This window comes from Trachypithecus francoisi, unplaced genomic scaffold (genome assembly GCF_009764315.1).
Source record: "Trachypithecus francoisi isolate TF-2019V2 unplaced genomic scaffold, Tfra_2.0 Lachesis_group4, whole genome shotgun sequence".
Lineage (NCBI taxonomy): Eukaryota > Metazoa > Chordata > Mammalia > Primates > Cercopithecidae > Trachypithecus > Trachypithecus francoisi.
The window spans coordinates 103,202,428-103,346,606 of NW_022681469.1; the positions used below are offsets into that span (position 1 = coordinate 103,202,428).

Here is a 144,179-nt window from a genome sequence, read left to right on the forward strand (position 1 = left end):
GGGGACAGCCCACAGCTGAGGTCCAATACGGGAAGCAGCGGGGGCCGGTGCAGAGGCAAACGACTCTGTCTGACAGCTTTGGGGAGAGCCGTGGATCTCCCAACGCGGAGGTTGAGATCCGAGAACGGACAGACTGCCTGCTCAGGTGGGTCCCTGACCCCTGAGTAGCCTAGCTGGGAGACATCCCCCACTAGGGGCAGTCTGACACCCCACACCTCACAGGGTGGAGTCATCCCTGAGAGGAAACTTCCAAAGGAAGAATCAGACAGGTACACTCGCTGTTCAGCAATATTCTATCTTCGGCAACCTCTGCTGCTGATACCCAGGCAAACAGGGTCTGGAGTGGACCTCAAGCAATCTCCAACAGACCAACAGACAGTCCTTCTGACTGTCAGACGGAAAACTACCAAACAGGAAGGACACCTATACCAAAACCCCATCAGTACATAACCATCATCAAAGACCAGAGACAGATAAAACCACAAAGATGGGGAAGAAGCAGGGCAGAAAAGCTGGAAATTCAAAAAATAAGAGTGCATCTCCCCCTGCAAAGGAGCGCAGCCCATCACCAGCAACGAATCAAAGCTGGTCAGAGAATGACTTTGACGAGATGAGAGAAGAAGGCTTCAGCCCATCAAACTTCTCAGAGCTAAAGGAGGAATTACGTACCCAGCGCAAAGAAACTAAAAATCTTGAAAAAGAGTGGAAGAATTGACAGCTAGACTAATTAATGCAGAGAAGATCATAAACGAAATGACAGAGATGAAAATCATGACACGAGAAATACGTGACAAATACACAAGCTTCAGTAACCGACTCGATCAACTGGAAGAAAGAGTATCAGCGATTGAGGATCAAATGAATGAAATGAAGCGAGAAGAGAAACCAAAAGAAAAAAGAAGAAAAAGAAATGAACAAAGCCTGCAAGAAGCATGGGATTATGTAAAAAGACCAAATCTACGTCTGATTGGGGTGCCTGAAAGTGAGGGGGAAAATGGAACCAACTTGGAAAACACTCTTCAGGATATCACCAAGGAGAACTTCCCCAACCTAGTAGGGCAGGCCAACATTCAAATTCAGGAAATACAGAGAACGCCACAAACATACTCCTCCAGAAGAGCAACTCCAAGACACATCATTACCAGATTCACCAAAGTTGAAATGAAGGAAAAAATCTTATGGGCAGCCAGAGAGAAAGGTCGGGTTACCCACAAAGGGAAGCCCATCAGACTAACAGCAGATCTCTCGGCAGAAACTCTACAAGCCAGAAGAGAGTGGGGGCCAATATTCAACGTTCTTAAAGAAAAGAATTTTAAACCCAGAATTTCATATCCAGCCAAACTAAGTTTCATCAGTGAAGGAGAAATAAAATCCTTTACAGATAAGCAAATGCTTAGAGATTTTGTCACTACCAGGCCTGCCTTACAAGAGACGCTGAAGGAAGCCCTAAACATGGAAAGGAACAACCGGTACCAGCCATTGCAAAAACATGCCAAAATGTAAAGACCATCGAGGCTAGGAAGAAACTGCATCAACTAATGAGCAAAATAACCAGTTAGTATCATAATGACAGGATCAAGTTCACACATAACAATATTAACCTTAATGTAAATGGACTAAATGCTCCAATTAAAAGACACAGACTGGCAAACTGGATCAAGAGTCAAGACCCATCAGTCTGCTGTATTCAGGAGACCCATCTCACATGCAGAGACATATATAGGCTCAAAATAAAGGGATGGAGGAAGATCTACCAAGCAAATGGAGAACAAAAAAAAGCAGGGGTTGCAATCCTAGTCTCTGATAAAACAGACTTTAAACCATCAGAGATCAAAAGAGATAAAGAAGGCCATTACATAATGGTAAAGGGATCAATTCAACAGGAAGAGCTAACTATCCTAAATATATATGCACCCAATACAGGAGCACCCACATTCATAAAGCAAGTCCTTGGAGACTTACAAAGAGACTTAGACTCCCATACAATAATAATGGGAGACTTCAACACTCCACTGTCAACATTAGACAGATCAACGAGACAGAAAGTTAACAAGGATATCCAGGAATTGAACTCATCTCTGCACCAAGCGGACCTAATAGACATCTATAGAACTCTCCACCCCAAATCAACAGAATATACATTCTTCTCAGCACCACATCGCACTTATTCCAAAATTGACCACATAATTGGAAGTAAAGCACTCCTCAGCAAATGTACAAGAACAGAAATTATAACAAACTGTCTCTCAGACCACAGTGCAATCAAACTAGAACTCAGGACTAAGAAACTCAATCAAAACCGCTCAACTACATGGAAACTGAACAACCTGCTCCTGAATGACTACTGGGTACATAACGAAATGAAAGCAGAAATAAAGATGTTCTTTGAAACCAATGAGAACAAAGATACAACATATCAGAATTTCTGGGACACATTTAAAGCAGTGTGTAGAGGGAAATTTATAGCACTAAATGCCCACAAGAGAAAGCAGGGAAGATCTAAAATTGACACTTTAACATCACAATTAAAAGAACTAGAGAGGCAAGAGCAAACACATTCAAAAGCTAGCAGAAGGCAAGAAATAACTAAGATCAGAGCAGAACTGAAGGAGATAGAGACCCAAAAACCCTCCAAAAAATCAATGAATCCAGGAGTTGGTTTTTTGAAAAGATCAACAAAATTGACAAACCGCTAGCAAGACTAATAAAGAAGAAAAGAGAGAAGAATCGAATAGACGCAATAAAAAATGATAAAGGGGATATCACCACCAACCCCACAGAAATACAAACTACCATCAGAGAATACTATAAACACCTCTACGCAAATCAACTAGAAAATCTAGAAGAAATGGATAATTTCCTGGACACTTACACTCTTCCAAGACTAAACCAGGAAGAAGTTGAATCCCTGAATAGACCAATAGCAGGCTCTGAAATTGAGGCAATAATTAATAGCCTACCAACCAAAAAAAGTCCAGGACCAGATGCATTCACAGCTGAATTCTACCAGAGGTACAAGGAGGAGCTGGTACCATTCCTTCTGAAACTATTCCAATCAATAGAAAAAGAGGGAATCCTCCCTAACTCATTTGATGAGGCCAACATCATCCTGATACCAAAGCCTGGCAGAGACACAACAAAAAAAGAGAATTTTAGACCAATATCTCTGATGAACATCGATGCAAAAATCCTCAATAAAATACTGGCAAACCAGATTCAGCAGCACATCAAAAAGCTTATCCACCATGATCAAGTGGGCTTCATCCCTGGGATGCAAGGCTGGTTCAACATTCACAAATCAATAAACGTAATCCAGCATATAAACAGAACCAAACACAAGAACCACATGATTATCTCAATAGATGCAGAAAAGGCTTTTGACAAAATTCAACAGCCCTTCATGCTAAAAACGCTCAATAAATTCGGTATTGATGGAACGTACCTCAAAATAATAAGAGCTATTTATGACAAACCCACAGCTAATATCATACTGAATGGGCAAAAACTGGAAAAATTCCCTTTGAAAACTGGCACAAGACAGGGATGCCCTCTCTCACCACTCCTATTCAACATAGTGTTGGAAGTTCTGGCTAGGGCAATCAGGCAAGAGAAAGAAATCAAGGGTATGCAGTTAGGAAAAGAAGAAGTCAAATTGTCCCTGTTTGCAGATGACATGATTGTATATTTAGAAAACCTCATTGTCTCAGCCCAAAATCTCCTTCAGCTGATAAGCAACTTCAGCAAAGTCTCAAGATACAAAATTAATGTGCAAAAATCACAAGCATTCTTATACACCAGTAACAGACAAACAGAGAGCCAAAGCATGAATGAACTTCCATTCACAATTGCTTCAAAGAGAATAAAATACCTAGGAATCCAACTTACAAGGGATGTAGAGGACCTCTTCAAGGAGAACTACAAACCACTGCTCAGTGAAATCAAAGAGGACACAAACAAATGGAAGAACATACCATGCTCATGGATAGGAAGAATCAATATTGTGAAAATGGCCATACTGCCCAAGGTTATTTATAGATTCAATGCCATCCCCATCAAGCTACCAATGACTTTCTTCACAGAATTGGAAAAAACTGCTTTAAAGTTCATATGGAACCAAAAAAGAGCCTGCATTGCCAAGACAATCCTAAGTCAAAAGGACAAAGCTGGAGGCGTCACGCTACCTGACTTCAAACTATACTACAAGGCTACAGTAACCAAAACAGCATGGTACTGGTACCACAACAGAGACCTAGACCAATGGAACAGAACAGAGTCCTCAGAAATAATACCACACCTCTACAGCCATCTGATCTTTGACAAACTGAGAGAAACAAGAAATGGGGAAAGGATTCCCTATTTAATAAATGGTGCTGGGAAAATTGGCTAGCCGTAAGTAGAAAGCTGAAACTGGATCCTTTCCTTACCCCTTATACGAAGATTAATTCAAGGTGGATTAGAGACTTAAATGTTAGACCTAATACCATAAAAACCCTAGAAGAAAATCTAGGTAGTACCATTCAGGACATAGGCATGGGCAAGGACTTCATGTCTAAAACACCAAAAGCAACGGCAACAAAAGCCAAAATGGACAAATGGGATCTCATTAAACTAAAGAGCTTCTGCACAGCAAAAGAAACTACCATCAGAGTGAACAGGCAACCTACAGAATGGGAGAAAATTTTTGCAATCTACTCATCTGACAAAGGGCTAATATCCAGAATCTACAAAGAACTCAAACAAATATACAAGAAAAAACAACCCCATCAAAAAGTGGGCAAAGGATATGAACAGACATTTCTCAAAAGAAGACATCATACAGCCAACAGACACATGAAAAAATGCTCATCATCACTGGCCATCAGAGAGATGCAAATCAAAACCACAATGAGATACCATCTCACACCAGTTAGAATGGCAATCATTCAAAAGTCAGGAAACAACAGGTGTTGGAGAGGATATGGAGAAATAGGAACACTTTTACACTGTTGGTGGGATTGTAAACTAGTTCAACCATTATGGAAAAGAGTATGGCGATTCCTCAAGGATCTAGAACTAGATGTACCATATGACCCAGCCATCCCACTACTGGGTATATACCCAAAGGATTATAAATTATTCTACTACAAAGACACATGCACACGTATGTTTATTGCGGCACTATTCACAATAGCAAAGACTTGGAATCAACCCAAATGTCCATCAGTGACAGACTGGATTAAGAAAATGTGGCACATATACACCATGGAATATTATGCAGCCATAAAAAAGGATGAGTTTGCATCCTTTCTAGGGCATGGATGCAGCTGGAAACCATCATTCTTAGCAAACTATCACAAGAACAGAAAACCAAACACCGCATGTTCTCACTCATAGGTGGGAACTGAACAATGACATCACTTGGACTCGGGAAGGGAACATTACACATCGGGGCCTATCATGGGGAGGGGGGAGGGCGGAGGGGAGAGGGATTGCATTGGGAGTTATACCTGATATAAATGACAAATTGATGGGTGCTGACGAGTTGATGGGTGCAGCACACCAACATGGCACAAGTATACATATGTAACAAACCTGCACATTATGCACATGTACCCTAGAACTTAAAGTATAATAATAATAAAAAGTAAATAAATAAAATAATTAATTAATTAATTTTAAAAAAGAAATGAAAAGACATTCCATGCTCATGGATAGAAAGAATCAATATCATGAAAACGGCCATACTGCCCAAAGCAATTTATAGATTCAGTGATATTCCCATTAAATTACCATTGACATTCTTCAGAGAATTAGCAAAAACTATTTTAAAATTCAAATGAAACAAAAAAAGAGCTTGAATACTCAAGACGAGCCTAAGCAAAAAGAACAAAGCTGGAGTCATCACACTACCTGACTTCAAACTATACTAAAATGCTACAGTAACCAAATCAGCATGGTACTGATACAAGAACACATGTATAGACCAATGGAACAGAATACAGAACCCAGAAATAAGACCACACATGTACAACCACCTGATCTTTGACAAACCTGACAAAAACAAGCAATGGGAAAAGGATTCCCTATTTAATAAATGGTGCTGGGAGAACTGGCTAGCCATATGCAAAAAATTGAAGCTTGCACCACATACAAAAATCTACTTGAGATGGATTAAAGACTTAAATGTAAAACCCAAATATATAAAAACCTAGAAGAAAATCTAGGCAATACCATTCAGGACATAGGCACATGCAAAGATTTCATGACAAAGACACCAAAAGCAATCGCAACAAAAGCAAAACTTAACAAATGGGATCTAATTAAACTACAGAGATTCTACAGAGCAAAAGAAACTATCATCAGAATGTAGGCAACCTACAGAATGGGAGAAAATTTTTGCAATCTATCCATTTGACAAAGATGTAATATCCAGCATCTACAAGGAACTTAAACAAATGTACAAGAAAAAAACAAACAACCCCATAAAAAAGCGGGCAATGGACATGAATTGATACTTGTTAAAAGAAGACATACATGTGGTCAACAAATGTGAAAAAATGTTCAGCTTCACTGATTATCAGAGAAATGCAAATCAAAACCACAATGAGATACCATCTCCCACCAGTCAGAATGGCAATTATTAAAAAGTCAATAAACAACAGATGTTGGCGAGGTTGTGGAGAAAAAGGAACACTTTTACACTGTTGGTGGGACTATAAATTAGTTCAACCACTGTGGAAGACAGGGTGGTGATTCCTCAAAGACTTAAGAGGCAGAAATAGCATTTGATCCAGCAATCCCATTACTGGGTATATACCCAAAGGAATACAAATCATTCTCTTATAAAGATACATGCACACATATGTTCACTGCAGTACTATGCACAAGAGCAAAGACATGGGATCAACCTAAATGCTCATTAATGATAGATAAAGAAAATGTGGTACATATACACCATGGAATACTATGTAGTCATAAAAAGGAATGAGATCATGTCCTTTGCAGGAACATGAATGGAGCTGGAAAGCCATTATCCTCAGCAAACTAATGCAGGAACAGAAAACCAAATACTGCATATTCTCACTTATAAGTAGGAGATGAATGATGAGAACACATGGACACATGGGGGGAACAACACACACTGGAGGCTGTCAGAGGGTGGGTGCAGGAGGAGGGAGAGCATCAGGAAGAACAGTTAATGGATGCTGAGCTTAATACCTAGGTGATGGGATGATCTGTGCAGCAAACCACCATGGCACAATGTTTATCTATGTAACAAACCTGTACATCCTGCACATGTACTCTGGAACTTAAAAGTTGAAAAAAAACATAAACAAGTAAATCTCTTTTTAAGTACCATGTGCTACATCCCACAAAGTTTACTGTATTATACAAACTTTAATGTATAATAATTTCATTGTACATAGTTCTAAGTATTCTTTATTTCTATTAAGTTTTCTTCTTTGACATATTAATTTTTTTAAAGTGTGCTTTTTAATTTCAAATGTGTGGGATTTAATTTTTATTTCTAGTCCATCTGAGGTGAGAGAACAAAATGTTGTTGAAATTATTGTAGATTTGTATACAGGTTTTATTCTTTGAGAAGAAAGTATACTCTACTTGTCAGGTGCAGAATTTTTAAAAGCTTCTCTAGTTGAAAGTTGTTAGACTGTATTGTTCAAATATTCTCCAGCTTTAGTAATTTTTGTTGGCTTATTTGTAATTGAATGTGCTGTGTTGAAATCTCCCATTATGATGATGACTTTGTCAACTTATCCTTACAGTCTTATCAATCTGGCATATGTATTGACATTTATATATTTTTATTTCTCTACAGTATTTTATAGACATATAGAGTTTATAATGATCATGTCTTCCTGGTGAATTAAACTTTTTATATTATGTAGTGACCCTCTGATACAGTTTGGCTGTGTCCCTACTCAAAACTTAACCTGAATTGTATCTCCTAGAATTTCCACAGGTTGTGGGAGGGACCCAGGGGGAGATAACTGAATCATGGCAGCCAAGTCTTTCCTGTGCTATTATCATGTTAGAAAGTCTCACAAGATCTGATGGCCTTATCAGGGGTTTCTGCTTTTACTTCTTTCTCATTTTCTCTTGCCACCACCATGTAAGAAGTGCCTTTCACCTCCTGCCATGATTCTGAGGCTTCCCGAGCCATGTGGAACTGTAAGTTCAGTTAAACCTTTTTCTTCCCAGTCTTGGGTATGTCTATATCAGCAGCACGAAAACGGACTGACACACCCTCCTTGTCCTGAATTATTTTATTTCACTTAAATTATATTTTGTATTTGTCTGAACGTAATGGTGCTACTGTAGTTTTCTTTTGGTTAGTGTTGCGGGGTATATATTTTTCTATTCTTTCACCATCACCTTTTCAATGTTCTTCTTTTACTTACGAATAAAATAAACAGATTTTTAAAAATTTTTACCCAACCTGACAAAGTTCATCTTATAACTGGTGAATTGAGTCTACTCTTATTATGGCTTTTGGTATACTTTGACTGGTTTTAACAATCTTAATTATCCAATCTATACTTGTATCACTTTTTAATGCTTGCTTTCTCTCTCTTTTTTACTTTTTATAGTTGGTAAGTCTTTGTTCATTATTTTCTTAATCCATTTTTGCTATTCTACTGGCTTAGAAGTTTATATCCTTATATATATTTTGATTGTGTCTTTTTTAACCCATAAATTAGACATTATTATTTATTTAAATAATATGTTTAGATTTAGACACTTATTTTTATTAATTTTTTTAAATCTTTCTTCTTATATCTTAGACCAAAGACAATTCAGATCATTTTCCTTCTTCCTGAACCAAAATTTCTTTAGTGAATACCTCTTGAAGGCAAATGACTTCTATTTTGGTATACCTGAAAATGTCTTGCAACACAATTTTCTAGGTTGACAATTATTTTCTATCAACAAATTGGAACTATTCCATTGTCTACTGTCCTCTATTGTTGCTGCTAACATCTGCTGTCAATCAAATTGTCCTTCTTTTGTAAGATATGTGTTCTATTTCCAGCTGCTGTAACAGTAACAGAAACAGACAAAGCCCAAACCCCTGACTTCATACAAGGTACTCTCTAAATCTACTAGGAACACATAGTTGATAAGCAAACATATGTATGTGTATATATATATGCATGTATGTATGTATATATGTCTATATATACATATACACACACACACACACATATGAAGAGGGCCACCATCCTCCAGACCCCAGAATGGTAGAGCCACTTGCGGCTTGCACCATGAGCCTGCAAAACCCACAGACACTTAATGCAAGCCCACGAAAGCAGCCAGCATATATATATATATGCTTTATATATATATGTGCTTTATATATATATATAATTAAGTGCTCTGAAAAAAGATAATAAAGCTGCATGAGAAGGCAAAGAAAGTGACAGCAAATTCTATTTTTGCATGCGATGGTCAGAAAAAAATTCACTGGCAAATATCTCATTGCACAGGGACCTTACAGCAGTGAGGGAGCTAGCTCTGTGGCTATCTAAAGGCAAAATGTCCCAAGGACAGAGAATGGCCATTGCAAATGCCCTGATGTGGGGGGAGTGTCACAGCTTATATTAGTTTGCTAGGGCTGCCAAAACAAACTATCACAGACTGGGTGGCTTAAACCACAGACATTTATTTTTTCACAATTCTGGAGGCTGGAAGCCCAAGATCAAGGTGCCAGCAGGGTCGATTTCTCCTGTGGCATCTCTCTTTGGTTTGCAAATGGTTGACTCTCCCTATGTCAACCTCTCTGTCAGAAACACAGGAAGAAAGTCAATGTGAATGGAGTGAAGTATACAAAGGTGAAATGTTCTGGAGAAAATGTTAGAGAGGCAGCACTGAATGCACTGAAACTTACAGGCCATTTTAAGGACTTTGGAGAGTTTTAAGATACAGACTAAATTGTGTCACCTCCCCCCGAATTCATATGTTAAGAACTAAATATGACTGCATTTGGAGATAGGGGCTTAGTGAAGGGTAAGTGAGGTCATAAGGGTAGGACTCTAATCCAATATGACTGGTGTCCTTACAAGAAGAGGAAGAGACACATGAGATTTGCACACACAGAAATAAGGCCACACAGGGTTGTTGGGAGAGTCAATCACATGCAAACCAAAGAGAGAGGCCACAGGAGAAACCAACCCTGCTGGCACCTTGATCTTGGACTTACAGCCTCTAGAATGGTGTGAAAATAAATATCCATCATTTTTAAGCCACCTAGTCTGTGTCATTTTGTTATGGCAGCCCTAGCAAACTAACACAAGCAGTGACATGATCTGGCTTCCTTTTTGTTGCAGCCAATTCTTTTCTCCTAGCTTCTGCCCTTCAGTTTAGGACACCTTACTATAATTTTGCCAGAATATTAATATCTTACATCCAAGGATCCCGGGTTCCTTGGAATGGTCCAGATGTAGATTGATTCTTTGTTGTCTTCATTTAATCTGGCATTTTAAATCTTGCAAAAAATTCTCTTATCTTCCTAACATGAAGAGGCAACCTCTCTAGTTCCCAATACTATTGTATTTTCTATCTGTCTTATATTTGAAAAATCCATTTCACTGAGAATCTGCAAAGATGGTATTATATAGATAGGCTTACTTCAACTCTCTAGGAAGTCTGATAAACAGCCTCCTTAAATGAATATTGGCTATAGTAACAGATTTCTTAAAGGTTTCTTGATGTAGCAAGGTTGTGTATTTAATAGTCTTTCTAGTTTATGAAAGTCTTCTAACCTACCTGGTAATGAAGCAGCAGACAAACAACATCTGGGCAGATATTTATCTTGTTAAGTTAAATATGCACCTGGCCCCTTAATTATCAACTGTAATTGACAACTTCATCATCGCAGAGTACTTTTCTGTCCCTGCCACAGTGGTGCAAGCAATTAGGTAATAATTAATGATTCTTTAAGTGCACTATTTCCTGTGAGTTCAATTTTTACTGTACCTATATTTAAAGAGCAACAACTCTGTTTGGTTTACCCATATTGACAAATGTTAGAATGAATGAAAATTGCCATGCTTATTATGAGTATCTCAAGGGATCATCTATAATCATTTCTGACCTTTTATCAACTCCTCATAGTGCTTGCTTTTTTTACATCCAACCTTATCAAATAACCATTAAGCATTAGAGCAATTTATAGGAACCAAATGTATATACTTTCAAAAAGATGCTCATTACCATATTATACATTATAAGGTATGTAAATTATCAATACTGGGGAAAGACTAAATAAATTGTTATACCTGAACTAAACATCATGCAAAAGTTTTAAATTATAATTTTGAAAACAATAAAACAAAATGAAATATATCAAAAAATACATAAAATTCTCTAATTATATCAAATATTTATTTTAATAAAAAATGAAAATATAGGTAGGTTAGCCATATCCCCAAATGAAAATTATATCACTGGAGGGCAGTAAAATATTTGTTTTATTTAAATAAAAATGTTATTTACATTTTGAATAGGTAAAACATGCCCACAATACAACACCCAAAAAATACAAAAGAATATGCATTAAAAAGTTAATGTTCATCTTGGACCTGTCCCCGGTAACCTTGTTTCATTCCCTAGAAACAGCTATTCTAAAAACTGGCAGCCTTTACTAGATTTGCATTTTATTCCAGAGACAGTCTATCTACTTATAAAAATATGTATACAAAATCTTTTTTCACACAAATGGTAGCACGAATACCACACACATTTTCTACACCTTGCTTTTTTCCCTCAATAACACTTGGAATAGTTCCATGTCATTACATAGAAAGCTACCTAATTATTTTTAATTGCCATGATGTTTTATTAAATGAATTTGTCATAATTTATTTAACCATCCCATATTCATGTACACTTAGGTTCATTCCAGTCATTTGCTATTTGAATTAATATATCACATGGTAGCCAGAGAGATCCATTTAAAATAAAAATGAGGCCAGACTTCTGATTTAAATATAGCATTATAAAGTTAGAATCTCTCCATTCATCTTCCCGGAAGTCTTTGTAAGGTTAAAAAAGAACTAGAAAAATAGATACAGGAATCATAAACACTTTTTTTGTAGCAGTGGGTAAAAAAAAAATCCACAAGTGTTTATCCAGTTTATAGAAAATAAAGTTAGATGAACTTATACACCAAACCCTGGGTCATAAAACTTTACCTAGTTTGATACAGAGCCCTGATTGTTCTACACAAGCCTCTTATAAGCAGTTGGTGTCAGAAAAAAAACATACTTCAAAGATTAGTAATCAGAGATTTATGCTTCTGGTAATTACAGAATAGCTGGTTTCAGACTAACTCTCCCACTAACAACAACTAGAAATGTTTAGGAATCCATTTTTAAAATAAGTACTTAAAAATTCTCGAGAGCTAAAAAGGTGGTGAGAACTTAAACCAAGATCCTTGAGAAAAATAATTTATAAAGAGGTGAGCTTTGCAATGATTTCATATGGCAAATAATTTCTTTTTTTAAATTTCACTTTAAGTTCCAGAATACCATGTGCAGAACGTGCAGGTTTGTTACATGAGTAAATGTGTGCCATGGTGGTTTGCTGTACCTATCAACCTATCACCTAGACATTAAGCCCCTCATGCACTGGCTATTTGTCCTGATGCTCTCCCTCCCCTGGCTCCCCACCAACAGGCTTCAATGTGTGTTGTTCCCCCACTTGTGGCCATGCATTCTCATTGTTCAGTTCCCACTTACGAGTGAGAACATGTGGTGTTTGGTTTTCTGTTCCTGTGTTACTTTGCTGAGGATAACGGCTTCCAGCTTCATCCATGTCCCTGCAAAGGACATGATCTCATTCCTTTTTATGGCTGCATAGTATTCCATGGCATACATGTACCACATTTTCTTTATCCAGTCTATCATTGATGGGCGTTTGGGTTGGTTCCATATCTTTGCTATTGTGAATAGTGTGCAATAAACATACGTGTACATGTATCTTTATAATAGAGTGATTTATATTCCTTTGGGTATATATCCAGTAATGGGATTGCTGAGTCAAATGGTATTTCTGGTTCCAGATTTTTGAGGAATCGCCACACTGTCTTCCACAATGGTTGAACGAATTTACACTCCCACCTATTTCTCCACAGCCTTGCCAGCATCTGTAATTTCTTTACTTTTTAATAATTGTCATTCTGACTGGTATGAAATGGTATCTCATTGTGTTTTTTATTTGCATTTCTCTAATGATCAGTAATGTTGAGCTTTTTTGCATACATTTGTTGGCTGCATAAATGTCTTCTTTTGAGAAATGTCTGTTCATGTCCTTTGCCCACTTTTTGATGACGTCGTTTTTTTCTTGTAATTTGTTTAAGTTCCTTGTAAATTCTGGATATTAGAACTTTGTTAGTTGGGTAGACTACAAAAGTTTTCTCCCATTTTGTAGGTTGCCTGTTCACTCTGATGATAGTTTATTTTTCTGTGCAAATCTCTTTAGTTTAATTATATCCCATTTGTCAATTTTTGCTTTTGTTGCAAGTGTTTTTGGTGATTTTGTAATAAAATCTTTGCCTATGCCTATGTCCTGAATGGTATTGCCTAGATTTTCTTCTAGGATTTTTGTGGCTTGGAGTTTTACATTTAAGTCTTTAATCCATCTTGAGTTAATTTTTGTATAAGGTGTAGGGAAGGGGTCCAGTTTCAGTTTTCTGCATATGGTTAGCCAGTTTTCCAACACCATTTATTAAACAAGGAATCCTTTTCCCATTGCTTTTTTTTGGCCAGATTTGTCCAAGATCAGATAATTGTAGACATGTGGTCTTATTTCTGAGGTCTCTATTCTTTTCCATTGGTCTATATATTTTGGTAACAGTACCATGCTGCTTCGGTTACTGTAACCTTGTAGTATAGTTTGAAGTCAGGTAGCATGATGCCTCCAGCTTTGTTCTTTTGGCTTAAGATTGACTTGGCTATACGGGCTCTTTTATGGTTCCATATGAATTTTAAAGTAGTTTTTCCTAATTCTGTGAAGAATGTCAATGGTAGCTTGATGGGAATACCATTTAATCTATAAATTGCTTTGGGAAGTATGGTCATTTTCACGATATTGATTTTTCCTATCCATGATCATGGAATGTTTTTCCATTTGTTTGTGTTCTCTCTTATTTGTATTATTTTATAGCTCTCCTTGAAGAGGTCATTTATGTCCCTTGTTAGCTGTGTTCCTAGTTACTTTATTCTCTTTGTAGGCATTGTGAATGTGAGTTCATTCATGATTTGGCTCTCTGCTCGTCTATTATTGGTGTATAGGAATGCTTGTGATTTTTGCACATTGATTTTGTATCCTGAGACTTCACTGAAGTTGCTTATCAGCTTAAGGAGATTTTGGACTGAGATGATGGGGTTTTCTACATATACAATCATGTTGTCTGCAAACAGAGAGAATTTGACTTCTTTTCTTCCTATTTGAATACCCTTTATTTCTCTTGCCTGACTGCCCTGGCCAGAACTTCCAATACTATGTTGAATAGGATGAGAGAGGGCATCCTTGTCTTGTGTTGGTTTTCAAAGGGAATGCTTCAAAGGGAATATGGTTACAGAGGGCATCCTTGTCTTGTGCCAGTTTTCAAAGGGAACGCTTTCAGCTTTTGCCCATTCAGTATGATATTGGCTGTGGGTCTGTCACAAATAGCTCTCATTATTTTGAGATATGTTCCATGAATACCTAGTTTATTGAGAGTTTTTAATATGAAGGGATGTTGAATTTTATCAAAGGCTTTTTCTGCATCTATTGAGATAATCATGTAGTTTTTGTCACTGGTTCTGTTTATGTGATGGATTATGTTTATTGATTTGTGTATGTTGAACCAGCCTTGCATCCCAGAGATGAAGCTGACTTGATCATGGTTCATAAGCTTTTTGATGTACTACTGGATTCAGTTTGCCAGTATTTTACTGAGGATTTCTGCATAGATGTTCATCAGGAATATAGGCCTGAAGTGCTCTTTTTTTGTATGTCTCTGCCAGGTTTTGGTATCAGGATGATGCTGGCCTCACAAAATGAGTTAGGGAGGAGTCCCTCCTTTTCAATTTTTGGAATAGTTTCAGAAGGAATGGCACCAGCTCCTCTTTGTCTTACTTGGGCAAGGGTTGGTGTTTGTGTTCTATTCAGGCCTTCATCTGATGAATGAGACCCACCCACATTGTAGAAAGTAATCTGCTTTCCCCAAAGTCCACCAATTTAAATATTAATCTCAGAGAGAGGGTAGAGCAAGATGGCTGAATAGAAGCCTTCACCAGTCATTCCCCCGCCACCCCACATGAACACCAATTTAACAATAATCTATACAAAAAAGGCACCTTCATTAGAACCAAAAATCAGGTGAGCAATCACACCATGTGGTTTTAACTTCCTATCACTGAAAGAGGCACTATGGAGGGTAGGAAAGACAGTCTTGACTCCCCAGTGTCACCCTTCCCACATCCCCCATCAGTGGCTGTGTAGTGCGGATAATCTGTGCAATAGGTGAAGGGAGAGAACAGTGATTGTAGGAGCCTGCATTGAACTCAGTGCTGCTCTGCCACGGCAGAAAGCAAAACTGGGCTAAACTCAGCTGATGCCTGCCCATGAAGGGAGCATGTAGACCAGCCTTTCCCAGAGGGGAATCGCCACTCCCAGGGGTCAGAACCTGAGTTTTGGCAAGCCTCTCCACTGTGAACTAAAGTGCTCTGGGGTGTCAAATAAACTTGAAAGGCAATTTAGGCCATAAGGACTGCAATTCCTAGTCAAATCCTAGTGCTGTGCTGAGCTCGGAGCTAGTGAATATGGGGGGCACATGACCTACTGAGACATCAGCTGGGGTGGCTAATGGAGTGCTTGCACCACCCCTCCCCCAACTCCAGGCAGCACAGTTCACAGCAACAAAAGTGACTCCTTCCTTCTGCTTGAGGACAGGAGACAGGACAGTGAAGGAAACTTCATCTTGCATCTTGGATATCAGCTCAGCCACAGTAGCACAGGGCACTAGGAAATCATGAGGCCCCCATTACAGGCCCTAGCACCCAGACAACATTTCTAGATACACCCTAGGCCAAAAGGAAATCCATTGCCTTGAAGGGAAGGGCTCAGTCCTGGATGATGCATCATCTGCTGACTAAAAAGCCCTTGGGAGTTGAAGAACCAGCAGCAATACCCAGGTACTATGTCAAGGGCCTTATGTGAGACTCTGAGATATGCTGGCTTCAGGTGAGATCCAGCACATTCCCAGCTGTGGTGACTATGGTAAGAGACTCCTTCTGCTTGAATAAAGCAGAGGGAAAAGTAAAAAAGGACTTAGTCTTGTACCTTAGGTACCAGCTTGGCCACAGTGGGGTAGAGCACCAAGCAGGCTCTTGTCGTCCCTGATTCCACGCCTTGGCTCTTGGATGGCATTTCTGGACCTGTCCTGGTCTAGAGGAGAGCCCACCACCCTGAAGGGTGAGTCCCAGGCCTGGCAGCATTCACTACAAGCTGACTGAAGAGGACTTGGGCCCTATGTGAACATCAGCAGTAGCCTGACAGTACAGTACACCACTGCCATTGGTCTATGGTGGTGGTAATCATGGGGAGAGGTTCCTCTGCCATGGAAAAGGAAGGAAGGGTAGGAGGCATTTTTGTCGCATGACTTGAGTGCCAGCTTAGCCACAATAGACTAGAGCATCAGGTAGATTTCTAAGGTTTTTGACTATAGTCCCTGGCTCCCAAATGGCATTTCTGGACCTGCCCAGAAACTGAAGGAACTTACCACCCTGAAGGGAAGGACACAAGCCTGGTTGGCTTTGCCACCTGCTGAAGGTAGAGCCCTAGGACCTTGAGTGAGCATAGGTGGTAGCCAATTAGTGGCTACAGTGGGCCTTGGGTGAGACGCAGCACTGTGCTGGCTTCAGATCTGACCTAGTGCAGTCCCAGTGGTGGTGCCTGGGACTTGTGTCCAAAGGGGTGCTTGTGTCACCCCACTCTTAGCTCAGGTCTCTCAGAAAGAGAGACTGTTTGTTTGGGAGAAAGTAAGGGAAGAGAACAGGAACCTCTGCCTGGTAATCCAGATAATTCTTCCAGGTTGTATCCAAGACCACCAAGGCTTCTATGAGTACCTCTATGAGTCTGCAAGAACCACAGTATTACTGGGCTTGGAGTGCCCCCTAATACACATACAACTTAGCTACAACTCCCAAGTCCCTTGAAATACATGGAAAAGCTTCCCAAGAAGAATGGGTACAAACAAGCCCAGACTACGAAGACTATAATAAATACCTATTTCTTCAATGCCAAAACAGCAACAAACATCCACAAGCATCAAGACCACAATGTCACCAAATGAACTAAATAGGGGACCAAGGACCAGTCCTGGGGAAACAGAGATATGTAACCTTTCAGACAGAGAATTCAAAATAGCTGTTTTGAGGAAACTCAATAAAATTCAAGATAACACAGAGAGGGAACTCAAAATTCTATCAATAAATTTAACAAAGAGATTAAAATAATAGAATTGAACAGAAATTCGGGAGTTGAAAAATGCAATGGACATACTGAAGAATGCATCAGAGTCTCTTAATTGCAGAATTGATTGAGAAGAAACAATCTGTGATCTTGAAGACAGGCCATTTGAAAATACACAGTCAGAGGAGACAAAAGAGAAAAGAATAAAAAAGAATGAAGCATAGCTACAAGATCTAAAAAATAGCCTCAAAAGGCAAATCCAAGAGTTACTGGCCTTAAAGAAGAGGTTGAGAAAGAGATAGGGATGGAAAGTTTATTCAAAGGGATAATAATAGAAAACTTCTCAAACCTAGGAAAAGATCAGTGTTCAAGTACAAAAAGTTTATAGAACATCAAGCAGATGTAACCCAAAGAAAACTACCTCAAGGCATTTAATAATCAAAATCCCAAAGATCAAGGATAAAGTACCCTAAAAGCATCAAGAGAAAAGAAACAAATACCATACAATGGAGCTCTATTGCATCTGGCAGCAGACTTCAGTGAAATCTTACAGGCCAGGAGAGCATGGCATGCCATATTTAAAGTGCTGAAAGAAAAAACTTTTATTCTAGAATACTATATCCAGTGAAAATATCCTTCAAACATGAAGAAGAAATAAAGACTTTCCCAGCCAAAAAAAAAAAAGCTGAAGAATTTTATCAACACCAGACGTGTCCTAAAAGAAATGCTAAAGGGAGAAATAAGTGAAAAGAAGGAAGGAAGGAAGGAAGGAAGGAAGGGAGGGAGGGAGGGAGGGGCAGGGAGGGAAGGAGGAAGGGAGGAAGCGAGGAAGGAGGAAGGGAGGAAGGGAGGGAGGGAGGGAGGGAGGGAGGAAGGGAGGGAGGGAGGAAGGGAGGGAGGGAGGGAGGGAGGAAGGGAGGAAGGGAGGAGGGAGGAAGGGAGGGAGGGAGGAAGGAAGGAAGGAAGGAAGGAAGGAGGGAAGGAAAGGGCATTAATGAGCAGTAAGAAATCATCTCAAGGTACAAAACTCCCTGGTAGTAGTAACGACACAGAAAAACACTGAATATTATGACACTGTAATTAATCTTTGTAAACTACTCTTAGATAGAAAGACTAAAACATGAACCAATCAAAAATAATAACTACAACAACCTTTAAAGATATAGACAGTACAATAAGATATAAATAGAAACAATAAAAAGATTAAAAGTGGGAGAGTTTTTTTTTTTTTTTTTTTTTTTTTTTTTTTTTTTTTGTTGAGACGGAGTCTCGCTCTGTCGCCCAGGCTGGAGTGCAGTGGCCGGATCTCAGCTCACTGCAAGCTCCGCCTCCCGGGTTTACGCCATTCTCTCGCCTCAGCCTCCGAGTAGCTGGGATACAGGCGCCCGCCATCTCGCCCGGCTAATTTTTTGTATTTTTTTTTTTTAGTAGAGACGGGGTTTCACCGTGTTAGCCAGGATGGTCTCGATCTCCTGACCTCGTGATCCGCCCGTCTCGGCTCCCAAAGTGCTGGGATTACAGGCTTGAGCCACCGCGCCCGGCCAAAAGTGGGAGAGTTTTGTAAGTTTTTATTAGTTTCCTTTTTGCTCATTTGTTTGTTTCTGCAATCAGTGTTAAGTTGTCATCAAATTAATGGATTATAATATAGTATTTGCAAGCCTCATGGTAACCTCAAATCAAAAAACATACAGCAGATACACAAAAAATAAACAGCAAAAAATCAAATCATACCACCAGAAATAATCACCTTCACTAAAAGTAAGATGGGGAGGAAGAAAAGAAGGAAGGGAAGACCACACAACAACCGGAAAACAAATAACAAAATGACAGCAGTAAGTCTTTATTTATCAATAATAACACTGAATGTAAATAGACTAAACTCTCCTATGAAAAGACACAGAGTGGCTGAGTGAAAAATAAAAAATAAAAAATAAATAAGACCCAATTACCTGTTGCCTATAAGAAATACCCTTCACCTATAAAGACAAACATAGACTGAAAATAAAGATATGGAAATAGATATTCCATGCCAATGGAAACCAAAAAAGAGCAGGAGTAGCGATACTTACATCACACAAAACAGATTTCAAGAAAAAATTGTAAGAAGAGACAAAGGGCCGGGCGCGGTGGCTCAAGCCTGTAATCCCAGCACTTTGGGAGGCCGAGACAGGCGGATCACGAGGTCAGGAGATCGAGACCATCCTGACTAACACGGTGAAACCCCGTCTCTACTAAAAAATACAAAAAACTAGCCGGGCGAGGTGGCGGGCGCCTGTAGTCCCAGCTACTCGGGAGGCTGAGGCAGGAGAATGGCATAAACCCGGGAGGCGGAGCTTGCAGTGAGCTGAGATCCGGCCCCTGCACTCCAGCCTGGGCGACAGAGCCAGACTCCGCCTCAAAAAAAAAAAAGAAGAGACAAAGAAGGTCATTGTATATTGATAAAGAAGTCAATTCATCAAGAGGATACAATAACTCTAAATATATATGCACCCAATACTGGGGCACCCAGATATAGAGAGCAAATACTGTTAGAGCTAAAGACAGAGATAGACCCCAATACAATAATAGCTGGAGACTTAAGCACCCACTTTCCTCATTGGATGGATCTCCCAGACAGGAAGTCAGTAAAGAGACATCAGACTTAATCTGCGCTATAGACCAAATGGACTTAATAGATATTTACAGAGCATTTCATCCAATGGCTGCAGAATACACATTTACACATTTTTCTCCGCAGCATATGGATCGTTCTTAAGGATAGACCATGTTAGGTCACAAAACAAGTCTTAAAACATTCAACATAACTGAAATAATAGCTAGCATCTTCTCTGACCACAATAGAATAAAACTGGGATCAATAACAAGAGAAATTTTGGAAACTATACAAACACATGGAAATTAAACAATATGCTCCTGAGTGACCAGTGGGTCAATGAAGAAATTAAGGAGATTGAAAACTGTCTTGAAACAAATGATAATGGAAACACAACATATGAAAACCTATGGGATAAAATGAAAGCAGTACTAAAAGGGAAGTTTATAGCTTTGAGTGCCTACATCAAAAAGGAAGAAAAACTTCAAATAAATAATGATTCATCTTAAAGAACTAGAAGAGCAAGAGCAAACCAAACCCAAAATTACTAGAAGAAAAGAGATAATCAAGATCAGAGCAGAAGTAAATGAAATTGAATTACAAAACATCAATGAAACAAAAAGTTGGTTTTTTGAAAAGATAAACAAAATTGACAAACCTTTAGGTAGACTAAGAAAGAAAGCAAAAAGATCCAAATAAATAAAATCAGAGATGAAAAGGAGGCATGACAATCAATATTGCAGAAACTCAAAGAATCTTTATTGGCTACTATGAGCAACTATATGCCAATAGATTGGAAAATCTAGAAGTGGATGAAATTCCTAGATATGTACAACCTGCCAAAATTAAGCCATGAAGAAATCCAAAACCTGAACAGACTAATATTAAGTAATGACACTGAAGCCATAATAAAAAGTGTCCCAGCAAATAAATGCCTGGGACCCAACAGCTTCACTGTTTAATTGTACCAAACATTTAAAGAAAAACTCATACCAATCCTATTCAAACTGTTTCAAAGGATAGAAGAACGAATACTTCCAACTTCATTCTACAAAGTCAGTATTACCCTGATACCAAAATCAGACGAATACACATTTTTAAAAAAAAAACTCACAGAACTACAGGCCAATATCCCTGATGAATATTGATGAAAAAAAAACCTCAACAAAATACTTGCAAACAAAATTCAACAATACACTAAAAAAATCATGCATCATAACCAAGTGGGATTTACCCCAGGGATGCAAGGATAATTCCACATACACAAATCAATCAATGTGATACATCGTATCAACAAAATGGAGAACAAAAAATATATGATCATCCCCATTGAAGCTGAAAAAGCATTTGATAAAATTCAACATCCCTTCATAATAAAAATTCTCAAAAAACTGGGTATACAGAGAACATACTTCAACGTAATATAAGCTATACACAACAGACCCACAGCTAGTATCATACTGAATGGGGAAAAACTGAAAGCCTTTCCTCTAAGGTGTAGAACATGACAAAGATGCCCACTTTCACCACTGTTACTCAACACAGCACTGAAAGTCCTAGCTAGAGCAATCACACAAGAGAAGGAAATAAAGGACATCCAAACTGAAAAGAAAGAAATCAAATTATCCCTGTTTGCAGATGATATAATCTTATATTTGGAAAACCCTAAAGACTCCACAAAAAATCTGTTAGAACTGATAAACAAGCTCAGCAAACTTGCAGGATACAATATCAACATACAAAAATAAGTGGCATTTCTATATGCCAACAGCAAACAATCTGAAAATGAGATGAAGAAAGTAATCTCATTTACAAAAGCGACACATAAAGTTAAATTCCTAAAAATTAACTTAACAAAAGAAGTGAAAGATCTCTATAATGAAAACTATAAAACACTGATGAAAGAAATTGAAGAGGACATGAAAATCATGGAAAGATATTCTGTGTTCATGGATTGGAAGAATGAATATTGCTATAATGTCCATACTACCCAAAGCAATTTACAAATGTAGTGCAATCCCTATCAAAATACCAATGACATTCTTCACAGAAATAGAAAAAAAACTTAAAGTTTTTTAAAACTTAAAGACCCAGAATAGCCAAAGCTATCTGGAGAAAAAAGAACAAAACTGAAGGAATCACAGGGCCTGACTTCAAGTTATACTACAGAGCTTTAGTAACCAAAACAGCATGGTACTGGCATAAAAACAGACACATAGACCAATGGAACAGAGTAAAGAACCCAGAAACAAATCCACACATCTACAGCAAACTCATTTTTAAAAAGAATATACATGGGGGAAAGACAGTCTCTTCAATAAATGGTTCTGGGAAAACTGGCTATCCATATGCAGAAGAATCAGACTAGACCCCTAGCTCTCACCACATACAAAAATCAAATCAAAGTTGACTACAGACTTAAATCTAAAACCTGAAACTATGAAACTACTACAAGAAAACATTGGGGAAACTTTCCAGGATATTGAAGTGGACAAAGATTTCTTGAGTAATACCAGACAAACATAGGCTACCAAAGGAAAAATGGACAAATGGGAACTCATCAAGTTAAAAAAAAAAAAAAAAAAGAAAGAAAGAAAGAAAAACTTCTGCACAGCAAAGAAAACAATCAATAAAGAGAATAGACAGCCCACAGATGGACTTAAATACTTGCAGACTACCCATCTGACAAGAGATTAATAACCAAAATATAAAAAGAGGTCAGACAACTCTATAGGAGAAAAAAAAAATCTAATAAGCCAATTAAAATATGGGCAAAATATTTGAGTAGACATTTCTCAGAGAAGACATACAAATGGGAAACAGGCATATAAAAAGGTGTTCAACATCACTGATCATCAGAGAAATGCAAATCAAAACTACAATGACATATCATCTCACTCCAGTTAAAATGGCTTTTATCCGAAGACAGGCTATACAAATGCTTGCGAGGATGTGGAGAAAACCTCGTACGCTGTTGGTGGGAATGTAAATTAAGACCACCACCACAGAGAGCAGTTTGGAGGTTCCTCAAAAAACTAAAACTAGAGCTACCATATGATCCAGCAATCCCACTGCTTTGTATATACCCCCAAAAAAGGGAATCAGTATATCAAAGAGATATCTGCACTCCTATGTTTACAGCAGCACTATTCACAATAGCCAAGATTTGGAAGCAACCCAAGTTCCATCAGCAGACAAACGGATAAAGAAAATGTGGTACGTATACACAATTGTGGACTATTCGGCCATAAGAAAAGAATAAGATCCTGTCATTTGCAACAATATGGATGGAAGTGGAGATCATTATGTTAAGTGAAATAAGCCAGGCTCAGGAAGACAAATTTCACATGTTCTCAATTACTTGTGAGAGCTAAAAAACAAAACAATGAAACTCATGGAGCTAGAGAGTAGAAGGAAGGTTACCAGAGGCTGGGAAGGCTAACTGGGGTGGAGGGTGTGCAGGAGGGGGAGGGGAATGTGGGGATGGTTAGTGGGTACAAAAAAGTAGAAAGAAAGAATAAGACCTAGTATTTGACAGCACAATACGGCGACTATAGTCAATAATAATTTAATGATACATTTTAAGATAGCTAAGAGTATAATTGGATTTTTTGTATCGGAAAGGATAAATGTATGAGGGGATAGATACCCCATTTACACTAATGTAATTATTATACATTGCATGCCTGTATCAAAATATCTCATGTACCCCAGAAATATATACTCCTACTACATACTCACAACAACCAAAAATAAAAAATTTTAAGAGGAAAAAATAAAATAAATGTTAATCTCATCCAAAAACACCCTCATAGAAATACATGGAATAATGTTTAACCAACTATCCAGGAACTGAGCCCAGCCAAGTTGATACATATAATTAACCATCACATTTCCTAATATTGAACAATTCTAACATTATCAGAATAAACACAACTCATGGAATATTATTTGATTCGATCTGCTACTGTACTGTTTTCACAATTTTTATATCAATATTCAAAATAAAGATTTATCTATAATTTTCTATTTTCTCTTTGACAGGTTTGATATTAGCATGTTTTTCACATCATAAGATGAATGTGAAGGACTTTCTTTTTTTCCATTCTATTCTGTAGATGTTTAAAGAGCATTCAAGTTCCATGTTCTGCAAAGTTATGGTCATATAGTTTCATGAAATCATCTGGGCCTGGTGACTTATGTGGAGGCTAGCAGTAACTCTTTGGCAAATTTCTCTATTTCTTCTACTGTCTTTGGTCTATATATGTTTTAACTCGTTTAAGATACATTTTGGGCCAGGTATGGGGGCTCACGCCTGTAATCCCAGCACTTTGGGAGACTGAAGCAGGTGGATTACCTGAGGTCAGAAGTTCGAGACCAGCCTGACCAACAAGGTAAAACCCATCTCTACTAAGAAGACAAAAATTAGCTGGGCGTGGTGGCCTGTGCCTGCAGTCCCAGCTACTTGGGAGGCTGAGAGAGAAGAACTGCTTGAACCCAGGAGGCGGAGGTTGCAGTGAGCCGAGATCACACCACTGTGCTCCAGCCTGGGCGACAGATCAAGACTCTGTCTCAGAAAAAAAAAAAAAAAAAAAAAAAAAAAGCCAGATGTGGTGGCTCATGCCTGTAATCCCAGCACTTTGGGAGGCCAAGGCTGGCAGATCATGAGGTCAGGAGATCGAGACCATCCTGACTAACACAGTGAAACCCTGTCTCTACTAAAAATACGAAAAATTAGCTGGGCGTGGTGGCAGGCACCTGTAGTCCCAGCTACTTGGGAGGCTGAAGCAGGAGAATGGCGTGAACCAGGGAGGTGGAGCTTGCAGTGAGCCGAGACGCCACAATTGTACTCCAGCCTGGGCTACAGAGCAAGACTCCATCTCAAAAAAAAAAAAAAAAAAAAAAAAAAGATACATTTTGTTACTTCATATTTTCCTACAATTTCATATAGGTGTATTGTAAATACCGAGCAAAAATCCTGTTGTGCTGGTTCATTCACTTTCCTCTGGTTTTGCAGTTAGTTCTACATCGTCATTTCTAATACATGGCTTTATGTCTTCCTTTCAAAAAACGATTAGATTACCTAATAGTTTATATATTTCTCTGATTTTCAAACAACAAACTCATACATTTATTTAGTTTCTATAAATGTTTCTGTTTTCTAACATATACATTTCTGCTTTTATTTTTTCTGCTTTTCTTGGGTTCATTTGATTATTTTATTCCTAACTTTTTAATTCAATGCTTATTTGTTATGACCATAAGTATGTGGAGTGTATTTTTTTCAAGTTCTTTCCAACTATTATTGGATTATACTATCTAAAAAATGAATACACATAGAACAAAGTTTTCTAAGAAAGTACAGTAAATCTATGTTCTATTTTCAAGACTACTGGAATAGTAACCTTGACATACATAAAAGACGTGAATAGTAGCCTTGAAATATATAAAAGATGGGTGATCATTTACTTTTGTTACTCTTTGAAAATATGGCAAAATAGCATAATAACAGTACAGCTTATGGCTGTGAACTTGGACTCTGCCATCTTGCAGCTCTGGATTAAACTCTCGACCTTATTACTTACCTGCTGTGCATTTTTTGGGAGGTTACTTATCTTCCCTGGGCTTCTGTGTTCTTATCTGAAAGAATAAGGATTTAAAAAACAAAAAGATATTTTATTGCATAGGGCTGTCAGCAAGAGGCGAAGCTGGCTGGGCTTCTGGGTTGGGTGGGGACTTGGAGAAGTTTTCTGTCCAGCTAAAGGATTGTAAATGCACCAATCAGCGCTCTGTGCCTAGCTAAAGGTTTGTAAATGCACCAATCAGCACTCTGTCAAAATGGGCCAATCAGCACTCTGTAAAATGGGCCAGTCAGCACTCTATAAATGGACCAATCAGCAGGATGTGGGTGGGGTTAAATAAAGGAATAAAAGCACCCCACCCAGTCTTGCATCAGCAACCAGTTCTTGTTTCATTGCCCGCTGTTTGCAATAACTGTTGTTGCTGCTCACTCTAGGTCCACGCCACCACTGTAACACCGGGAAGGTCTGAAGCTTCACTCCTGAAGCCAGAGAGACCACGAACCCACCAGAAAGAAAAAACTCTGGACACCTGGACATCTGAACATCTGAAGGAACAAACGCTGCACACACCGTCTTTAAGAACTTTAACGCTCACAGCAAGGGTCTGTGGCTTCATTCTTGAAGTCAGCCAGACAGAGAACCCACCTGGAAGGAACCGATTCTGGACACATCAGGACGATGAAAAGTAAAAATCTTTATGATAAAGTACAGAAGAGTGCTTTGTCACGCAAGTTCAATTACGCTTATTTGCTTGTTTATGAAGTAAGTGAATACTATACTTCTGGTTTACTTCAAAAGGCTGATAGTGTATCAGTATTTACTTACAGAGGTCTGGACAAAAAGCCCTGGAATGGAGCATATTCATTCACCACGTATTTGTGAGGGTCCATAGCTTCCCTCCAAGGGCTTTCAATGTCCCTTGGAACAGAGTCTCCAGTGGCGCCAATATCTCCAGCTACTTCCATTGGCCTTGGGAGAGAGTACAAACTCCTTGGTGCAGCGCTGCACACCCCGGTCCCTACTAACATCTCCCAACCTTCATTCCCATTCTAATAAATCTCTGTTTCTCAAAAAAGCCATATTCTCTCTGCAGCTTTCTCTATCACAGGTTTCTGAAGCTTAGCACTACTAATACTTGGGAGCTAAATATTTGTTGTAGGGGACTGTCCTGGGCATTGCTGGATGTTTAGAGCATCTTTGGCCTCTCCCCACGAGATGTCAGGAGCAAACTCCACTCCCTTCCCCAACTGGTAACAACCAAAAATGTCTAGTCATGGACATTGTCAAATGGCTCCTTCCAGGCAAAGTCACTCCCAGCTGAAATCTGCTCTATCAAGAATGCTGTTACCCCTATTTGCCTGGCTAACCTCAACTCATTCTTAAAGTTTCAGCTTGGAAGTCACTGCTGTATCCCCACTGTCAATACCAGGGCTTGTGTAATTAAACAAATAGATGATCCAAAAACCGATGCCATTATTCAGTACAAACGGAGAGGAAAGGGAGGGGTGGGGGCAGACATGAAGTTAGGGAGCATTAAGGTAGTAGATTGGAAAAGGCACTAGACTTATGTAAGAAAATAGGATGGCTTTTAGCTTCCAGAAATGACTGGGTGAACAGGTGACATCAGGTCGCCTGGTGGCTCACGGCTGAAATCCCAGCAATTTGGGAGGCCGAGGTGGGTGGATTGCCTGAGGTCAGAAGTTCGAGATCAGCCTGACCAACACGATGAAACCCCGTCTCTACTAAAAATACAAAAATTAGCTGGCTGTGGTGGTGGGTCCCTGTAATCCCAGCTACCCGGGAGGCTGAGGCAGGAGAATTGCTTGAACCCGGGAAGTGGAGGTTGCAGTGAGCCGAGATCACACCACTGCACTTCAGCCTGGGTGATGGAGTGAGACTTTGTCTCAAAAAACAATAAAACAACAACAAAAAATTCACATCAGTGAGGATGAAACTATAAAAAGAAAAATGGATTAGGGTGAGAAGATGGAGAAAAGGAAGTAAGAGTTCAATTTTTGTGTTTTATTTTGTTTTATTTATTTTATTTATTTTTTATTTTATTTTGAGACAGTCTCACTCTGTGGCCCAGGCTGGAGTGCAGCGGTGCTATCTCGGCTCACTGCAAGCTCCGCCTTCCATGTTCACGCCATTCTCCTGCCTCACCACCCCCCCCCCCCCCCCCCCCCAGCAGCTGAGACTACAGGCACCCGCCACCACGCCCGAGTAATTTTTTGTATTTTTAGTACAGATGGGGTTTCACCGTGTTAGCCACACGGGTCCCGATCTCCTGACCTCGTGATCCGCCCGCCTTGGGCTCCCAAAGTGCTGGGATTACAGGCGTGAGCCACCGCGCCCGGCCTACTTTATTTATGCTTGAGAACGAGTCTCACTCTGCCGCCCAGGCTGGAGTGCAGTGGCCCGATCTTGGCTAACTGCAAGCTCCGCCTCCAAGGTTCGACCGATTCTCCTATCTCAGCCTCCCGAGTAGCTGGGATTACAGGTGCCCGCTACCACGCCAAGCTAATTGTTTTGTATTTTTAGTAGACACTGGGTTTCGCCATGTTGGCCAGGCTAGTCTCCAACTCTTGACCTCAAGTGATCCACCCGCTTCGACCTCCCAAAGTGCTGGGTGGCGTGAGCCACCGCACAACCAAGAACTCAGTTTTTTAAGTAACAGTGTGAGGGGCTATAGAACAGCTCAGCGGGGATTCTTGAGAGAGGCCAGTGCTCCTGGCATGAGTGAGGGAAGCAGTCGCTGTTTCTCTTGCCCGGAGTTCGATCTGTGTCCTTACGGGGCAGCTAAGGTTCTTGTGGAACCTACAAACTCCCTTTCTTCCATGGGCACCCCACCATACCAAACACACAGTTTCCCTACCTTCGAAATCACGCAAACACCGCTGGTGGAAGGAATCTAATGTTTAAATGAAACGAGGAAGCGATGAGAAGTGAAGAGCGAAGTGAGAGAGAGAATGACGGTGGCCGAGAGAAGCTGTCTTCGGACCCTGCCTGCCCTCGCCCTGGGCCTGTGGAGCGCAGGAAGGCACTTTAATCCGAACAGCTAGTGCCATCTAGTGGCCGATTCTTAGAACTAAGGAAAGGTTTCCGCGGCCTGGACCAAAGAGGGCGAAAGCCGCCAAGAGGAGAGGAATGAGGGACTTGGGGAAGTAGGAAAGGATACACGCAGTGATTGGAAAGACAGACATTAGCTGTTCTCTGGGACCCAGAATTCAAACATCCAGGTCGGGACAGGGCACATGCACTATATTCAGGCTGCCCGTTGGCGGGCCTCCATCTGCAGCAGCCCCTCTCAGGGAGGCCAGCTGCTCAGAGCCAGATCACTGCCCTGCAATCCCCCTCAGACTTCTAGGCCTCTTTGTTTGCCCGATCATAAGATCCCTCACGCCTGGTTGATGCTGTTCCTTGCTGAAGTTTTTCTCCCAATTATTAGCAGCTTGTATTACCAGTGCTTGTGTATGTTATTTCTTATTTGGAAATCCAACAAGCTTTTAATTAGAGAAGCAACAGGAAGAGATATTAAGCTATATTAATGCACCTGAAAACCCAGCACAGCTAAAAGAAAAATAATCTCATAGATAACAGCACTGTTGAAAATTACAGGAACAGCTTCCAGTAAATAACTAAATGGAAAGTCCCAGAGAGGGTCAATTGTTGCCGGTTAATACTTGTAGTAAAGTGCAGCACTTGATAATGCTGCTGTTTCTTATTCTTATGGGAAGCAAACAACAAGAGTTGGGATTTCCCCTTGAGATCCCAATTCCCAGATCCTGCTACAAAGAATTTAATGAAAGTTTATCTTATAAATACTTCCTTCGCCAATAACGCCTAGAAAGGTCTCTAGGATGCTTTTCTTTCCAAGAATGTCACAGACATGACCATATCTCAGGTCTGAAGACAAGCACCGAAGTAGACTGTTGCAAAAATACCTACGATTATTCCCCTCCTTGTATGCACTCCTTGAATCTGGGCTCCCTTTGACTTATTTTGTCCAATTAAATACCATGGAAGGCACTTGTTAATACTGAGCCTGGGCTTCAATAAGCTAGCCAAGGCACCAGGACATTTGAGAGAGCTCAGCCAAGATCAACAAAGCCATCTGTAGCCAAGTAGAGGACCCAGAAGGAACCAGAAGAACCTAGCTGTTCCCACCCCAAATGGTCAGTCTTCAGAATCATGAGCTAAGTAAATGATGTTTTGGATTTTTGGGGTTTTTTTTTTTTTTTTTGTTGTTCTGTTTTTTTGTTTTTGTTTTTTGTTTTTGTTGTTGTTGTTGTTGTTCTTGTTGTTGTTTTGAGACAGAGCCTTGCTCTGTCACCCAGGCTGGAGTGCAGTGGCACAATCTCAGCTCAATGCAACCTCTGCCTCCTGGGTTCAAGTGATTCTCCTGCCTCAGCCTCTCGAGCAGCTAGGATCACAGGCACCCTCCACCATGCCTGGCTAATTTTTATATTTTTAGTAGAGATGTGGTTTCACCACGTTGGCCAAGCTGGTCTAGAACTCCTGACCTCAAGTGATCTGCCCGCCTCAGCCCAGGATTACAGCAACCGGCTGATGGTTGTTTTAAGACCCTAACTTTTGAAGTGGTTTGTGATATAGCAATAACTAATAGACATAAGCATTATGACTAAATTGCATCCTAAAAAGTTTATGTTTCCTGACTGAGTGGAAAACCGTGATACACATTTTCTTAAAGGGGGCATTTGAGGGACAGGCCAAATAGGATTAAGGAGGTTGGGCCTCCTCATGTTGCTGATCAGGGAAGTCTCTGGATTTCCCTTTGGAGTCATCCAAAGTAACCCTGGCTGTAAGAAAATCTATTCAATCATTAGCAGATTCTAGTTAAGCAGATAGATGACATTTTAATAAGGTATAATTCTGGTTGTTACTATACTTACCTAACTTCCTCATTTATTTCATGCCTAATTTATTGTAACAGCTAATTTCTCTTACCCCAGATTTATTTCTACTTCAATTTATATTGTTGTCTATACTCAAACCAATTTTTGTCCTAATGTCTCTTTCAATATGCTGCTCCCCTGCTGAAAATTCTTCAACATCTCCCTATTTCCTACCACACAAAAATAGTCTCTGCAAACAAAATTAGCAAAATCAATTAATTAAAAGTTAACAAAGTAGGCAATAAAAATTTTAAATGTCGTTTCTTCTAAAACTACGGTTAAGACATTGAAGACAAGCCACAAACTGGGGGAAGATATTTGTAAATCACATATCTGATGAAGGCCTTGTATAAATAATATGGATTTTTAAAACTCTCACAATTCAATAAGAAATCAAATAAGCCAACTTTTAGACAAACTGGAAAAAAATGTAAACAGCCAAAAAGATATGAGTAGAAAATAAACACATGAAAAGATATTCATCAGCATAATTAGAGAAGTGCAGCTCAAAACTATAATTAGATCTTGCTGCATGCCTATTAGAATAGCTTTTTTTTTTTTTTTGAGATGGAGTTCCACTCTTGTTGCCCAGGCTGGAATGCAATGGCTGACCTTGGCTCACTGCAACCTCTGCCTCTGGGGTTCAAGCAATTCTTTTGCCTCTATATCCTCTGCCTCTGCAGTTCAAGGGATTCTTTTGCCTCAGCCTCCAGACTAGCTGGGATTACAGGCACCTGCCACCACATCCAGCTAATTTTTTGTATTTTTAGTAGAGATGGGGTTTCACCATGTTGGCTAGGCTGGTCTTGAACCTGCCTCAGCCTCCCAAAGTGCTGGGATTACAGGCATGAGCCACTGTGCCTGGCCAGAATAGCTTTTTAAAAGCTAACAACACAGAGCACTGGTGAGGATGTAGAGCAACTGGAACTCTGATATATTTCAGGTGGATATGCAAAATGGTACAACCACTTTGGAAAATGGTTTGACAGTTTCTTACAGGAGATAGGGAGAATTATTACATTCACTCCTTGAAATTGTATACAGACTTTTAAAATAGCTAATTACAAAAATTGAGTTGAAATATTAGAAAATGATGAAGACATTAAATATAAAAAGTGGAGTTTATTCTATTATAATATTAGTATAAAATACAGTTTACATTGGATAAAGATGAGTAAAACTAAACTTCTAATGTTTAATATCATTATATTGGTTAAATCTGAATTTACAGATCCTCCCAAATATGTCTTACTCGTGTATTCAAAGGTACTTACAGCAATGTTTCTAAACACTTTTTAACTTTTTAAAAAACAACTTTATTGATATGCAATCAAAGGTACTTACAACAATGTTTCTAAACACTTTTAGCTTTTTAAAAACTTTATTGATATGTAATTCAGATACCAACCAAGTCACCCACTTAAAGTGTACACTTCAATGGTTTTAGTATATTCATAGATATTTGCACTCATCACCCCAGTCAATTTAAGAGCATTTCATCAACTCAAAATGCAACCTCACACCTTTTGCAATCATCCCTGTATCCACCACCCCCGTCCTCCCTCAGCCCTAAGTAATTACTATTCCACCTTCTGTCTCTGTAGACTTCTCTGTTCTGGAATTTCACATGAATGGAATCATGTAATGTATATTCTTTTGTGACAGGCATCTTTCACTTAGCATAGCATTTCCAAGATCCATCCATGCTTTTGCAGGTATCAGTGCTTCATTCCCTTTTCTGGCCAAATAACAATCTATTGTATCATGTAGCACATTTGTTCATCTGTCAGTTGATGGCATTTGGGTTGTTTCCACTTTGGGCTATTATGAAGAATGCTGCTTGAAACATTTACATATAAGTTTTTTTTGTTTTTCTTCTTTCTCAATATAGACATTTACAATGATAAATTCTCCTATAAATTTTGCTTTAGCTACATCCTATAAATTTTTGGTATATTGATCTTTATTTTTATTTACCTCGAAGTAGTTTCTGAATTCTTTTTTTTTTTTTTTTTTTTTTGACAGAATCTCACCCTGTCACTCAGGCTGGAGTGCAGTGGTGTGATCTCAGCTCACTACAACCTCCACCTCCTGGGTTCAAGCAATTCTCCCTGTCTCAGCCTCCCAAGTAGCTGGGACTACAGGCATGCGCCACCATACCCCGCTAATTTTTGTATTTTTACTAGAGACAGGGTTTCACCATATTGGTCAGGCTGGTCTTGAACTTCTGACCTCAGGTGACCCACCCGCTTCGGCCTCCCAAAGTGCAGGGATTACAGGTGTGAGCCACTGCGCCCAACCACTTTCTGAATCCTTTTTTTATTTCCTCCTTGACTCATTGGTTATTGGGGAGTATTATTACATATTTGTAATATTTCCTGGTTTTTTTTCTGCTATTGATTTCTAATTTTATTCATTGTGACTAAAGAGCACACTTTTTATTATTCTACCCTATTTAATGTATTGATGTTTATTTTATTCCCTAGCATATGTCTTTCCTGGGCAATGTTTTATGTGCACTTGAGAAGAGTGTATATTCTGTTGTGAAGTGACATGTTCTATAGATGTTGTTAGGTCTAGTTGGTTTGTAGTATTATTCAAGTCCTCTTTTTCCTCAGCAATCTTCTGTCCGGTTGTTCCATCTATTATTGAGAGTGGGGTGCTGAAGTATCCAACGATTGTTGAATTATCTTTCTCTCGCATTTCTGTCCATTTTGCTTGGTGTGTTTCGATGTTTCAGTATTAGGTGCATATCTATAGCCACTTCCACTTTCTTGTGGTTGTTGTTTACCTGCTACATCTTTTTTTTTTTTATATATATACTTTAAGTTCTAGGGTGCATGTGCATAACGTGCAGGTTTGTTACATATGTATACTTGTGCCATGTTGGTGTGCTGCACCGATCAACTCGTCAGCACCCATCAACTCGTCATTTACATCAGGTATAACTCCCAATGCAATCCCTTCCCCCTCCCCCCCTCCCCATGATAGGCCCCAGTGTGTGATGTTCCCCTTCCCGAGTCCAAGTGATCTCATTGTTCAGTTCCCACCTATGATTGAGAACATGCGGTGTTTGGTTTTCTGTTCTTGCGATAGTTTGCTGAGAATGATGGTTTCCAGCTGCATCCGTGTCCCTACAAAGGACACAAACTCATCCTTTTTTATGGCTGCATAGTATTCCATGGTGTATATGTGCCACATTTTCTTAATCCAGTCTGTCACTGATGGACATTTGGGTTGATTCCAAGTCTTTGCTATTGTGAATAGTGCCGCAATAAACATACGTGTGCATGTGTCTTTATAGCAACCTGCTACGTCTTTTTATCCATTATTTTACATTCAACCTGCTTGTTTCTTAGAATCTAAAGTTGGGTCATGATTTTTAATCCAGCCTGACAATCTCTGCCTTTTGATTGGATTGTTTAACTTTTTACTGGAAAATAAATACATATATACACAGTATGCAAAAATGCATAGCTTAATGAATTATTGTAAGCTAAATACCCTTGGAGCCCAGCACACAAATCAAGAAACGGAACTTTTCCAGGCCACCCACAGTCCATTCTCTGCCGCCCAAATTAACAATGATTCTGACTTTTACAGTAATCCCTTCCTCAATTTCTTTAAAGTGTTGTTATGCAGTGTAAATCGCTATACACTATAGCCTCTCCCATTTCTTTATTTTTCTAGTAAGCTTCTTTATGAAAGCAATATGGTTTGGTTCAAGCTGGCCTACCAGAAATGAGAATGGAAATGAGGCTCAGGCTCATTAAGAAGGCCTAGGTATTCAATAATCAGAAAACTGAACATCTTGCAGAGTTGCAGAATGTCAAATGTCTGTCGTGTGCTAAATGTCTGCCGTGTGCTAAAGCCTATATATGAACAGAGGCAGAAGGTGGCAACATGACAGGAAATAAGATTGGGGCCGGAGAGGAATCACATAAATGGGCAAAATGAGATCTTCAGTCCCCTGCCACCCTCTGCTGTCTGCCAGAGATAATGCCTCTTGCCATCATAGAGTGCCAGCCCTAGAAATGAGGCCTGAGGGCAGGGAACAGCTGGCTTCTACCCTCTGCTACTATTGTTTACCTTCAGAAGCAGAGGAAAGCTGCCACCTAGCTGAGACCTAGGATATGCTAAGAGACGGGATCTCTAAGGGCAGGATGCCCACTCGAGGGCCACAATGCAACACGCTTTCTGAAATTAGAGAGTAGAGCAGAGTCCCCAGGAATCAGATTGTTGATCAGCCTTTTAGAAAATCCTCAGAGCTGTTAAATGAGGGGCAGGGATTCCTTATCCCCAGATCTTGCCTGGGGTTTCCGAACAATGCAAACAGGAAGTGAGCTGCTGGTGGAGGAGAATCCTCCTGAATCCTGCTCTCAAATGAAGCTGTGGAGAACAAGGGAAGAGGGAAACCCTTCCGGGGCCAAGCTGGAGGTCAGCCAGGTATGCTGTGTTGGAGAGGGAGGGCCGCCAGAATCTGGAAACACCATTCTCTCCAGAGCAGCCAAGAATACATACTGCTTCCATTGTTCTCCTGTTCCGCTTGGACAGCTGTTCTCAGCTGAACCAGCCCAGCCATGCACCGCCATCTCCAGGGAATGCTGTGAAGGCACTGATGAGGTGGCGACCCCAGAGATCATCATAGGGGGTAGGGGAAGGCTTTGTGGATGAGCTCTCACAGCCAAATGAGGGAAACTTAGGGATGCTCTGGAAATATCCATGGCACTTGGGGGTGCTGGCCTGGAGGGCATCTCTATGTTATCCAGCCCTTGGGGTGCCACAGTGCCGTCCTATGTCATGGGCCCCAGTCCTGCCATCACAGATAGAATCCTGGAGGCTCAGTCCATAGGAACAACCCTTCATCATGTGCTGGCAAGACAAACCCGGCTTAACAGAATCGACTTTAAAGAGTTGGTTCAACAGAGTCAGGAAGCTACCTTCAACCCAGCTCTGTGCCGGATGCTATTACGTATTCAGACAACACATAGGTGGCATCCTTCAAAAAGTCTTCGGTGCGCTTCAAGAAGGGAAAAACCAACTTCTAAGGGCACTTTGGCAATACTGGGGGCATTTTTCATCATCAAAATAGTTGGAGCCGGAGTGTGATTTGCATTATCCGGCAGGGTCAGGGATGGTGGATGTCTTGCAATATTTGGAGCGAGTCACACTGGAAAGAACTGTCCCATATCCTGCACAACTTTCCAGGGTCCTAACAGACCTTTACATAGGCAAAAACATGTAGGGTTTTACTTAAAACCTAGGCCAAGTGTAGGTTTACATTTAAACCTAGATCAAGAATACAACTCCTGGGCAGGGCACGGTGGCTCAAGCCTATAATCCCAGCACTATGGGAGGTGGAGGCAGGTGGATCACCTGAGGTCAGGAGTTCAGGACCACCCTGGCCAACATGGTGAAACCCCGTGTCTACTAAAAATACAAAAATTAGCCAGGTGTGGTGGTACGTGCCTGTAATCCCAGCTACAGAGGTTATGGGAGGCTGAAGTAGGAGAATCGCTTGAACCCTTGAGGCAGAGGTTGCAGTGAGCTGAGATTGCACCACTGCACTCCAGCCTGGGCAACAGAGCAAGACTCCATCTCAAAAAAAAAAAGAATACAACTCCTGTTTATACTTAAATGCAAAGTATTTGGGGCATAGTTTCAAATCCACTGCATTTTCCCAGGAATGTAACTGCTTTGCCAATTAAGGGAGGATTAAACTCTCTCTTGTCAAAAACTTTCCTAACATGTTCATATTTTCGGGTAATCATGTCAGCGACAACAGTGGTCTTTGAGTCACTGGCACATGGGTAAGAGTCTGCACTTGCAACTGCTCCATTAAGGTGATGAGATATGTAAGTACAAGGTTGGGCGCAGTGGCTCATGCCTGTAATCCCAGCACTTTGGGAGGCCGAGGCAGGCGGATCACGAGGTCAGGAGATTGAGACCATCCTGGCTAACAGGGTGAAACCCTGTCTCTACTAAAAATACAAACCGGGTGTGGTGGCGGGTGTCTGTAGTCTCAGCTACTCGGGAGACTGAGGCAGGAGAATGGTGTGAACCTGGGAGACGGAGCTTGCCGTGAGCCGAGATGGCGCCACTGCACTCCAGCCTGGGAGACAGAGTGAGACTCCATCTCAAAAAAAAAAGAGATTTGTAGGTACAAGCATCTACTTCCTTATGCCTCCTTGTGTTTTTGGATGACAGCATTTACTTGTTGAATATAGATCATTACAATTTAATGCTCCCTCTTTCTCCTCTATATTGCAGTTAGATCATTATAATGCCTTTGAAAAAAATAAGTAATATATATGCATACACATACAGACACATATACAGACACATAGATACTATCAATTTCATCTCAGGAGAGTAAACTAGGTACAACAGTCAAGCTACATTGTGCTGAAAAAAGTTATTTCTGGCTCAAATTACATGTGCACATTGTTCTTTGCTCCAGCAGAGGGAACAAGAGTGTGCCAAATACACAGGTTTTTAGTGTTTCAGCAACGAAGTGGCTCAGCTTCCTGCTGTTCGTTGACCACAGCATGCCACATGGTCACACCCAACTTCAGGGACCTCAGGCCAAAGTCATCCAACTCTGTTCCCTGAAAGAAAAGGATCAGAATATTTGGAAAAGCCTTAATGACAACCCAAGTGTTAAAAAAAGGAATGTTCAATTTTGTAGAGTTGTTAAGTCTTACATTAGGAAGATCCTATCCCACACAAATTAGAGAAAAATAACTTCAACTCTAAGGTCAGTCTGCATCAGAGTAACCACAGGAGCCTCTTTGGAGGAGGTGAGATTTGCAAGGTGGGCTGTTAGGTTATGGGAACAGAGGAAGACTTTTCAAAAGTAGACTGGGTGGAAGACGGCTATCATTCAGGGTGCTTTAAAGAATACTAGAGAACAGGTGGCTTATAAGCAACAGAAATTCACTTCTCATAGTTCTGGAAACTGAGAAATCCAAGATCAAGGTGCCTGCAGAGGTCCAAGATCAAGGTGTCTGGTGAGGGCCCACTTCCTGACTCATCCATGGCCGTCTTCTCTCTGTGTCCTCACAAGGCAAGAAGGAGGAAGGGAGCTCTGTGGGGTCTCTCTGATAAGGGCACTAATTCTATTCATGAGGGCTTCACCCTCATGACCTAATTGCCTCCCAAAAGCCCCACCTCCTAATACCATTCAGCAGCAGTTAAGTTTCAACATACGAATTTGGTTGGAGAGGGGGCCACAAACATTTTGTCTATTGTAATGTGGAGAGCTAAAGAATGAAGTATCTTGAGCACCTACTGTATACTGACAGGAGCTGGACACTGTATGCAAGATTTCTGTGGAGAAGCCATTTGCCCTAAGTTACACACTTTGGGGTTCCTTTCTGTTCTACCAGGCAGCCTTTGAGCGGGAGAACAGGCTGAACCGAGGCACAGTGGCTGGAAAGCTAGAGGCCTGTTGAATAGAGAGAGGATTCTGGCCTGGCTATTGGGATCCTAAGAAGGAAAGGGCAAGTGGGCATTGTGGAGGACCCTGGAGTTCACTTATTTCCACCAGCTTCACTGGTTAACTCCTGTGTAATGGGATTTTGCTGTGCCCATGAGGCATAGGAAGATGAATAAAACACATGCCTGCCACCAGGCTTATAGGCCAAAAAAAGGACATTTTCTCTCCTGAGGCTGCAGGCCTTAGGAAGGCTTATGGGATCAAAGGACAGTGTGGTTGCAGGACATTGGCATGGAGAATGGAATCAAGAGAGCAGCTATGCAGGATGCGTCGACCCCGGGCTCTCTCAAAGGCACAGTTCCTTTGTCCCAGGAGCATCTCTCGGGCAGCCACAGGTATTGGTTGCCAGCAAGGGCAGGGACTACAGCATCCCTGGTCCTTTAGACCAGAGGACCGGGGCCAGACAGCAGAAGAGAGTGGCAAGTGAGCAACCATTACCGCCTGAGCTCTGCCTCTTGTCAGATCAGCAGCTGCATTTGATTCTCACAGGAGCTCCAGCCTATTGTGAACTGTGCAGGTGAGGGATCTAGGTGCATTCTCCTTACAAGAATCTAATGCCTGATGATCTGAGGTTGAGTGGTTTCATCCCAAAACCATCCTCCTGCCACCCAGTCCGTGGAAAAATTGTCTTCCATGAAACCAGTCCCTGATGCCAAAAAGATTGAGAACCACTGCTTTAGAAGGCTGCCTCTCTGCAGTGAGTCCAGAACTCAAAATGCTTCAGTGGATGTAATGTTATATGGAAAGCCCAGAGAATGCTTCAAGATCCCAACTACAGACTTTGGTTTATTTTGGGTTTTGTGTTTTGTTTTGTTTTGCTTTGCCTTGTTTTGTTTTATTTTGTTTTGTTTTTGAGACAGACTCTTACTCTGTCACTTAGGCTGGAGTGCAGTGCTGCAATCTCAGCTCACTACAACCTCCATCTCCCAGGCTCAAGTGATCCTCCCACCTCAGCCTCCCAAGTAACTGGGACCACAGGCATGCACCACCACGCCTATTTTTTTTTTTTTTTTTTTTTTTTTTTTTTTTTAGTTTTTGATAAAGATGAAGTCTCACTACATTGCCCAAGCTGGTCTCAAACTCCTGAGCTCAAGGGCTCCTCCTGCTGGGGCCTCCCAAAGTGCTGGGATTACAGGTGTGAGCCAATGTGCCAGGCCCCAAATACAGACTGTAGAGTAAGTATTTGAAAAATGTCTGGTGGTCAGCACCATGGTTTAAAGTGAGTATCCTCAGCAGGAACTCAATGGAAGTTGACATTGACTGAGCCAGCACCATTGGAGATGAAGAATTATGACAGGAGAAAGGTTCCAATGGTTATAACTAGATATATGAATCACCTAATTTCTCAAGGGTAAGTTTTTGGAGAATTGTAGGAAAATGGATCTGGTGACAGTAGCTGGTTGCCATATTTTATTTTCACTACTGAACATAACTTATCCGGGTACAGTAGCCATACCTGTGATCCTAGCACTTTGGTAGGCTGAGGTGGGTGAATCACTTGAGTCCAGGAGTTCGAGACCAGGCTAGGAAATATGGAGAAACCCCATTTCTACAAAAAATAAAAATAAAAATTAGCCGGGTGTGGTGGTGCACACCTGTATCCCAGTACTTTGGTAGGCTGAGGTGGTTGGATCACTTGAGTCCAGGATTTCGAGACCAGGCTTGGAAATATGGAGAAACCCCATTTCTACAAAAAATAAAAATAAAAATTAGCCAGGTGTGGTGGTGCACACCTGTATCCCAGCTACCCAGGAGGCAGTGGGAGAATCAATTGAGCCCAGGAGGTTGAGGGTGCAGTGAGCTGTGATCCAGTCACTGCACTTCAGCCTGGGGGACAGAGTGAGACTCTGTCTCCAAAAAAAAGAAAAGAACTTAACTGAATTCATCTTATTCTCCATTGTTCATTTCCTGTTTTCTTCCCTCTCTGCTAGAATTATTGTGCCAGTGATAACAAGATTGTCATATCTGCCGCTATGCCCCAAGGCCTGGAAGAGTGCCCAGCTCATTGAAGGCACTCAGTCAATATGTGTCAGTGGGCTAGATGAACAGTTCTTCCATGCCCAGATCTAACCTGACCTTCAAGGCAAGTTTTCCCTAATCCTGAAACTGGACCTTATCTTTTCTGGGCCTTGTTGATGATCGGCACATGTTTTTGTCTAGATTCTGTAGCAGTAGAGCCTGAAGTAGAGATCCTTGAGCAAGGAACTTACAGAAGGAGTGCGCTGGGAGACACCGAAGGGCAGTGAGGAAGCAGGAATGGGTGGAGGAAGGAGCCAGGCCTCAGAAGAATCAGCCTCATGCTGATTGAGCAGGAGGCACTGATGTGAACCACAGAGGTTGTCCCATCCAGAGGCAAGGCGGCTGGGCGGTGTTACCCCTACATCCCTCAGTCACTGGCTACTGGCCACCCTGGATGAGACGGGTGAAGGGGGTAGTGTTACCCCTCAGGAATCTGCCAGCAATTGTCTGCAGAAGAGGGCAAGGTAAGCTCTTAGCAACCCAACCTGCAGCCCCTGGACTGGGGAAGAAGGCACCTGGTCCTGGCACTATCAGCTTCTGCGAGGATGCATTTCCCTGTTTGCCTGCTTTTAGAGTCTTTACTAACTTTCTTAAAAACAATAAAGTGTCTTGGGATCAAGATTCTTTTCTCTTTAACTTTCATGTCCTCAAAAGCATCGGATGATGGACTTAGTAAATATCTCTATGAAAATCCGAAGATGGATGGATCAGTTATGTTAGTGCTTACAATCTAGTGTGAAAATTCTTAGACACATGTTCACTTTCTAAATGACACCAAAGCCATGCTTCTTACATTTATGTGGTCTCAAGAAATAAATTTTCTGTATGATCAGAAAAAAAAAGTAAATGTGTGCTTTATCAAAAAGAAATATAAAGGGTTAAACCACTGCAAAATCCTCTGTAGGTCACATTCTTTCTACAGGCAATGTAAGACTAAAGTTTTTCCTCCAAATGTAAATTATAGTAAATATTTTAACTTGTTCTTGCCCCTCATTATCTCACTTATGAGTCATTGTGTGGAAACAAGCCTAGTTGGCAGAAAAATCGAAACCGGGAAGAACTCCTGCTGTTTCCAAAGGGGAGCTCTTGGCTGCTCGTGTTAACAACCGAATGACCAGAAGAGGGCAGTGCAGACCCAGACGCTGATTTTTGCCCTAAGAAACCAAGATGGGGAACTTGTTGAGGGGCAGCTTGGTTGGGGGAGGAAGTGGCTCTGAGCTTCAGACATGTTCTATTGTCTGTTGCCTCAACCGCCCCTCACGCTAAGTGACTGTGGTTGGGTCATGGCCCGCTGTTAAGTGTTCCTCTGCTTGGGATCTGCCTTTCTGTGCTTCCAGGTTTGCTGCTGTAAACCAAAAAGTGCCTGCGACAGGTCTCAATTTAGACATTTATTTTGTCAAGGTTAAAGACTCATACCCGAGAGACAGGTCTGTGCCTTTCTCCAAAGATGATTTTGAGGACTTCAATATTTAGAGGGGAAAGGGCAGCTAATGGGGAAAGAGGAAGACATTTTTAAAAGGTGTGGGTACGTAAGAGGCAAGCAGTCGCATTCTTATGAGTCTGATCAGCTTTTCTCTATGCGAGAGGGGGAAGAGGAACAGTCACTTATGCATTCATCTAGCTCAGTGATCTGCGCTTTTACAGAAGATAAAATAAACATAGGGCAGAGGAAGCAATCAGATATGCATTTGTCTCGGGGGAGCAGAGGGATGACTTTGAATCCTGTTCTTTGTGCCGTTCCTATGAAGAGAAGCTATCAGTGTACTTTGTCGGGGTGAAATTAAATTCAACAGAACTGTTTTAGGGTTGAGACACTGGGGTCCCACAAGGAATTTCCCAGTGGGCAAATCAAATTGTGAGGGAGGGAGGGAGGTTTTTTTTTTTTTTTTAAATCTTTGTAGCTATCTCATTTAGCAATAAAATGAGACAAGTTTGCCCCCAGTTCCCAGCTTCACTTTTCTCTTCAGCCAGTGATTTGGAGGTCCCGAGCATTTTTTTTTTTTTTTTTTCCTTTCACACTGCCCTGTGGGCCAGGCCCAATCTCAGGCCTGGTGTTGCTGAGAAGCTCAGTGCAGCCTGGGCCTCCCATAGGCCACAGGGCATGCAAACCTCTCCTCAGAGCTGAGTATGTGGTTCGGATGGGGCTCCAACCAGTCACTGGGGGGCCAGTCAAAGCTGAAGATGGGGACATTCTGAGGACCAGGGCTGGGTCTGATATTTTGATTGCTTGAGTGGGTGACATAGAGTGGTGTTTCTTTAAATTCCCCCCAAAGACAGAAATCATTCCATTCCCAACCTAATCCTTTCTTCTGTACCCCTTTCACTCTGGTGGGAGGACTCCTTTCCAGCACAATTGTGTCTTGGTGAGAGGTGGTAACGTGCTAGCAGCCCTCGCTCTCGGCACCTCCTCAGCCTTGGCGCCCACTCTGGCCGTGCTTGAGGAGCCCTTTAGCCTGCCACAGCACTGTTGGAGCCTCTCTCTGGGCTAGCAGTGACCAGAGCCGCCTCCCTCTGCTTGCCAGGAGGTGTGAAGGGAGAGGCGCCGGCGGGAACCCGGGCTGCATGCAGCTCATGGGTCAGCGCGAGTTCTGGTGGGTGCGGGCTCCACGGCCCCGCATACTGAGTGGACACCTGGTGCTGCCAGCCCAGGGCAGTGAGGGGCTTAGCACCCGGGCCAACAGCTGCAGAGGGTGCCAGCCTGCACTGCCTTCAAATTCTCGCCCGGGCCTCAGCTGCCTCACAGCGGGGCGGGGCTCGGGACCTGCAGCCCGCCATGTCTGAGCCTCCCCTCCTCTACGTGGCCCTGGGTGGGCTGCCACGAGGCCCGAGCCTCCCTGATGGGCACCACCCCCTGCTCCATAGCACCGGGTCCCATCGACCACCCAAGGGCTGAGGAGTGCTGGTGCAGGGCATGGGACTGGCAGGCAACTCCACCGGTGGCGCTGATACAAGATCCACTAGGTGAAACCAGCTGGGCTCCTGATTCTGGTGGGGACTTGGAGAACTTTTATGTCTAGCTAAGGGATCGTAAATGCACCAATCATCACTCTGTGTCTAGCTCAGGGTTTGTAAATGCACCAATCAGCACCCTGTCAAAATGGTCCAATCAGCTCTCTATAAAGTGGACCAATCAGCAAGATGTGGGTGGGGCCAGATAAGGGAATAAAAGCATGCTGCCCAAACCAGCAGGCGCAACTTGCTGGGGTCGCTTTCCACGGTGGTGGAAGATTTGTTCTTTCACTTTTTGCAACAAACTTTGCTGTTGCAAACTCTTTGGGTCCACACTGTGTTTAAGAGCTGTATCGCTCACTGCAAAGACTTGCAGCTTCACTCCTGTCAGCCAGACCATGAACCCACCAGAAGGAAGAAGCTCCAGACACATCTGAACATCTTAAGGAACAAACTGCGGATACACCATCTTTAAGAACTGTAACACTCACCGCGAGGGTCCACAGCTTCTTTCTTTAAGTTAGCGAGACCAAGAACCCACCAGTTGCGGACACATTGGGAGCAAATAAGGACTGAAAACTGCCAGGGAGGGGCTTTTCTACTGCCACTCCATCATTTCCAGGGCTTGAGTGTGAGGCCTGGAACCTGATTACTCCTTTCACAGGAAATGAGAATGAGGATCAGGACTGGGCTTTCATGGGAGAACTCTCCATGGCCTCTACCAACCCTGGGGCCACTCCCAGTGGATCCTAGGGGCAAGAGAAGACCCCCAACTGAGCCATCCTGCGCCAAGCCAGCTGCTAGCTCTTCCTCACCCAGTCATTTCTGCTGCCTGGTTCTCAGCTCTGGAGCCATGGGGCAGGCTGGGATGAGGCCTGGGCTTTGGTGAGAGTGGCCCCCTGATTCCTAAAGCTGTGGAGCCTGCCGGTAACTACGAAGATAAATGTGGACTGCAAAAGGACCAACCAGCTCCCTGTCTCACCACCGTCAGATGACTTATAAGTCTACAACCCCTGGGGAGCCAGAATGAATCCTGGATCCTCGTGGGGAAAGCTACTCTGGTTTCTATAACACTGCCCTGCAGGCCAGGCCCAAACTCAGGCCTGGTGTTGCCAAGAGGCTCAGTGCAGCCTGGGTCTCATACAGGCTACAGGGCATGCAGACCTCACCTCCAAGCCGAGTGTGAGGTTCCAGACAGCGATAGGGCTCCAGTCAGTCCTGGGGATGCACAGTCAAAGCCGAGGATGGAGATCCTCAAGTTTTCCTCTCTCAAGCCTGGGGCAAGAGATGACCCAGCCACCTTCCTCTCATCCAGCTGTTGGTTTCCGTTCCACTCTTCATAGACCATTAGCAGCATTTAATCCAAATGACTGTCCTTCTAGAAACTCTTTCTTGGCTTCCCTGTCACTATACTCCCCTGGTTTCCTCCTACATCAACACCCTGGATTTCTGTTGTCAATTGGCATCATTCAAATTTATCTGGGTAAAGAATTTTCCAGAATTCAAGACTTGAATGAACAGTTTGGCAAAAGCATAACGTGTGCCAAGCAGAGTAAGAATGAAACTGTACATCTGTAATAAAGACCAAGCTTAAAGGCAACGAAAGAAGGGGAAAAAGTACTATTTTTATCTTCAAAAACAATATCAGTAGCAATCATAGTGTAAAAATGCTGAAAGAAAATAGCTGCCCAACTGAAATACATAGCCACTTTCTGAACGTAATCCTATAAAGATGGAGTGTTCTCCCCTACACAGATCTACTTTAAAATATTCATTTCGACAAGAAGGGAAGGTTAGAAATCAAGTATTTTAGGCAAAGAAGTATATTGATAGAGCTCAACAAGCTCAAACTACAATTATAATAACTATATTTAGAATTTTAAGTAAGATGTGTCTAAAAGAGTAGACAACAAGAACAGACTCTGGAAATGTGAATCTTGGAGAAAGTTAAACATGCTTAAGTATGTATCTTGTTTTGGAGCAGGAAAGAAGGATGATCAACTTTAAAGTTTCATGGAAAAACATAAAATTAGGTATTTTGTTAAAATTGTAAAGCTAAACAACACAATTAGAATATAATGTATATTTGCCATATCAGTAAAAGAAAGGGAAGGGAAATAATGCAATGGAAGGCAAAAAAAAAAGGAGCAGGCGAGTAGGTAGGGGTTGAAACAAAAGGCATGGCATATAGACTGTAAGATAATGAAATAAGCTCAAAAAGTCCTCAGTCGCAGTGAATAACCATAGACTAATTATGCCCATCTAAACACAGTCTATCAGTTTGGAGTAAAAGAATTTTTTCAGCAATATGTTACATAGAAAAGATATATCTAAAATATAAAGAGATATGAGGACACAGTGAGAAGGCCCCATCTATGAACCAGACAGCAAGTCCTTTTCAGACACCAGATCTGCCAATTCCCTGATCTTGGACTTCCCAGCCTCCAGAAGTATTTAAATAGTCAAGTAAAATCAAGTTGGGTAATCATGGCAGAAAGTGGGCTTGATCCCTATGAATATATTTGTTCTCATAAATACGCGATGAGAAGGCCGACCAGTCTGTTGTGGCAGCCCCAGTTCTGCTGCACAGACACAGATGTCTGCAAGAATGACTAGGACCCTGTGATGATAATGGTATCAGCGCTACTGTGATCTTGATAGCCTGGCTGGTGACTGCAGTGATCTTGTTCCTACTGAGTCCTCCTAATCGAAAAGGATCCGATGTACCTGAAAAGCCAACCAGTCCTCATAATGAACAAGATCCACCAGCTCCTCCTGTGGCTAATTTTGTGATACGGGAAGTGAAGGTGGTTAACACCTTGCAGGACCAAATGAACAACAATGACCAGAGTACTCTTAACTCTCTGAGGACTGTTTTTCTTTTTGCATTTGCAATATGGGATGGGATGGTTTCCGTCAGCACCTAGAAATTTCACTCACAAGCTTATTGTTGCTTCCTGTATTATCACCATTTCTAGTTACAGTATATTTGAGTAAATGATTGCATTTTTAAAAGTTACATGGGGTTGGTTGTCCTAAACTTAAACATTCCACTCATTCTGCTTGTAACTGTGATCATAATTTTTGTGATGATTTCTGGCCTGATGGAAGGAAATTTGAGCACTCTGCATTTAAATGTTTTAAATAGTTTTGATAGCCTTTTAAATTCCTTTTTGATAAGGTATTTATAAAATTATTTGAGGTTGTCTGGGATTGTATGAAAAAATTAGAATCATACTGTACTTATGTTTACTTTGGTATGTTATTTGTGGGTGGCAGTTTTCTCTAGTTCCTGGGACTATGGCAGCTCTTGGAATATTTTACAAATTGCAGCTGAAACCTGTATCATCCATTACAACTGGCTTATGTGGCTAGAGTAGAAGAACAGAAGAAGTGAAATGATTGTTTACTTTTTTTCTACCCCCATTAAAAATGTCTAATATTAAGAAAACTTTAAATAAACATGATTGATCGGTAATGGTAGGTGATTTACAGTCCATTATCTGACTTTGTAACGTAGCCATACACAGTTCATGAACGGAGGAAAACATTCATTCTTTCTGTCTTTGCTCAGCATAATCTATATAGTAGTAATTTAAGCTATGATTTATTTTTAAAATGAGTCCCTCTTGGGAAACTTCTTTTCTGTGCTAATATTTCCCTGCTAATATGAAACTATCTGAAAGCTGTGTTAGGGCCTGTTAGGTTACTAACATTTGAATGCTTATTTACTTATTTACTGTATAATTTTATTTTAAAAAGTCTTTGAGGCTTTTATTATCCTTATAATGACTTACTTAAAATTTTAATGAATTATTAGTTTATTTCAAGGAAAATTAGAAGCACTTAAGGATCTTCTCCCCTCTTATCTCACTCCTGTTTTATTGGTAATGCGATGAGTTGAAATGAGAAGGAACATTAATATAAGTACAATTTTGAAATGTGTAAAGAAGTAAAAATTGCATTGTTTTGCTCAGTTTGAAACAAACTGAATACAATAGCATTTTAAAAGTCTGCATGACCTATGTGGTTGTGGAAATTTTTTCTATCAAGTGATTGCAGATTATTTATGGGGGCTAGAAGATATGTTGATACCAATGTAAGGAATTTTTCCTCTGGAAGTGTAGCTTTTTACTTTATAAATCTGAGAAATTACTTGTATAAGCTGAATAAACTTCTGCATGTCATTGTACAGTTAAAAAAATAAAGAGGCAAAAAATTGCACGTGAATGGGTAGAAATAGATAACACCATATGTACATTAACCAGAAAATTGTTGCAACTATATTACTATCAAACAAAATGGAATTTAAGGCAAAAAAGATAAGCATTAATAGAAACACAATGAGGCATCCCTTAGTAGTAAAAACAAAATGCTATCCACCTCTCCTTCCTTCTTCTCTGAGAATTGTTGAAAATTTCACACCCTTGGATCCAACTCTTTCAATTCTAAGTCTAGAGAAACTCCTGCACATGTAAGAACCAGATCTTCATAAGACATTGTTTGGAATAAGTTCAAAATGGAAACTACATACGTTTCCACAGGGAGGACAATGACTATGCCTGGCATGTTTCTATGATGTAATATTATACAATTAAAAGGGAATCATCTAGATGTAAATGTACAAGTATGAATAAATAAGTAGCAAATAGAATTACTTGGGAAACAAAGGCAGAATGATAGATCTAGTGTGATGCCACTGATGGAACTTAAAAGCACACAGTCACACATACTAAATAATGTTGATGGATATTTAGTATAAGTACAAAAACATAAATGGTATGGATACATACTAAGTTCTTATTAGTGGCTGCCTCTGGAAGGGGAGAGGGAGGGAAATCAAACTGAGAAATGCCACAGTGGAGACCAAATTCCATCTGTCATGTGTTCTTTCATAAAAAAATTAAAATATTTGAATCAAGCATAATAGCATACTGTTAGTTCTGGGGTGGACACAGAATTTGTTGTATTGGTGTCTGCACTTTAGTGCATTTATTTTAAAAATTCATGATAAAAGGATGCCTTTTCTATATCTTGCCCATTCAAATAACCCTCCTACCCATCAGTCCCTAGGAAAGTCCATGAGTAAATCAGCCTTCAGGTGAGACCTGATCAAGTGGTTCCAATGATAATGCCAAAGACCCCATTTCCTTTCCCTCCACCTCCCCTGTTGTCTGATTCATCTTGAAGATCCCTACCATGTTCTCTGAACAGCTCCAGTTGTTTCTCTCATAATTGCAAATGACTGTAGCACTTGCCAGCCTCACATTCTCATGTCATGCTTTCCAGGGGACAAGAGGGTGTCTCTCCAATAAGCTTCCTCACAAAAGAGGAATCCCTCTTTCCCAGAAACCCTAGAAATAGACTCCTCACATGACCTGTGTGCCTGTCCCAGAGATAGTCACTATAGCCAGAGGAATGAGTGATAAGGGCCATGTGGCCTGGCTTGTTTATCTGGGCCCACCCCAGAGTCTAGGAGTGTAGGCACCCAAACCTTGTGTTTGATCATGAAGTGGGCAGTTTCCATAAAACAAAATCAGGGAATTATTGGAGGGAGCTCAGGGCAACGGAGGCTGAAGCAGCAATTACAAATATTTATTAACCCACAGATCCCTTAATACCTTAATTATACCTTATCACACACCATGCCTGGTTGATTTATTTTAGTCTTCTCCACCTGACTGTGAGGACAAACTGTTTCTGGTTCATTATTGATGCCAAACTGTGCCCTCAGTGCCTCTACCACATAGTCAGGTCCCAGTAAGAGATTCTTGAATGGAGGGGTAACAGCCACCCATCTAAAGAGTGACCTGAATGCTCCAGAGAGCACATGATATCATTTGAAAACAGGGATCTCAGAAATCTCTGGTTCTCTGCATTACAGGCTTAAGTCTTGTAAAACTGAAAAATATCTTCCTGTGATGACAAATAGATAAACATGGATTATATCCAGCACTTTCCAAGCCCCTGTCTCTCACTTGGATCTCAGAAGTGTGTTCACAAGATCTTATGTTTTTGGAAAATTTGGAAAAGTAAATTATTTGCCCCAAATTGGATAAGCCTGCAGCATCTCTCCACCCTAACATCTCCTCTACCACACCTTACATGCTTGGTAGCACTCAACTGCCAGGAACACTTTGGGGATCCAATGAAGGGGAGGTTAAGTTAGACAGACACTCAGTTTGGTTCAGTGGGTTTCACATGAGTGTGTGCCATTGCTTCATTATACAGTGATATTATAATGTCCTTCCAGGAATACTCCTGTTGTTCACTCAGCATTATGTACAAAGGCAGAGAGAGGGCCAGAGATCATATCATATCATCATATTAAAATGTCCTACAGTGCCTGGCAATGTGCACAGTGCTGGAGAAACAAAGTTGGATGTGTATGGAGCCAGGTGCTAGTCTGTGAAAACAATCTTCCAGTCATCATACCTGTAAAACTGTAATTGGAGGATTCTGTTTTTATTGGTGCTGAGTCCAAATGTTCAATAATAAAACACACAATTTTATTAACTATGTGACTAAATTACATTTAAATTTCATGAATAGAAAATGATATAAATGTTGTCATCTAATAAAGAGATGATCAAAGAGTATGCAACCAAAACAAGTAGGCAAAAACCATCAGAGAGTAATTAATACAAAGATGATGTTGTTTTTCTGGATTTCATAATGTTTATGATAGTTGTCAACTTTTCTCATTCAAAAAATCCCTTATTTTTATACCTAATTTTAATTAAAAATTTTCATTTTGTATTAAAGAGGACTCACCAAATTATATGAGTTTCCAGTTTCATAAAACCTAAATCTGCCTTTGTTCATATCAGATAAAAATAGACCAGACAGACTGCCAAGTAGGTACAGTCTTGGAACTCTCTGTGGTGCTGGACCCAAGGTTCACTTGGCTCTCTCCATGGTACTTACTGCCCAAGCCAAAGCCGCTCCTGGTGGTGAATAGTTGAGTTTATTAATGGAAGGTAGGCTTAATGTCATAGGAATGGATGCTTTTGTCCATGGAAAAAGTGTCTCAAGAGGGTTAAGGAGAACACTACAGATGACTCTCAAGTACTGGGGACACCCAAAATATAAGGGCACCAAGAGTGTAAGCTCAAGGAGAACTCACCCCAAGCCATGCCTGAGTTTATATCAGGGGCAGAGGGGAGGAGGGACCTGGGGTGAGGGAGAAGAACCTAGAATACATACAGTGCAAGTGGGGGCCTTCTGAAAGGGAAGAGAGAAAGACGGTGACTGAGAGGGGTGGTCCCGAAAGGGCCCTGAGGGTCAGAACAAGGGCCCTCTCTATTGCATTGATGGAAGATTTGCTGACTGAAGCTGAGATATCACGGCAAAGTCCCCATTCAGCTGAGAGCCTGTATGAATTGGAATGGATACACATGATGTCTTTGTACAGTTCTGCCATCTGCTAAGGACTGCCTCTCTGACCTAGAAAGAGCATATGGAAGAGCTCTTGGTTACTGGGTTTCACCCACAGAATTTACAACCTTGCATCCAGGACAGTGGCAGAGGGAATTTCCATGTTCACACCAGAATAACTACTGCAATGGGCTATCCACAAGGGCACAATGTAACAACACTGGGAGGCTCAGAGCATCTACATGAGTTCATTTGAAGGCAACTGACAGTCAGATATTACAAGACCTTCATCCCTCCCAACACCCCCATCACTACTCTGAGGATCCCCCAAATTAAAAAGAGACTACTTGATGTAGAAACCACCAAGGCACAGAATCCACTCAAGAACTGCAGCCATAAGAGAGAGGCTACCAGAAATTATGCAGGCATGCTCTCACCCCTTGAAACTAGACTAGGTTTCAATGTATGGGAAGACACAGCTGCCCACTTCTGATAAGGGGGCTTTGTGGTCCAGGCTGGAGACTCTATTCCCGAGTTCGTTCCCAATATAGTAAAATAGGACAAACATACAGCCATATGACTCTAGTTTTCCACAGGTGTTGGATGAACCCAACTCACCACTAAGGACTGCCGAAAGATTTGGAGGTTTGAGATTATGACACAAACTACTTTTTGCTGGTCAATATCCCTTCTTTCCTTCCAATGTTATTAAGGTTGCACTGCATTACCTGCTTGCAGTGAGGTGTGGCCATGTGACTACACATTGGATAATGAGATGTAAGCAGATATAGGCCTCTTAAAAGAAGATGACTGAAGAAGGGGAAGAGTTCTTTTGCCTTCTCCCATTTGCTTCTAAGTCCAGTGACATCCAAAGCTCCAGGGGCCCTGGAGCTTAGGGTGCCCTCAAGACTAGAACTCACCTGCCAAAGATGGAGGAGCAAAGAGATAGAAGCTTGAGTCCTCAGAGAGACCACAAAGCCACAACATCGGTTCTGGACTGTCTACCTCTGGACTTCATATGAGAGAAGCAAACTTCTGTCTGCTTTAAGCCACTTTTTATTGGAGATTTTGCTGTCATATCCCACTGAACTTGATACTAGTTGATTCAGAGATGGTCTAATACTTACACTGATTGAGACTGAATGGATATCTGCAGGCTCATTTCCTCTTGGAACTTTTGCTTTCTGTTCTAAGACACTTGCCTGAGAGGAAAAGGAAATTAAAGCTCCTGTTGCAAATGTCTATGCTTGTGCTCTGCCTCCTGGAAAGGTAATCATTGTCCAGGTCCATGGTTCACAAACAGGGACTATATTGCCCTTCCAGTGTCCTCAGTTAGAACCTGTAGAACAGTGGATCTCAAAGTGCTGTCTCAAGACCAGGAGAACAGCCACAGCTGAGAACCTTTTACAAATGCAAATGGTCCAGCCCTACTTCAGACCTGCTGCATCAGAAATTCTGGGGGTGGGTCCCATAGTCTGTGTTTTAACAGTCCCTCAGGTGACTCTGATGCAGGATGATGTCTAAGAACCACTGGGTTCCCAAGAGGAATTATACACAGTACCAGTAAAAACAGAGAACATCGTGAGGAACAGCCAAGATTCAGCCAAGATTCAAGGCATTTTTTGAGGGGCTTGTGAGAAATGAGGGCTTAGTCTATCAATATTGGCAAGTGGACAGAGGAAACAGAATTTGATAAATGCTCACATGGACTCAGGAGTTTGATGATCTTCACTGTTGCCAAGAAATTCAAGCTTAATGTGAAATTCAAGCCTTTCAACTAAATGTTGGCCCTTACCTTTGCTTTTTGGACAGGACCACCTTCAAAGAACAAAACATATGGGAGCTCAATTCATTATGGTCACATCAGTGAAAGTAATATTTTTCTGAACACTAGGGAAGTCTTCCTTAGGAGCAGCCAGCAGAGGCTGACACACAAGGAGACTAATTTTCAGCCTGTGAGCATAGGTTCCATTTTGGAAGCAACTCAAAATATCTGCTAAGTGGGTCATATAACATAGCCTGGTCATCTCCTTTAGAACTAAAAGAAGAGATGAGTCTGGAGAAAGCGGAGCAGGCACAGCCTCTGGAAGCAGAACCAACCAGTGTCCCAGCTTGGAAACACCCCCATGAACACCTGGGGGGCATCTGGTGAGTGATCTATACAGACCTAGCTGATTGCAGGGCTAGCACACTATTGGGCTAAAATCCATCTTTTGATTGACTTCTTCACAGTGGCCCACCTGATTGCTAGAGGAAGCTGGCCCTGCATTTGCTGTAGACCTCAGGCCTGTTGTTGTAATGGGCATTTATTATTCCCAGGATTTTATTGTGTTTAGAAAATCTTCAGGCTTGTGACCCTGACCTCCATGTAGAATCCAGAGAAGTCCAATTTCCAGTCTTCCTTGTAGCAAGGACACAGCCAATCCAATGGTGTTACATGAAACTTTGATTCGGAAGTGGGCAACTTGAGGAAGAGGGCTGAAAGTGAAATCTGATTTGATGGTGAGAATAGCAGCAAAGCTCTCTGCTTTCAGAGGTGGCAATAATTGCAAAGCCATGTCCCCGGCATGGAAGAGACATCACTGGGGTGGCAGCAGCAACAGTGGCAGCAGTTTCGTCATCAGTCATGCGGTATGATATGGGTGCAGATACCTTTTCTAGTTTCTCCAGCCTTAAGAGAAATCTATGACCAGCTCAACATCTTTTTCGTAAATTCCTTTTCTGATCTAGCCAAAATTATCTTCTTTTACTAGCAACTGAACATTATGACCAATATGAAAATGGACACTGGGATTGTGACAATCAACAGAACCTCGAGGAAATGAAGGTTACCTTGAATTGGTTATCTGGTTTGGCTGGGACTGATGGTTCAGAATATCCAGAAGTATTTTAGGGGATGGGATCCTGGAAGCCAAGGATATACCTGTAGTTACCTGGGATGAAATGCTCTCTGCAGTCAAGGTTTTGGGATATCTGGTAGGTACTCCCAAGGTACAGTAGGAAGGTCATGATTTCACTCAGTTTCCATGACCCCTGGAGATCCTTTAAGGCCAAGACTTCTAATTTACTTTTTGAGTTCCATCCTAGGCTCACTCAGGCCCACTCTCATATTTCTCCTTTGGAATCTTAAAGGCCACTGGGCCTTGTATACACTGGATTACTCTGGGATGATCAAATTTTGGGGGTAGTCCTCTCCCCTTCCCCCTCCTCTCCTCCCTTCCCTCCACTTATGCCAAGTTACAGCCACCAGGAAAAATGGCAAAACATTTATTGAGTCATCTACAGTAGTCTGACATTCTTAAAATCCTGGACAAGATTATGAGCACAGCATTAATGGCAGCAGCGGTAGCAGTAAGGTCTGTGGGGCTTATCTTTATTGTGGGAGATGAAACCCAGGCTGGTCCAGCTCCCACGAGTGAGGCAGGAACCATGTCTGAGATGCCAGGGGCTGCACCACTCCAGCCCTGACAGAGGCAAAGCTACAGAAGACAGACATAAGACAAGACACACATGGCCAAGTACAGAAATATCCCAAGACTGTGAGTTCAGGAAAATAAGGAATGGGCACACCAAAATGTCCCAGATCCTTGAAGTTGACTCCCAAGGGCATGGCTGCTCTCACCCATATGGAAGTATCCTCTCTCTGATCCCAACAGAAAACTGAATCAGCTGATGCAGATAAAGCTAGAATTCTGCCTCCGTCTGAGCCTTCTGGCCTCCCCCTTACTCCTGATGCTGGTGGTTTTACAAATGGGGCAAAGATTAACTCAGGAGAGTTCAAAGCAGTAGATAAACAGCAAGGAGTCCCTTCCAGCAGTTTTCATCCCAAGAACAAGCCCACATCTGTGTAGTTTCCAAAATCTTTTCACACACAAGCCATCTCATTTCAACCTTATCCTTGGCCTGTGGGACTAACAATGCCAATGAAGTCCTCCCCATTACTCAGATTAGGAGGCCGAGGCCCAAAGAAGGTAAGCCCTGGATCACAGAGCAGGTCGCTAAGTCCGGGTTAAAAAGCAGGTCTCCCCACACCACACTGACTCCATTGCTTCTCCTGCAATAGAGTCCTGGAAAACCATCGGTCACCAGAGCCCCTCTCCTGTGCAAGGTTACATGCGTACTGCATGGAAGCCTTGAGTGTCATATTCTGTTCATGTGCAGGGCTGTGCACAAACTGGTGAGCCATTTACTCATTCAGATTTATAAAATATACTGGATCCCACCATGGTGGCAGGCACCATGCTAGGCTCACATGTATTTTCTCATCAGCCCAATGAGGAGGTTTGACCTATAGATCTCCAAGTTTCCTCCCAGCTTTAGCATTTTGTGAGCATCCTCAGAGACATATGGAGAATGAGTCAAGGTCAAACAAGCCAGGAGGAAAGCTTGGAGAAGCCCAAGTCCCTGCTCCTTGCTCAGGGCTCTTCTAGCTGACTTCCATGGTCCCTGGGCTCAAGGAGGACTTTATGATAAACTATTAATACTTTATGATAATACTAAATGATAAAGTATCAATAATTGCTGGCTTCACTTTGAAGTGGCCATGAAGAGGGCAAGAGACTACTCAAAATAAAAGAGTCCCTTTGAGCTTTCCCTTCCACGAAGAGTGAGGGTCAGATGAGAGAGGTGACTGGGCATCCTTGGCGGGGATTATAGATGCAGGTGTTTCTCAAACCTCGGGCTTGGCTCTAGCTCCCTGGCCCTGTTCCACAAAGAACCCAGCTTGGAGGGGGTGGGGTTAGAGAGGAGTCACTGTAGGCCACTGGATGTGTCAAGCAGGGTGACAGAGCTATACACTGGGACAGAGAATGTGGCTTGGACTTAAGTGGGGAGTCATGAAGTCTGCAGTGCTAGGGACCACCACAGAGCCACTGAACCACAGAGCCACCCACATCCTGCACTGGGACCCCCCTCTCTGGCTCCCCGACAGCCTCAGCATCCTTGACTTGGAATCCCATTTCCCCCAGGATAAGTGTCCCTCCCTGACACTGCCTCCCTGCTCCCTGGTTGGACAGTTGTGACAGGGAAAGAGCAATTTCTTCATCCCAAGGATAATTCAGCCTCCCATGGGTGAGTTTTGTCCTTTAGGATTGCATAGAACAAGAACCCCCTTTCCAGGAATGATCATCAACAGGGGTGGAGTCTGACAAGCCTGCTCCTCCCCAGCCCCACTTTTCCCAAGCCTCTCAAGCTGTCTTCACATGACAGTATTTCTTATCCTTTCCTGGCCCAGGCAAATACCACAGTCCTGGGGCCCATTCCAAGTAGATGGCTGGTGTTTAGACAGAGTTCCAGAGATGCGTTGGGCTACATACAAATCATCTAGTCTTGCTGCCCATTTTACAGATTTGAAAACAGAGGGTCAGAGAGGGAAGGGTTTTACACAGACCTTATGCTGTCCCCCTATTGCCTGTGACCTTGAAGGCCAGAACCTCCTGGAACATTGAGAATAAATCAGGTTTATCTGCTTACAAGATTGGCAAAAATTCATTCAGACAGAAAAACCAACCAACCAACCAATAGGAACCCGGAACCTCTATGAGGACACAGGGCCAGGCTCAGGAAGCAGCAGACTGCATGGGGTTCAGGATTGATTTTCTTTTTACTGTTTTGTGATGATGTCTGTATAATGCCAAAGTTTCTTCTTCCACAATGAAACAGACCTGCTGTTGGGAGTGATGATGAATGAATGGGGTCCATCCCCAGGGAGCTGCTCCTTGGATCTGGAGGTGGCCACTGGAAGTGGCACCCCACCCCAGCAAGGTATATATGGCTGCATCTATATATCATGCCCAAGGCACCTGTTCAAATATCCATGACCTAATCCTTCCTTCCAGGCCATCAGCTTCCACTATGGTGTCCAAATGGAAGGGACAGAGGGTCCATTTCCAAGAAATGGAAAATAAACTGCATCCTGTCTCCATCCTTCTACACACACACACACACACACACACACACACACACACACATATTCATCAAAACCTGATATGAGGCACAATGATGCATGCCCTTTTGCCTGCCTTGGCTTTGAACTGGAAAAATCACTTAAGTACAGGGCTTAGAGAAGCATCAGAAGTTGCCTCGTCTCATAAATGGGAAAACTGGAGCCCAGACAGGGAGCATCATGTCCAGTCACAGCAGTCTGAACCCAGCTGGGATAGAGTCTAGTTCCCTGAACCCCAGGCTCCTTCCAAGCAGCCCAGACGCCCTAGCAGTACCCAAAGTGCAAGATGGCCACAGGACCCTTGCGTCAGTGCAGGTGGAGGGGATCATGAGGTCATGTGCAGAAGGACCACTGCATACTCCATGATCAATCTGAGTCACCAAGCATGCCCAGGAAAGGGCAGGTAGCTCCTTTCTTCCTCTAGTTTTGCCAAAGACCCAGGGACTTACTTGACTGGCCAAGGACACAGAGCTCCTCTCTAAATTACGGCAGCAAGAGCCTTTTCCAGCCACTCTGAAAGCCTCTCCAGAAACATTTTCCCAAGTCTCCCAGGCCCCTTCCTCTTTATAAAATGGAGCAACATCCTCCTCCATCCAAAGTCCCCAAGCGTTCCAGAACATCATCATGAAACAAGTCCACAAACAGACCTTGGACAGGAGTAATACCAAATGCTGACATGGAATGAGCTAGGCCACACAGGGACCACGTACTCTAGCACTTTTCCTCTGCCTCCCCAGCTGGGCACCACCCTATTGTACATTCTCAGGCTGAGGGTGTGCAATCTGCAGCTGGGGAGCCAGGGCGGGTGGTGGGGAGCAGCCGCACCATCAGCAGCCGCTTCTGTTCCTGGGCATGGTGGGTGTGGCTTCTGCTCCCGACACCCCAGCAGCCCATGGTGAGTCAAGGTCAAGGGCATATAAGGGACATCTTTGCAAAGGTCTCAGAGATTTCAATAGTTGAGTCCAGGCCCAAGGAGCTGGTGTCTGGGGCTCCTCATCATCCATGGGGGTGGGTGTTGAGGAGCCCTGGGCCCCAGACTCGGGTGTAGGTGCTTCAGGATTCGCCAACATCACAGGCAGGTGGCTGGTACATCCTAGTCATGGCTTCGACTTAGGGGAAATGGGGAGGGGACGGCTTAAGGGCTCTCTGTGGTAGGCATGGTTGGAGACCTTCTGGAAGGCATCCATGAGGGTGGAAGAGGTGGAAGGGAGGTGACCAGAAGAACCCTGTCCATCTTAAGCTGGGGGTAAAACAATGGAGATGGCGAAGGTTTTCTTCCATGGGCCTCCCAAACTCCATCTCTTTCCCAATCACAGCCACATTTCTGGCTCTCAGCTCCTTTTGGATCAAATGAAAAGCACCAGAACCTTCCCTGACCTGCATACTCTCCACCCAAACTAAAGTCTCTGATGAGAAAAGCCTTGGAGCTGTCCCACTGCCCTGGGACCCAGGAGCTGAGCACCCAGACAATAAGATGCCAGGCGAGTGCCAGGAGGCCTGCACCAAGGAGTGTTCTGGCCACCTGAGCTGGCCCTCTGCTAGGCCTCAGGGACTTGGGTCCAGGACTGAGAAGAGCCCCACGGTGGCATGCACACTTGAGGGATCACACCCAAAATCAGATGATGGGGGGCTGTTGGGGCAGGTACCACCCCAGCTCCCACAGGCAAGGTCTCTTCAGCCTTAGCTCACAAGGCCTCACAGCTGGGGTCAGGCCATCACTGAGGCTGACCAAGACACAGTGGGGTGGAGCTGAGACCTGACTGGAAGTGAGCGGGGACACTGGGGCAAAGGGGGAAGGGATGGGACAACTTTTCCAAATTTGAGGAGTATTTACATGTCTGGGGTCAGGGGACCACAGTGAGTGGGACCAGTACCAAAACAAGGAGGGGACAATCCCAGTCTGTGCCCTGCCACCTTCTCCCCCCTCAGGAGCCAAGCTTCCGGCCCAGGGCCTGCCCAAGGGGAGGGAAGATGCACGAACATGCGTGGGCTGGCGCCTGCCTGCAGTCCCAGCCTGTGGATGGAGGAGAGGAAGAGGAGGGGAGCACGGCTCAGGTGGCCAGATTGTCAGCAGGGAGGCCAGACATGCGGATTTGGGAGCTGCTCTTGCTCAGGATGGAGAGCTGGGTGCCCCCGTTCACCCCACTGCTGGCCAGAGATGGGTGTCGGTGCTTGAAGTCCACAGCAAAGTAACGGTTCACCTTCCAGCTTCGCCATTTTCGCTTGATCTCCGCTTGTACCTACAGGGAGCAAATTGGACATCACTTCCAGGTGGACATCCTCTCCAGCCTCCAGGCCCTCTGGCCTGGGGCCCTTCCCAGACTGGCACTGCCACCCTCAGCACCCTTCTCCCTCCCCAGTTGCAGCCTGCAGCCTTTAAGGTCTCCAGTGGGGGCTTTTAGCAGCTGTAGGCAGGGGCGCCTCTGAGGAGCTGACCTGAGCAGGCCCTTCCCCTGCCGCTTTCTGATGTTTTTCAGGCCAGGCAGAGACTAGTCCATCAGGTCCTTCAAGAAATCTTTAACAAGCAGCCCCACAGGGCAGGTGGATCGGGAAAGAATCCCCACTCTTGGCTGACCAGTAAGAGGGCTACACATTAGAATGACCTGGGAGGCTTTAAAAATTCTAGGTGCCCAGGTCATACCCCAGAACAATTAAAACCAAAGCTCTGCACAAGACCCAGACATCATGTTTTTTAAAGCTTCCCAGGTGACTCCAATGGGCAGTCAGGGTTGAGAACCATTAAATAATGTACCCCTCTGGGAAAACACACACCCATGTAGCTCTTAGCATGGTGAGTGGGGGCCATGTTGGGTCTCAACCTCCATGTGCCTTTTCAGTCAAGCACCTTTGTGCAGTGCACAGACTGCACAACTGGAAGCAGCACCTACAGCCACCCTCTCCAGTTCCAGCTCCTACTTCCACTGAAAGCTCAGAACAAGCTACATACATGCCCACTTCTAAGCTCTCCTGGCCACTACCTGCAGGGCCCTTTCTGGCTCTCCTTGTCTGTCCTAATCTGATCCTTCTGTAGGTTGTCTGGGTGATCACAGAGCCCAATCTCTTTGTTGCTCAGATGCAAAAGAGGGAGGAGCCTGCCAAGGTGATGCAGCTAAGACCCAAGCACTGGTGCAAAGACTCCCGCCTACTCTCAAATCCATCCTAGCCATTCAGTCCCCACTGCTGCCCCAGCACCTCTGTTTCGGGTTGTGCTCAAGAGTTTCACCCCAACAGGGTACAGAGGGAGCTCCCGAACCACATCTCTGGCAATGGAGTATTACTAGAAGGTTCCAGGTCTCTCCCTGGGGTCTCTTCCAAATTCTCAGTCTCCCTTTTATCAGGGGACAGTTGGGGCCAGGCTGTCTGGCCAATTAGGGGCAGCCCTGAGTGCTGGGCAGCTCCTGGCTCAGCAGCTGTGCCGAGCACAGCCTCGTGGCCTGTAGGTCCTATGTCCTGTGCCCCAGCCTTCCTTATTGTCAATTCCTCCTCACCATGGAGTGTCTTATGGAGAGGACGCTCCCAGGGAGATCTGCGCACAGCAGAGCTGACACTTTTACCAGGAGCTTTGCTCTTCAGGTGGGGCCTTAGCTGCACGGCCAGCAAAGTGGGACAGATTCCAGCACAGGGTGTGGGTATCAGGAGGTCCTGGCACCACACAATGTCAGAAGCTGTGTGACCAGCCCCTCCTCTCAGCTCTGAGAACCTGGCAGAGTCCTCTCTGGGGAGTCAGTCCCATGTGGCCGACAGGTGGCTCCCCTGTCTGCTTCCCAGAAAGCCCCACTTCCACTGCCAAGAAGCCAGAGGGCCAAGGTCTTACCTCGCCATTCAGAAAACAGTAGAGAACAGCCACCACAAAGCCCTGGGAATAGAGAAAGTAAGCCTGAGGATGCTAGCAAAGGACTTTCTGAAATGCTGTGTGGGGCATGGAGGGGGTGACTCTAGGAAGCAGAAATACACCATGATGTGGATGGGGCACCTGCCCAGGGATCTGGGATAAGATGGGACAGTTCTACTCTACCAAGATGGGCACACCCATGAGGCCACGTGGCTAGTGGGCAAGTCCTATCCCACAGATTCTAGCTTTGGATCTCACATTCCCTTGTTCAAATCCTTCCCATTCCCAAAGGCCAGCTTTACCCCACTTCCTATAAGAAGCCTTCCCTGAATGCCCTAGAATTTCTCTTGGCTCTTAACCAGCCTGCAGGCTTCTGAGGGTAGGACCCCTCCAGGACAGAACAGACCTGTGCCATCCTTGTCCACCGTCGGCCCTCCCTGGGCCATCTCCCCAATCTGCCCTCCCTGGGCCAGATACTGTCATACACAGCAATGCAGAACACCACGCAGAGTGAGTACTTGGCACAGCGTATGCACTTAGCTGTTCTCTATATATTCTTTAAACTTACACTGAAAAAGCAGGAGCATTTTCTTGAATGCTGCAAATTAGTTCCTTGCAATCTCTGTGCCCTGTGCTGTTGCTTGAAGGTGTTGGAAGAATGATAGCTCCAGGACCCCAGAACTGGTCAGCGAGCACAGAGACAGGAGCCCTGGGCTCTGACTCCTGGGCCAGGGCTTTGTCTATGAGCCCATGAGGCCAGTCTCAGATGAGACCCATGGCCAGTCTCACCAGACTAAGAACCTGGGCCAGGTTAAATGGCCTTGAATTAAAATGGTGGAGGAGATCAAGTCAGATCTGGAGAGTTATTTTCTGACCATCAAGATCAAATCCTAATTCAAACAGCTGGCTTAGGGAGAGGCACTCTATCCCCAGATACTCCAGAGCTGCCCCTGCCTACATCCGCCCACTGCTGCTCCTGCCTGCTCATTTCCTCACCATGATTCACCTAGCCCCTTACTCATTTCCAGTCCATCCAGTCCTTCCTCCAGGCACAGAGGCAGCATTCTGTTCACCCTCTCATCCTCTCACTCACTCATGCCTGTTTGCTCATGCACTTGTGCAGCTCACTGGGCTCTCTGCGGCCAGGCCCTGTACTGGGGACCTATAGGTGGGTAAGACAGAACTCAAGGGGTACATGGCTTAGAAAGCTGAAGTCAGGATGTGGACACACTGGGTTCTTGAGGACACTCCACCCTGCACCCCAGGCTGCTGGGAGGTGCCATCTCAGGTCACCCAGGGTGAGGGTCAGGAGTGGGGGCAGCTGGTTCAGGATACTCAGATGCAGTGATGGGCAGACACCAGTGTGTCTTCTTACAGGAGCCCTGAGGGTAGACAGCAGACAGGGCTCCCTCATCACCTCTACTCTAGTACTCATTTCACAGTTTAGGTTAAAGAGCCTCCAGCACCACCTGCCGGTGAGCAACTGGCTCCCAGTGAGTTCTGCCCTCCCCACGCGCCACACCTACCTGGAAGGAGCCCAGCCCCAGCTCAAACACGAGTCTTTCCCTTTTGCTAACGTTCTCTGGGGAGAAGGCGAATACTGTGTAGTGGATTCCGAATAGTGGGATGAGCAGCAGGGTGGACCGGGCCAGCCGCCTGTCGGGAGAAAGCAAAACATCTGTGCTGGGGTCTTCCAGGGCTCAGGGCCAGACCCACGGAGGGCAGAGAACTCAGCCCCAGTCCCTTATTCTCCCTCCGAGCTGGGGCCCGTGTCCACAGACCCCTCAGCATTCTCTCCCAGTGCAAGTGGCCTGGGCTGCCAGGACTCTCTGGGACATTGTGGGGAGACATCCCCAGTCTGCAGGGCACCCAGTGGCCTGTAGAGCCACTAAAAATGTGCACACGATTTACAGGGACCCCTTGGGTGACGTGCACAACCCTCGGGAAAAGCAAAGTCAGGGCAAAACACAGGGATCAGACTGAGAAGCTTGAGGGAAATGCTGGGTCCTCAGGCAGAGCAGCCGCTCTCCTGTTCCGGAATAAAGCTCTTCGTGCCTGAAAGAAGCAGTTCTCGACAGGCCACAGAGACAGTTGGCTTTTCAGAGTCTGGGGCTAGCCCGGACACTCACCAAGTGATGGGGAGGTGCTGATGACAGGGAGGGAGGGAAGGCTCAGTGAGGGGACCACAGAGGAAGAAACTCGGGAGGGATTCTAGGAGGAACTTACTGACCCTGGGCATCGGCAATCTCCAACTGGGCAGGAGGAACCTGCTGCTGGGAAACTGAGTCAAAGGTGGAGGAGAATGCTCTGAAGTGGGCCAAGCAGGGAAGGAAGGGCTGGAGGACTGCAGTGCTTCCTGAGGCAGCTCTCCCGGGGTTCCCCTGCCTGCCTCTGGCCCTAGGCTGACAGCAGGGTAGGGCTCCGTTCTGAAGGCACAGGGCCACAGAAGCCCACAGCTAGGACACTGGGACCATGTGCACTTGTGGGTCCTGCTCTATGGGGGTGCTCCCAAGGGTTCCCCCAGAGTGGGCACCCTGGCTCCCTGTGGGTCTAACCAGAGAGTCCAGCTCTGCCCTGCAGATGCGGCCTCCCCCACATCTGCATCCGGCCCGGCTCCTCCAGAGAATCAGCCTCCCCAGCTCCCGGCAGAGCTAAGTCCCCCGGGGTGGACAGCAGGCATGAGGCAGTCATTTGATTTGGGGCAAATATACTATGTGTCCCTCTCTCCCTCATCCAGCCTTTCTGGGAGAGAATGTTCTGTTGAACATGGGAGCTCCAGATCTCTAGAGAAGCCGAACTCTTGGGGTCTGTATGAGGCCCTTGACTTCGTAGCTTACACTAAGAGAGGAGAAGGAAGGAAGGAGGAGACACAGTGGGAGGAGGAGCAGCCTGAGGAGATCTTCAGGCAGAGGAAGCTCAGCCCGGAAAGGAAGAGGACCGTGAGTGTGGGTGCCCACCCCTTCCCACCCTGCTCACAAACAAGGGCCAACAGGATCCGAGCAGGTCCCTGCTGAGCCCGGATGCGATCCTGACCGGTCCATCCTTCCAGCCTTCCTCTTATCTGTCTGTCTTTGACTGTGACTCCCTGAAGGTGGGAGTGGTGCCTCATTTATCTGGAGCAGGGAGCTGACACTGGGAAAATGCCTGTTCCATGAAGAAATCCATGTGGCACACAGGCCTAGAATGAGAGCCTCAGCATCCTCAAAACAATTATCTCTTGGGCGCTCGGGTCTTGTTCATCTCTGGTTATCCATACCTGGCACCAGAAGGCAACAGGGGGTGCTTGTAGAAGGAATGAAAGTCAAAAATGCAGAGGAAATGGCCAGAAACACAGGGACATGGATGTCTTGGGGACTCCTCTGTGACCCTACCTATAGGGGCTACTTTTAAAAAGATGTCTATTGAAGGAGTTCAGGAAAGGAAGCTGGCCCCAGAACATGCCTGTGGCCCCTGCCTTCCTCCTCCTGGCCTCCATCCCCACAGGTGGGACCATTTCCAAGTACCTGTCCCTGTAGTCTGAAAAGGGCCCTGGAAACCAAGAAGTCAAATCTCTCCAGCTTCCGTGGTGGCATTACATGGGATGGATTCAGAGTGTGAGAAACAGTGACGCTTCAGGCCTTTCCCAGCCACAAGGTGGTGCAGTGATAGTAGTGAGGGCATTCCACAGCACAGTCCAAGGGCAACACCTTCCCTCCCCGTCAGCCCTACAGCAGCCCCAGAACAGTCAGGGACTTCTGCTGAGGAGCCAGGGCATCCCAGTGGCCACTTTGGCAAATGGGGCAATAGGGACAGATAAGGGGTCTCTAGAGCCCAGCGTTCTGGGACTGTGCTTCTAAGCTAACCAAGGTCTTGGGACAAAAACATATGATGTGAGCCACTACCCATAATGACATGGGGACTAAGCCTCTGTCCTCCTGCCCTGAGGAGCCAGCAATGGGCAGAAGAATCCTAAAATACCAAGAAGGGCATCAGAGAAGCCCAAATTACAGTGGGCTGCCCAGGGGGACAATGGCACCCTGAGTAAAAGGCATGTCCAAATTGAGTCTGATATTCCAGCCAGAGACTCCTTGGGGCAAAGTGCTTAGGATTCTCTGGGTTCAAATCCTCCCTCTGCCAATTAGCGATCCTTGAGTGAGTGACTTAATCTCTCAGCACTTCAGTTTTCTCATCTGTAAAATGGTGATGACACAAGGACCCAGCTCATCGAATTGTGGGGATTGAGTGAGTTAATGCTGACTCACACACAAAGTGCTATGGACACTGGAGTGGAGTTCCCTGCCCTGTGCAGGGGAAGGTCTATGTGAACTGAGGCTCTAAGACTCTTGGAAATAATTTTGCAGTTGAAAACACTGAAGCTCAGAGAAGGTGGGGACTGAGGAAGGCCACACACCAGGCAGCAGCGGCAGAGAACATGGGGGTGCTGCCTCCTCAGGAAGCACTCACAATGGCCGTAGGTCCATCCCCATGCCCTGCACACCCACCCCATGACCATGAGGCTGCAGAGAACTCACAAGACACACAGACACCAACATGCAACAGCCGGGAATGGGTTGGGCCTGGGAGGCACAGGCTGGCTCTCCACTCTCCTCCAGCAGCAGCAGTGGCAGCATGCGTCCCCCACCCCTCCAGGATTCCCGGCCACAGCGTCGGCCACGCACACTTACAGAGTAATGGTGGACAGTTCTGACATCTTGCAAGAGTGCTGCTGAGCCCGCTGTGGCTTGCAGTAGCATTTCTGCACGCAGCTGCTGGGTGTGACAAGATTAGCACTTCTGTCAGCTGGGGGGCACCGGGCAGCGAAGAAACTCAGTTTACAGGTTAGGCAGAAAAGAAGAGGGTATGGAGACAGGGCCAGGGCAGTCACATGGAGGAGAATGAGGGAGCCAAGGGCCAAGACATGGGCAACTCTGGACAGAGAAATGCACGCCTATATGTGGACATGAGTGTGCATGGCCGCACACACACACACGCACTCACACTCACACTGGGACCACTGATAGGTGGGTGGGCTTAGAGGGTGTGTATCTGGAAGGTGGCCTGGGCTAGGTCTCACACAGGGAGTTAGGGCTGCCTCCAGAGTTGGCTCCAAGCTTAAGAGCCCAGCCTCGTCGAGGTCCCACTCAACAAGATGAGAGTTGGAAGCTCACATTGCGGACCTTCTGCACTGTCTAGAACAGGCAACCTGAGCCTCTCATCAGGCCAGTTCTGAGCTTGACTGTGAAAGTCAACTTGGGTGTCCATCCACTGGTCTTTCCCCTCTACCCTCTCCCTCTCCTCTGGTCCATAGCTTCCTCCCTCTGAGACCCCAGCAACTCAGAATCAGCACATACACAGGGGACAGAGGTAAGTCAGATTGAATGGATTGTTAATCATCCAGACCTAAACTATTCCAATATGGCAGCCACTACCCATATGTGGCTATTTGAATTTAAATTAATCAAATTGAAAACCCACATCCTCAGTTGTTCTGGTCACATTTTAAGGGCTCAACAGCCACATGGAGCTAGTGGTTTTCATATCGGACAGCACAGATATAGGACATTCCCATCACTGCAGGGAGTTCTCAGGGACAGTGCTGGGCTGTACTTCTTGATAAAAGTTCAACGGGCAGGGGCTGAAGACTGAGAGGAGTGCCTTTGGGCGCGGCCCCATGGCTTTCAGAAACAAACCACTTCAAGGAGGGAGGCCCAGGCTGCAATCTCACTCTACGCTCTCCTGGGTGGACCCAGGACTTCTGTCTCCTCAGGGAGGTCTCAGGCTGACTCTCTGTCTCCAGTCTACCATGGTCCTGCTTGGACTTGGGCTGACACAAGCCATCAACACTTTCCCCTTCTCTCACAGATGTGTCAGGATAGATGATGAGCTGTATCATCTTCTCAGATTGCAGAAGGGTTGCTACTTTGCTAATTCTCCTCAGGTACCACATGGCTCTGAGGCTCCTGGTGCTGGTCAATGAATTAATAAATCAGATTGGACCTGATGCAAATGAGGACAGCTACAGAGACCACACCCTTAACATTCAGGATCTGCCTTGTGTGATTCCAGTTCTTTAAGAGTAAGCCTGAAGGTACCTGACAGGTGGTGACGTGTCATTTCGCTGAGGCCAGAATTTGTGTCACACACCTCCAAGATGGGGCAAACCCAGGTCCCCCCCACATCTGTGCATAATGGATTTGGGGTTCCCATTCAATAAACAACACCATTCAATTCACACTACACTGTGAGGTGGGAACTACAGATCCCCTTTTCCAGAAGAGGAATGCTGAGGTTTGGTTTGATGCTTTGCTACTCAGACTGCCACCCCCAGACCATCAACACCAACACCACCTGAGAGCTTCTTAGAAATGCAGAATCCTACGTGCCACCTCAGACCTGTGGTCAGAATCTGCATTTTAACTAGATCCCTGGGAGATCCACACGCATGCCAAAGCTTGAGAAGCACTGTTAGGAGGTATTCATCTACCTGAGAAGTTTCTTCTTGATTCCTCAATGAATGTCAAAGGTCTATTCACACACATACAAAGAGACAGACTCAAATAAGTATGTTTTTCTCAATAATTAGAAGAGCTTAACTGGGTATACAGAAATGGTACCTATTCTATTCTTCAAATTTATTATGTACCTTGCCCTAGCTGAAAAGTTAGTTAGTCTCAGGCTGGGCGCAGTGGCTCACGCCTGTAATCCCAACACTTGGGGAGGCCGAGGCAGGTGGATTGCCTGAGTTCAGGAGTTTGAGACCAGCCTGGGCAACATGGTGAGACCCCGTCTCTACTAAAATACAAAAAATTAGCCAGGTGTGGTGGCAGGTGCCTGTAGTCTCAGCTACTTGGGAGGCTGAGGCAGGAGAATCACTTGAACCCAGGAGGCAGAGGTTGCAGTGAGCCGAGATCACGCCACTGCACTCCAGCCCGGGAAAGAGAGCAAGACTCTATCTCTAATAATAATTGGTTATTCTCTCCTATGGCCAGTGACCCCTCAACCTTGGGCTTGGATAAACCACAGAAATCAGGGTCCAGGAGACCCCCCCAACTTCAGCTGTTGCTTCCTACATGCCAAGCTTAAACCTTCACCCCAAATTCTGAAGTTCTCCTCTGCAGTCCTGCTTTCTTTAGCTTCAAGATTGTTCCTGTCCCTCTTGGACCCTAGATGTTTCTATGGTAAACACAGACTCCTCCGATTTTTTTAAGTTTTTTTTTGAAAGTATTCCAAAGACCATTTAGTGACAAGTTCCTGGGAAACTCTGCACCTGGTGAAGTTGTGTGGCACTGATGGGGGTCAGGGAGGGCAGATCAAGGAGCAGCTTGGGGGAAGACTGACCCTGGAGGGCTCTTGAAGGAGACAAGTCTAAGGAAAAGTCTTTCCCCAAACCTTCAATGGCTCTGCACAAAAGGACTCATGGAAAAGAAAAAGAACAAATAGTGCAGGAAAGCCAGAGATGGGGCGGGAGACAGAAAGATGTCAGAATCTCTGAAAAGTCACAATTAGGGAAAAGGGAAAATAAATTAAGTCAGGAAAAAGAGATGAACCTAGACTGGCTGATGCGATAAACTCTGAGTTGGATCCAAAAGAGACTAAAAGCTCAGGCAAGGGTGTTGGGTGGGGCTGTCTGGAGAGCAGAGCAGCCTGACTCAGAAAGTGGGAGACCTTATCACAGGTGCACGACCCACCCCCACGTCTGCCCGTCAGAGAGCCTTGGCCTCCAGGACTGGCTCCGCCACAGCTTCACTGTGTGTCCGCAGGAAGGTCACAGCCATTTCCATGTCTCGGCACTCACATCTGTCAGCCAGGGATCCAGCACACGGTTTCTATGAGGCCCAAACTCCAGAAATGCTTCCGCAGCTGTTGTGTGCAGGGCTGGTTGGGCTACAGCCCTGGGAAACACCCAGAGAAACACTAGACAGAGACACCTGCAGGGAGCCCTTTGCAGGCAGCATCCCTTTCTTCTTCACATCTGCAGTCCTAGGGATCAATGTGGTGCTGGCCACTTGGTGGTCCACAGAATGTGGTGGACTGAGCTGAACACACTCCATAGGGTCTCTCCTGATACTAAGATCCTATGCCACCCCCAGAGCCCTGCCCGGTCCCAGAAGTACTCCCTACCACACTGGCACCCCACTAGCAGCACAGCCCACAGATCCTGGGAACTTCCTACCCACCACCACCTCCTCCCCAACCACAAGGACGAGCCACCCCTCCACACTCCCGGCCAGCCCGGAGGGGTCCCAGCTGGGAAGTCTGGGCACCCTAGCTCAGGGTTTTGCTCAGCCACTGACTGCTGGGTCATCTTAGGTGATGCTATTTTCCTTCTCTGGACCTCAGTTTCTCTGTCTGCAACAAGAGGGTAACAATTCCCTGCTGCCGGCCCCTAACATGAACTTTGAGGATCGGGTGCTCCTCGGCAGGGGAGGAGGTGCTGTGGAAGTGTAAGATGGAGGCTGTGTGAGCTGGAAGGCTCTGGCTATGGAGGAAGCCCCTAGACTGAAAGCTGCCTGGCTGCACTTATGCCTGGCCCCAGCACAGCCATCTCCAGAGATGTGTGCATCCTCCCCAGTGGGGCCAAAGAGACCCCATGGGAGTACAGATGGGTTTTCCCTCCTCCACCTAAGCTGCAGCTTCCAATGCTTGTCTTCCAGGGAGGAGGCCCCTGCAATGAAGCCGCTCACTTCAAGGCAGGGGGTGGAGGCTCTCCCCGAACAGTTAATGTCTACCCTGGAAGCCTCACCTCTCCCCTTTCTGAACCAGTTACCTGCTCACAGAGGTCAACTCCAGCTAACCCTGACCTACCTGAGGCTGAGTGCCAACCCCCGCTGAAGGCTAAGCCCTAACCCCCTCACCCCTGCCCCAGACCAAGTTGACCCTGAGCACATGCTGAGCCCTGACCCAGCCCCTGATGCCCACTTCCCAAGTCCTGTCCCCAGCCACTCATCCTACCAGGAGCATCAGTCAGAGAGGATGAGTGGCTCAGTGCCATCATCCCCCTGCAGAGGTCCCAGACCCCAACACGTGCTTCTGAGGCTGGGTCAGGAACACCGTCTTGGTCTATGGAGGACAAACCCTTATCACCTGAGCAGCTGGAACCAACCTACAGGAAAGGGAGTGAATGCTGGTCTGAGGACACAGGCAGGGGGTCCTCTTGGGCTTTCTTGGGGACTCGCGGGCTTAAATTTGTTCTGGAAACAAGAGGAAAAAACCGGAGAGCTGTTGTGGGGAGATCTGAAGGGGCTTTTCGGCCCCACACATAACTCTGGTACCCCAGGGGACTCCAGCACAGCCCTGGAATCTCCCTCTCCTCTCAATCCCTGCCCTCTCACCTCCCCTGAGTCTGGCATTCTCCCCTCCTCCCAGTGCAGACACCTCCCAGCTCAAAGCCAGCTCTGCCAAGCACTCTGGGCTGAGGGGGCTTTCACACAGGCTAGAACCCACCAGGGGCCTCTTCTTCCAGGAAGCCTAATTTTGTACACTTGTTTAATGCTACCTTTTCATCTGTGCATTCCTTGAGGACAGGGATGATGGTGCTGTCAAGCTTGGGGTGAAAGGCCTGCCCGCACCATAGCCATGGCATCCTCCTTCCTCCTGGATTCATGTCACTTCACTGATAACTAGTTCCCTCAGCTGTAACATGGTGATTCTATTTGACAGTGGCTTACCTATTCCACCAGATTCGCTGGATGTTTGCGGGTATTAAATGTGCATGGATGTGGTCATGAGTATTTCCAAGTGACCTACAGCTCTTAGCAGTGTGGTCAATTGGATTACTACTCACATTGGCCGACAGGGTCTCCTTGACCCTGTCATTCAAACATGCTGCTGGACTGAATGGGATCAAGCTGATCCCCTGTCCTGTGTGGGCACTCCCACTTGGCTCACAGACTTCATCCATCTGAGTTTTTTTTTTTAATAATGGGCACTCAAGACTAGCAGAGGTTTGGCTTTCTCTAAAAAAAAAAAAAAAAAAAGGATTTGCTGAGATTGCAAAGCGATTTTTTTTAATGCCAGAAGCAAACCAACTAGCTGGATCTTTAAATGTCCCAGATTAATACGGTACTTAAATGTATAAACCATGTGCTAATTACAAGTAGCCCTTATCTATGCATTAGGAAGACCTAACAAGACTCAAGGCTCCTGGTGTGTGGAGAACCTGAAACCTTGGCTCACACTTCTTTCCCACCAGGCCCTGGGATTCTTGCTGCCCAAAGCAGAATGTCTGAACTAGCAAAGTGTGTTCAGGGTTCAGTAGGGTATCCTATTTAGTATGGAAAGCTGAGAGGACCCCCCAGAGAAGAGGTTGGGGGCCCTCAGTAGAAGAACAAATCCTACCAGGAAGGGGAGGAAATCAAGACCACTAGAGCTCAAATGAGAGATGAGGTTGACTTAGCTCCCTGCCAGCTTCAAATATGGGAGACAACTGTCAGTGTGTGACCTGATCCACACCCAAGCAGGAGAAACTGAGGCCAGACACAAGGGCAGTGTCCAACACTAGACAGGAGATGAGGTGAGCAGCAGGGCCCTATTTTGCGAATCCTTGAGATGAAGGCAGGAATGATATATCTAGGGCAGGTTATGTAGTAGCAGAGGGCTGGCCTCCCACCCCACAGTGCAGGGCCTCTAAGACTTTATGATTTATATTGATGAATAATTTTCTACTACATAATATACACATATAAGCAAGAATTGGTAAAAACTAGCAAAAACATGAAAAAAAACAGTAAAAGGATAGCAAAAAAAAAAGCACTTTTTCCAATGTGAGGTAATCATTGCATAGGCAGAAAAAACCTGGCTGAACACCTCAGGCCCTGTGCTAGTCCCCCACCCCTGAGGAAGGATTTCACATGGGGAGGTCCCCAAGCTGAACAGATTGACAGACCAAGAGCAAGCTCCGCCTCCCTAAGGAAGCCTCAAGGAGCCTTAGGGAAGGATCTGGGATTTGGTCTCTGAGCAGTTCCTGCCTCTTCCCCCTAGGAGAATGACTGAGGAAGGGGGCCCTAGGGGAGCCCTGTACTGGGATCTCTCACTGTCCTACTTGTCATCTACAGGGCAGCCATCAAGGTTGTGACCCCAGGTTGGGGTCTCTGATGAAGGCAGTACCATGCTCCCAGTGACGCACCCAGTGAAGATACCTCAGCTCCTCCTCACTTGCTTTCTTCTGAAGGAGCAGAGGAAGCCACACATAGGGCTTTTGCCTAACCAGCAGACGGACCCCAGGGACTGCCCTCAGAACCAGAGTGTGCCCATCCGCCCCCCCAGCCAACCACAGGGGACTACCAACCTTCCTCCCCAGCATCAGAAATGTCCTCATACCCCACACACCCAGCTGGTCATGTTCCCATTCACAAGGCCAGAGATGGGAGGTGGAAGGTGCTCTGTCTGATTCCAGAATGAGACAGGGCGGAGAGACGTGGGAGAGGGCAGGCAAAGATAGGCTGTTAGGGACATGACTGCAGAAATACTTCTTGCAAATCAAGTGGTCAGGGAAGTGGAGAAAGCCCTACGCTCTATGGTAAGAAGCTGCCCTCTAACCCAATAATCCCCAAACACTCAGATGTTCATCGGAAAGGAAGGAGTTGAAGAAATAAGACCACACGCAGAGGTAGAGCTGCCCTCAGGGCCAGTGGAGGAAATAAAGTACCCCCCTTCCAACACCCAGACCAGTGAAAATGTGTCCACCTGACTCCCTAGTGGGAACTGGACAACTTCCACAGTCTGGGCTGGGGGTGGGAATATCAGGCAACAGTGTATCAATGGTATTCATGAGCTTCCCACAGAACCAGGAACCCCAAAGGAAATTCAACTTCTAAACAACCAAGAACCTACCTCCCTTAAGAAATCTGGTGTTTTCCATCTTGACTCCTAGTCAGTCTCTCTGTCAGGCATGCTCTCTCTCTCTCTCTCTCTCTCTCTCTCCTCCCCCCCTCCCTCTCCCTCTCTCTCTCTCTTCCTGCCCATCCATATCATGGTCATGCAGCTGAGAAGCTCCTGGGTTTGCTTAATGCTGGAAGGGCAACTATATTAAAGGCTGTTTAATCAGAAGAAGATCTGCAAATGCCGATGCTAGGTCACCCTATCAGCAAAGCACAGGCCTTCTGCCTGTGACCTGAATGCAGGGCCCGCGCAGCTGTCAGAAATGGCTGTGGCATCCACACAATGATACTTACAAGTAGATGCTGGACTCATTGCCTCCCATGTCTGGAGACTGAAGTTTCTGCACAAGGATGACGATAATGCCAATAAAAAGCATAAAGTTAACCTGAGGAGCAAAAAAAAAAAAAAAAAAAAGCAAATGGACATGATTCTGGGCAAAGACTTTCTATACCTCTGCCTCAGCATAGGCTATTATTCCTCCAGCAGGACCCTCCCCCATCTAGTCAAGATCCCATCTACACTTTTAATCCAAGATGGCGGCATGATAACTCGCATTTATCTCTCCAGCCTCCCACAGTATCATTGAAACGAAGGAAGAGATAGAAGAAAAAGAATTCCATAGAAGTACGGGAAATAGGAAAGGACATCATGAGTAAGTCAGAAAAGTAAACCATTTCTAAAAGAAAAAGAGAAAACAAGATCAAGGTGATGGGAAAATTACAGCCCAAAAGAGATAAAGTAAGGCTATTGCAGAAGTGAGAGTTGTTCTTTAGAGAAATTCCAAGTTCAGAGTCATCAAATATGGGGAACCAGAATGGACAGCCATAAGCATTGCTAATTAAAGGGCTGCCTGGGAGTGGCAATAGTAGCATTGCCTTCAGATAAAGACTGGGGACAAAAGCTTCCTCAACAAAGTAGGAAGCTATGTGAACAGTCACAAAGGAGGAGGAAGGGGAGCAAAGAAACAGAAACAAGGCACAATGACAAGCCTACACAGGACTACACAATATCCTTCGGGCGTAGCCAAAGCAGCCCTTGGAGAAGAAAATGAAGAGCCAAAAACTAACTGATTAAAAAAATAATAAATACTGGAAAACACTTAAGCATTCAAATCAAACCTAGGGAAAGATTACCACAAATGTAACTTATACAAGAAAGAAATTAATAATTATAAAAATTATCAGAAAGAAATAAGAAAAAATAGGAGAATTGATCAATAAAAATAAAGTTTTATTTTTGCTTTTATCTTGTTTGTTGGTTTTTACAGATAAATTGAATGACAAAGCCTGTTCCATGAGGGCAAGATTCTATCAGTCTTGTTCTCTGCTACATGCCCAGTTTGATCAGTGTCTGAAGTTTACAAAAATAAGTAATGGGGAAAAGATTCCCTATTCAGTAAGTGATTCTGGGATTGCTGGTTCACCATATGCAGAAGAGTGAAACTGGACCCCTTCCTTACACCATATTCAAAATTTAACTAAAGATGAATTAAAGACTTAAAGGTAAGACCTCAAACTATAAAAGTCCTAGAAGAAAACCTAGGAACCACCATTCTGGACATAGGCCTTGGGAAACAATTTATAGCTTTCTCCTCAAAAGCAATTGCAACAAAACCAGAAATTGACAAGTGGGACCTGATTACACTAAGGAACTTCACAGCAAAGGAAACTGTCAACAGAGCAAACAGACAACCCACAGAATGGGAGAATATATTTGCAAACTATGTATCCAACAAAGGTCTAATATCCAGCATCTATAAGGAACTCAATTCAACAAGCAAAAGACAAATACCGTTATTAAAAAGTGGAAAAAGATATAAACAGATACTTCTCAAAAGAATATGTACAAGCAGCCAGCAAACATATGAAAAAATGCTCGACATCACTAATCATCAGAGAAATGAGAATCAAAACCACAATGAGACTCTATCTCACACCAGTCAGAATGGCTATTACTAAAAACTCAAAAGACAACAGATGCTGGGGAGGCGGCAGAGAAAAGGGAACATGGAAACACTGTTGGTGGGAATGTAAATTAATTCAGCCATCATGGAAAGCAGTTTGGAGATTTCTCAAAGAACTTAAAACAGAACCATCATTAGACCCAGCAATCCCATTATTGAGTATATGCCCAAAGGAAAATATATCATTCTACAAAAAAGACACATGCATTGGTTTGTTCATCACAGCACTATTCACAATAGCAAAGACATGGGATCCACCTAGGTGCCCATCAACAGTGGACCGGATAAAGAAAATGTGACACATACACACCACGGACTACTACATAGCCATAAAAAGAATGTATACACATCCTTTACAGCAACATAGATGCAGTTGGAGGCCATTATCCTAAGTGAATTAACACAGAAACAGAAAACCAAATACCACATGTTCTCACTTAGAAGTGGGAGCTAAACATTGAGTACTCATGGACATAAAGATGGCAACAATGGACACTGGGAACTACTAGACAGCGAGGGAGGATGGGGGGCAAGGGTTGAAAAACTAACTATTGGGTACTATGCTGACTACCTGGGTGATGGGATCAACTGTACCTGAAACTTCAGCATCATGTGATATACCTATGTAACAAACCTGCATATGTATTCCCTGGATCTAAAATAAAAGTTGAAATTATTTTTTAAAAAATGAAAAAAAAATCAATACCTGGTACTTAGTAATACTGCTAACTGTATGTGTTAGTCAATTTAAAAGGAGAAAATATAATTAAACAAATTTAGGAATGAGAAAGACGGCAAGACAATAAACACACACAATTTTTTTTTTATTTTTTTTATTATAGTTTAAGTTCTAGGGTACATGTGCATAATGTGCAGGTTTGTTACATATGTATACTTGTGCCATGTTGGTGTGCTGCACCCATCAACTCATCAGCACCCATCAATTAATCATTTATATCAGGTATAACTCCCAATGCAATCCCTCCCCCCTCCCCCCTCCCCATGATAGGCCCGGTGTGTGATGTTCCCTTTCCTGAGTCCAAGTGATCTCATTGTTCAGTTCCCACCTATGAGTGAGAACATGCGGTGTTTGGTTTTCTGTTCTTGTGATAATTTGCTGAGAATGATGGTTTCCAGCTGCATCCATGTCCCTACAAAGGATGCAAAATCATCCTTTTTATGGCTGCATAGTATTCCATGGTGTATATGTGCCACATTTTCTTAATCCAGTCTGTCACAGATGGACATTTGGGTTGATTCCAAGTCTTTGCTATTGTGAATAGTGCCGCAATAAACATACGTGTGCATGTGTCTTTATAGCAGCATGATTTATAATCCTTTGGGTATATACCCAGTAGTGGGATGGCTGGGTCATATGGTACATCTAGTTCTAGATCCTTGAGGAATGGCCATACTATTTTCCATAATGGTTGAACTAGTTTACAATCCCACCAACAGTGTAAAAGTGTTCCTATTTCTCCACATCTCTCCAACACCTGTGTTTCCTGACTTTTTAATGATTGCCATTCTAACTGGTGTGAGATGGTATCTCATTGTGGTTTTGATTTGTATTTCTCTGATGGCCAGTGATGATGAGCATTTTTCATGTGTCTGTTGGCTGTATGAATGTCTTCTTTGAGAAATGTCTGTTCATATCCTTTGCCCATTTTTTGATGGGGTTGTTTGTTTTTTTCTTGTATATTTGTTTGAGTTCTTTGTAGATACTGGATATTAGCCCTTTGTCGGATGAGTAGATTGCAAAAGTTTTCTCCCATTCTGTAGGCTGCCTGTTCACTCTGATGGTAGTTTCTTTTGCTGTGCAGAAGCTCCTTAGTTTAATTAGATCCCATTTGTCAATTTTTGCTTTTGCTGCCATTGCTTGGTGTTTTAGACATGAAGTTCTTGCCCATGCCCATGTCCTGAATGGTATTACCTAAGTTTTCTTCTAGGGTTTTTATGGTATTAGGTCTAACATTTAAGTCTCTAATCCATCTTGAATTAATCTTCGTATAAGGAGTAAGGAAAGGATCCAGTTTCAGCTTTCTACTTATGGCTAGCTAATTTTCCCAGCACCATTTATTAAATAGGGAATCCTTCCCCATTTCTTGTTTCTCTCAGGTTTGTCAAAGATCAGATGGCTGTAGATGTGTGGTATTATTTCTGAGGACTCTGTTCTGTTCCATTGGTCTAGATCTCTGTTTTGGTACCAGTAGCATGCTGTTTTGGTTACTGTAGCCTTGTAGTATAGTTTGAAGTCAGGTAGTGTGACGCCTCCAGCTTTGTCCTTTTGACTTAGGATTGTCTTGGCAATGAGGGCTCTTTTTTGGTTCCATATGAACTTTAAAGCAGTTTTTTCCAATTCCGTGAAGAAACTCATTGGTAGCTTGATGGGGATGGCATTGAATCTATAAATAACCTTGGGCAGTATGGCCATTTTCACGATATTGATTCTTCCTAACCATGAGCATGGTATGTTCTTCCATTTGTTTGTGTCCTCTTTGATTTCACTGAGCAGTGGTTTGTAGCTCTCCTTGAAGAGGTCCTTGACATCCCTTGTAAGTTGGATTCCTAGGTATTTTATTCTCTTTGAAGCTATTGTGAATGGAAGTTCATTTATGATTTGGCTCTCTGTTTGTCTGCTACTGATGTATAAGAATGCTTGTGATTTTTGCACATTAATTTTGTATCCTGAGACGTTGCTGAAGTTGCTTATCAGCTTAAGGAGATTTTGGGCTGAGACAATGGGGTTTTCTAACTATACAATCATGTCATCTGCAAACAGGGACAATTTGACTTCTTCTTTTCCTAACTGAATACCCTTGATTTCTTTCTCTTGCCTGATTGCCCTAGCCAGAACTTCCAACACTATGTTGAATAGGAGTGGTGAGAGAGGGCATCCCTGTCTTGTGCCAGTTTTCAAAGGGAATTTTTCCAGTTTTTGCCCATTCAGTATGATATTAGCTGTGGGTTTGTCATAAATAGCTCTTATTATTTTGAGGTACGTTCCATCAATACCCATTTATTGAGCGTTTTTAGCATGAAGGGCTGTTGAATTTTGTCAAAAGCCTTTTCTGCATCTATTGAGATAATCATGTGGTTCTTGTGTTTGGTTCTGTTTATATGCTGGATTACGTTTATTGATTTGCGAATGTTGAACCAGCCTTGCATCCCAGGGATGAAGCCCACTTGATCATGGTGGATAAGCTTTTTGATGTGCTGCTGAATCCAGTTTGCCAGTATTTTATTGAGGATTTTTGCATCAATGTTCATCCGGGATATTGGTCTAAAATTCTCTTTTTTTGTTGTGTCTCTGCCAGGCTTTGGTATCAGGATGATATTGGCCTCATCAAATGAGTTAGGGAGGATTCCCTCTTTTTCTATTGATTGGAATAGTTTCAGAAGGAATGGTACCAGCTCCTCCTTGTATCTCTAGTAGAATTCAGCTGTGAATGCATCTGGTCCTGGACTTTTTTTGGTTGGTAGGCTATTAATTATTGTCTCAATTTCGGAGCCTGCTATTGTTCTATTCAGGGATTCAACTTCTTCCTGGTTGAGTCTTGGGAGAGTGTAAGTGTCCAGGAAATTATCCATTTCTTCTAGATTTTCTAGTTGATTTGCGTAGAGGTGTTTATAGTATTCTCTGATGGTAGTTTGTATTTCTGTGGGGTCGGTGGTGATATCCCTTTTATCATTTTTTATTGCGTCTCTTTGATTCCTCTCTCTTTTCTTCTTTATTAGTCTTGCTAGTGGTCTGTCAATTTTGTTGATCTTTTCAAAAAACTCCTGGATTCATTGATTTTTTGGAGGGTTTTTTGTGTCTCTATCTCCTTCAGTTCTGCTGTGATCTTAGTTATTTCTTGCCTTCTGCTAGCTTTTGAATGTGTTTGCTCTTGCCTCTCTAGTTCTTTTCATTGTGATGTTAGAGTGTCAATTTTAGATCTTTCCTGCTTTCTCTTGTGGGCATTTAGTGCTATAAATTTCCCTCTACACACTGCTTTAAATGTGTCCCAGAGATTCTGGTATATTGTATCTTTGTTCTCATTGGTTTCAAAGAACATCTTTATTTCTGCCTTCATTTCGTTATGTACCCAGTAGTCATTCAGGAGCAGGTTGTTCAGTTTCCATGTAGTTGAGCAGTTTTGATTGAGTTTCTTAGTCCTGAGTTCTAGTTTGATTGCACTGTGGTCTGAGAGACAGTTTGTTATAATTTCTGTTCTTTTACATTTGCTGAGGAGTGCTTTACTTCCAATTATGTGGTCAATTTTGGAATAAGTGTGATGTGGTGCTGAGAAGAATGTATATTCTGTTGATTTGGGGTGGAGAGTTCTATAGATGTCTATTAGGTCCGCTTGGTGCAGAGATGAGTTCAATTCCTGGATATCCTTGTTAACTTTCTGTCTCGTTGATCTGTCTAATGTTGACAGTGGAGTGTTGAAGTCTCCCATTACTATTGTATGGGAGTCAAAGTCTCTTTGTAAGTCTCTAAGGACTTGCTTTATGAATGTGGGTGCTCCTGTATTGGGTGCATAGATATTTAGGATAGTTAGCTCTTCCTGTTGAATTGATCCCTTTACCATTATGTAATGGCCTTCTTTGTCTCTTTTGATCTTTGATGGTTTAAAGTCTATTTTATCAGAGACTAGGATTGCACCCCCTGCTTTTTTTTGCTCTCCATTCGCTTGGTAGATCTTCCTCCATCCCTTTATTTTGAGCCTATGTATGTCTCTGCATGTGAGATCGGTCTCCTGAATACAGCAGACTGATGGGTCTTGACTCTTTATCCAGTTTGCCAGTCTGTGTCTTTTAATTGGAGCATTTAGTCCATTAACATTTAAGGTTAATATTGTTATGTGTGAACTTGATCCTGCCATTATGATATTAACTGGCTATTTTGCTCGTTAGTTTTTTTTTTTTTTTTTTTTCTTTGAGACGGAGTCTCGCTCTCGCCCGGCTGGAGTGCAGTGGCCGGATCTCAGCTCACTGCAAGCTCCGCCTCCCGGATTTACGCCATTCTCCTGCCTCAGCCTCCTGAGTAGCTGGGACTACAGGTGCCCGCCACCTCGCCTGGCTAGTTTTTTGTATTTTTTAGTAGAGACGGGGTTTCACCGTGTTAGCCAGGATGGTCTCGATCTCCTGACCTCGTGATCCGCCCGTCTCGGCCTCCCAAAGTGCTGGGATTACAGGCTTGAGCCACCGCGCCCGGCCTTGCTCGTTAGTTAATGCAGTTTCTTCCTAGCCTCGATGGTCTTTACATTTTGGCATGTTTTTGCAATGGCTGGTACCGGTTGTTCCTTTCCATGTTTAGGGCTTCCTTCAGGGTCTCTTGTAAGGCAGGCCTGGTAGTGACAAAATCTCTAAGCATTTGCTTATCTGTAAAGGATTTTATTTCTCCTTCACTGATGAAACTTAGTTTGGCTGGATATGAAATACTGGGTTTAAAATTCTTTTCTTTAAGAACGTTGAGGCCGGGCGCGGTGGCTCAAGCCTGTAATCCCAGCACTTTGGGAGGCCGAGACGGGCGGATCGCGAGGTCAGGAGATCGAGACCATCCTGGCTAACACGGTGAAACCCCGTCTCTACTAAAAATACAAAAACTAGCCGGGCGAGGTGGCAGGCGCCTGTAGTCCCAGCTACTGGGGAGGCTGAGGCAGGAGAATGGTGTAAACCCGGGAGGCAGAGCTTGCAGTGAGCTGAGATCCGGCCACTGCACTCCAGTCCGGGCGACAGAGCGAGACTCCGCCTCAAAAAAAAAAAAAAAAAAGAACGTTGAATATTGGCCCCCACTCTCTTCTGGCTTGTAGAGTTTCTGCCGAGAGATCTGCTGTTAGTCTGATGGGCTTCCCTTTGTGGGTAACCTTACCTTTCTCTCTGGCTGCCCTTAAGATTCTTTCCTTCATTTCAACTTTGGTGAATCTGGCAATTATGTGTCTTGGAGTTGCTCTTCTCGAGGAGTATCTTTGTGGCGTTCTCTGTATTTCCTGAATTTGAATGTTGGCCTGCCCTACTAGGTTGGGGAAGTTCTCCTGGATGATATCCTGAAGAGTGTTTTCCAACTTGGTTCCATTTTCCCCCTCACTTTCAGGCACCCCAATCAGACATAGATTTGGTCTTTTTACATAATCCCATACTTCTTGCAGGCTTTGTTCATTTCTTTTTCTTCTTTTTTCTTTTGGTTTCTCTTCTCACTTCATTTCATTCATTTGATCCTCAATCGCTGATACTCTTTCTTCCAGTTGATCGAGTCGGTTACTGAAGCTTGTGCATTTGTCACGTATTTCTCGTGTCATGGTTTTCATCTCTGTCATTTCATTTATGACCTTCTCTGCATTAATTAGTCTAGCTGTCAATTCTTCCACTCTTCTTTCAAGATTTTTAGTTTCTTTGCGCTGGGTACGTAATTCCTCCTTTAGCTCTGAGAAGTTTGATGGACTGAAGCCTTCTTCTCTCATCTCGTCAAAGTCATTCTCTGACCAGCTTTGATCTGTTAGTGGCGATGGGCTGAGCTCCTTTGCAGGGGGAGATGCGCTCTTATTTTTTGAATTTCCAGCTTTTCTGCCCTGCTTTTTCCCCATCTTTGTGGTTTTATCTGCCTCTGGTCTTTGATGATGGAACACACACAATATTTTAAATGATGAGAGAAAATTGAACAAAATGAGAAAACAAATATTAACAAAATCACCTTAACAAGAAATAGAAAATCTAAGTAGAACAATAACCTCAGAAGAAATTAAAAAGTAGTTAAAGGTGTATGCATTAAAAGGTACCAGGTTTAGATAATTTTATAGACCAGTTCCAGAATAACATTAAGAAAGATGTAATTTACATACCGCTTAATTGCTTCAAGGCAAATTAAAAAAAAAAAAACTTCAGGATTACCGATGAGGCTAACAAAATTTTGCTACAAAAACAGAATAAGGAGAGAAAACACACAGATACAGACACGTATACCTAAGACCGCAGAATTTTATGAACAATGCCAAAAACTTTAAACAAAGTATTAAGAAACAAAATTTAGCAATACAGTAAAAGAATAAACAGATCATGTTAATAAATGTTTTACCCCAAAAATGCACCCCCAAAAATCTAATATTTGTTACAGCAAAGACATGAGAAATGAGCGCTCTTGTACCTTGCTCATTGAGAGCAATCTGATCTGCATGAAAATGTTAAATGTACATACTCTTCATCCCAGAAATTCCACTCTTGAGATTTATTCTAAAGACATATTCACATATGCTCAAGATATGCACAAATATGTTCATTGTGGCACTGTTCATAATGAAGGAAAACTGGAATACTATAAATATCCATCACTAAATAAATGATTACTTGAATGAATGCCTCCAAAACACATTTGATACAATTTGTCACCCATTCCTGATTTTAAAAAACAAAAAACAAAACAACAACAACAAAGAAACACTGAAGCCAACAAGAAAAACTCCCAATTCAATGAGGGGTAACTGCCAAAACTAGAGAAAACACCATCCCTACAAAAACAAGGGCTAAAAGATGTAAACACTGGAAAGAAAGAGTAAAATCTATTTTCATTTGACGATTATATAATTTTCTACCTGGAAAATCCAGGAGAACCAACTGAAAAGGTATAAAAACCAGTAAGAGAGTTCAGAAGCATAACTAAGAAAAGACACAATACATAAAAAACAATAGCTTTCCTGTACACTAGCAATAGTCCATTAGAAAATACAATGAAAGAATGATTCCCAGACCCACTTAAAGCCCAAACTGGAAAACACCTTAGAGGTAAACATAGCAAGAACAGGGAAGAAAACTAAAAAACTTAACCAAAATGACTCTATAAGAAAGACTGAATACTTGGAGAATCATGCCACATTCTTGGAGAGGATGACTCAGTCTTTTAAGAAAATAAATTCTCCTCCAAATTAGTCTGTAAATGCAATGCAATTCCAACACAAATCTTAATTACACTTTTTTGGTGCAACTTGACAAGGATATTCAAAAGTACACCAGAAAGAGTAAACGTGCAAGGAAAATTTGAAGAAAACAAGAGAATAATGAAGGGATAATCTGCATACCAGAACATGCTACAAGGTTACAGTAACTAGCATAATGGTGCATCTGCCATGGGAATGGACAAATAGATTAGTAACATAGAATAGAAAGTCTGGAACCAAAGACCAGTATATTGAGTGTTTATAATAAAATGACATTTCAACATAATGGAGAAAGGATTCAATAAAAAGGATTGAGAGGGTAGGATGTCCATCCATTGAAAAAATAAAATTAGATAAAATTGAATATCATTTCAGACCAGACAAAACAATAAAATTTCAGCTGGATTGAAGATGCACATGTAATAGCCCACAAAAAGTGTAGATTTTGTTTTACATCCACAAAAGTGTTACGAAACAAGAATAACACTTTTATATCTTGGGTTGGGAAAGGCCTCCATCAACCAGAAATAAGGCTTGGAATTAACTAAGAGAAATCTTGACCATTTGACTGTATAAATGCTACGCAGAAATCGCAATCTACTTACAACATGTACAACATAGGAAGGTTAACTATCCTTTAAACTGTAACTAATAAAATCTGACAGAAAACTGAACAAGAGAAATAAACAGGAATATCCACAATAACAACAAATTGCCAATTAATGTTTGGAAACAAATGCTCAGTCACCCTAGTGAGATGGAGAAATGTACATTAAAATTAGGAGCCAGCATTATCCTCCATAAGCCTGTGCAAAAAATTAAATGATTGATATAATAAGTGTAGACAATGAAGTGGGGACATGAGCTAGTCTTCCTCAGGAGGCATAAATTGTTAAAGGGTTTTTGCAAAGCAATTTGGGATCTGAAATTTTAAATGTCTACCCCTTTCAACCCAGCAATTCCACTACTAAGGATTTATTCTAAAGAAATATTTCCACATGCTCAAAATTATGCACAAAACTATTTCTATCTTTTGTAATAAGGAAAAAATGGAATAATCTAAATCTCCAGTGCTAGGGGAATAGCTAAAGAGTTTATGCATCCCTGTTACAGATTATCATGATTATCATGATTATCAGATTACCATGACGGAGGAGGAAGTCAGGGTTGTATGGGGACTCTTTCATTTCTCTTCCTTACATGCCTTTCTGCCCAAGACCCTGTCTCTTCCCTTCCTCTTCATCCCAAGGACACTCACCATGATAGAGCCAACCACAGGGCCTTTGATCACCCACCACAGAGCTGTGCTGTCATTCATATCCCAGCAGCTGAAAGATGGACAGAGAGAAGCAAGATCGCGTCCGTGAGTCGGCAGCATAGAAGCCTGCAGGACACTGCACCATCTAGCTGGGCGCCCAACACGTTCACCACTGCAGCTCTCTGAGGAGGAGCTGGCTGGAAGAAGAGCTTTCCAGCGGGCTGCAGACTCCAGCCTGGTCCTGGCTCTGAAAATCCCCTCCTTCTTAGCCTCTATCTTTCCCTCCGCTCACCTATCAAGGCAGGGCATGAAGCCCAAAAGTCAGGACCACCAGTGAGCTCCTAGGAAAGGACCATTTTTCCCCATCAGACCTACAACTCTTAGGATGTGACCTTCCCCTCAACATGCTTCCTCCCCTCCCTAAAAGGAAAACAGACACTCAGCTGAGTGCAGAAGTAGACAAGGGCTCAGAGACCTAGACCTAGCACATTCTCTTGCTGGGTTGCTGGCTGAGACACAGCTGGGTGGGTCACCTGCATGGGGCCAGGGCTCAGGTGGTGCCCAGTGCTGGGCTTTACTCTGGGCCTGGCATTGAATGGTGTGTTGGGGGCAGTTCATGTGAAGTCAGGGCAGCTACTGAGAACCCATCTGTAAGAATCTACTCTGTGCTGTGGCCCTGACTCTTGAGCGTGTACTAACCCTGTGTCATCAAAGTAGAGTCTTAGCGTAGCCCACACCGTCACGCACACAGTTGGGGTCCCTGGGAGAACAAGAAAAAGAGGTCCATGAGAACAGGAAAACCAACATGGCCAATGTCCACTGCAGACCTGGGGCTCCCAGAGGCTATCGTTCCCCCATGAGACTTGGAATTCCTGGGAATTCTAACTGTTCCTCACACCCAGGCCTCCTAAGGGTCTACATCTCCCTCAGACCAAGGGCTGTCTTGTCTCTCAGAGGACTCCTGGGCATAACTCCACCCTGAGACAGTGGGCTGTCCAGAGGCAAGAAGAATGAGAAAGAGTCCAAGAAAGAGCCTAGGCCATTAGACTCGGGCAGGGCAGTGCCCCCTCCTCACCTGACACTTTCTGAAGGCGGAACCAAAGACACACCTGGACACACCTGACCACAAGACCTGAGCCTGTCCAAGCCACAGCCAGGAACCTACCCCAGCCAATAATGGTGTACCAGTAGAAGTATCTCCTTTCAGGGAAGAAGGTCTCCACCAGCAGAGTGAAGAGGTATAGGCCCTCGATGAACAGCCAGAAGTAGTTGGACACAACACAGTAGTGGAAGAAAACCATGATGGCCTTACACTCCACCTGCAAGGAGAAGCGCCGGGGTGAGGGGTGTGAGCCCAACAGGAACGGGAGCAGGGGAGAATCCTAGGGCCCTTTGGCTCTGGCATGCTCAGGCTCAAACATCCCAAGGATCTAAGAGAGTCAATATTCCTGGCTCAAAGAGTCGAAAATTGCAGCATCCCATGATTCTGAGTCAAAGCTGCTCATGGAGGCAAAACTGCACACACAGAACAAAGACGGGTGGCAGATACAGAGCTTCCTCACAACCAGCTTATCCTCCTTCACTTTCCTGCTCCTACCCTATCTCCCACAGAGGAGGGGAGGAAGGAGAGAATCAGCCAGAGGACGCTGCAGGAGGCTCCTTGGTATAATGAGGATTTGGACACCTTTCTGGTGGGGGGATACATATTCCTGGCTTCCAGAACTCTCTACTCATAGAGGCTCCCCAAGCATGTCCTCTGGTCAGGGCCCTGGACTTTACACTCTTCTTCCTAATCTACCTCCTCAAAGACCAGCTTCTCCACATGCTACCTCCTCCAGAGGTGTGAGACCTGGGGAGGTGTCTCTAAAGACCCCTGGCCAATCAGCACCTGGGCTCCATCCCAGGCTAGTTAAATGACCAGGGACTGGGTAAGCCCTCTCTCAGCATCAGTTTCCTTGTCAGTCAAGTGGGATTTGGTGTTCCCAGCTGACCTTCCTCCACTGTCTTGCCAAATGAAACACCCAGGGTAAGAGACAGGAAGCATTTTGGCTGGAAGTTATGTCGTACATTGGCTCATCACCTACTAGTAACTTAATTCATGAGTTTTCACATAAACCAGGGGTGGTGGGGCAATGTCTTCAGGTGCAGGAACACACTTGACCTGCAGGATGTCAGGCAGGTAATGTGCGTCCTAGGGAACCAAGGGGATGGTGCAGGGCCTTCCAGGCAGAGCCCTAATGGGCCTGCTCGGCTCACTCACGGTGGAGATGAAGCAGTGGTTGCTGTCCTGCTCCGCATACAGAATCCAGTCTTTGATGAAGACGGAGATCGCCCTCAGCATGAACGACACAAACAGGTTCATGTGGATGAAGTTGCGTGTGCAGTGCAGCTTCCTACATGAGTGGGCCAGGGGAGAAAGAAGCCTTGGACCCCACAGCATTTCACACCCACCCTCCATGTGGGCATCTGTGGTGGGCCAACTCTGTGGCTTTATCTCAGCAGGTCTCCCACCCAGGCCACCTTTCTGCCAACCTCTCTAAATCCTCACTGATTTCCAGGCCCCTATAACCCAGATCCACCACCCCACACGGCCAGACTTCTCCCTCCTGTGGCCTCTGACTATCTAGACCAGGAAGACAAAAGCAAGGAATGCAGATTTCCTGCCCAGGCTCTGCCTGGCTGCATAGCCCTGGAAAAGTCAGTTGCCCTCTCTGGGGTGAAGTTTCCCATCTGTTATCCTTGGAGTCGGGGAAATGCCTTCCAAGGGGTCTTCTAGGGCTGACATCAAGGGGTAGGGGAGAGATGGGCCAAGGCCTCTGAGGCCCTGGCCAGTTCTGGTGCTTGCTTGAATGCTGCTGAGGGTCTCACCGGAAGCGACACAGGATGACCATGGCAGTGGTGAGGGTGACGAGGGAAGTGCTGTAGCCAACCGTGTAGAGGGCCTTCACTGACAGGTAGTAATAATCCTGAAGGAGATCACAGGACAGGCAGGACTTCATGAGAGACCTGCCCACAGCCAGCCTGCCTCGGGCCTGCACGCAGTCTCCCAGGCCAGGGCCTGCCCACCTCCAGGCCTAGCTCCTCCTTCCTCTCTTCTGCTGATGTCATCTCCACTGCCTCCTATCCCTGGCCAAGCCTCTTACTCCCCTTTGCACAGTGTCAGCATTCTGCAGATGCTCTGTACATGCTGTTGAAGGCAAGAGCGCTGTCCAATCAGAACAGACAGTAGCCTTGGCCTGCACAAAGGTCCAGGAAGCCCCCTGCTGGGCTTGGCATTAACCCAGCGGCATTAATTCCAGTATCCTGGAAGAGTAGCCAGGTGTAGGTGGGGAGGAGTAGGCAGCATCCCAGCTGCTTCTTAGCCCTAGCAGGGGCTCATGAATGCTGCCTACTGACCTAAGTTTCCTCAGCCCCACCCTCATCATCTCTGGGGAGCAGGGTGCAGACACTCACCTGGTCCCCAGTCTCAGATTCATATTCATCAAACCCACAGGCATCAAAGTAATGAGGGAAGGGCTCCGACCAGCCATCCTCCGTGCAGTTCCGGCTCACCACTCCCATGTCTGCAGCAAAAAGAAAACTCAGTGAGGCCCAGAAATGATTAAGACGGCCCTGAAATTCTAATGCAAAAATTACGTGTTCAGTGGGAATTCCTGGAAACCCCTATGACCAACTGGGAAGCATGGGGAAAGGTTTCAGAAATCAGTGATTGCTGATCAGAGGGATGGAGAGACAAGGAGCAAGCTCATCTCAACCAAAGATGGGGAGACTGCACTAGCTGAATTCAGCATCCCTGCATCCCTCCCCTCTGGAACATTTCCAAATGCTCATCAGGGATGGGCCTGAGTCCTCCCCTGGGCCCTGGATCAGCACTTCTCAAATGTCAGCTTGCAAAACCACCTAGGAGACTGATTACAAATGCAGATTCCAGGCCTGCCCTTAGGGATTCTCCGTCAGGAGATCTGGGCACTTTCAGGAATCCCCTCTGGTGACTGCAGGGTGTGGGTGGGGTCCTTGGCACACCTTGGGAACACGGTTTGAGGTGATGCTTCCCCTCGGAGCTCTGAGCCTCACAGCAGCTGCAACATCTCGCATCGAGGGGACACAGGGCTTGCTTCATTAACAAGGTCCAGATTTCCACTAACACACGGCCGGATCTTATGAAGATATATATCTGGGTTTCTTTTAAAGTGTTGTCTTTCGGAGTTTGGGAGGACGGTTTCCTGTCACTAATGTACTTTAATTTTATTTTGGTTGACTTTAAGGCCATTCAGTGGGACACTCGAGAGGGTGGGATCAGTCATGGCCATTAAATGAATCATGTGCTGGCTGCACAGTAGAGTCCAGGCTGGTTTTTGCCCTGCCCGGGGCTGTGTTCGTCTTTCAAGATTGCTTTTTCATTCTCCCCTCACCCGATGGTTTATAATGGTGGGCCACTCATGTCCAGGGCAGGGGGCTGAGCAAGCAGCTCCCTTTTTCTCCAGCCCAGCACCTGAGTGTGACCCAGCCTGACACTGGAAGTATCTGGTCTATCGGGACACATGTGGTTGGTTCTTCCCCTTACAGCATTCAAAGACCAGGACATTGTATAAAACAAGAGACACCTGCAGAAAAGGGGTTCCAGTACCCATATTGTTGAACAGAAACCTCCCCTCTGCAGCCAACGCCACTTCCAGGGAGCTCAGGAAAGAGGCAAGGAGGGCAGCAGGTCAGCCCCTGCGGGAGGCAGAGGCCAAGAGAGGAGATCCTTCCAGTTTTCCAATCTGTGTCCCTTGCTTCCTACATTAGAAGATCTAAGGTGAGTTCTCTTTAGCCAAGAAAGTCAGAAATGAACCTCCTGGGATGTGAGTAACTTTGCCAGAAAGGAGAGTTCTGCCCACAACAGGGAGACTGGGCCCAGCCCTTCTCCAGCTCTGAGTTCTACGGCACAGGCTAAGGGGGAAGTTTGGCAAGCCCAGGAGAGCAAAGGAGCTCACTTCTGTCCCACAGCTGATGCCAAACTGTCCCTTCTTCCAGCAAATCTGTCTCAGGCAACCTCCTTTTAAGTCCCTCTGAACACTTCTTTCAGAAAGTCTGAATGTCCCAGGGAAATCACCACTGTGGCCAAGTTCCTTCCCCTCCTGGGGCCTCATTTCCTGTCTGCTTTGCTCACATCAGGATGGTGGGAAGAGGAAAGGGAAGCTGCTTTGAAAAACAATTTTTAAAAAAAAAAGTGTTCTAGAAGGAAAAGCGGTTTCCTTTCTTTTATTTTCACTCTTTCTTTTTTTCCTTTTTATAACACAGTGTGGGCTCAGAAAAACATAAACCCTTTTGTTCAGAACTATTCTGTGAATTTGCCACTGTATTGTTCTGACAGAAATCTCCGGAAGATGGAGTGCTCTTGAGATTGTCAAAACCCCGCAGTGATTGCGCCTACTTCACTAGGCTGATTTGCCCCAGTAACTGCACAGGAACACAAAACTTTCAGGCAGCTTTCCCAAAGGGGTGCCCGTCCCGGGATCAGCCCATCAGCATCACCTGGAAGACTGGTGAGACAAGCACATTCTCAGGCCCCACCCCAGGCGGAATGAATTACAGACTGCCAGGAGCCTGTGTTTAACAAGCGCGCAAAGTAACTGCAAAGCATGGTTAAAGTTTGAGAGCCACTGTTCTACATGTCGGAGTTCAGAAACAGTCAAGGATCATCCAATCCAAGAGTTCTTTATTTGAAGTCCACAAAGGGACTCTAAGACATCTGTGTCTCCCCTGAAATTCTACACATGATGTTCTGCCTGTGTGCTTTTCCATGAAGATAATCTGTACCTTTATCAGAGAAAAAAGTCGTCACCTGCCAAAGATCACACAGCCACAGAGGAGGAGAGCCCAGCCTGGGATGGGGTTCTCAAAGCTCACACATCAGCAGATGCCCTCCCTCCAGCCAGTCCATGGTCAACCCCAGCCTAACCCCTTACCTGAGAGATCTAAGGAGTTACTGTCACCCAAATCAGACTCGCCTGAAAAATACAGACATAGGCATGTATCAAAATGCCTGGCTTACAGTTAGCTACTGTTTACTCTCCACCCCCGAAGACTCAGGCTACCCCTGGTCTACAGGAAATAGGGGATGGGGTCCTAGCCAAGAGGCAACATCACACACTGCAGCCGCGCACCTTCCTCACATACTGCACCTTCTAATACCACTCTCCCTTGCTTTGCATTTCTGTGATGTTCAGGATGGTCCAGGACTCAGTTCTCCACTACCACAGGTAATGGCAATGGGTACTGCCAGGAGGATGGAAGGGCCTCCAGAGTGGAGAGGAATGGGAGAAAATGAAAAGGGATGGTTCGGCCTTTTCAAAAAATGGGCAAAAAACAGCAAAGTGGGTCCAGGGCTTGGGGTTTCCTTTTTGGTGCTCAATCCTCCACCTCAGCCTCCAAAACTGCTCTTCATCAAAGGGAATCTGGAAGACTTCATCTTCAGACAGTTTTTCCTCTCTTCCTACTCTTTATTCCCATTTCCACCCTTTTCTTATGCCAAAACCCCTACTTGCAATGAGACCCCTTTCCACCCCACCCCACCCCCTCAAAACTCCTTTCCCAAGGTCCAGCTGACATGCCACCTCTTCCTGGAAGCCTCCCCTGACTTCTTCACTATTCTGCCTGCATGCTGCATCATTCGCTCTTCTGTTCTGTTGCTCACTGTGCATTCCGGCTTCTTAGCTGTCAGGGATGTCAGTATCTGCATGGACTGATGCACATGTTCAGGTCTGTGCATATGCACATACATGCACCTGCACTCATGTGTGAGCTTGTTTCTTAGCACCTCCATTGGTGAGTCCCATCCTCCCAAACAAGCCTGTGAGAGACCTGAGGTCGTGCCTGTGTTGTGCATCTTCCTGTGCCCCACCTCCCACTTCCAGAATGGCCAAGGTCAGGGAGAGGGAAGGGAGGAAAGAGGAAAGAACCTGATCCCCAGTGAGCCTCTTACTCTACCCCCACCCCAATCCCAGCAGCCAGAGCCTGAGATCTCCTGAGGCTGGGCTCCTGCTGGATGGACAGAAAGACAGCGGTCTGTCCTCACCAAGGTTCCTCTTACCAATGGTTTCGGTCTCCCAGACTGAAACAGAGAGAAAGAGAGAGAGAAAAGTCAGAGGTGAGCAACGAGGTGAGAAAAGTCAGAGGCTGCTCTCCTTGGGTCTTGCTGATCACTTCCTCCTCCTTCCCAACCCCAAACATTAAAGAGGGCTCTGGGGGACCCACAAGGCATGAGGACTATAAGCTGGGGACATTGGAGACCCACAGAACAGAAACGAGCTGAAGCATTTGAGAGGACGAGGGAGATTAGTGCTGCCACATGTCCAATCTCTCCAATATCCTACACAGTCATAGTCATCACAACAGGCTACCTGGGAACTGAGAAGAAACAGAGGAATCCCATTCTCTCCCTGCAAAGTATTCAAGGCAAGTCTCACCGATCAAGCTTTGTGAACAGAGGTGCTAAAAGGCCCTGCCTTAATGAACCATTAAGAATCAGGTGTAAATAACACCTTCATTGTGCCACTGCCAGAGGAAGGAGAGAGTGTGGAAGAAAGTTTACCTTAAGAAAATCTTTTTTACTATTGATTCATTTTGCCTTTTGTTGCTAAGAAGAAGGAGTCTGGCATGGAATCTGACCCAGAGTAGATGTTCAATAAACAAACTTTAAAGAAATGACAGAATGAAAGAAATACATGAATGAAGGAAGTGATTAAGTTGGCTTCTACAGGAATGAATTGGAAATCAGGCTGAATCACTCACTGGCTGCCACCACGCCTGACAGCCCTCCAGTCCCACGGTATCTCTCACTCCAGCGCTTCCGCTGCCTGTATCCTCTTTCAAAATTCACTCTGGCCTGCTCAGGTCACACCCAATCCCCAAGCCCTCAGATGGGAGAGTTCAATGCCACCCTCCTCCTGGGCCAGCCGGTGGTCTGGAGGTGGAGGTATTGCTGCAGGGTGCAGCGCATCTAAACAAACCTTGGGGTGGGAGCCAGAGACAGGGGCCTGGGACCCCCAACACATGCCACTGTTTTCTCTGCCACCTCCTGCAAGCCCCTCCCCCTCCAGGGCAGAGTCGATTATTGGAATTGAGGTTCGACAGCAAATTAGCAAATTTGCCTTTTGCCTCTCAGAGAGGACAGGGGACTGCAACAGGTAGGACTCAGTGCTGGAGTGGAGCCTGGAAACTTGCCTCTTCTAGAAGGACATCAGCCTAAGCCTTAGGCTGGAAAAGAAGAACCCTAAGGCCAGGTCGCATGGCCACACACAACTCGGACCCCTCTGATACCCTAGGGAGCCCCCGCCCATGGCTTCATACCCAGGAGGTGGCTCAGTAAGTCACCTGGCTGGAGCCAGCCCCACCAGCTCTCTCTGCCCAGCCCCAACTCAGTACCTTCAGCTGGCCACCCTGCCTCCTGTGACACTCACAGGGATCAGGTAGAAGGCCCGTGGGGGAGTTCACAGGTCCCAGCCGAAAGGCAGGAACCGTTCTGGAAGAGCCCAAGGGACCCATATCCAAAGAAGCCATCTGCATCTACCCCTTCCCCTCAGACACCCCCTGCAATGGAGATGGGGCTACTGGGGCTTCTGCCTGTAGGTAGAGCATTGCCTTCTCTCCCCTGCCCTCGCCCTACATCCCACCTGTGCACAGAGCTCGGCCACTCTGCCCACCTCGTGGGCTCCTCTATCTTTTTGGTGGCCCCTGGATATCTCCACAGCACTTCAGTGCCCCCCAGAGACCTCAAACACAGACACGTCCCAAACCCAGGTCTGCAGGACACTGCAGCCGCCCAGCCTTCCCTCTCAGGGAGGCACCATCGCACACCCACGCCTCCAAACCCACGTTCACGAGTCACAGACAGCACTGTGACACTGTTCCCTGTGTGTGGCACCCTTTCCCCAGGCAGCCCAAGACCCAGCTCCTCCCAACTTGAGCCCATGTAACTGCCTGAGGGCAGCTAGGGCCCAGAAAATGCTCTGCTGAGCAAACGTGAGTGTGCACCGGCCCCACTGGGCCTTGTGCCAGCATCTAAGTGGCTCTGAATGTGGACGTGGGTGTCTTGTGTCCAGCTGCCTTCCCCACGCGTCTCATTCTGCCTGAGGGGGGTGTCTACATGCGCGTCTCTCTCCATGCCTCCCACTGGGCGCTGAGGATCTGTGGCTGTGGGAGGATGGTGACAATAATCCCAGCTAACATTTACTACTGCACATTCAAAACGCGCCAAGTCCTGTGCTAAGTGGCGTCCACAGCATCGCTTCACGTTACCCTCACAGACGCACCTGGGAGGGGGCCACCCGGCCACATACCCAACTGACAGACAGGGGCTGGGCTGGAGGGTGAGTGACAGCCGGCATGGATCCCACGCGTGAGGATACAGCCTTGCTCTCATCCACAACCATGGTCCCCACATGTACCTGTGTCCCCGTGTGTGCACGTGTCTCTGGTTTCATCCCCCACACCACATGTGAGCTTGGGAGCAGGGACTGTCTGCCTACAGGGTGGCCTCCCTGCCCTTGGTGCTTGCCTGGGGCCGAGTTTGGGGAGCAGGCTAAGCCAGCGTGGCCTAAAGAGACTGAGATAAACCCACCTCGGTCTGGGTTGAAGATTCGGAAGAGTTCAGGGCAGCTGACCAGGACCATCTCACCCACATGGGCAGGCTTCCAACACGTGATGTTGTCCCACATCCCAGGACAGCCTGTGGGTAAGACAGCCATGGTGAGAGGGGCTAGCCACACACACCCATACACACATATCACACACACCAACATACACAGCACACACACCACAGACACCACACACAGCAACCTACATGCTACACACACAACACGCACACCAACAAACACACATCACACATATACCACACCACAGACACCGTGCACATCACACACACACTACACATACATCACAGACACCACACAGCAACACACATCACACATATACAACACATATCACACACATGCCACATACACCACACACACATCACACACGCATCACACACACCACATACACACACCAACCACTCACACATGCACCACACACATCACACACACCACACACATATATCATACACACCACACACACATACACCACATTCACACCCACACACATTACACACATCACACACACATACAACACACACACATCACACATGCACCACACAATTACACATACCACACAGAGATCACACATACACCACATATACCACATATACTACACACACACACATCCTATACACACCACACACATGCACCACACACACCACACACATATCACACATATACACCACACACACATCACACACAACACACATCACATACTCACCACACATGCCATACACATACACATCACACACACCACACACATCACACACACCATACACATGTATGCACATACCACACACATCACACATGAATGTGCACACATGCACCACACCCACACACACCACACACACACACACACCACACACACATCACACAGGTACACACCCACACCCACACTTATATATACACACACTGAGGTGTGCTCCATGGCTTACAAGCCAGGCCCTTGCAGGGGACCGGAAGTGGTTTAGCAGAGGGAAGGCAAGGCCTACAGTCTGAGGGAAGGCTGAGTCCTGTACTGGGAACATCCCTCAAACATGAATGGAGACACAAGGCACTTCAGGAGCTCCTGGGTAGGGAAGGAGGGAGCCGTCACCCGTTTTCATACTGCCCCACACCCCCGAAGCCCCACAGCCTCACAGCTGCACAACCTCACAGGATTGTGGGGAGGGGAGACACACCAGGCCAGGGCTGGATCCCTAGGAATGAGATGCTGAGATGCAGGGGTCTCTGCAGCAGCCTCTCCCACATGCCCCACCCTAGCCCCTCCTCAGCCACCACTGAGGGGTCCTACTTCAGACCCACCCCCTCAGCAAGGCCCCCCACCCACCCTAGGGGGAGGGGCAGGAACAGGCTGGTCTAAGGCTGCTGCTCCACTCCCCCCACCTACCCCCAAGGCAGGCCCAGCAGGGGACACAAATTCATCAGCTGGAGAAGAGGGGAAAGCCAGCCAGGCAGAAGCCTGCACGCGCCAAGCCAGAATTGTGAAAGGACTCGTAACCAGAAGAGGTGGAGGCAGGCACTGCTGCAGAGGCCCCCACAGCATCTCCAGGCTGATGGAGAGGAAGGGACAGGCCAACTGAGAGGTGTTTAGGAATCCCCAAGATTTGGTGCCTCACTGGACATGAACTGCGAGGAAGAGGAAACTGTCAAGCTTGATGACCAGATTTTCAGGTCTAGGGGACTCAGTGGCTCCTCTGACCCCTTTCCCCCCATGCCTGCCTCTCCTTCCAGCTCTGCCAGCCTCTGTAGAGTTCCCTGCACTGCCTGACGCCACCTCTTCCTGCTCCATCCCTGCTTCTCTGGCTCTGTCCTCCCACAATGCTGAAACACCTCTCACCAAGGTCACCACAGACCTCTTCGCTGCCAAATCCAAGGAACAATTTCAGCCTTTACTGGGTCCCCCCCACAGCCCTGACTGAATGCAGGTGCTGGTAGCTGCCCTGCCTTTGGTTGCCCACCCTGCCCACCTTGGATGAGCTCACCCTGCTCATGGATGTTACAGAATTGTATGTGGACAACTCCCAGTCCTCTGTGGGGTAGAGCCCACAGCTGGTTGCCTGCTGGACACCCCCATCTTGAAGAACCAAAGATGATTCAAACACTGCAGTCCAAGACTCAGTGCAGCATCTCCTACCCAAAGCTGATTGCCTGTTCCAGCCCCAGCTGGAAACTTGGGAGTCACCCCACTTCATCTCCTTCCCTTTAGTGCTCCTGATCAAGCCCTTGCTGGTTTTACCTTGAAACCTTGTGCAATCCATGCCCCACTCTCTATTCCTTCACCCTACTCAGTGAAGGAGCTCAGGACCCCTCACTGAGACCACAGGTACACAAACCCCATACAGCTATGACCACAAGCTTTTCAAAATGAATATCTGGCCATGTCACAAGCCCCCCACCAACAATCCCATGCTTTCTGGGCTCTTAGCACCCTCAATCCTTAACATGGTACTTACAACCCTACCACTCACTTTTCCTTCCAGCCTGTGGGTAGTGGTTGAGGCCATGGGATGAGACAGCTCACTTTGGGAAGGGCCGTAAAGTGAGAAGAGCATGGAGGAGGGAACCCTGGAGACCCCATATTTATGGAGTGGGCAGAGGAAGCACAGGTAGTGATGCAAGCAGGAGAGAGTGGCAGAGGTATGGTGGGGAGGCAGGAGTGTGGAGCGCCAGGCAGCAGAGGGAAGCTGCAGGAAAGCAGCCTGCAGCTGTTAGGGATTATAAAGGAAGGCTGTGGAGAAGGCTTCTGTGCCACGTCAGGGACAGCGAGTGACCGACAGCACCCGCCTCACAGGGCTGCTGTGACGATTAATGAGTTCACATGTGCAAAGCTGTCAGAACAGAGCCAGGCTCATTCAATGCCTCCTCACTGCCGTCAGAATCATTAATTTCATTATCCCAGTTAGGTGTCCCTGGGAACTACACCCCTGAGAGGCCTTCATAGGCAGGGAGGTGAAGCAGGGACCTGCAAGGTGAGATGGCCTGGGGCAGGGCCGCTGACAGGCCCAGAGGACTCCTGGGAAGGTGCTGGAAAGAGGAGGGGCTTGGAGCAGGCACCATGAGCTCACAGTCTCTGTTAGGGTCCGTGACGCTTGAGTGCTGTTTGGACCAGAAGGTATCCACAGCTTCTAGACGGAGAAAATCCTGTCTCTCAGAATTCACAGCCGGCTATTTTGGAGTTCGCACCCAGTCACATTGGCCCATAGCATCCTGCTCATGGAAAGACAGAGTTTGGGAGCCAGAGGTACCATAGAAAGCTCTGAGAAGAATAACCCAAGAAGGTAAAGACATTAAAGGCCAGATTAGGGGAGCCGGGTATCAGGTCTCATAGCAATAGGCCAGTCATCGATAATTCTTGTGTAACCGTTAGCAGAGGACATCTAGCCAGCATGTGCTTGGCTGTGACATCATGTCCTTGAAAGAGACCCAACAGCACATCTTTGGCTGCAGCAGCCCATGTTGACCGTGGAACGGCCGTAGAGCGTGGCTACGTCTGGCCCATGCCCCGGGAGCCCCAGCCAACAGATGTTCCCTTAATGGAGAACATTAGGCCCGGGCACAGCCAGCTGCTGCTACCAGCTGACACTGCCGAGGTCACAGGGCCACTTCAGAGAGAATGAGCAGGGTCATGAGGGTTGAGGTCAAGGAAGGCTGCAGAGGTTGGGCGGGTGGCACGAGGGGAGAAGGGGGCTCTCATTGGCAGCAGAACAGGGGATGCATTCTCTTAACTACTATTTACTGAGTACCTGCCTTGTGCCAGGGACCATCTATGCACCAGGGCCAGTAGTGGAGAAAAAGACAAAGCTGTAAAATTGACGTTTGAGGGCAGAGTGAGGGGAAAGGGCAGGTCTCTACTCAGCATTAGCACCGGAAGCCCTAAAACTTGAGTTCTGATCTCCTTCTGCCACAGGCTCACTTGTGACTCAGGCCAGTCACCACCCCCTCCACCATGATTCACGTTTCCTATGTGCACACGGACAACTGAGTGTCTCTGTGAACTCCCAGCTTTGAGTGACCAGAGCTCAAATCTGGAACAGAGATTCAGCCAGGACCTATTGGTGCCCAGAGGATAGTTGGGGCAGCTAAAGGTGCCTAAAGGGCATCTGCTAAAGTGTCCCACCCCAGCCCGGGGCCTGGGAGCTCTCAGGATATATCTGCCACAGCTCTCAAAGCCCTCCTGGCACCCCGTATGTCCCCAGCCTGGGCCCCCTCTAGAGTCCTGAAGACAATTTGTATAGTACCAGGGCAGGTGGGAAACCTAGAATGAGAGCTCAGGACCCCAGGACCCAAAGACAATGTCCCTGACCCTATCGAGAGCTCGAAAGCCTCCACTCAGCCCTCTAGCCTGCATTGCTGGGGTCTCAGGAGACTCACAGCTGCCTCCCTGGGGCTCCCTAGAATGCCCTGGTGCCCATTTCTCTTGCAGTTACCACCTCCCAGCCCAGCACAGATGGGAAGACCCAGCAGGCTCCCACCTCCTCTCGTCTTTTGAATGGAAGTTGCTCTGGCCTCAGCGGATTGGAGCTGAATCCTCCAAGCCCCTTTCCCTGGAGCATGGGAGGATGGGAGTTGGGCTCCTGAGACAGCCTTGGGTTTTTCTAACTAAAAACAGCAACTGATTTTCCTTCCACTCACACACAGTACGTCCAGCTTCTACAGACCCATATGTTCCACACTCCAGTCTCAACAAAGCTAAATTTTGTTGAGACTGGAAGATTTCAAGATGCCTTTTCTCCTTCTTCTCCCCCTCCTCCCCCTCCTCCTTTTATCTTTTTTTTCTCTTCCAACTTTCTTCTCCCTCTCTCTTTTAATTACTCATTTATTCAAGACATACTGAGTCAGATGATGCAGAGCAATACCAGAATGAATAGAAAGGGCCCAGTGTCTGCCTTCACAGAGCTCTTAGTCCAGTTGTATTAATAATTTTAGATTTTTATGCTAAATTTTTAGAGATGCCACTGGATGGTGTATTCATTCCCTACTGCTGCTGTAAGTGTGTAAGCAAACTTACTGTCTTAAAATGGCACAACTATCATCTTATATTCCTGCAGGTCAGAAGTCTGAAAAGGGTCTCATTGGGCTAAAATTAAGGTGTCAGCAGGGTTGCCTTTCATCTGGAGGTTCTAGGGGAGAATCCATTTCCTTGCCTTTTCCAGATTTAAGAGGCCACCCACATTCCTGGGCTCATGGCCCCTTCCTCCCTCTTTGAAACCAGCAGCTTTGCGTCCTCAAGTCTCTCTTCTTCTCTGATTCTCCTACCTCCATCTTTCACTTGTAAGGACCAATGTGATTATTCCGGGTCCACCCAAATAACCCAGGATAAAATTCTCAGTTCAAGATCCTTAATTCCCTCTGTAAAGTTCTTTTTGCTATGTAAAGTAACACATTCACAGGTTTCAGGGATTAGGATGATGTGGGCCTCTCAGGGCGGGGTGGGGAGCATTATTCAACCTACCACAGAGAGGCTTTAAGACAAGGAGTCACACTTGTATTTGGTTGTGTGGGGAAGATCATATAGTCCAATAGCAGAGATGCAAACACGGGGAGGCGTATTAGGACATGGCTGTAGTCTAGGGGTGAGATGAAACAGCTTGATTTGGAGCAATGGCAGCAGAGTTAGAGAGGAGTCCTGTGTGGGACAGAGTCAAGAGCAGAGCTGACAGGGCTTGGCAACACACGGGACCTAGCTGGCAAGTGTGCAAAAGACTATTAGTGCTCACCTACATCACATGACTGAGGGCACGCTGATGGTGAGAGGGTGGAAGTGTGGAACCCACCTCTAAAATATCCCTCACAAGCTTCCACAGCCTGCCTCTCTTCCTTCTCTGGACCACCCTTGAAGACCACATGTTAAGGGTAGCAGTGTTCCAAGATGGAAGAAACCTGGATCCCTGAATGACTGTGTGAAGTCGAGCTCCACCTCCTACCTCTGCTGACCACACTGGCCTATGATACATGCAAGCAAGAAATGTTACTGTGCTAAGTCTCTCAGATTTTAAGATTGATTTGTTACTGCTGCAGAGTCAAGGCCATCCTGACTAACACAGTACAAGGGAGAGAGGTACCAAGGATGTCACCCGGGTTTCTGGCTTCAGTGTCTAGATGAACAAGTAGATTGATGGGTGGGTGGGTGGGTGGGAGGATGGATGGATGGATGGATGGGTGGATGGATGGATGGATGGATCATTTACCACAGTGGAAAGGGCCAGGTGAGAAGCAGATGTTGGGGGAATTAGGCAAGTTGGAAAGCAAGAGCTTAGTCTGGGGTATGTTCAGTTTGAGATAGTGCTAAGAGCCAAGAGGAGACAGCTGTCAAAGTAGGCAGCTGGAGAAAAGTCTGGAGTCTAGAGAAGTAGCAACTGGAGAAGAGGGCAGGGAGCGGGCAGCACAGGGATGCTATTTAGGCCACGGACATGGATGGTTTGTCTAGTGAGAGAATAGAGATCAGGGAAGAAAAGAGGAGGGAACAGGCCTGGCCCCAACAGAAATGCCAGCATTTAGAAGAGGCCTTGGCAAAGAAGACTGAGGAAGAAAACCAGGACAGGCGAGGGACACAGCAGCCAGGAAAACATGTTTCAGGGAGGAGATGGCTGAGTGCAACCGAGGCCAAGTTTCCGTCCTCCCCTTCTTCCTCCAGAGGTTGAAAATCAGAACAGATCCTGTTCTCTGTGAGACCTCTCCACTCCTGACAACACTCCAAGCCTCGTGGCTCCATCTGTGTATAGGCCCCCACTGGGGGACATGGGGAGAGGAATGCAGGCCCGGGGGTGGATGGGGGAGTGCTGCATACACTTTCTGGAGCTGCTCCCACCTAAGACATTATAAAGTGCCCAGGAGTGGCAGTGAAGTGTGAGAGCAGGAGGGAAGGGATCCACTCAGGCAGGGTGACTGAGAGAGAACGCACGAGCTATTAGCTTTTGTCTGGAACAAAATAAGGAGCTAATCCTGGGTTGTCATGGTGATGATTTTGTCCAGTTCTACAGTGTTCAAAACTCCATAGAGCAGGGCACCAAAGAGACTCAGACAAAGCCGTGGTCCTTCCTTTGAGAAGCCACCTGAGGATGCCCAGGTATTGTTAGAACAAGGTCCCCATTTTAGCATGCAATCCAGGGTAAAAACAATTCAATTTACCAAAATTTACTTTACAGCCAATGTTTCTGTTCCATAAAATGAGGACCCCGCTGTGAGCTGAGTGCTGGGGGTGGCATAGGACTAAAGATGCTGCCATCCCCTTTGGAAGTCCGTGGTTTTCAAAGTATGGACCGCAGACCAGCAACACCACCTGGGAACTTGCTGGAAATGCAGATGCTCAGGCCCCATCCAGCTCTACTGAATCAGAAACTCTTGGGGTGGCCCCAGCAATCTGTTTTAACAGAAGATCTGATATTCAAGTTTGAGAATGACCAGACTTCAGGAAAACACAAGTTTGGATAGAAGTGAAACCCTCTGTCAGACAGGGAATAAGTTCCTCAGCATGAGGGTCCCTGCAGACACCACCCTTTCCTCAAGCTTGAGGCCTGTTGAGTCTCAGAGCAGCTGAGAGGCCCAGACAAGAAGCTCCTCCTGCTCTAAGGATGGGGAAGCCTCGGCCCAGCTCTGATGTGCTTCCCTCCTCTTGGCCTCTCCCCTCTAGTGAAGGCAGAAAGGACTGGTTCAAGGCACTTGGTGCCCTGGAGAGGCCTCTGAGACCAGGTCAGAATAGCAATGAGCAGGCCTTTCCATCCTCCCTCCAAGCCTGCTCTCTGCTGCTCCTGCTATGGCCACCACAGGCCTCCTCTTCCTTCTCCACCAGAGTGTGGGGACCCCCATTGAGGACCACACTGACCAACCCTGCTTAGATGCAAGGAAGGTTTCTGGGCTGATGAAAATCTGCAGCCCTGCAAAGAAGAGATGCTGGCTGGTCTCATCCTGGGCAGGCAGACTGCAAAGTAAACAGAGCTGAGGGCTGTGTGGCCTGGGGATGCCAATTCCCAGGTACAGGTGTTCTTTGTCCCTCCCTTCTGGCCACGAGAGCACTGCGGGAGAAAGGGCACTTCCTGTCTGAGATAACAGACCTGGGTCCCATCTCAGAGCCGGCTCTGCCTCCAGTGTGGTTGGCCAATGACCATCACCTCTGGCCTCAGCCTCCGTGGGCATCACATAATAGAGCCAATTTGGTATTGGCTCAAATTCCATTAGCATTTGGGGGTTTGGAACCAGGGACAAAACGACTAACTATGTCTCCAAAGCCCCTCCTCTCCTCAATAAACACCTTTAAAACATGACAAGGATTTTGCAAACAATGCAAGGCAGGCTGCAAACTTGCTTTCACTCCCTATGGCCATCTCTCTGGGCTCTATTTTTCACTCCCATTAAGCTGCCTGCTACCGTGGGTGCCTCCCCTCAGCATCATCCTACGTTCTCTTTGGAGTGGAGGTCCCAAGACCAGTGAGGAGCAGGGGCTTGAAGGAAACAAGTGCCTTCCTGGAGCCCCCTGGAGCCCCCCAGCCACACACACACAGTGCCACAGACATAATTCAACTAAGATCAGGACTCTTGTTCCAATTGACTCATATTACTAGATTTAAAAGATTGTGGGAGACACACAAAATATATAGAAGTATGTTAAAACTCTATAAAAGACACTGTTGTGAATTTACACTCACAGGCATTGGAACAAGCTGTCAGGTTTCCTTTTTCAAGTGTGTTTCAAGGACATCAGCTGAACTTTGGCCAGCATTCTGTGCATGGTGTGTGTGCTTGGGGACCACCCGGGCAGGGAAGGCACAGGAAAGAGATGCAGCAGGAGGGCTGGCATGGATTAATAACACAACACATAGATGTCGATTCTTTGGTACACTCAGATTTGACTCGGCTAGTAGTGAGCTCCCCAGCTTGGCTTATCTGGGCCCTGAGGGGCTACTCTCTGCCTGAGATCACTTGAGTACCCCGGTGGATGCTGTGCTCTGGCCAGTGGTTCTCAGACCTGGATACACTTTAGAGTCACCTGGAGGCTTTTAACACAGATCTGCATGGAGTCCTCCTGACCCAAACGCTGAGGACTTTGGTCTGGAGAGGGGCCTGGACATCAGCATCTTTAAATGCTCCTGGGGGCTCTACAGTGCTGCAGGTGTGATGACAGGACTGGAGGCCCATCTTTCACAAGTGTGTTTAATTTGGAGCCAAGAAGCCCAGCTCCAGTCAGGGCGCCCCTAAGAGCAGGCCAGAGGTTCTTAAGGTGCAATGGGGGAAAAGTAAGGCTTTCCCTGGTGAGTGACAGCAAGGTCAACGCTCTCCCTGAACTTGAGGTCCCCTTGAGGGGAGTCCTCCAACCTCAGCCTGCAGGGCAAGCTCTTCAGACCACAACCCCAAAGTGAGCGGGATGGACGCTGCTTCTCAGGACAGCTTCCCCAGGGGCCTCTCCTCATCCTGGCCTGCCCCTCTCCTTCCCAAGCAAGTCATTAGAGGCCGAGACCTCATTCTATCCTGGGCCTCAGAAACACAAACACCCTTTGGCCTTTTCAAAGCTAAGAAAAGGGCAGACCTCGAGCACATTTCAGGGCCCCTCTCTCCCAAGGCCTCTTTCCAGCCTCACTGCAACTGCCTCTGCTATATGACCTTTCACCCTGGCAAGGGGAAAGCTGAGGGCCAGAGCGTCTCCTCACTCCTCTTCTGAGCAGCAGTGCAGCCCAGGGGCGAAGGCATGGACTCCAGAACCATCCACATGCACACCTTGGCTCCATCTTCCCAGCTGAGGGGTTTACTAGGTAAGAGACAAGCAACCTAACCTCTCTGTGTCTAAGCAGCCTCATGTGTTAAATGGGGGTAAAACTCTACCCAGCCCATAGGCTGGTGAGGGTTAAATGAGTTATTGAGCGTGAGCACGTGCACGTGTGTGTGTGTGCGCGCGCTCGCGCACATGCGTGCATGTCTGAGAGAGAGAGAGACAGAGAACCCAGTGCCCGCCTTGAAGTGCTGGCTGTTACAGTGCTCACCCGCCTTACTCACTGCTCCCCTTCCACCCTTCTCCAGCTGAATGCTTCTCTCCACCTTCCCGTACTCTCCATCTGCCCTCTGAAGCCCAGATCTGGTCCCTAACCTCTCCCCTGCTCTACCAGAGAGCCTTCCAGGATTGTTCCAAGTGGCACTGACCTGCTTCCTAGAGATGTCTCTCTACTCCCCAGAAGAAGTGGGATCTAGCAGAAGGTGGGAGCCCTGGAGACCCCCAACACTCCAAGATGACAGCTCCTAATAACTACAGTGTCTTAGTTAAGCGCTTAGCAAATGCCATATGCTGTCCTTAGCACTTCTCACAGGCTTTTATCACTTAATGCAATAATCCCATGTGGTAGGTATTATTTTTCCTCCATTTTTCAGACATGAAAATTAAGGTATTAAGGGCCCTTCAAAGATCCCACGGCTGGTGCTGGGGCTGGGAGGGTACTGGGACCCAGAGGGTGTCACTCTTCAGAGGTGGTGCATCCCAGAAGTTGAGGGTACAGGCTGCCTGAGGGCGAGTTCCACCTCTGCCTCTTAATGGACTATGTCCTTAAGCAAAGTACCTCCTTGTGCCTCAGTTCCCTTATCTATAAAATAGGGGTCATAATAGAACCACTCCCATCCCCCAGCCGCTGCGGTGGTAGAATGACGTGCTGGCACAGAGCCTGGCACACAGGAAGTCTGTAGAGGGCCTGGCTATTAACATGATCCACTCCACCCCACTCATTTTAAAAGAAGATCTTGAGGCCCAGAGCAGGAAAGGGCCATGGAGTTGGTGGTCCAGCTGGGCCTTTAGTCTTTTCCTCTTCCCCACCTAATGGCTGCCCTTTGCTTCTGCTTAATTAGCTCAGCCCCACCCCATGATTCAAGGAAGGGGACGAGTAGGGAGAGATGAGGGACCCTCTCCTTTAGGCAGACTGTGAGAGGGTGCAGCCTCCTCTCCCATCTGGACAGGGTTAAAGGAGAGCTATTCACTCACCTCTTGGAGAATCCTTCACACCCTGACCTCCTGTGACCAGCCCTGACTCACAAGGTCCCTGAAGGCGGACAAGTGGAGCCCCTGGGGCAGTTGCAGAGATACCAGCTCAGTGGGAGCCGGTCACTGCTTTCCCCTACCTTCAACTCCAGTGGAGATGGACATGAAATACACAATAGCTGCTCCCTGGGCCCTCAGCCATGCCCCCTCGACAGCCCAACCCATCTGCTCCAGTTCTGAGTTCCAAATACAGGAGGTTACTCACTACTGCCGAAAACACCAGGCTCCTGCCTCTTGTGGATTCCTCAGCCTACCGTGTTCACCCATTCGTCTATCCTTCAATTCTCCACTGCCTTCAAATGCCTACCTATCCCTTGGGCCTAGCTCAAGGGTTCTCAACACCAGCTTCTCATTAGAATCGCCTGGGGAGCTTTTAAAAACTATGGTGACTATGACGGACTCAGGCTTCTGATTTAATTGGTTTGGATTGTGGCTGGAGTACATTTTTCTGAAAGTTCCCCAGTGATTCTGATGTGCAGCCAGGTTTGAGAAGCAAGGATCTAGTTTCAATATATGAATCCTTCCCACAGAGAACTTATCTCTTCCTCTCCTGAGCACACCTGCAGGTGAGACCTGCTCCCCAGCACTGGCCTGGCCCCTCCAGGGATGCTGTATGTCCAGCCTGGCATCCATCTCCCTTGTCTCTGCCGCGACATTCCTGTGGACAGGCCTGTCTTGCCCTCTCAGCCCAGAGTTCAACAAGCAGGTGTGCAATTAAACTGCACACAGCTTACACCGAGGTCCCTGTCCCACCCCAGCCCCTGCCTCTATTCTTCCCTCCTGGATGCTTTTATTGCTCAACCCCAAATGTATCCAAGACATGTGATGCAGGAGCAATGGCCCTGGGTTGGGAGCAGGACACCTGGGTTCCAGACCCACCTCAGCCTGATCCTCCATGTGATCCACACCATCCCTGCCCTCAGGGCTCGGCAGTCCCACCTTCCAAACAGAGACTTGGACCAGATATTCTTGGGGTATTATTTGAGTCTCCTCCAACAGTGTGCCCTTCTGGGCCCCCTGCCTCAGTTTCCCTCACTGGTGGGGCTCCAAATCCCCATTCAGCCTTTGTTAGGGCTGAGCAAGAGCTCAGCTGGAGGCAAAGGCCAGCACAGCCCAGAGTAGCTCCCTCACCAGTTAATGTTCACTGAGAAGCAACTGGCCGGGGAGCTCCATCCAGTGGGACCATTCCATTTAACTGGGCTGCGGATTAATCAAGTGCTTAAACAGATGGTGCTCAGAGGATCCAGAAGGAAAAATGAATCCCTCCGGCCTGAGCAGAGAGTCCTACCCTTAGGCAGCATGGAGCCAGTCCTCCAACGATTGAGGCACAAGTGAGGCTGGAGAGGCCTCTGTGATGCCCCCTCCCCCAAATCCCCAACTTCCCCTGAGGCCAAGATTCGAAGGCACCTTTGCTGTGTGAGCCTTAGCTTCCCATCTGCACAATGGGGAGTTAGGATGAGAGGGGTTCGATGGGGCCACTGGTTCTCACCAGGGATCGTGTCACTCCCTTGGGACATTTGAAATCTTGGGAGGCATTTTGTGGCTGTCATTGGGATCGGGGTATTATGGGCATTTAGAGGGAGAGGCTAAGAACGCTCAATGTCCTGCAACGTGTGCTTCCTCCAGCGCAGGGAAGCAGGACCCTCCTCAAATGCAGTCCCAGGAGAAGCATTGTACCCAAGTCTTCAAGACCTGCAGTTCCTGCTGCTGCTTTCTTCTCTGACTTCTGATGCAATGGGCAGAGGAGATTGGAAAGGACCCCACATTTCCTGCCCTGGGTTGACCAAGTGCTCTACAGCTCAGCCATAGGCAACAGCTGTGTCTCTGCTGCCACCAGGCCCATTCTGCCGCTAACAAGCTCTTGACAGCCACTGCCCAGCCCAGGCACCAAAGCTATCCTAGCCCCTGTGGGAGAGAAGGCGGCCATGTCCAGTTACCCAGAACAGCTGTGAAGCATCCAGGCCACACGAACCTTGAGGACGGCAGCCCCAGCATCATTGCCCAGAGCAGATCCAGAACATCAGTATTCCGAAGGGTTTTCTGAAGGCCCCAGAAACCCATACCCTTGACCACTCTCTGCTAAGTGGGCCTGAGAACAGGAAAACAGTTCTGAAAGCTGGCACTGGGGACGTGGCAGGCTCCCTACTGCCCCGCTCACCTGGAGAGGAATCATTGAAGCCCATCAGCTCATTGGTCCTCTGGATCTTCTCCAGGCACATGGCTTGCTCCTTCTTGAAGATGCAGTCAGAATGCATGGCAGGGGCCTGTAGGAGAACACAGGATGTACGGTGGGAGCGGGTAGGAAGGCCGCCTGTAGGCTCTCCTACCAAAGCCCCAGGGGCAGTGTCCTGGAGAGAGTGGGGAGTAGAAGCAGAGAGGAGAGTGACAAGAGATGTCAGGGCCAGCAGGGGCCCTGACATTCACCTTGAGAGATACCATGAGGGCTCTTCTCAGTCACCAGCTCAATGTGTGGCTTTGGACAGGTCCCACTCCCTCCTGGGCTCTCAGTTTCCACATCTTATAACAATATTAGCAAGCGCATACAGCACTTCACTCTGTGCATGCATTATTCTGAGTGTCATATGTGTGCATGTGTATGGATCTGGAGAGTACTATGCAGTACTATTTTTATCATTTTCCATTTTACAGATGTGGAAACTTAAGTACAGAGATGTTAAGTCACTTGCTCAAAGTCATGTGGCTCAGTAGACTGAAAAGCCAGGATTCCAACCCAGGAGGTCTGACTCCAGCAGCCACGAGGCTACTACTGCAGTTTAAAGGAGAAAACAAGTGGTAGGGGAGAAGTCAGGCTGAGAAAGCTCATTGTCTCTTTCCTCCAGGGGCTCAGGAAGAAGGTGCCCCCAGCAGCTGCAGGATAAGGAGCAGTGGTGCCATTTAGTGGGGACTACTCACCATCCTTATTTACAGAAGGAGAAACTGGGGCTCAGAAAGGTTAAGAAACTCCAGCCCAAAGTTACACCGCTGGTTAATAGCAGATATAGGCTTCAAGTTCAGGACCAAGTAACTTCACAGTCTATGCACTGCTATTATGACAGCTGCTTCCAAATGCTGTCGCTTTAACACAAGACCCCAGGGCAGGGATGGTTCCCAGGGGGGTGTCAGCAAGTATGGAGGCAGTCACAAGGCATTTGAGTTGCCAAGGGCCATGTTTGGGGACACAGTCCAATCCCTACTATTCACAGATGTGCAGGCAGTTTTCAGGGAAAGGGACAGGCTTGTCTGTGGCCACACAGTGAGTCAGGGCAGAGGCAGGACTGGTACCCAGAGTTCTGAGGACAGCCTCACCCACTGCTATTCTGAACTCTTAGGTAGAGTGGTGGGACCAATACCTGGGAGTCCTCCTCTGCCCACTCCCCATCCCCACCTTTGCTCAGGGAGAGACCTGAGCAGGGGGCAGCCTTCTGAGTTCTGTCCTGGCAGGGCATTGTGGGATGGTGATGAGAAAATCGAAAAAACCTTCTGCAGCCCTGACCAGGGTTCCTGCATTCAGCTGAGCAGGTTGTGTACTGTGCAACTCTAAAGGTTGCCACACATTACCATCATAAAGATTTGTAAATTTTGTAATCATTTCTAGTCAAATCAGTACAGGGTCTTGAGGAAGGCATGTCTTTTCTGATTCACACAAAGGCACTGGGTGGCCCAGTGGTGGTGCTGGCAGAAATACCAGCCAGATGAATAGCTGAGCTGAGGGCACACATAAAACATGGATTCTCTGGAGTGGGGGTTCAGGTGAGCCTGGGGCTCCCAGAGAGACGTTCCTGGGCCCTTACCATAGGCAGCAGGAGGAGAGCAGCCAGGGAAACCTGCACGACACAAGCCATGACACTTCTTGGCCAGCACCACTGGCCTCCCGCTGACAGCAGCTGTGGGTCAGCCCCAACGTGTCTCTGGGCTAGAGAGGAAGGAAAGATGTGAATCCTGTGAGCCCAGTGCAGTGGCAGGGGGCGAGACCACCTCCCTTCCTTATTCCCCCAGCTCCCTGCAGCAGAGCTTTCAGCCTCCAAGGATAACCCCACCTCCCTGCCTGCATCCGTCTTGCTTTTTCTTCTTCTGCCCTGCAAACATGTGCTAGGCACTCAATCTGGGCTAGGTGCTGGGATACTATGGGTACACACTGGCTCAGCTCCACCAGTCTCCTGGCATGCTCTGGAATGACTTTCTCCTTGGCAACAGAGGGATTGCCTCCCCAAATCTTTGCATTTTCCCCCTCCTCCACAGTGACAAAGCTTTCGCTGGCACATGCATGCTCACCTAGAGATGATATTTCCTGGTATCTCTAGACTGGAGGTGTGGGCACATGATGAAGTTATTAGCACTTATGGAATGTGGGTGGCAGCCTGTGGCCACATCTGCACCCTCTGTGCATGAGGTCCTAGCATGATCTCTGCTCTTGCTCTTTAACCCTTCCCAAATGACAAACCCGACTTTGACAGTGTGGACGTGAACAGGATCTGAGGGGGGTAGGGAGCAACGCTGTGAGAGGAGGCAGGACCACCAAGTGACCTTGTGGAACCCAGCCACCCAGCCTGCCTGGAGGCCCACCTAGCTCCAGACTGTTACACCAGCAGGAAACCACCTTCTAGCTAATTACCCCCTTAAAGGGCCTCTTTGTTCCAGCTGCCTGGCCTGGTTCCCTAACAATTACACCCTCTTTTTGCCCTACCTCACTCTACTTCATCTTCGGGATAAAGCCTTAAACCATGACACGGAAAATACAGTGACAGCTGAAGCATGTGCTCAAGCCTCAGAGCTGCAGGAGCTCCAAGGGGGCAGGTCTGCAAGGACTGGGGCCACTGGTGGGGACCAAACAGATAGGTTACAGGGAGTTGAAAAAGGAGGCTGCAAGAGCCCAGCATGCTCCCGGGGGAATAGTACACTCTGCTTCTAAAACTGATCATTACGACATACACCCTACAACACAGCAATTCTGCATCTGATAAATATTTGCACTTGGACGAAAAGAAGCACATGCAAGCACATTCGCCACCGCATCCTTTAAAATAGCATCAACAATAAAAAATAGGACAGCAAAGCATCCATCAACAGGCACTGCTAAATAGGCTCCAGTAGAGCTGTGCAATGCTTATGGTTATTTAAAAATTATTATTACTATTAAATTATTATAAAAGAGATTGAATAGGCCCATATCAGGGCACGGCTAACCCACAGGTGCCTGGCCCAGGAGGCCATGGGGGGCCTGAGTAAATCCTTCATGTGTATCCCAACCATTAGTCCTTGCACACCCCCCACCAGCGGGCAGAGCTGCTGCACCGCAGGGGCCTTTGTGTCCCTCACTCTCTGCCTAACCACTTCCCCTCCCTCTCTCCTTGCCTCCCACAGGGCCTCTCCAAGCTCAAGCTGGAGATAAGCAGGCATCCAAAAAGTGGAAATAAAACCAGCTGCAGGAAGGCTCAAAAAGAGGGAGCCCCCATCTCCCCATATTATGCACCAGGGCTCACTCAGAGATGCGGAGGGAGGCCTCACATATCCCCAAGAGATGCTCCAAGAAGCCTGGAGACCATGGCAACACTGGCCCAGCCTCTTCCTGTGGGTCAGGGAAGACAGGGCAGGCTGGGGAAGCACTGGTCTCAGCAGTCCTGGGCACCCTGAGGCACCATCTCTACCAGGCACTCAGGCTTCGGTCTCTGTACCAGCTCCCAGGGCTTGCCAGGCCCCTGGTGGCCACAGGCTACCTCTGGTGTGACCTAGCACTAGTGGCCCCCAAAGGGCTTGGTCACTTCTACCAGCCCTGGGGAACCCAAGGCTCTGCCTGCAAAGAGACAACCCTCCTGACTTGCCTGGCTGCGAGGGAGGAGTGTCTGGCACCAGTGACCCTCGGCAGAGGCTGGAGGCCATCTCTCTAGGCCAGCAGAGTGTTGTGGGGAGATCCTGCAAGGCAGAGAGCCTCCAAGATCAGGGGTTGATTCCCTGCACCTTCCACAACCTCAGGCCACAAAGGTGAAAACAGAGCTCCTTGCTCTCAGCAACACCTTGAGATGGCAGCAGCACTACCCCTGTTAAGACTGGGCTGCCCCCTAGCGGATACTCACTGCTTCCCCAGCAAAGGCCTAACCTCCGACCCCAGTATGAAACCTGAGCTGCCCACTAGAGTCATCTGAGCTTTCCAAAACTACCCCTGCCCAAATGAATCAGAAGCACTCAGCTGTGGTTCGGGCAGCAGTGGTGTTTAAAGTTCTCCAGGTGATGCTCGTGTATAGTTAGGATTATAAAGCCTCTATTTTAACCTTTATTAGAACCCAGGGAGCTGGCACAGAGGAAACCAGGATTTTGAACAGCTCTGGTGGGGTGGGGGAGCAGGTGGCAGCAAGCAGACAGTGAGTTTGTGTTTTGAGGACTGGTGGATTTCTGATTCTGTTTCTCTCTCTTTCACACACACACACACAGAAACAGGTCCACAGAGATGATCATAAAGACATGTCAACCCTATAGAGACAAAGAGACGTTTATCCCCAGGGCCACCACTTGAAGATATCAATATAAACTCCCATGATGGGATACACAAGGTAGAGATTCTTTCAGAGACCAACAGGTAACCACACACACACACACACACACACACACACACTCCTTCGCAGACACATAGAGGACCACACACAGAAAGAAGATATGTGCAGATGCAAGCACACGGCAATTCAGATGTCACATATCAGACTGTAGATATACAGAACAATTCACGCTGACACACACTCAGCAAAGGCCTTCAGCTATAGAGAGGCAATAAGATATATTCGGATTCAGATATGGGTGCAGGTGTAGGCACGACACACACATACACACGTGTGTACATGCATGCACACATGCAGGGATGCCCAGACTTGCAGGGGCCTCGCCCGTGCTGTGGGAAAGGCAGCTCCTCAGCTATAGCTGCAGTGGACTGCAGACAAGCTCCAGCAGAGGCCCTAGCCCCGACCCACCCCCAGCCCTCTGCTTCATCACCAGGCTGTTTACCAGGAAACAGGTGTGCCCCGAGAACAGGTGTGACCCAGGGTAAGGGAGCTGGGGCACTCTCACTAGGGCGCCTCCTCTGGAACTAGACCCAGGGTTCTTGATTCCCACGGTTACCTTCTCTTGGTCCCCACACCCATTACAGTCCACCCACTGCCCAACTGGACACAGATGCCCCTGCCAGCAAAGAGCAGGAGAGAGAGAACCTGGGAGCTCCCAGGACTTGACTCGGCTGGGGACCTCAGGGATCACCTCCCACAGCCTCTCCCCTCTCTGGGTGGTAATCCTTTCAGGCACTTCTGCCCCCACTGCAACGCTGCACTGCCCCCCGCTGAACAACGCTCAGAGTTTACAGACTTAGGCCGCCTGCCCCAAACCAAGTGCTTCTCTGCAGTGTCCCTCTGAGATGGGCCCCCTCACTTGTTGGCCACCCCAGCCCTGCCAGTGGCTCCTCCTCCTCCGGACTCTCCCAAGCTGCTAGTGACACCCTCAAGGGACAGGACAGGCCCTGCGACTGCAGCCCAGGATTGAACTCTCCCCTCCCTGAGGATGGATTTCAACCGAGCCGCAAAAGTGGCTCAGGATGGGAAAACGGGTCACCTCATATTCCCTGGCTCTCTCTCTTGGGTCCAGGATCTGTTGGAGCAGATAGTTTTTAAGGATGATTAAAGTTACCTCCTGGCATTTAGTATAACAGACTTCGGACCATTTTGCCAGAAGTTTTTGCCCTAGGAGCTTGGGAAAACAGCTTAACTTCTCTGTGCCTTATTTTTATCATCTGTAAAATGGGAGTAATATTAATGTCTATCTCACAGATGTTACAGTGAGGCATCAGCAAATTTATACAAATAAACTGTAGAGTATATACTACAGCCTGGCACTCAGTAAGGGCTATACATGTGTTAATTATTATTATTATCTCACCACTTTGTGTTCAGACTTTTTGCACCCTCTTGCTATCACCTCCACCCCCACAGCACCGTGTACCACTCAAAATGGGAACAGCAGGCCTCCTGTGATTTTATTTACTAAAGGCTAACATTTATTAAATACTCAGTATGTGCCAGACACTCTTCCAAGCAATAAACATGTGTTAACTCATTTAACCTGCCTGAAATAGTTACTAGCATTAGCTCATTCTATAGCAGAGGTGACTGACGCACAGAGAGGGTAAGCAACTTCCCCAAAATCACACAGCAAGTCCCTGGTAGAGCTGGGAAGTAAACCCAAGCAGTCTGGCTCCAAAGTTGGTGCACTCCATCCCTATGCTTCCACTGCCCTCTCTTACTGGTCAAAGGAGATCAGTTCAGAGTCCACTGGTACCCTAGTAGGGACCCCCACACACACCTCCAGGGGTTAGTCTGGCCCGCCACTACACCCATTTACATATCTATATCTAGTTTCCTCCTTAGGAGGAGTTTGTTACAGATACAACATTTCAGACCTGAAATAGACTTTAAAGCCCACCTCCCAAGATGCAGATGGGGAAACTGAGGCCAGAGAAGGCGACACACTTTCCAAGGTCACACAATATAGAGCCTGGAGGCTTGCCTGGCAGGAATGGGATGTGTGACAGATACCTGGACTGTAAGGGAATTCAGGGGGATCCCAATAGCACACCATTCCCCCTTCCTCCTCAGGCCTCATAAGTCCAGCCACCAAACCTGGAGTTAAACTGACTACAGCAGCCATGTCCTCCTCTGAGTTGCTGCACCAAGCAGCGGTGGCCCCTGCACACAGAGGATGGCATCATCAGTCAGCACACGGGAGCGAGCAGTGACTCACTGGGCTAGCAGACTTCCCACATCTCTGTGCAGAGGGGACTCAGAGACCCTCCAGCCGTCCCTGTACTGTCCAAAGCCCGGCAGAGCCCTTCTGCTTCCCCTGGCTGAAGGCAACTCTGCTCTTGAGATGGGCTTGCCCCCCTCCAGCGTCTGGCCCAGGCCCACAGTGGGAAGCTCTGATGTCCCTGTGCCCTTCCCAACCAGCCCTGAGCAGCACAGGTTCCTCTGCCTCACATAAGCCCACACAGGAGTGTGTGGACAACCTACCCCACCTCTTCTTTGGGTCACACAGCCCTGGGACTCTCATCTGCCCCTCAAGGGGCTGGGGCCATCTGTGCCACCTCTTACTGGAATCTTCTGGCCACTCAGCATCCCTCCCCATTACAGGGCAGGACAGGCCTGGATACTAGAAAGGAGATGGCCAGGCTAAGTACATCACTCGCCTCCCCTGCTCTCCCCATGCTCTCTTTACCCATGACAGGGGAGCTGGACCACCCCTACTTCCTCCTCTCCCTCCTAGGGCCAGGAACAAGGGAGAGAAGGCTGAAAGATGAAACACTGCCCCCCTCCCACTCACCCCTCAAAGGGAGGGACAGAAGCTACTGCAGGGAAGGAGGGGAAACCCTCTAGAACCTCCTTCCTCCTCAAGAAGACCAGAGCCGATAAAGGGCACAGACACACTCCTGGGCCAGGGGCTCCTGACAATGGCAGGCGTGACAAGGTGACAGGAGTCAGGCCACCAGATGGGCCCTAGTGATGATCCCACTCGTGCCCTGCATTTCGTACAAGCTTGGGTGGGGAACCAGGTCCAAGGCAGGGAAGGGCCAGGCTGGGGCACCCATGAACGTTGGCAGTATCATCCCATCTCACTGGTGAGGCTCTGAGGCCCTAGGAGACCAGGAAACTTCCCCAAGGTCATGCTGCCGAGTCCTTCCCAGGGTCCTGTGAGGAGTCTTCTTCCATACTGGATAGTGCAGGGACCTTTCCTGACCTGGAGGTGTCAGGGAGTGCACCCCCTGGGCCAGCTAAGAGGAGGGGGAGGAAGAAGACAGAAGATAAATGCAGGGAGAAGAGGGAGGTAGGAAGGGAAAGGACTGAGGGAATGAGAGGAGGAGGGAGGGGAGGAAGGGGAACAGGAAGCCTGGCCAGAGAGAGGCACAAGCTTGTGGACGGTGTTCACTGAGCACCTACAAGGCAGGGGGTATGGCTTGAGGAGGAGTAGCTCTGCACTGAGAGCCTTTCACTTGGTGCAGACCCTGGTTAAGCTTCAGCCTCTCCTAAGTGAGCATGAGCCCAGCTCTGATGTGCGTGTGCCCATAGCACCTGGCACAGGCAAGACACATGAGTGCCCAGAAAACTTGGATGAGTGCCCCCTGGATGGATTTGGGAAGGTGATTCCAGGGTGTCAAGCAGCACAACAAGATATCAGGAGTTGGTGAGGTGGATGAGAGGGTGGAGGGCTGGTGCCAGTCTGTGGAAGCTGGAGGGTTGTTCCACCGGACAGGGGTGGGGCAATGAAGAGTTCTAAGCAAGGGAGTGGAGTGATCAGCTTCTCATTTAGAAAATATCCCTTCAAAGGCTGGGGAGCAAAGACAAGGGAGGAAAGTGCAGGCAGAAATGTACCCTGAGGCCCTTTTCTGGATCTAGGGTAGAGGTGATGGGGTACTAAGCTGAGCAGGAAGGCAGTTGGGATGGAAAGTGGGGGACAGAATCCAGAGACACGGAAAAATCAGACAGGAGTGTCTCCTTGGCCCATCCCCACCACAGGTGGCAGGAAGGAAATTTCAGGAGGAGGCAGTAGAGAAAGGAAGAAACACAAGATAGGACCTGGTTCACTACACAAGCCCACAAGCCTCAGATCAGTGGCTGGGAAGTTCAGAGGTGCCTAGGAAGGATACACACACACACACACACACACACACACATATATGTTTGTCTCAGTCACCCTCTGCAGTGCCCATTGATCAGGAGAGAAAGATGAGGGCAGCTAAGGCAATGCATGGAGTCTGTGGAGAGCTGAGATAAGAGTGTCCAGCTATCCTCCAAGGTCAACCCAAACCCCCAACACCACCTCCAGGAAGCCCACTCAGGCAGCACCTGCCCACCTGTCCTTTATGACCTTGCCCTCCTCCACTGAGAAGCCCCAGCCCTGAGATAAGGAGCCCCTCTCCTCTGAGCTGTTTCAGGTCTCGTCATGTTCATTGTGAGTTTCGAGTCATGTCTACAAACAAGGGGCATGCCCAGGTTTCCGTGTGGCTTCCCCACCTGTGGGCATGGGCACAGACTTGGACACAAGGGGTGAATGGTAAAGGGGGCTCAGGAACTGTTTGGCAGGCTCAAGTGACAGCAGTCAGTTTTTCAGTCCTGAATGCTGTCTCTAGGTGTCTTTAGAGTGGGGGAATCGATCACAGGGACAAAGCGGAGGCCAATCTGGTGGAGGGTGCTGAGGCTAGGCAGGGAGCCTCTCCTGGGCCTGACCCATTAAACAGATGGGCACTCTGAGCTCCACGTAGAATGGAGCGAAGTATCCAAGGTACCATCAGGCATCTCCAGCTATCAGCGCTAAGTCCCTCCCTTTGTCAACCTCTCTGACCATTTCTCTTTCCTAACCTTACAACCCAGGAGCTGGCAACCCCTTCCAGCCAGTCAGATCCAGCCTGTAGCCTATTTTTGTACGGCCAGTGAGCCAGGAATGCTTTTTACATTTCTAAATGGTTGGAAAGAATTAAAAGAATCATATTTCACGACACAGGCAAAATGTATGAAATTCAAATTTCAGTGTCCATAAATAAAGTTTATCAGAACAGAGCCATGCTCACTTGTTTACATATCATCTAAGGCTGCAGTAGGCTACACAGTAGAATTAAGCAGTTGTATATGGACACAAGCGTAAAATAATTGCTATCTGGCACTTTACAGAAAAAGGTTGCCTACCCTTGTTCTAGGTTCATGCAACACACACACACAACACACACACACACACTCTTTCCTCCATTCAATTCAATATGCAGCTGGACTTTTACTAATGAAGACCTTTGTGATCTTCTTTGGGCAAATATCTCTGAGTCCCTGGGTGTGCCCAGATCTGTGTGAGAGGGTGTGTCTCAACATCCATTTGTCTTTCTGGTGTTGCTTGTCACTATTGTACCCCAGCTCTCTGGCAGGTGTCATAGAAAGCCTATATGCCTTCCTAGCTGTGTGTCACTCCCTCTCTGTGTGTCACTGTGGGGGTGGCTGTCACCGTTTGCCTCTGACGGCATCCAGAGCTCGGTACAAACATGTTGCAGCTGAGGCGTTTCCAGTCTCCATCTTGCCAGGCGGCTGGACCACTAAGCCCAACTCATTCAGACCCTGGAATCTTAGATTCCTCTCCTCAGGGAAGGCTGAGGGTCTCTGAGGCCTCTAGGCCTTCCAGGGTAGAAAATCACTTGGTAGTCCCTGTCTGGGGCATCAGGCCCCTGCTCACAAACCTGACTAGGACAGGAAACTCATTGTCACCTCCAGTGTCAGCCCCATGGTGGGTGGGTCTCAGGCAAGCAAGGCCTGCCTGGCACCGAGCTAAGCTCCGGCTCTGCACTTGGCACATCTTGGTTCTGCCCTGTGGCAGACAGCACAAGATGTCCTCCACTTAATCAGTGCCAGCCCCAGGTCAATGAAATGCTTGTCCCTGGGAGGGCGGCAACCTGGGACGCTCCAGCCTAAGCCCTGTCCCCAGGAGAAAAGCCACCCTGTGGCCTTGGCTTTCTTAGCCTCTCAGCCACATATACTATAAACTCCCATGTGTGTATTTATTTATTTGACACAAATTGAGGGAGTGTCCCAAAGTTGATGCACAACAGAGAGAGGTGGCCATGTGAAAAGCATGGGTCAAAAGTGTTTCTCCAATCAATCCCTTGCCAGCCTGAACCTTATACAAAACAGGACTTAATGCACCACTTAGCCTAGATCAGTCCCAGTGCAGGAGAGGGATCCTTTCAGAGGCTCCCCACAGACACCTCCTCTCACCACACATGGGGGCAAACAGACTTTTGGGGGTCTTGCTCCAGACACCCAACCACCCATGAATCACCCATGGCCAAAGAGGAAAAGGACCGGGCCCGCCTCCATTGTCACCCCACACACACTTGTTGATGGATTGGTTGGAAAATCTGGCCCAGGGCCTGCTCAGCGTGTTCCATCTCCAATTTGTATGTTCAGATTTCGGCTTGTGTCCAAGCTGGTGCCTCTGCCTGCCCTCCCCAAGGTCGATGAGGAGCAGAACTTAGCTTAGGACTGGGGACTCCACCAGTCCTACTTGTACCCAGCACCAAACTCATTTAATTGGGGTCTCCTGATAAAACCTGGGTGCTGCCTGCTGCCCCTGCCCCCAAAGGTTCAAACATAGTTTTTCATCTTCTTGGGAATCCTACTGCCACTCAAAGCTTCTACCCTGACCTTCAGGATGCTTGTCTGTCTCAGGCCAGCTGCAGTCCCAGGGCAAGTTGCCCCCCACATGCTGCGTCCAGCCCCTTCCCATCCCCCAGCGCCTCCCCAGGGCCCCTCATGGGAAAAGCCAAATACTGTGTCTTTGGAGAGGGCCGGGGGCTTTGTGGGACATCGTAAGGCTAGGGAAGATAAAGGGAGTCTGACACACCTGCACTCAAAAACATAGAAATGGTCGGAAGAATTAGCAGGTGTCCACCCCTCACCCCCAGCATCTTCCAAAAGGGGGCTGAGCTCCATCCAGGGGTGAGGCTCCGCTCCTCAGCTCCACGTGAAATGCAGTCGGCTTCCTGCTGGGTTCCCTCCTGAGGGTCTAGCTGCATCCATTGGCTCCCCGGTCCCTTCTGAGCCCCCTAACCTGCCAAGGTCCCGCCGAGGATGTGGCCTCCGTCCCCCGCAGCTGCCGCAGGAGCCTCTGCCTTTAAAGCGGCCGGCAGGGGTCTGGGCGGGCCCACTTCAGCCTGGGAAGGCCGGTGTCGTTTCCCCACAGACCCCGCAGGGCGTTTCTTCTGGGACCACCGAAGCCTTAGCATCCCCAACCCCAGCCCCTCCGCGCCACGGGAAACCGAGACGACGCTCTTTTGAACAATCCCGAATGTGTCACCACAGAGGGGCATTCTACACTGGCCCCTACCGCAACCCCTACCTAGCACATTGCTTGCCCACCCCTCAAGCCCCGTGCGGACTGCGGTACCTAGCCCCGGGGGACTTTCCAGCCCTGCCTTCCCGATCCGCGTAGGTGCGTCCGTCCGCCTAGGGGTAGGGCGGCATGTCACTCCGGGTCCCTCCGGCCTCATGGCTTCCTTGCCCCTGGTCTCCCTTCTCCGCATCAGGAGGGGCGCGAGATAGCTAGGCCGACCCCTACCCCGGCAGGCTGCGGCCATCGGCCGCCCGGAGCGCAGCGCCAGACACTTGGGTTGGGGGGTGTCATCCTGACGCGCAGGAAGGGCGCACAGGCGGGAGGGGGCTTCATTTGGGATCTGGGAGGTTTGCCTGGCGCCTGCCCTCACCCACTCTCCGTCGGTGGAGGTCGCGGCTGGCGGAGACCGCCAAGCCAGAGGAGGGGATCCGAGGTCCCGGCTGGGCGAAGGTTCTGGAGCCGGGAGAAGACAGTTTAGGCGTGGAGGGGCAGCCGCGGCGGGGCGACCCTTACCTGCTCACTGCGGGGCCTGTCCGTGGGGCAGGGGCAGACTCCGCAAGGGACGCGCAGCCTGCGAATCCGCGGCCCGCGCGGCGCGGGGATGGGGAGCGTGTGCGCCGAGGAAAGCGCGCCGAGCCGGGTCTCTGCACCTGTGTGGCCGCGGGCGGCCGGGGTCCGTATGTCCCTGAGCGGCGGCGTGTGCGTGTGCGCACGCGGGGACCACGCTCGCCCGGAGCCGCCGCCGCCGCCGTCAGTCCCCGCCCGGGGCCGAGCGCAGCGCCCCACTTCGCCCGCCCCGCGCGGCGCGGCACGGCAGCCCAGCTCAGCTCAGTCCTGCAGGAGAGGCGCCGCCTCCGCCGCGAAGCCAGGCCGGGCGCTGGAGGGAGGCGACAGACCACCGCCTCCCCCTGCACACTTCGCAGTCTGGGGAGGGGGTGCTGCACGCCAATGAGCGCCCGGGGGCGGGGTTAGGCCGAGGGCTGTGCGGTGGGGGGCGCGGTGGGGCGCGCGGTGAGGGGCCAGGTGGGGGGCGCGGTGGGGGGCACGGTGGGGGCGCCGGGCTGCTCAACCTCACCCCACCCGCAGCACAGACCTGAGCAGGAGCTGCGGCGGGAAATCCCAGTGGCGGGAGTCGGGGGCGCTGAGGTGGAGGCCTCAGCCGCCTGTCATCCCCGTCTCCTCTATCTCTGGGCCTCCTGGGCTCACCACCCTCTTCCCACTCCCTCCATCACAGCCAGGACTAGAAAGCCTTCTTTCTTCTCCCTAGGTCCTCAAGATTTCCTGTGTATCAGAGCCTGTCTTCTCCTTCCTCCAAGAAGACTTCCTTACCAGGCAAGTCTCAGACCCTCCTTGGGCTCTTCTTTGCCCCTACCGCCCAGGTCTGGGAGGGTCGGCTAGTGCTGGGGTGCCTGTCGGGATGTACTCAAATGTGACCCTCCCCCCTCCCCCCGCCGGAGAACGAACAGAAAGGGGATGGTGGTGCTTACAGGACAGAGGCAACTTAAAATATCAGACTGGCAGGCTCCAGTCCCTGCTGTGCCACAGCTCTGTGAGCAAGGGTAAGTGGCTCAGCCTCTCTGAGCTTCAGCTTCTTCATCTGCACAAGGGAACAGCAGTACTGGCTCCCAGGACTCTTCACAGCAGCAGCAAATGAAAATGGTGCACTCACTCCATTGTAGTTTCTCCCTGGTATCACTGATTCGCCGATGCTGAATAAATTACTATTGCTACTGTTATTACAGTCCTGTCCAAACTCCTCCTAGTAGAAATGGCTTAATAAGGAGAACTACACAAATAAAGGTGGCCTAGCGGGTTGGCAGTGAAGCCAAAACTTAGCTGAGAGTAGTTAGCTACCCATTCCCAGGCAAGTTCTCACCCTCTGCCCACCCCACCCCAGCCCCCATCCCACAGCTGCTCCTGCCTGCCTCTGCCCTCGGTTTTTGGTCCCTGCCTCAGGCATCAGTCTCTTAGAGCATCTCAGTTCTGCAGCTAGGCTCTATTCTTGCCCATTCAAGTAAATTCTCACTCAGCTTCCCTTTGGGCCCAAGTTCTAGGTATGGCCACCTTGTCGAGGAGGCCTCAAGGAGGGGGAAGGAGGAGGGAGAACCCTGAGCCTTCCTTTGGGGTCCCCAGTCTACCAAAGAGGAAAGGACCTGTGGATGGAGAGGAATCCATATGGAAACTTGAAAGAAGCAATCTGAGGTCCCAGAAAGACACGTGGAGGTTCCTAGGTCCATGTTTCTCTTTACTGACCAATGGCCACTGACCCCCATTGACACAACATGCTGGTAGTCTGATTGTCTCATATTCCTTTCAGTCCAGGAAAGCTTCCTGGTGAAGGAGAATATCAGTCTTATATGTATCAAGAAAGAATGAAGAGAATGGAGAGAAGAAATAATGGAAAGAAAAGGGCCAGGTGCTGTGCTTAAATCAGACACAGACAGGACCTCCCTCTAATCCTGGCTAACCCCTTCTTAGCTTGTTGCCCTAACCCCTGAGAGCTGATTTCTTCATCTGCCTCCGACTCTGGTGTTGTGAAGATCAAATGAGATGCTGTGTGTAAAAGCTTTCTGTAAACTGTGAAACTAAGTGTGAGGGAAAGGAGGCTGCCAGGAGTCTCAGAGTCAAGAGGGACTCAGAATGCAGGACGTAGAGGGCATGGGAGTGAGAGGAAGGGTGGAGATCAAGGTCGTCTATGGCAGACCAGCCCATCCTGGAAATGTGGATGCCCAGACTTCCAGATAGAGGCCCCCTACTCTGAAGTTCAGCATTCAGTTCCAGATTTATTCCCTTTCCATACCCTTGGTTCTTCAGTTTCCACTGTGGGTTCCAGATCCCCTGGAAGGCGCCAGTGGGGCTGGAAATCCAGATCCTACTCTACCTACTGCCCACCAAACCAGGCATGCCCCCATCTATCCAAAAGGGGCACTTTTTTCTAGTGGATCCACCCGGAGGCAGCACCTCTCTAAAGCTCTTAAAGATGCCATGTAGGCTAGCAGCCCTCGTAGACTTCAATTCTAATTCCAGCCCCCTGAGTAGCATCAGCCTGGGTGAGGCATAGAACACACATTGGAAATGGGATCCAGGAGGGTTGTCTAGTCTCCTTCTCTATGCGTGGGCTGCCTTAGCCCAGAGGGGCAACAAGACTAGCCCGAGGACACACAGGCAACTTTCTTATCAGAAATCTTATCCTGCTGCCCAACTTAGTGTTGTTCTACCTTGTGAGCTCTTTCCACCCCCTTAATTCTGGGAGCCACTCAGGCTTTCACGTCCTGCACTGTTCTCCACCTGTCTCAGCATCCACTGTAGTCTCTCCAAATAATCTTGGAAGAGGAGCTATGCCAATTCTGTTCCCCGAGATTAGACCTCCCAAGGGACAGGCCCCTTTTCTCTGCCTCCCCACCCAATCACCCAAAAAAATCAACTTCACCTCAAGATCTAGCCCTGACCTTGTCAGCCAGCCAGCCTACCACTCCCACCCTACCCCTACCTGCCTGGCTTTGGGAAGACCTGAGGCCAAGGGACCACCCCTGGGAAGGGTCTTCTCTCAGAGGACCCCTTGGACTGCCTCCTCTCTCCTAGGGAGGGAGGCTGGGGGGCCCCCTCACCAGCTTTTCCCTGCTTTGAGGTGCTCACTGCCTCACTCCCTTCCACAAGCCAGCCAGCCAGGCGGGCAGCAGCTGAAAAATATGGGTTTTAATTCAATTTTCTGAGACATGGCTGAGGGAGATGGATGCCAGGCCACCCTACCCAGCATTCATCTCTCCTGAGCAGCAGTTTCCTCCCTAACTACAGGGCCCCCACCCCAGCCCACCCCACTCCACCCCACCCCACTCCAGCTTTTACGCTGCTCAGACAAGAACAGCACACACAAGGACACAGGTGCTTTATTGTAGACAGCTGGCATCGACCGAATGCTCACCATGTCTTGCACCAATGCTTGTCAACCTTCCGGGCGCTACAGACTCCCCCCGGGGAGCTTTTAAAAAGTGCCTACACCCAGGCCTCACCACCCAAGATAATTAGATAATTGGTCCATGGTGAGGCCTGGGCAAAAGAATTTTTTATAACTCCCCAGGGGATGCTAATGTGCAGCCACGGTTAGGAACCCCTGTCGTCAGCCCTCTGCTAATGCTTTGCGGGCAAGCATCCCAAGATAGCATGCTCATATGTCCAGAACAGGTTAGAAGTGTGCTGAGATGCTGGTCCCTCAGCCTGCTGGGCAGCCATAAGCAGCCTTTTCCACTTTCCTCAGGAGACATATAAATGTTTTCATTTTCCACAGGCACCAGGGTATGGAAAGGCTGGGAAGCAACTGCTTTTTGTGCATTGGCCCATTTAATCCCTGTTTGGGGAATGGTGTGAACCTTGAATGCCAGACTGTGAAATAGTATTTCTGTCTCTGGGAAAGCTTCATTCAGAATGCTGTCTGGTCTGCTACATCTGCAATGGGGTCAGATGGCCAGAGAGACACTGAGGAGCCCCAGGTGCCTCAGGGAGTGCTCCCTGGAAGGCCTGGAAGCATCAGCAACAGAACAGAGCAAGCAACAGAGAGGCCTTGGAAAGTTTAGCCCCCCGAAGCTGGGTAAGCCATGCCCATTGCCCCACTAAGGCCCTTTGTCCCTGAACACACAGGCTCCAGAGACATTCCAGTGGCAGGGTTGAGTTCTCCTCAGAGGCCACCCACCCCAGAAGCAGCCCAGAAGGCCAGGTGCACTCCTTTCCCCTGATGTCTCATAGAGGAGCCACGAGGTAGCGTCTTCATCAGATGAACCCATGCCATCTAGAGCCTTTTCAGTCACCCCACAGACCCTGGTCCCCAGGGCTCTTGGAATCCTCTGAGAAACCAAGGGAATGAAGGTTAGGTTGCTTAGATCCATGATTTTCAAACTGTGTTCCGAGAGCTCTAGAAATCCTTGAAGCTGCCTCACGAAAAGCCTGGAGTCAAGGAGGAGTCAAGGGGATACCCATGTTCAGAGATGCCTGGGAGCTCCTCAGAGATCAGGCCTGAGTCCTCTCTGTCCCCCACCCACCACAGGGCACAGCAACGGGTGAGGACGAGCAAGGGGAAAAGCGCTGTTGGGAGTGGGGGCAGGTGGGGCCAGGGGACAAAGGACTTGGGCCCTAAATGCTAAGTGCAGACTTGACCATTTAGCACCCCCTTTCACAGATGAAGAAAATGAGGCTCAGGAAACAGAAATGGTTTGTTCTGTTATGGGGCTAACTAGTGGCAGAGCTGGGCCAACACACCAGGTCTCTGGGCTTTTGGTCCTATGCTCTATCCCCAGAATCGTGACCTTAGAAGGGAAGACATGCCTCTAGGGAGTTGGAAAGTGTGGGTGTGTCGGGGGTGGGGCGGATGGAAGAAGTAATTTATTGAAGCCTGGGGCAATAGCAAGAGACAGATGTGAAGAGTCAAGTGCCCTGAGTTTCTGTCCTTTGTGTATATAAATATCCAAATGCACCCTTACACCCAGATGAGCATATGCTCAAATATACATACTTATTGCTACACCTGAGTACACTGTGTACACATACACACGTGCATTTCCAGTTAATATGTGTGCTCAGAGGTGCATTCACATACGGTCCAAGTATGTGCATGCACTCAGATGCACAGGCGTGCGCGCACGCATGCACACACACGCCATCCACAGATCTGGAATAGGAAAGCACATCTTTTCTACCAAGATAGAGATATTCCCTCTCCTGCAGACTCTCAGGCAGGCAGCAGGCCTGTCTACGGAGGCATAGCTTCATCACTGTCAGGCAATTCTTGTCAGACAGTGAGTGACACTTTCCATTCACCTACTGTAGTCTCCTCCCAGAGACACAGCTGTTTACACATGGGAGCTGAGTACCCTCCAGGGCCCCTGGTTGAAGGAGAATGAAATATTTCCATTCTCACTTCCAAATCTCTATCCACAGGACTTCCTTTTCTTATCTCTATCCCTATCCTCTCCTCCATCTTCTGCATACCCTGGCATTTGTGCATAGTATTCTTTGACTGCAGAAGGGACCTTCATGAGTATCTTACAAATAGGCCATATCATGTGTGTTCAGGAGCCACATTGCACATGCCCTGCCTTCTGCACATTTGCTGACCTCAGTGGTCTGGGTCTGGCTACTCTTGGAGTGAACACCTGTACCCGCTCTGCCTGTCCCCCCTTGCAGGTGCTGCAGTCAAAGCTAGGTCCCACCTGATGTTCCTATAGCTTCCTGGAGCCTGGCTTGACTGCTTTGAAAATAACAGTGTGCTCCAGCCCCACACAAGTCCTGGCTTTAACGCAGGGCCACGGCAAGCACGGAGGTGTGGAAATTACAGATAATTTGTGTGGGAGGAAGCAGCCTGCATGAGGCAGGGATACAGCCTTTCCCAGAAAAGCAGCTCAGGATAGTATGGGGCCTGTGACAGACTGAGCCCTGACTCGGTGTCATGCAAATAATGCTGATAATTATATTAAAAGTAGGGCAAATAGAACAATCTTTGATGAGCAACTTTGGGAACAGGTTGGCGGTTGATGAAACAATCTTTTGCCATGGGTGATGGGAGGACTGCCTGCGAGAAATTCATTGAGGCACCCAGGGCTCTAGCCCTCAATCAGGGGCTGGGAAGGTTAGTGTGAGCCGGCAGGATGGGGCTGGCCCAAGGCCTTGCATACAATCAAGGGTCCTATAACAAGTTGTAGGAAGCAGTGGCTTAAACAAGCACACGTTGTTTATCCCACCATTCCCATGGGTCAGGGTCCGCTGCTCAAAGTCTTATAATGCTACAGTCAAAGTGAGCCAGGCCTGGGGTCTCATCTGAGGATTTGGGGTCCCCTCCCAAGGTTATTAGCAGAATTCTCTTCCTTGTGGTTGCAGGACTGAGGCCCTGAGCTTCTAGAGGGTTCCCATCATTTGCCACCTCGTGGTTCTCTCCACTCATAGCAGTGTGGTTTGTCAAGGCCAAGGGAGAGAGACTCCACTGTTTCTCCATCCTGGATTTCTAGGCCCTCTTCTTTTTTTTTTTTAATTAGTATTATACTTTAAGTTCTAGGGTACATGTGCACAATGTGCAGGTTTGTTACATAGGTTTACATGTGCTGTGTTGGTTTGCTGCACCCATCAACTCATCATTTGCATTACGTATTTCTCCTAACGCTATCCCTCCCTTAGCCCCCCACCTCCCGACAAGCCCCAGTGTGTGAATCTCCCTGCCCTGGTCCATATGTTCTCATTGTTCAACTCTTACCTACGAGTGAGAACATGCGGTGTTTGGTTTTCTGTCCTTGTGATAGTTTGCTTAGAATGATGGTTTCTAGCTTCATCCATGTCCCTGCAAAGGACATGAACTCATCCTTCTGTATGGCTGCATAGTATTCCATGGTGTATATGTGCCACATTTTCTTAATCCAGTCTATCATTGATGAACATTTGAGTTGGTTCCAAGTCATTGCTATTGTGAATAGTGCTGCAATAAACATACATGTGCATGTGTCTTTATAGTAGCATGATTTATAATCATTTGAGTATATACCCACCAATGGGATTGCTGGGTCAAATGGTATTTCTAGTTCTAGATCCTTGAGGAATCGCCATACTCTCTTTCACAATGGTTGAACTAAGTTACACTCCCACCAACAGTGTAAAAGCATTCTCTAGGCCCTCTTCTAACGGGCTAATGTAATTAGCTCAGATCCTCTCAGGATCATCTCTCTTTGGATAAACTTGAAGACAACTCATTGGAGCTTTTAGTAACATCTGCAGAATCCGTTCCCCTCTGCCACATAACTGGCCTGATCAGGAAATCAAAACCCCATCTTATCTATAGGTCCTGCCCACAGTCAAGAGGAAGGACTTGTACGGGCTTGTATTTTAGGGGGCAGGAACCTTGGGGACCTTAGAAGCCAGTCTACTACAGTCCCCCCACCTTCTAGCCTGGAACATGACAGCTGGGAGCAACCCATTGACCAAGCTCCCTGAGGAGCTCCCTGGAATGTGAGAGCCCGTATCAGTCTTATTCCACCACCAGTGCTGGGCATAAAATCAGTGCTCAGGAAATATGTATTGATTGAACAAGTGAGTAACCAACCCCTACCTCCATAGTACCTTGATGGGGAAACTGAGGCCCAGAGAGGGAAAGAACTGTTTTAAGTCATCCAAAGCAACAGATGACAAAACGAAACAGTGATAAGCACTACAATTTACTAAGGCCCCATGCTATCTTGCTAGCTTGTCTCCCTGGATTGTTGTAAAGCTGTGATTAGGAATTATTATTATCCCATGTTTACAGATACAGAAACCAAGTCTTGGAGAGGTGAAAAAACTCATCCAAAGATGCTGCTAGCTCTCTCTGTCTCTCGGCTCCACCCCGATGTCTCAGATGATCCCTTTTCTATGTACCACAGTCTGTGTCTACCAGCAGGACAGACTGAGTGCAGGGTCAGGAGGCCAGGCGTACAGGGAGGGCCAGGGGCGCCTGGATGCATCCTCCCTCCCGTGCCTCTCCCCAGCCCCACTTCCTTCAGAGGGGAATTAAGTCCTCACTCTGTTTCACACTGGGACAGGGCCACCCACAGCGGGAGAGGTGTTTCTAATTACTCATAATTAGCCAGCCTGATTAGTCCTGTCATGAGGGATTGTCTCTTCCAGCTCTTTCTTTTGTGTTCTGAGGACAGTTATCTGTTAAGGAGGGGATCCATCCGCAGTGGCCAGGGAGGAGAGGACACACAGGAATCTGACTGGAGCTGGCAAAGGGGTCTTGGTACATCCACAGCAATAAGTATCGCTCTGAGCCTGCCCCTCCCACCAGGTCCCCCTGGAAAACCTTCCTCTAGCCCCCTAGCACAGAGAACACTGGTCTGCCTTACTGGAAGAAGAAACCTGGCTCAATCCCTGAGGAACATGTCTGTCCCATCTCCCTTCCCCGGATATCCATATACGTCACCCCCTCGCCTTCTTTAAGTCTCTGTTTGAAGGTTCTTACCTGCCCTGTGTAAGCTACACCCTGTTTGAAGGTCCTTACCTGCCCTGTGTAAGCTACACCCTCCATCACTCTCCACCCCTCAACCCTGCATTAGGACACAGATTTTGAAGCTAGATTATTGGGTTCAAATCCTGGCTTTGCCATTTGGACAAGTTACTTAACCTGCTGTGCTTCAGTTCCTTCATCTATTCAGGGGGATTGAACCATCTCATCTACCTTTTAATGTTAATGTAAGATTTAAATAAGTGAATACATGTAAAGCATTTAGAACAGTGCCTAGCACAGAATAAGTACAATACAGTATCAATGATTCATTGTTTGCTCTTTTTCTTCGTAGATCTGACATGTTGCATAGTGTCTGTCTATTTGTTTCAGATCTGTCTCCCCTAAGTGCATGTGAGCTGCTTGAGGGCAGGGTCCTTCTTTGCTCGATGCTCTGTTCCCTGTGTTTAGAGGTGCTTAGAGCAGCTAATAGTGTTTGTTGAGTTGGTGAATGAATCCCACCTTCCCTTTCTCCAGATAGCAGGTTCATTCTTCTCTTCACTCTCAGAAACTGCAATTTAAAGAGAATAAAAATGCATCTCCCATGTCCCCACCATCTCTTAACCCCTCTCACCATGATTCATGGCCACAGACTCCATTTCTGGAATGACAGACTCCCCTGAAATACAATAACTCAATTCTAGAATACAATTAAATGGTCTGAGACCCAGGTCGCAAACCCACATCGCAAAGTCCTGGAATTCTAGAATTCATGGAGTCCTAGAATGGACGACAGGACTTGAGAATTCCAGAATGAAACTCTACAATCTTCAAATGTAATCTGAGAATTGCTGGTAGTAGGACCCAGGAATCTTGGAAAGGAAGCCCAGAATTTCAGAAGAGAGGCTTGGAACTGGATCATTGGGAGAATCTGGTGAAACCAGCTGGCTTCCTTTCACTGGCTTTTTTTGCAGTGATAAAAAGGCAAGTGGTGCTTGTGTGTGCTCAGAGCCGAGGGGCAGGGTGAGGGGCCAGGATAGCGGTGGGAAAAGAGCTCCCCTGTGAGTGTTGCTAGGCACCGGCACCAGGGAAGGAGAGCACAATGGGGCTGGCCTGGCCGGGGTAGGTAGAGCCGAGGGCTGAATCCTGATCAGAATGCTGGGGGAGGAAGAGAGGGAGGGCTTCGGGACAGCACACAGGGAGGCGGGCATAGCCAGGCCTAATCCCATTACAGCTGCTCATCCAGCTGCCAGGGCTGGCAGGCATCAGGCCTTGGCTATGCCCTCCCCTCCTCCAATTGTGGGCTTAGGCAGCAGAAGGCTTTGGATTCAGAAGTTTCTCCACCTTGTTCTGAAGTCCCTACCCCAGAGCAGGAGTGTGACTGTGCCTTCAGCCTCGGCAAACTTAGGGCTAAAAGTAGGGTGGTGACAAAGGGGGCTGGAGGATACAGGAATCCCTCAAGGAAATAGATTGACCCAGGATAAAATGGGGGTACTTTGTAAGAAATTTTGGATATACAATAGAAGTTCAACTAACGACCTTGACACTAGTTCTACCCAAAGAACTAACTCAACCCCAGCCAGAGCTTCTGCCCAGGTCAGACACTCAATCCTAACTCCATCCCAGTTTGGCCTCTAATCCCAGCCTCAGAACAAGTTCCTGCTCTGGCCACAGACTGACCTCTAACGCTAACTCAAGGCAGAACCCTGATCCCAACTACAGATTCCTTGAAAAATGACGCTTAGATGAGCCCACAGATCGCAGAAAACAGGATTCATCTTAAAAAGTTCAAAAGACCAGTGGACTTCCTTAAAATGGTCAAATTGAGCCCACTAAACATGCTAGCTTATGGAAACCTACAGCTGCAAAGACTTGAGCTGCAGTCCCTGTTAAAGCCCACAGCAAGCTGACTCATCCCCTTCCTGATGGAGGAGTCTTCTGCTCCAGGAACAGTTCCACTCCAAACCCTGAGCTCTTCCCAATATGGGAAAGAGTATCTAGAAGGAGATTGGTGGACCAGGCAGTTTATTTGACCCAGAGTCAAGACACAGGGAACAGTGTCTTGGGGATGGAATCAGCAATGTTGGAGGAGATGCTGATTGTGGTGGTGGGTGAGTGATCCTGGAGGGAGGTGGCCCTGGTGGTGTTGGAGGTGGAGATGCAAACTTTGATGATGTTAACAAATGGAGATGGAGCTATAGATGAATGTTCCTAAACCCAGCAGTAGCCACATACTCACGTGGGTCTTTCAACTTTTCTTTACTCTCATTGTTTTTCCTTCATGAGTCAGGAAATTTTTAGGAGGAATTTTGTAACAATCCAAATAACAAATCTGAGTCTGTGTGTTCCCTGTTTCTCCTTTTAGCATCTCTAAGGTGGAAGAAGTTATCTTCTTCCCATCAATATGGCTGCACAGCAGAGCTGGAGGCTTCCCCCTTAGACACTTGGTCTGACACACCTGCTCACTCCCAGAAGTTCAAGGGAGTTCTGTCTGGGAAGGATGGATGGTCTCTCTCAGAGCTCCAATCACCTGCTCCTTTCTGATACTTCTGCCACCTGATCCCATGTTCACTTCTCAAGGTGGGCAGCACTGTAGGTGTGTTCATCGGGACACTTATTCTTTATTGGTAGACTGCTGTTTGCCACATAAACCATTTAGCATCCTACATGATTAGCATTCTAGACCTTTCATCTTGACCTTGGTTCTAAATGCTAGTGTCATTGCCCAGTGACTGTGACATTGAAAACACCCCCACACATTTTCAGCATTGCCCACCCTTTACCCCTTAGAAAACTATCTTGAGAGATTATCCATGAAAGACTTGCAAAGAGCGTGGCCTCAAACCTGTTTAAACAACGTTATCCCCCACCCCCACCCCTACCTGCAGGTAATAGAAAGTGAGGACTTTAGAAAGTGAAAACCTCGGCCGGGCGCGGTGGCTCAAGCCTGTAATCCCAGCACTTTGGGAGGCCGAGACGGGCGGATCGCGAGGTCAGGAGATCGAGACCATCCTGGCTAACACGGTGAAACCCCGTCTCTACTAAAAATACAAAAAACTAGCCGGGCGAGGTGGCGGGCGCCTGTAGTCCCAGCTACTCGGAGGCTGAGGCAGGAGAATGGCGTAAACCCGGGAGGCGGAGCTTGCAGTGAGCTGAGATCCGGCCACTGCACTCCAGTCCGGGCAACAGAGCGAGACTCCGCCTCAAAAAAAAAAAAAAAAAAAAAAAAGAAAGTGAAAACCTCTGAGGATACATTTGTTGGGGACATCCAAGCAAGGCAGGTAGGAAGGGAAACTTCCTGTCACCTCAATCAAGTAAAAGGAGCTTGAAAGACTCTTTGGAGATCTTGGAAAGTTTCCCCTGAAATTGGGTGACTCAGGGATGACTACACAGAGACACATCCCAGAGTGAGGTGTAGGAAGAACAATGGACAGTTTGGGGGATAAGGTGCCAGAAGCGTGGTGGGAAAAGCAGTTAGAAGGTGAGCAGGACCAGGTTATGGCCGTGAATGCCAGGCCAAGAGATTGAATTTATTCTTGGAGGATGCAAAGCCAGAGAAGAGCTTAGGGCAAGGAATGTTAAGTAGGATCGCTTGGGCTACAGGGTGGAGGATGTGTTGGAGATAGGGAGATCAGTTGGGAACCTAATGAAACAGAGGACAGGTGGCGAAAGGCTGAGCAGTGGCCATCGATAGAAAAGGACAGGGCTGGATCTGAGAAGGAAATAAGATAAATGAATGGGAACCATTTTTGAAAATCCAAGGGCAGGACCCATAAGAAGAATTTTTGTTATTGTTTTTAATCATTTTTTTAAAAAAGAAGAAAAATAGCAAAAACCTCTGGAGAATAAATACCTTGAGCCATTATTAGTCACTAACATTTTAGCACAAATTCACTGATTCATCCATACAGCAATTAAAAATTAGCACAGTCAGGGCACTAAAGAATGGACACTAGGTGGGGTGAGGAAAAAGGAAAACGTGCCAGCAGGAAAATGCAAGATCTAGGTGGGAATAAATCTGGACACCTAGATTTGGAGTTGCTGATACAGACAGAAGCAATAAGAAGGAGTGTCAGACAGACAGCTCTAGGCTGGTGTTCACATATATGTCCCTTCCACAACCTACCAGCCAGCCTTAGGATCCTGGTAAGTCACTTAACTTCTTTTTTTTTTTTTTTTTTTTTTTTTTTGAGACTGAGTCTCGCTCAGTCGCCCAGGCTGGAGTGCAGTGGCGCAATCTCGGCTCACTGCAAGCTCCGCCTCCGGTTTACGCCATTCTCCTGCCTCAGCCTCCCGAGTAGCTGGGACTACAGGCGCCCGCCACCTCGCCCGGCTAGTTTTTTTTTTTTTTGTATTTTTAGTAGAGACGGGGTTTCACCGTGTTAGCCAGGATGGTCTCGATCTCCTGACCTCGTGATCCGCCCGTCTCGGCCTCCCAAAGTGCTGGGATTACAGGCTTGAGCAAGTCACTTAACTTCTTAGAGTCTCCATTTTTCCATTCGTGACTCAGGGATGATGCTGTCTATCTCACAGGGTCAAGTTCTGTAAAGGACCTTTTAAACTGCCAAGCTCTGTGAATTCCATCAGAATGCTGAAAGTCATCCTTGGAAGTGGTTCTCCATTACCGTTCACTGACTTGAAGCCAGACCATCAGCTACCTGTCTCCTTAAAATTAGTTTAGTCTTTTCCAGGGAAAGCTTGATTAATCTTAATGTGTACAAGATGGGAAGGACAAAAGAAAAGAAGTGAGAATTCATGCAACTGAATGTTACATTTACCAGAAACCCCTTTATGGACCTCAGTTTCCCTGTTTGTCCAATGGGAGTGACAATATTTATCCTCATTATTTACAGAGAATCCAAGGAAATAGCCCCATTCCTCTAAACCTTTTTTTTTTTTTTTTTTTTTTTTTGAGACAGAATCTTGATCTGTCACCCAGGCTGGAGTGCAGTGGCGCAATCTCGGCTCACTGCAAGCTCTGCCTCCTGGGTTCATGTGATTCTCCTGCCTCAGCCTCCCAAGTAGCTGGGACTACAGGCACCCGCCACCATACCAGGCTGATTTTTTGTATTTTTAGTAGAGATGGGATTTCACCGTGTTAGCCAGGATGGTCTTGATCTCCTGACCTTGTAATCCACCCGCCTCAGTCTCCCAAAGTGCTGGGATTACAGGCGTGAGCCACCGTGCTTGGCCACCTCTAAACTTTTTTAAGCAAAGGGACTATAGTCTTTCTTTTCATTTCTTGCCACTCACTAACTGTGATCTTGTTTTTAATTTTTTATTGCCTCAGTTTTCCCAGCTGTAAAATGTGAAGAACAATGGCACATAGGGTTGCTGTGAAGATTAAGTGTGTTTAAATGTTGTAATGCCTAGGATGGTGTTTGGTGTGAATCTACCTTCTAAACAATAGCTATTACTACTGCCACTACTCTGCCACTACCACAGCCATCATCACCCATCCCACTGGCCTGGCATTCAGTGGACATTCCATGAGTGTTTGCTGAGCTAGACTGCTCATGGATTTGAACTTGTGGTGGGAAGTGTGCAATGTTACACAGGAGGGGAGCTCAGATCCAGCCCTCCTGTGCTCACTCTGCTTGCTACTCAGAACCTTGGCTTCCGTGACCATCTGAAGGGCTCAGAACGGACCTTTCAAGATTAGAATTCGGTAAGGAGAATTTGAGTAGCTCCCAGTTTCCACATTCCTCCCATCTAATGTTGGACCATGCCAAGACCTTCTGAATGGCTGCCCTCTTAGCAGACTTGACCCTTGATAACCTGGGTCCAGATCAAGAATTCAATGTCAGTTGGTTGAAATAGGACATCTCTCCAGAGGTCCAGAGCCATACATCCAGCAGCCTATTGACCCCAGTGGCTTCACAGACACGTCCAGCCTAGTCTTTCCAACACTGGACACAGGATCTGTGCCTTCCCCGCCATGTCCCACCTCCACAGATGATACCACATTCATCTCCTGGGTAAATTGGAATTCTTCACACTTCTCCAGCTCTCATGATTCACCTGAGCAACGAGTATTTAGCACAGACTTCCTGTGGGCCAGGCACAGTGCCAACCACAGAGGTGGCAGTGGTCCCTGCCCTCCTGAAGCTTATAGTCAGATGCAGTACACAGAACTGAAACAAAAATCACACAAATAATGCAAAATAACCTGTGATATTGAAATAAAGAATAGGGTGCCATAAACTTATGTAACAAGACAGCCTGATCTCACCCAGGGGTCAGGGAGGCTTCCCAAAGAAATAGTCAGTTTACCTTAGATCTGAAGAACAAATGAAGGGAGCTGAGAGCTCGGTGGGGCCAGAGAGGGTGAGGATACTGCAGCAGAGTAAGAAACAAGAGCAAAACTGTGAGTAGAGAGGGAGGCACCAAGCACTCAACCCACTGAACTCAGACCAGCGTGACTGGAGGACAGACAGCAAGGGAGAAAGGTTGGATTTGAGGCCGGAGGGCCAGGTCAACCTTGGGGGCCCATCAAGGCCTGGGGTTTTATCTCAGACCAGTGGGAAGCTGCTAAACACATGACAAAGCCTCGTTTGCATTTAAAAAATATCACCCAGGATGCAGGGGAAAAATCGGGTTGAAGGATGCAGGGAAATCAATAAGGAAACTTGTTGCAGTAGATGAGGCAAAAGATGTGATTTGGACTAATAGAATGGTGGGAGAGGTAGAGAGAGATGGAGGATCTGGAGACCACCTTAGGAGATAAAGCCAGCAGGACTACAGTTCCCAGATTCTCTTGCAGCCAAGTGTGAGGTGTGACTAAATTCAGGGCAGTGGGGTGTGAGCAGGAGTGATAGGAACAACATCCAGTTTGTGCTCCTGAAGGGAGGGGTATGGCCTCCCCTTTCCCTTTTCCCTCCCCACTGGCTGGAATGGTGATGCAATGGTGGGAACTAGGGCAACAATCTTGGGCAAAGAGGAGGAAGCTGCTTTGTAAGGAGAGCAAAGCCACATGATTTAGCAGGAGTCCTGCCCACCCCCGCCCCCCCGCCCCCCACCACCCAACCCCACCATTGCCCAACCCGTGATTACGGAACTGGCATACCAGCCCTGAATTGCCTACTCACATTTTTATGTGAGGAAGAAAGCAATTTCTATTTTGTTTGGGCACTGCTATTTTGGGTCTCTCTGCTACAGCTGCTGAATCAAATATTCTCAGAGTGGTGGATTACACATGAAGATGTTGGAAAAGAGAGGGAAGGCCAGCTGGCCCTAAGGTCCCTGTCTTACACCACTGGATGTATGGTGGTCATGTTCATTGACACAGGGAGCCCCTGGTTGGGGAAATAGACTTTGAGATGGAGTGAGGCAGTGGTGGTAAAGATTATGAACTTGACTTGGGCAAGTAAGTTTGAGGTACCTTGAGGGGAACACAGGGAGAAACATCAAAGGAGCAGGCAGGGCGCTCAGAAGAGAGATGGGAGTTGGAAGAAAGTGTAATCAGAGGGTGAATTAATCTGCAGTTCTCAACCCTGACTGCAGAGGAGAACTTGGTGAATACTGATACCTGGGTCCCAACCCAGAGATTCTGAGTTTATCAGGTCTGGGAAGGGGGCCTGGCATAGGCATGTTGTTAAAAGCTCCCCAGGTGATTGTAGTGTGCAGCCAGGGCTGAGAACCACTGGTATGGATGGCAATTGAAACCATGGGAGTGGATGAGATGGCCCAGGGAGGAAGGATAGAGTGAGAAATGAATCAATCTTCAGGTCCTATTGATTGCAGTGCCTCTCACATCTTCTGGGCCCTGCTGGGATGTGAGAAAGAGCGGGCGACACGTAGCAACTGTCCAGCCATCCCCAGCACAGTACCCATATGGACTGTGGCAAGGAAAGCCAGATAGGAAGCACAGTAGTCCTCTCAGACAGGGCCTAGGAGTGACATCACTGGTCTGTCTCCTCCCTCCCTCCCAGGGCTGCCTCTTGGCCACTGGGAAGCTGCTCTGGTCTTCACAGCTGACCTGGCCACAGGTTGACAGGGAGCGGGCTCCACTCTCCCTCCTGGGAAGGAGCCCCTGTCTAGGGCAAGACCACAAATGTCTGTCACTGCAACTGATGACCCTGTCTTCAAGTCCCAGGCCAGGCTGCACGGCAAACACAGAGATGAGCACTCAGGGACATCTACCACTTCCTTATTATATGACCAGCCAGTTTTTTGTTTGTTTGTTTTTCTAGACCTCAACTTGCTCATCTGTAAAAGGGAATAGATATGCTCAATACTACCAAGAAGGTAGGTTTTGTTGTGAGCATCAAAGTCATTAATGAAACAATAAGAATTTATGAAGTACCTTTCATTGGGCCTACCTCTACTGTCTTTTGGATGAGAGTGGACAGAAGAGCAAGAGAGAGACAGAGAGATGAAGGGGACCTATAAAGTCCCTAGTGCTCTTAGGGAGCTTACAGAAGAATGTGCCAGATGCAAGTGAGAGCCCAGAAGGGAAAAAGCCCACAGCATTTAGGTCAGGAGGAGAATGTGGTTTACAGGGCTAGGGTCAATGGGAAAGGGAGGATGCAGGGAGGCCCACCATAAGGATTTTCCAAAGGGTCAGCCAGACCCGATTTTGAATGTCAGCGTTGCCACTCTCTGGTTACGTGCCACTGGGAAAGTTACTAATTGCTTATCCTTTCTGAGCCTGTTTCTTCATCTACAAATTACTCAGCTTAATGCCTAGAATATAGTAGTAGTCAATAGTAAATACTAGCTACTTTTGTTGTTAACAGGGTTATACCAAATTCAGAGGGCTGTGAGTGAACTTGCAAAAAATCTGTCCTCGATTAGATGCTCACTATATATTGGTTCCTTTTCTTCATTTAAATTTAATCAAGTAAACCTTCAGTGTGGTCCAAGGGTAGCCCCAGAGGACTGTCAACACTCTGTAACAGTGAGGTGTCCAGCAGCTTTGTGGCTTGTAGGGGAGAGGACTGTGGGAGACAGAGCTAGGGTGACCATCCACAAGTGTGAGAAGATGGTTATCCACCTAGGCTGCTAGGATAGGATGTGAAAGGGCAGACACAGGGCTAGGAGGACCTGTCTGACACAGGGAAGGTGTAGAAAGAATCATGCCCACAGTGGGTGGGGTGGGAGGCACCCACTGGGCAGGAGCACTGTGGGAATGGGGAGGAAAGGAAAACCTAGAAGAAAATGTTTCCTGGATAGGTGGTACTGCGGTCTGAATGCGTCCCCCAGAATTCATTTGTTGAAACTTAATCGCCAATGTGATAGTACTAAGAGGTGGGATCTTTAGGAGGTGATTAAGTCATGAGGGTGGAGCCCTCATGAATGGGATTAGTTACCTTATAAAAGAGGCTGAAGGGGGTGCCCTAGTCCTTTTTGCCCTCTGCCTTCCACCTCAGGGGGATGCAGCAGCAAGGCATCATCTTAGAAGCAGAGAGCCAGCCTTCACCAGACCCGGAAACTTCCGGTGCCTTACTCTTGGACTTTCAGCCTCCAGAACTGTGAGGAATAAATTTTCATTATTTGGAAATGACCCAGCCTCAAGTATTTTGTTACAGCAGCACAAATGACTAAGGCAGGTGGGTACATGTATGGATGAATGGGTGGGCTCCTGGATCCCGTGTCCAGGCAGACTTGGATAATTGGCTGCTGAGCCCCTACCCTGATACCTACTGGTTCTCCAGTCCCTGCATCTTCCCCTGTTGCTGTGCCTCTGGGACCAGGATTGCCTATCCTGCCCTGTAGGAATTGCTCTCCCAATGTCTGGACTGTGGCCACTACCCAGATCCCTGAGTTGGAAGATTCTCCCAGGGCTGGCTGCAACCTCAGCTCCCAGTCCCTCCACTGGGACATGCTGGCAGGTCCTAAGTAACTTGAAGAAGTCTTCCATGTCACCCCTGCCCAGGCCCTGCTCTTTCCTTCTTTGGGGTCAGGGGGAGGGGGAAGCATCTCAATCTGAGGTTGTTTCCCTGTGCTCTGCAACCTCCCTTAAGGGAGTTGCCTGACTTCCTCTCCCAGCACCTGACCTGCCTTCTTGGTGACCAAGCTTCCTCCTCTGTGTTCAGAGCCTGGTGATGGTGGTGAAGTGCCCTTGATGGGGTCTTGGAGTTCTCAGAGAAGATGCCAGCCTGATCTGAGTGTCCCTGAGGCCCCTTTGTGGTTCAAGGGCTTTCAAACATCGAGGTCAATGAGCTTGTTCTCCGGGCTGCAGCCTGAGCCTGGCCTCTCCACAGGGGTTGGCCCTGGGAGGTAAGAGAGAGGCAGCTTCTGCCTGTCTGATTTGGGGCCCTGGGCACAATTAGTTGAGGCTCCTGAAAGTTCTGGCACATGTATAGAGCTTCATCCATATTTGCTGAATAAATTATACCTGGAAGGGACCTTAAACACCATCTGATCCAAGCCCGTTTATTTTTTAGACAAGGGAGTGAAAAGTACTAACTTGCTGGGAGTAGAGAACCTTCACCCTGTAGAAGGTCGTTCCCTTAGCACATTCCTCTCAGAACCACAAAGCTAGGTTGGACTTGTGTGCCTCCCCTCCAGCAGGACACGCGCTTTCTCAGTCAACAACACATCCACTCTAGGTGTTTGCCTCTGACAGTGATCTGAAGACACTCTCCTGCCACATATACCCTAGTGATGCAGGAGGCAGCCTCCATGCCCCAAAGACATGAACTGTGGATGACGGAATCTCAGACAGAGGCCCTCCTTGTTAACATCACCCTCCATGGCCAGCTCCCATGGGTGTGAGTGACCAGAAGATCCCAGCCACTCAGCAGAAGTAGAAGCAATTGGACTGCAGAAATCCATGAAAGAGAATGGATTTTCTTACTGTGTGCAGAGTCTTTAATTTCCTGTGTTTGCCCCCAGAGGGCTTTTTCATTGACAAAGCACTTGGTTCTGCGGGCAGTGCGGTTGAGGGGAAGCTGCTGATGGGGAAATTAGTGACAGGGAACGAGCAGAGGCTGGTAAGCTGGAATGGCAGATCCAAGGAGGCGGTGGGAGAGACAAAACCAGGCCTGGGCTAGAGGTGGGGGGTGCCCAAGGCAGCCAAGAGTGGGCAGACTGAGGACAAAAGCCAGGTCGAGTGGTGCCAGGATCCAGGTGGCAGTGAGCAGATGCCAAACCAGAAACATGTGCTGCAGAGAAAAGATTCCTGGAGACAGAGACCTTGTGAATCAGCTGAGAGACAGCTGGAGCGAGGGATGGGGGCCAAATGGAAACTTCTAGTGCCAGGGTCATGACACAGAAAGCTCAGATCAGAGTTTCTACCCACCTTTCCCCTCATGTCCTGAACCCCAAACTCTGTCAGAGCCCAGAGCTGAATGTGCTTTTCAAGGAGGAGAAACTTCTCTTATGGCCTAAGAAAGAAAGAGTAGTCTAGAAAAGATAGGGTTGACATGTTTAAGAGAGATCAGGGAAGGGAGTCCCACATCCACCCATTGTGGGCATGATTCTCCCTAGACCTTCCCTGTGTCTTTTGTCTTCACCCAAAAGAAGGATATGTAGGAGCTAACTTTATCTTAAATACAGAAATCACTTTGAAGCAGGTAGGGTTACCTGCTTCAAATGAGTGACCTGGGCCACCCTGCCCACACCTCAGGGCTTTCCTCTTGCCTCAGTTGGGGCCACTTGACACTCTCCTGCTCCTCCATGTCTTTTCAGGAACCAGAAATGCCTAGCTGCAGGAGCTCAGCATGAAGCTGGCCAGCCTGGAGGGCTTGGGTCTGGAAATGAGCCCAGCTCCCCAGATGTCCTACCTTGGGTCAATGAGCCCTGCTGCTATCTTGCTTGCTCCAACCAGCCAGAGGCTGACAGGCAAAATGTGAGTGAGCCTGGAAACTGACCACACCCTCCCACTTGAGATACTTCTTCTTGTGCCTAGTCTTCCTTTTGCCTCACTGGAGTCTCTCTCCCAGCCTCCTGCATTGATCCTTCTCCATGGCTCACCCTCTAACTGCTGGTATGCTTCAGGCTCTATCCTAGCAACCTTCTCTCCAACATCTACAATTTCTCTAGGTGATCGCATTGCCCCTCATGGCTTTACATTCTATCAATATACTAAGTCTGACCCCGAAATGTCTCTCTCCACCCCTGGTGTCTCTCTGCAAATCCAGCTGTTTTCTTATATGTCTATAGTCGTCTCAAACTTAGCAGGACCAACGCAGCTCTTCTTCCGAGGCCGTACCACCCCCAGCTTCCCCTTCTCAGCAAAAGGCATCACCCCCCACCTCGCTGTTCACAGCAAAGCCCTACTGAGTGTTCTTGCTTTCATCCCTTCCCTTACACATCACCACGCCCACTCCATGAGTGAGTCCTGAGGAGCCCCTGCGAACCCTGAACCATCTCCCCTCTGTCCATGTGTTAGTCCATTTTGTATTGCCATAAAGGAATAGCTGAGGCTGGGTAATTTATAAAGAAAAGAGGTTTATTTGGCTCATAGTTCTGCAGGCTGTACAAGAAGCATGGCATCAGCACCTGCTTCTGGTGAGGCCTCAGGAAGCGTCCTATCATGGTGGAAGGGGAAGGGGGAGCAGGTGTGTCACATGGCGAGGGAGGGAGCAAGAAAGAGAAGAGGAAGTGCCAGGTGCCTTGAAACAGCCAGCTCCCAAGTGAACTAACAGCCAGAATCCACTCATTACCATGGGGAGGCCATGGAGTCGTTCATGTGGGATCTGCCCCCATGACTCAAACACCTCCCACCAGGCCCCACCTCCAACATTGAGGATCATATTTCAACATGAGATTTGGAGGAAATGAACATCCAAACTCTATCACTCTGTCACCACCATTTTCATCGTAGCCAAGCCACCATCCTCCGGACATCCAGACCCTGGAACCAGCTCTACGCTTACTCCCTGTGTGGCCTTGGGCAGGTTACTTAACCTCTCAGGGCCATAGTCCCCTCATATATAAGCTGAAAAATAGTAACAATATCTCCCTTATGAGATTGTTGTGAAAACTAAGCGAGGTACATAAAACAGAAGAGTGCTAGGACACAGGAACTGGTACAATGAGTATTATTGCTAGTCAACTCAATGCTGGGCAACAGAAACATAGTTTGTGGTCCATAAATGGGAGTTATATATGGAGTTTTAAAAGTTCCAGTAGCCACATTATTTAAAAAAAAAAAAAAGTGGAATTAATTTTAATGATATATTTTGTTTAACCCAACATATACAAAATTTTATCATTTAAAAATGTAATCCATATAAAAACAAAAGTGAGATATTGTATTATTTGTATTGTGCTGAGTCTGAAATCTGATATTTTATACTCACAGAACTTCAGTTGGACTAGCCACATTTCAGGTTTTTGTTTTGTTTTGTTTTTTGAGACGAAGTCTTGCTCTGTTTCCCAGCCTGGAGTACAGTGGCAAGATCTCGGCTCACTGCAACCTCCACCTCCTGGGTTCAAGCAATTCTCCTGCTTCAACCTCCCGAGTAGCTGGGATTACGGGCACACACTACCATTCACGGCTTTTATTTTTAATAGAGATGGAGTTTCGCCATTTTGGCCAGGCTGGTCTCAAACTCCTGATCTCAAATGATCCACCCACCTCAGCCTCCCAAAGTGCTGGGATTATAGGTGTCAGCCACTATGCCCGGTCATTTCAGGTATTCAAAAGCCAATGTGGCCAGTGGCTACTGCATTCAGCACAGGTCTAAGTAGTTGCGATGATTCCCTTCTTCCTGTACAGTAGTTTCTCAACCTCTGCACCACTGACATTTTGGACAAGCAGTGGAGACAAAATCTGAACCCAGAATATATATAGAAAGAGCAACAGGCTAGAGTACAGTGACCCTGGGTTATTCTTTTCTTTTTTTTTTTTTTTTTTTTTTTTTTTTGAGACAGAGTCTCGCTCTGTTGCCCAGGCTGGAGTGCAGTAACATGAACTTGCTCACTGCAAGCTCCGCCTCCCGGGTTCACGCTGTTCTGCCTCAGCCTCCCGAGTAGCTGGGACTACAGGCACCCACCACCACGCCTGGCTAATTTTTTGTATTTTTTTTAGTAGAGATGAGGTTTCACCATGTTAGCCAGGATGGTCTCGATCTCCTGACCTCGTGATCCACCTGCCTTGGCCTCCCAAAGTGCTGGGATTACAGGCATGAGCCACCGTGCCCAGCCCTGACCCTGAGTTATTCTGAAAGAGCAAGGACCCAGGGGACTCCAACATCTTGAGCAGAGTTTCTCAACCTCAGTATTATAATAACATTTGGGGCCAGATAATTCTTTGTTGGGAGTGGAGAGCTGTCAGCCCTGTGCATCGCAGGATGTTTAGCAGCATCCCTGGCCTCTACCCACCAGCTGCCAGTAGCACTCCTATCCTCACGCTCTGTTGACATTGCTAAATATCCCTGGGGGTTGTGGGGATAACACCCGGTTGAGAGTCATTGTTCTAGAGTCTCTTCTGGGTCAGTTCCTCGAATGGCTTCTCATTGCACTGAGGAAAAAGTCCAGACCCCTCACAGTGGGTGACTGAGTCCCAATATCCAGCCCCTGCCTCCAGAGTGCATCCCCTCTTCTCTCCTCTGCATCCCCTAGTCCTCCCAAGCCTCCTTGTTCAGTTCCCGGACAAGGCCAAGTTCATTCCTTCAGTACAATCTTCTCCCACCTGGTCCCTTGACTTGCCCTACTTCTCCCCTTGATGAATCCGTTGCTGATTCCTTCATATTACTCTAGTCTCAGCTTAAAGCTCAGTGAGTCTTACCAGATACCTACCTTCCAACCCCAAATCTAACATCACCTTTCACCCACCATCCATCCTGTGGTTGAAGTCCTTGCATGCTGTCTGATAATTTTTCTAGGTTACTATTGTCTGACTCTTTCCTCTAAGACACAAGCTCCAGGACCACAGGCACCTTGTCTATCTTGATATCGCTCCCTTCCCAGCATCTGAAAGAGTGCCAGGCACTGGATAGGTGTTCTCAATCAATATTTGTTCAAGGAACCTATGCCCTTTCTGTACTGGCCTCTGGGTCTCAGGCTCACGGTCAACAAACCCTCCCCCATGCAACCACGTCAGGAATCTCCCTTGATTTTCCAGTATTTGGTCAAAGAGTTGCTGCCTCTCCAATCCTGCTTGGCAGACTGCTACATACAGCAATTCAGGTTCTGCTCCATTCAATGGCACCCTAGGGAGGTGTGAGGGACTGAAATTCATGCACTGCAGGGCCAGGACTGCCTAGAGAGAGCATCTTTTATTCTAATTCACGAAAGGGGGCCTGAGGGCCGACAGCATCCTTGTCTATCTGGCTGCCTGATGGTGCCAGTTGCCCCCTCCCAAGGGAGCCCCCCACAGCAGCAGTTGTGCCTGCTGGTGCTGAAAGCCTCTTGGTTATTTGTAGGACCCAACCTTGATGGGGGAATGCCTGGATCTCTGCTCTTTACCTGAGGGTATGCTGTAGGTAGGACAGCGCCTCCTTCCCTTACCCTTGGTCTGTGGGTGCTGCCCTCCCTGCCTAGCTACTCACATACAGAAGCAGCAGTCTGCAGGACTCTTTACTCTCTGCACATCCTGCCTTCAACCCCATGTCCCAGGGTCAGCTCCAGCTTCTGCCTCACTCAGGACAGGGGTGGAATGGTGTCGTCAATGCAGGAGCGGCTGTGATCTAAAACAGAACGGCCCAGCCTCCAGAGCCTGCAAGTCCTGGGAGCAGCAGAAAAAAACTACAAGGGCAAAACCATCCTGGGAGAAGAGTCCTCACCAGTGGCATGGAGTGAGCAGCAGCGGGTGGTTTGGAGCAAATGGCCCTGGAGACATCAGCTAATAAATGCCCTTGAGACATCCACCCTCCAAAGTCCTTCAGTGGCAGTGTGGGCGTCTGTCTGAAGGCCATTAGCCATCAAAGCCTGTCCATTCCTCAGGCCTCTGTCATTCAGGCTGGGTTCTTGTCTTAGGCCATTAGTCTGGAGGGTCAGAGACCTGGCCCCTCCCATTTGACAGATGGGGAAACTGAGGCCCACGGCTGAGAAACTCCAAAGAGAGTGTTCTAGGAAGCAGGGGTCACTGAGAGGGCAGTGTTGGGAGGATGAGATGGGAGGGGGCAGCTGGGGCCTCTGAGCTACTTTCCCAGGCCCCCGGGCTCCGGCGCCCCACCCCTCCCAACTCAGCCTTTGTCTGATTTGCTCCCTGTGACAGCTGGGGAGGCTGGGCCTCACCCTGGCTCCTGCCATCAGCCATCTCTGTGTGGCACTAAAGATCTGCGCGGGAGCCAGGCCCGGCAGCAGGCTTGGCAGGCAGCTCTGCGTTGCCCGGGAGACCACGGAGGAGGAAATCTGCGCCACACGGCTACCGAGGGCCAGATGGCCAGTGGTCCCAGAGGTGCCTCTCTCAGGGGCCACAGCCGCATGTACACACTGCTGTGGTCCCATGGATGCTGCGGGGCGGACGAGGAAACTGAGGTGCAGGGGGTGAGGGGCAGATTCATTGTCACTGAAGGTGTGTGGCCAGGAGCTGAGGACAGAGCCCGGGCCCTTCCTCCTGCACTGGGCGCTGATGGCCTCATGAGGCTGTAGCCAAGAACATGGTCAGAGGGGCACATAGGTCTCTGTGGCCAGGTCTCTCAGGCCCCCACCCGGGCCCCTCTGGGAGCTAAATTTCCCTCTGGAAAGGCCTCAGACTCTATCAAAGACCTCCATTAACCCTTGTCCTTGGGAGCAGCTGCCTTGTGTAGGCCCAGAGTCTGAGGAAGGCTTCCACCTCTGGAAGCATAGGGTATAAGTGGGCAAGCACTGAGAGGCAGAGGCTGGGCTCTGTGTTAGGCCCAGTGGGGAGTCAGAAAAGAAGTGCTGAGATTGGGAGGCAGGACCCATAACCAGAGAACCGAGAGCTGGCCGGGCCATGGAGATGGGAAGTCCACCGGCTTCATTCCACATAGGAGGAAATCAGGGTGTGCTGGGTGAGGGGAAGGTGCAAGTCTCTCAGGAAGGCTGTCTCTGGCCTGGTCTTCCTTCCTTGAAGCGGGACTGGGGGAGAAAGAGAACAGAAAAGGGCCCACTGCAACCTGTCTGCAGGTGTCAGGCCTCTTCAGACCTCCAGAGACTCACCCACAGGAGAGGGCCCAGGATCCTCAGGTGGGCATGGCTGTTCTGCTCAAGGTGATTCTAACATAGCCATTCCTCAGCCCTGCTATGTCTGGGATCCGAACCTTCCAGCCCAGTGCCTAGAAATGCTGAGCAGCGGAAGGCCCTGGGGTCCGGCCCTCAGAGCACCTCTGACCTGCCTTTAGACAGCCCCGAGGCTGGTGGGTGACTCAACCATTTCCTCCAAAACATGAGTCAGTGAAGAGCCCAGACCTGGGCCTGCGCAAGGGTTGGAAGGTGAGACTGAGACTCCTGGGGCTGGGAGCCAGTGGGGTGGGGCCATCAGGAAGGGATGGGGAAGCTGTGGGAGTCTTCCCAGAGAAGGGGAGGGAGAGAGCACAGCCAGCCCTGTCCCCACCTTTTGTGGAATGTCTGGAAATACCCAGCAAAGCTCCTAGCCAGGATCGTGATGGGCCCCTTCCGGTATAGCAGGGGATGGCTTGAAGCTCTTCAGCTCTGGCACTCAAACATAAATTAAACGGGGAGA

General features: G+C 47.1%; 1 protein-coding gene across 4 annotated transcripts; it reads right to left on the reverse strand.

Annotated features, from left to right (window-relative positions):
- Positions 1-53,637: 53,637 nt before the first annotated feature.
- Positions 53,638-118,571, reverse strand: ADCYAP1R1 (ADCYAP receptor type I). 4 transcript variants are annotated; one of them, XM_033193280.1, is made up of 17 exons: positions 118,201-118,561; positions 107,586-107,707; positions 105,953-106,058; positions 92,768-92,875; positions 90,239-90,259; positions 89,115-89,156; positions 86,617-86,726; positions 86,032-86,129; positions 85,424-85,556; positions 84,329-84,482; positions 83,863-83,923; positions 83,164-83,233; positions 72,320-72,411; positions 64,832-64,915; positions 61,694-61,823; positions 60,150-60,191; positions 53,638-58,575 (listed from the first exon to the last, which is right to left on the reverse strand). In XM_033193280.1, the coding sequence occupies exons 2-17, from the start codon at positions 107,634-107,636 to the stop codon at positions 58,387-58,389; spliced, it is 1,491 nt and encodes a 496-aa protein (XP_033049171.1). In that variant the 5' UTR covers positions 107,637-107,707; positions 118,201-118,561; the 3' UTR covers positions 53,638-58,386. The 4 variants fall into 4 exon arrangements, with proteins under 4 accessions (XP_033049171.1, XP_033049172.1, XP_033049175.1 ...); XM_033193281.1 differs by having other exon boundaries at positions 53,643-58,575; positions 64,832-64,912; positions 118,201-118,571; XM_033193284.1 differs by lacking the exon at positions 64,832-64,915 and having other exon boundaries at positions 53,643-58,575; positions 118,201-118,571.
- Positions 118,572-144,179: the final 25,608 nt, after the last annotated feature.

What these genes read in the sequence shown, in the direction of transcription:
- ADCYAP1R1 (XM_033193280.1), bottom strand. Translation starts at nt 107,636, where the DNA reads ATGGCTTGTGTCGTGCAGGTTTCCCTGGCTGCTCTCCTCCTGCTGCCT. An exon ending in AATCTTCAACCCAGACCGAG is followed by an intron (nt 90,260 to 92,767) that starts GTGGGTTTATCT and finishes TCTCTGTTTCAG; the next exon opens with TCTGGGAGACCGAAACCATT. An exon ending in GTCATCCTGTGTCGCTTCCG is followed by an intron (nt 85,557 to 86,031) that starts GTGAGACCCTCA and finishes CCACTCATGTAG; the next exon opens with GAAGCTGCACTGCACACGCA.